Source organism: Panthera pardus, unplaced genomic scaffold, assembly GCF_024362965.1.
Source record: "Panthera pardus isolate Hobbes unplaced genomic scaffold, ASM2436296v1 HiC_scaffold_27, whole genome shotgun sequence".
Taxonomy (NCBI): Eukaryota; Metazoa; Chordata; class Mammalia; order Carnivora; family Felidae; genus Panthera; species Panthera pardus.
Genome location: NW_026526843.1, coordinates 35,217,542 through 35,361,720, shown reverse-complemented (window position 1 = coordinate 35,361,720; position 144,179 = coordinate 35,217,542). Strand labels below are relative to the sequence as shown.

Sequence of the window (144,179 nt, the reverse complement as noted above, 5' to 3'; positions counted from 1 at the left end):
AATCCTTTTAATGTGTTTGCTGCTACTTTGTCGAGAATTCTTGCGTCAGTATTCATCAAGGATATTCATCTGTTTTCTTTTCCTGTAGTGTCTTTTTCTGGCTTTTGTATCAGGATATGCTTATCCCAATAGAATGAGCTTAGAGATGTTCCCTCCTCTTCAATTTTTTGGACGAGTTTTGGGAAGAGTGATGTTAATTATTTAAAAAAATATATTTGGTAGAGTTCTGCAGTAAAGCCATCTGGTCCTGGGCTTTTCTTTGTTAGAAAGTTTTCCATTACTGATTCCACATCCTTACTTGTTATTGGTATGCTAAAATTTTCTATTTCTTCATGACTCAGTCTTGATAGGTTGTGTGTCTTTAGGAATTTATCCATTTCTTCCAGGTTAGCCAAGTTTTTGGTATGTAAGTTCACATTATTCTCTTATCAGCTTTATTATTTCTTTGGCATCGTTTATAATGTCCCTTCTTTCATTTCTGATGTTAGTTTTTGAATCTTCTCTCTTTGTTTCTTAGCTAATCTAGCCAAGGGTTTGCTAATTTTGTTGATATTTTCAAACAACAATCTCTTCATTTTGTTGGTTTTTTCTGTTATTTTTCCATTTTCTATTTCATTTACCTTTGTTCTAATCTGTATTATTTTCTTCTTTCTACTAGCATTGGGTTTAGTTTGTTCTTCTTTTTCTAATTTCTTGATGTGTAAAATTATTTTGCTTATTTGAGGTCTTTTTTCTTTTTTTACATACACAGTTAGATCTCTAAACTTCCCTTGTAACACTGCTTTCATTGCGTCACATAAGCTTCGGCGTGTTATGATTTCATTTCATTTATGTCTGGGTATTTCCTAATTTGCCTGTGACTTTTTCTTTGACTTATTGGTTGTTTAAAAGTTATTGTTTAATTTCCACATGTTTGTGGCTTTTCTCGTTTTCCTTTTGCTGTTAATTTCTAGCTTCATTCTATTGTGATCAGAAAAGATACTTTGTAGGATTTCAAGCTTCTTGGTTGTTATGACCCATTTTGTGACCTAAAATATGGTCTATCCTGGAGAATGTTTCATGTGTACTAAGAATATGTATTCTGGTATTGTTGGGTGAAATATTCTGTATGTGTCTATTAGACACGGATGCTCTATGTTGTCGTTCAAGTCACCTATTTCCTTTTTCATCTTTTGTCTGATTTTTCTATACATTTTTGAAATTGGGGTATTGAAATCCCCCACTATTATTGTGTTTGTTGCCTATTTCTACCCTCAACATTGTCAAAATTTGCCTCATTTATGTAGGAGCTCTGAGGTTTGGTCCATAAATATTTATAATTACTGTATCTTCTTGGTGAACTGGCCCTTTTATCACTATACAATGCCCTTCTATGTCTCTTGTAACAGTTTTTGACTTAAAGTTTATTTTTTTTCTAATAGTAGTATAGCTATCTCTTTTACTTACTGTTTGCACCACAGTCCTTACTTTTAGGTCCCAACATTTTACTGTCTCCCTTCAAGACTTTCCATGCATCCTTCCTGTGGAGTGAGAGAGAGTAATTTGGGTTCCTTTTAGAAGTTAAGTTCCTTTTAGAAGTTACTAAGATATTTTATTACTTTTCCAGTAAATTCAGTGGACTAAAGAGCAGGTTCTATAGTTATCTAGGGATATGGTTGGCCCCCTCAGAGAAAGTCCATAGAATAGCATACAGTCTTGCCTGCACATTCGTGAGGCCACTTCTTTAAAAGCTCCCATTGCTCCTATGTAACCATCTCTGACCAATGAGGTGGTGATTCAGCAATTCAAATCTTTTTCTAAGGGTCTGTGATATTGTTTCCCACTGAAACCGAATTGAGTTTAATTTTTTTTACTATTTATTCTTGAGAGAGAGAGAGAGAAAGAGAAAGGGAGAGAGAGACAGATCATGAGCAGGGTCGGAGCAGAACAAGAGAGAGACACAGAATCTGAAGCAGACTCCAGGCTCTGAGCTGTCAGCACAGAGCCCAGTGCGGGGCTTCAACTCATGAGATGTGAGATCATGACCTGAGCCGAAGTTGGACACTTAACCGACTGAGCCACCCAGGCACCCCTGAAATGGAATTGAGTTTATAGGACTCTCAACTCTTTACGCCTCCTTCATCTCGTCTTTTGCCAAGTATATTCTGTGACCTTAAAATCTAGAGTTGGCTGTGGTCAAGGCTGACGGAGGTCTTTGAAGCCTTTTCTGTGAAGTCAGAAAAGGAAAAGAATAAAATGAGGATTCTTGCTAGATCTCAGCTTCTTTGCAATTCAGGTCCTCTGAACTAACATAACACTCTGCTTTCAGAGTGAACCTTGTCCTATCTGAGTTCTTGGGTTCCAAGGCTGCTCTTGGACCCTTCTATCGAGTGGGACTCAAAGTAATCTCTGAGAACACTGCCTAGAGGGAAGACCACTCACTAGCTGCTGCAGCTGTGACAATACGAGTGACACACACTCACACTTTAGCCAGCTTCAGTTCTCGCTGACTTCCATCCTTTACAGAACAACATCTTCCTGTAAATGCAAATATTCAGGTTGTCCATAGCTGGCTTTCTGCCTGTGGCTCTTTGATAGAAATAAGGCTAATAATAGAGTTTTGTGTGAAAATAAAGAGCTGAATCACATCAAATAATCATGAGGCATTCTGCTGATTAATGGGCTGATTGTCCTGAAGGTCATCTGGTCTGAGCTTGGCTAGAAATCGTTAAAACGTGGGTTCTTACTCAAAGCAACAGCCACCGCTTCTGAGCTTGCATTTTAGCCCAGAATAAGAGATGACAATCAAATTCTTGCCTGTACCTTTAAGTGAGGTTGCATCAACTCGTCTTCATGTTTCCCAAAAGGGCAGCTAATCCTTGATGCATATAACCTGATTTTCTCCTTTGTGGGATTCCCAAATGTCCAGTCCCCAGGTGGTTTTTCTTACTCCAGTTTCTATAAAAATTGGCTTTAAAAATGTACATGAAAGTGTACAAAATGTAGAGTTTATACAATGTGTAGAGTTTATCGAGCCAGTTGTGTATAAGCCCTTGGTCCCCCCCTAGCTTTTCTTACTGCCATTTATTTTGTTTTCTTCCTTTGGGCGAGGATAAGAAAATGCTTTCTGATGTTTCCCCTAGGGAATAAAAGGAAGCCCTTAATAAAAACATTCTATCCCTTAAAATAAAGTATTGATACACTTACCACAAGGGTCACACAAACCAAAGACATCATCAAAAAATGAAAACATCTCGGGAAGTTTCAACGGGGCAGCTTCCACTTTAGTGAGTTTTTACTGATGCGCAGTGGGGTTTCTTCTCAATTACTTTATTTTCCCTTTTTAGTGAGAGGAAGCTATTATTATATTTTAATAGAAGATGGCCATTTCAGCTTTGCTAAAGCAATCATTCGGGACAGATCAGAAAGGTTGAGACGTCCTCACCAGTGACTGTCCATTCTGAGCTCGCTGCTCACCTTGTCCTTGGGTTAGCAAATGGACCCTCTAATAGGGAGTTGGCCTTCCTATGGGGCCTTCTATGTCTTGACTTTCCCAGTTTCTTGACTTCTTCCATTTACTCCCTACACCTGCCTCCACACACACACACAAGAATCAGTACTCCTCAGGCCGCACCATGTAAGACACTCAAGCCATAAAGTTTTCTTTTACAGGTGCTGGCATCACACCAAGGACTGGAAGCCTTCATGTGTGTTCCCTGGAATCAATGCTTTCTGTTGCCTTTTTTTATTATTCTGAAAGGATTTATTTTCTTCTTTTATTAAAAAAATACCACCTTTGTTTCATCAGCAGAGGTGAACCTGGGTGGGTTCTAAAAACTTAGACTTTCTCACCAATGTCTATCTGTTCTTTGATCTTTAACTAATAGCACACTCTATCACCTGGACCAGGCCAAGGGACTCTCTTTGGGGCAGACGTGGCACACTTGGGCTTTGTAATTTAAAGTGTAAACAACTGATGGGGCGCCTGGGTGGCTCAGTTGGTTGAGCGTCGACTCAGGTCATGATCTCGCAGTTCGTGAGTTCCAGCCCCGCGTCGGGCTCTGTGCTGACAGCTCAGAGCCTGGAGCCTGCTTTGGAGTCTGTGTCTCCCACTCTCTACCCCTTCCCCGCTCATGCTCTGTCTCTCTCTGTCTCTCAAAGATGGATAAACGTTATAAAAAAAAAAGTATGAACAACTGAGAGGGCTCGATGTGGTAGAATCCCCTTTTCTCATTTTTCCCCTTTTCGACAGATGAATGGATCTCTTGAAATCTTTAAAACGGAGAATAGTACCGTGTAGTTAACTAGAGCAAATGTGCAGTATGCGTTAGAAAGATTTCCTCAAGAAAGCCTAGAGATTTCCTCATGGATGACTGTGTATTCTGGAGCCCTAAGTGTTTTAATGTGAGCGTTCTTCTCCCTCTGAAACCCTAACTTCAGGTGCGACTGGGTGGCTTAGTCGGTTAAGTGTCCAACTCTGGATTTCAGCCTGCCTTAGGATTCTCTCTCTCCTTCTCGCTCTCTGCTCCTCCCCCACTCATGCTCTATTTCTCTCTCAAAATAAATAAAATAAAATAAATTTAATTTAAAAAAACCCCTAACTTCAGTTCTAACCAGTGGACCCTTAAAACTAGGAGTTTGCCTTTCCAGGATGTTCTCTGCATTTCGGCTTTTTTTATTGACTGGAAGCCAGACCTTTGGCAGACCTCTACCTTGCGCCACCGCAAAAATCAGTATTCTCACTCCATTATCCACTTAAGCCTTAAAGTCTTATTCTAAATGCCCTGACACCACACAAAGGAATGGTGGCCTTCACCTGTTATTCCACAAGAGACACTAATAGTTACTACATTTTTCAAATTGTATACTACTTGTAACTTCTGTTTCAACAGCAGGACCTGTCATGTGGTTGGTCAAGGCGAAACCTTCTTTGTCCTAGAAGTTTCTCCCTTGTCAATGTCTACCTGTTGTGTTACTTTTATTTTTTTTAATTTTTTTCTTAATTTTTTTTAACGTTTATTTATTTTTGAGACAGAGAGAGACAGAGCATGAACAGGGGAGGGGCAGAGAGAGAGGGAGACACAGAATCCGAAACAGGCTCCAGGGCTCTGAGCTGTCAGCAGAGAGCCCGACGCGGGGCTCGAACTCACGGACCGTGAGATCATGACCTGAGCCGAAGTTGGACGCTTAACCGACCAAGCCACCCAGGCGCCCCATGTTGTGTTACTTTTAAATAACAGTGCATTGGGGCGCCTGGGTGGCTCAGTCAGTTAAGCGTCGGACTTGGCTTCCGGTCATGATCTCGCGGTTCGTGGGTCGGAGCCCCGCATCGGTCTCTGTGCTACCAGCTCAGAGCCTGGAGCCTGCTTCGGATTTTGTGTCTCCCTCTCTCTCTGCACTTCTGCTGCTCGTGCTCTGTCTCTGTCTCTCAAAAATAAATAAACATTAAAAATAAAATAAAATAAAATAATAAAATAGAATTTAAATGACAGTGCATTGCCAGTCCCTGTATCCAGCCTTCTGGCTGTTTCCGGACACTTCTTCCCTCTGGGCACACACGTGTCTGGACATGCAAGTCCTTGGCAGTGTTAAAGGAGCCTCAAGGAGCGATGGCCACAGCTTATCAGTCGAGATGCTGCGAAGAGGTGTACCTGAGGCCTGGACTTCAGGGAGAGTACTTTGGAAGGTCAAGGTCAGTTTAATGTATCAGAGAAGAGGTATTTGCATACTTCAGTGGCATTTTGTACTGGCCGTCTTTCTCCACAGTCCAGGATCTCAAAGGAAGCCCCTAGCCTCTATCAGAAGATACAAAATCAGATTGTTCTCCTTGAACACAGGTTGAGAGGAGTCTGAGAGGGAAGCCTGGAAGCGGCTAGGGAAACAGTGATTAGTAAAGAAATCCCCGCCTCTTTGGCAGGGAAGTGACTAGGTGGCTGGCAGAATGTGGCAAGAGTGTGGGCAGTCAAGAGAACTGATCTGGTACAGAGGGTAAGAAAAGGCCACGGGGCTCGTGGCTTTTTCACCCTGAGAAAAAAAGAGAACTAGACAGCCATAAAAGACATCTCATGAACTTATTGGAGGAAGCAACCCACCTCCACTCCCACCCCCCACCATTGGCTCCCTTTGCCCCTCCGAGTGAGAGACATGGGCGGCAAAAACATAGAAATCTTCTTGATTGGGGCACCTGGGTGGCTCAGTCGGTTGAGTGTCCGACTTCGGCTCAGGTCATGATCTCACAGTCTGTGAGTTCAAGCCCCGCATCGGGCTCTGTGCTGATGGCTCAGAGCCTGGAGCCTGCTTCCGATTCTGTGTCTCCCTCTCTCTCTGCCCCTTCCCTGCTCATGCTCTGTCTCTCTCTGTCTCAAAAATAAATAAAAACATTTAAAAAAAAAAGAAAGAAAAATCTTCTTGATTTTACTCACCCAAATCAGGCCTAACTGATCGGGTAGAGTCTAACGTGGAACCATGAGGAGGAATGATAACTGAAAAATGTGGGAGACAACAAGCATCAGGGGACTGGAGCCCGGGAGGCAACGAGAAGGGGAGGAACAGCCATGTATCAATGCTAGGAGACGCCTTGTGCTCCCCATCTGCTTGGTGCGGGAAATACGGTGATGTTGCCTAACACCCTGTTCCAAGGCGTCCTAGATCACTTGAGCCATAAATGCCTGCCCTGACGCCACACCACACCCAAGCCCGGTGAGCTTCAGGTGTTACCCTTCTCAGTGAGGTCTACTATTTTGTAGAACCTTTAAAATTTTCTAAAGCATGTTTTTAGATACGTTCTTCTTGTTGTCCTTTGTATTTGTTTTATATTTGTTTCTGTCGTTTGCTTATTTTTCCTCGGCGGTTTAGGTGGTTGCCCTTTAGGTGCTGTGGTTGCTCAGTATGGTTCGCTGTGTAAGCTGACCTTATTCTGGGCAGCCTTCTCCCCTTTGGGGTTGCCTGTTGCCAGCGCCTTACCCAGAGCCCTTTTTGAACAAAAACTAAAACCGATTTAGCCTCCAGAAATGAAAAAGGTCGGTGAAAGAATGGATCATTGATAGGGCCGGGTGTGACAGTCCCCTGTTTCTCTTGACTTTCGTCTTTGTCTTATTTTTCTTTCTTGGCGAGAGGAAATAGTTTGTCTCTTTTGATGGAAGACGATACCTGGTAGTTAGCTAGAGAAAAAACCTGGGTACGTATTCTGTCCCTTTTTTCATCAGAATCCACTGTTCCCTTGACCTTGGGTCTAGACAATGGATTCCCTAAGCAGGGAGCTTGTCTTCCCAAAAGGCCCTTTGCATTCATCGTGGTGATTCACTAGACACCAGTTTCTTGACTGACCTTTCTTACACTCCCACCAGTTGCCACAGGAATCAGTGTTCCTGGTGAATCCACAAGGCCTCCTTCCTTGAGCTACTTAAACCAAAAAAAATCTTCTGTCAAATATCCTGGCGCTAAATGAAAGTGTGGTGGTTCTCAAGCATTATCCATTAAAGGGATACTTCATGGTTGTCTTCTCTTTTGGAAATTTGGGTTTGTTGTGTCCTATTTAGACAAAAACCCCTAAGTCTCGTAGGAAGCCAAGGTAAAACACTAGTGGTCATCGCATCAGTTTGGAGACTCCCTGTCCAATGTCTTAAAGTTCTGTAATAAGTTTACAATGATTTGTTGTACTCAGAGGGTTCCTAGAGTGAGCCTTTAGCCAATGGCTTTTTCTCTCTCTTCCTTCCTGTTTCTCTTGCTGCCTGCTTGGATCCTACCTGAAGCTTTATGCCAAAAGAAGCACGCATGTGCGCACGCACACACACACACACACACACACACCTGTGTCCTCAAGAAATGTGTAAGTCTTTCACATGCAGGTGTATAAACCTGAAAGGGCTGCGTGTGAAAGTCCTTTGGAGTGTTTCGTCCTCCGTGTGGAATGTCTCTTTGGTGGGGGGAGGTTCATTGCTTGTTTCATTGTAAATTTATTTTATTCCTTGTCGCCTTTTTTAGAAATGTCCTCACCGGTATCTCCATTTTGTGTAATCTTAAAACAGCAGCACATGCTGTCATCTTCAGTCTAGAAAAACTGACCTTCTTCTGTTTCAAGACCTTCTTACTCTCTCTTCTCGATACCAGGCTTTTATTTAAAGCTTTTCCCAAGTTTGTCATAAATCCTGACCATGTACCCCTTTTTATTTTTTTATTTTAAAATTAAAGATTGCTTTTTTCCTAGCTTATGTATTTAGAGATACTCTCAAACAGAAGGGTATGTGGGCCCTCTGGGTCCAACAGCGGTGACCCTCCCTTAGGAGGTCCTATGAATGTGGTGGTGCCCTATGGAAACCCTTTAATGATAAAAGGAAGGAATTCTTATGTTGTAAAAAGAAATGAATATAATTTTTTAGGTAACTAATGAAAATAAGAAGCATTCATTTCTCAGATGGCTTCAAATTTGCATCCTTTGATGTTTTAATCTGAGAACACTGCTTCCCCAAACCATGAGTCAAGCCAATAGACCCTCTTAACTGGAAACTTATCTTTGCAGAAGGTTATTAGCATTTCAGTTTTCTCTTTACAAAAAGTGAGCTTTTTGCTTTACCCCTTTCTTTGCTGCCCCCACCCACCACTAGCTTCCCACAGCCACTAGAAATGACTAGGGGCTGCAGGTGGCATATTAAAGTATTTTTAAAATTAATTTACTAGATTTACTTTCCTTGGCAGACTTTCCTTTTCTCTAGCGTCATCTGGCATTATGTGTTCACCCAGGGTGGAGACTCTTAGGCAATGTTTACTTTTAATAATGGTGCACTTCAGCCTTTGGGTCCAGCTGACGGACCTTCCTCTGGATAGCCTCCTCAGTTTTTGGAGGAAGACTGAGGGAGGAAAATCCCAGAGTCTCCAGAAGAGGCCCTTTGGGTGACATTTGACCAAGAAGACCCACACCAGGACTGTCTCCAGGTGCCATGCACATGCTCATGTTCAAGGTCAAGCCCGCAGCTGCCTTTGAACTGAGACAGAACCTAGAGTCTTTCTGAGCCTGCAGAGGCATGCCTGCTTTTGCTTGCATTCCCCAAACGTGTAGTAACTCCTCATTAAGCATGAGCAGATGAGACCCTTCCTGTGACCAGATCGGAGATGAAAGTTTACACAGGAGGGAGTTATCCTTCAGAAAGCAGCAGGACTTGAGTACCTGTATTAAAGAAGCCCCATCTTGTTTGGAGAGCACTGTAGAATGTGAGTGGCCACTGACCACCGGGACACGTATTCCCAAGAGCGTGGCAAAGTCTGATACAGACGTACACATGTCAAGAGGACCAATTCCCACAGGAAGGGCAGCCAAAGGCAGTGTTGCTGAGATATGTCCCTCAGGGTCCCGGGAGCCTCACCTGTTTGGCTAAGGACGCCCACCTGTCCCACAGACCCAGCAGAGACATGTGGGGGAACGAGAAGGGAACTGATTCCCAATAGGTGTAAAGAAAGATGGTCCTTCAGGAGAAGATGCACCTGTGCCACTAAAGGGGACAGAATAATCACACCCTCATGCTGGGAGACCCCATCTGACCCATGTCTGTTGTGGGGGGACATGATGGGGGGACAGTGATGCCAGATGTGAAGAAAAACACAAACGCACTGGGGAGGACAGGTTTTCTGGGACCAAGGTTGGCTCTCACCAGGCCAGTGACCCTCATTCCTCCACTTAAAGACCTGTTTCCTTTTCTCAAATTCTCACTCTCTGGTGCTGGATCTGAATGAACTCAGCCTCCTTGTTGGGTTTCTTTCAGTGACAACAAAGTCTCCTTTTATTGAACAATTATGCACTATTTACCATTATACACTCTCTGCCATGCACTGGAGCCTGACTCTTTGTCCAGCTCCCAGAGAGAAAGTGTGTGGGTCACCAATTCTATACAGAGGGGAGGAAACGGTGAAATCAATTTGCCCCTATGAGTTTCTCTTAGTGCATCCAAGGTAGAAGCTGCATCCTTCAAACCTTGGGCTTCCTAATTCTGAGTGCCCTGCTTCAAGAGAAAACAAAAATAATCATTATCTCAGAGGACTAACTAAAATGTTCATCACGCAAAGATATAAATGAAGAGGAAGCTTTCCTATGGTAGCTGGACTGCTTTCCCTTCCTTTTACGGTGACGGCAAAGAATTTCTATCTTTAATGGAGAGTAATGTCTTGTAGTTAGTTAATGCATGCGTCTGTGTGCATTGTCATTGTAGAGATTTCTTCTGGCTGGCTGAATATTCTGCAACCTTAATTTGTCTAACATGACTAATGGCGCAACCTTGGGCAAGTCACTGTCCCACCTAGTTTCCTCATCAGCGAAGTGGAGATTCTAGATTGGAGAAGTGACTTTTAAATTTTGTTGAGTATGACCTACATAAGGGATAGATTTTATAAGGAGACCTCATTTTTTTGTGTAGAGAACTAAGCATTTTTTGTAGACTGGTACATACCACTACTTGTGGGCAAGAGACTCTGATAGTCTTTTTTCTATTTACTGTTTTTTTTTTAAAAAAATACTGCTTCTTGTGACTCATGAAACTGACTTTATAGTCTCGTAAGGACGGTCCTTGATAGTTTACAGATCGTAGAACTGGAAGGCCTTTAAGAATTGTTTTTCTGTTCTAATGTTCTAAATAAAAATCAAAGGTATGTATTAGAAACATGGCAAAACAAAATAGCATTCACTGAGTCTCTCCCTTTGACCTTCCTCTACTTGTCAGCAGTTGTAAATTAAAAGTCAATTTTCTGCATCTCCAGGTAACAAGGGCCCCTAGACACTGGCTCGGGCTTGATCCCCTAACGTGGACACACAACAGCAGGTAACGCAATGTATTTAGCATCTCTAAACCTCAGGACCCTCCTCTGTAAAAAGAGGATATAATGCAGACCTTACAGGTTGTGATGAGCGCAAATGAGATCCTAGGTATGAAGGTGTCCATAGGGGCCATGACCTGTGGGTCCCTTGGGCTAAACGTGACCTGCAGGCATGACTTGTCATACATCTTGCACACCCTCCACTTTGCCACTGTCCCTAACTTCCAAATTTGACTTGTGAGATTAGCAAAGGATGCATATACAGAAGGAAACTGATAGGCATCCACTTTGTTATGAATTAGAACTTTGGTTCTCACGTCCTCCTATAGGGACAAGGCTATATGTCTACCTGGGCTCCTTTTACCTAAGCAGCCTACAGCACAGCTTCAATCCCTTAAAACTCTCCACTTATGAGAGAAGAGAGAGCCCCAGGTCACCTTGTTTCACTACTCTTTTCTTTTTAAGTTTATTTATTTATTTTGAGAGAAAGAGAGCACAAGCAGGGGAGGGACAGAGAGAGGGAGAGAGAGAGAATCCCAATCAGGCTCAGCACTCTCAGCAGAGCCCGACGTGGGGCTGGAACTCACAAAACTGTGAGCTCATGACCTGAGCCGAAACCAAGAGTCAGATGCTCAACTGACAGAGCCACCCAGGTGGCCCAGCACTACTCTTAATTAAGTTAGATGATCCAAGATACTTAAAGAGAATTAAATAACGGTACTTTAACCCTTTCAACCTTTTTGCTTTATGCCACCATCTCCTTCATATTTTATCCTTGAGCATTCCATTATTTTGCCCTTCTTTCTTATTCATTAAGGAGGCAGGTATAGGAAAATGGTTAAGCTTTGAGATCCCCCTCCTCCATTTCTTTCAGGGATTAGAGAATATAACTGACATTTCTTCTAAACATCTTGTTTTCTTTCTTGATGTCCTAAGGCTTAATAAGCAATCTTATGTTCAAGCAGCGGTGTTGTTGTTCCTAACAAGGGAGATCAGCGGATTATCAAAATCCTGTATGTATTTTGAAGCTGCATTTATAGTCTTTGCTTTTGCGATATGTATCTTCCCAGAATCTAGAATATAAATCTCACAGGCACAGGAATGTTTGCCCTTTGTTCACCGATGGATCTCAAGAGGTATGGTACATAGTATGTGCTCAATAAATGTGTTGAACGGATGACCTGGAAAATGAATAACTAAATCCTAGATTCAACTCCATTGGACTTTATTGAATGCATATGTGTCTATTATTTATTGCCCCTAGAAGCCACAGCAAATTATTTATCTCATGCCCAAAGTATACACTAGAATTCACCCTTTAATTCTATCTCCTACTTTAAACCATACATAGCTATGTTGTCCAGACTTATGGGAGTGTTATGTTTAATGTGTGTGAGAAACACACACGCACGTTAAAAAAAATAAAAATAAAATAGGGGCGCCTCGGTGGCTCATTCGGTTAAGCATCCAACTTTGGCTCAGGTCATGATCTCAGGGACTGTGGGTTCAATCACTGTGTCGGGTTCTGTGCTAACAGCTCAGAGCCTGGAGCCTGCTCTGGATTCTGTGTCTCCCTCTCTCTGCCTCTCCCCCGCTAACTCTCTCTCTCTCTCTCTCTCTCTCTCTCTCAAAAATGAATAAACTTTAAAAATTAAAAAACACGACATTGTCAACTCAATCTTCATTTGAAATTTAAAGTTCTAACAAAATTAATCTCCCCAAAGATGAGTCAACTTAATAATAAAAATGCACAACTAATTGACTAAATAAATAGTGAATACCTTCTAAAAAATCCTTTTCTATTTTCTACTCATTCTGTTGTCCCAGATTGAGGGATAGTAAACATGTTGCAGCCTAGGGTAAATTCATGAGCCTCTTAAACCACCTCTGATGTTGAATTACTGCCACCCCAAATTTCTCACAATTTCATTTCAAAAAAAATTTTTTTATGTTTATTTATTTTTGAGAGAGAGTGTCACAGTATGTGCTGGGTAGAGGAAGAGAGAGAGGGAGACAGAGAATCTGAAGCAAGCTCCAGGCTCTGAGCTGTCAGCATAGAGCCTGATGCGGGGCTCCAACCCATGAACCTTGAGATCATGACCTGAGTCGAAGTCCGAAGCTTAACTGACTGAGCCACCCAGGCACCCCTCAGAATTCCATTTCAAAAACTATAGTTAAACATTAGGAGACAGAAGTGTTAGTCTATGCTTATACCCACAAAAGACAGAAACCACAATCATGACTAAGAACTAAATGTGATAACAGCAATAGCTTAATTTATGTACCCACTCTGTCATGGAAAATATTTCCCAGGCAAAATCAATGTGCCCCATATCCAATACATATTTTATAGTCTAGAGTTTTGTTACCAGCATAGACCATAGAAAATATTCAGATGTGATCTGGAACAAAATAGTCAGAAAGGAACAAAGGAGAACAAAGGGGAGGAAGAAAGAACAAAGGAAAGGAACACTCTTCTTCTGTTTTTTTTTTTAATTTTTTTAATGTTTATTTATTTTTGAGACAGAGACAGAGCATGAGTGGGGAAGGGGCAGAGAGAGAGAGACAGAGAGAGACAGAGACAGAATCTGAGTGAGTCTCCAGGCTCTGAGCTGTCAGCACAGAGCCCGATGTGGGGCTTGAACTCACAGACTGTGAGATCATGACCTGAGCTGAAGTCGGACGCTTAACCGACTGAGCCACCCAGGTGCCCCAGGAACACTCTCCTTGTAAAAGAAAGGGGGGGAGTTGGGAAGGGACTGTTGTAAACAAAAAGTCTGTTGGGGTCATCTGGGAGCTGGAATTACCACAAGTCCATTGGGGTGATGTGAAAGCTGGAAGTATAGTGGCTCCTAGTTGGCCAAGCTGTGACTGTCTCTCATTGGTTGTCCTGTTGCTGGGAGAGGAAGAAATCTTCCTTTCTCCTGCTCAGATAGTAAAGCATAATCCAGTTTTAAGGTAAGTGTCTTCCTGTCCGGGGGGGGGGGGGGGGGCTGTGATTGTGAAATTTTACCCTCAGGGCCCTGGCTTTGCTCTTAGTGCTGCGACAATTATCATATATGTGGCATCTGGACGTGTGCGGCTTCCCAGCTGAAAGGTCCCCAAAGGGCTCCCTTGAGACTATGGGACTTTGCTCCCTCTGGCCTTCCACCAAGGCTGTCCAAATGGACAGCTGGGCCCAAGACCTTCGGGGTGCTTTCATTCAAAGGCTGCAGCACAAGTAAACTTGGTTAGGGAATCTCTACCCTGGGTGACCGCATGACTTCAGGTGGTGCTAGGAAAAAGAAAAATCTACCAAGAAACAGAAAAAAGAATTGTGATGGTCACCGTACACTGGAGAAAATACACCTCTGCAAACTCTCCTTTCTGAGTGGTATTTCAGATACTCCCGTCTTATTGCAAACTTTCAAAAATATGCAGCATGCTATGTAAACCCACACACCCCAGTCACTAGAGCTTGCCCATAAAGTCCGTCCCCACGCATTTCAAATCTCTTAGTTCCCACATTTCTTGTGAACTTGGTGCCACAGAGCATCCCGGAATTGAGATGAGGATTGTCTCTATCTCGCTGTCACCGCCTTCTAGTGAGCAAGGTAGCCCATACTAGTAACTTGCTACTCTCAAAGCAGTCTACGCCCATGCTCTTCACAGAACCAGTGTCCTGCCCCTCTTTATCTATCCTTAGCAAAATATTAAGGTGTTTTTACCGCTGGGACACGGGAGCTTGCTTTCTCCTCTGGAATTCTGTGCTAACAACTCACTTATTTGCGCTACTCGGTGACTACGTTTATAAGAGAAACTCAAGCACATAGCCTTGATTTGTCCTGTTATGCAATAGCTAAAACACCCCCTTATTTTTCCTCAGTACCTCTGCCTAGCACTCCTTTTCGACCATTCCAAAGTGCTATCCATCCCAGATCACGTTAAGCATGCCTGTATTTCAGGGTGCTAGAGAAGGACCCCTCCAGCCTTGGAAGAGGAATGATCCTAAGACAACAGGTAGGAGTTTGGGAAGTATGTGCACTTGTGCTATACTTAGGGGGAAGATTGACGTTGAATGATGAAGATTTACAGACTTGTAAATGGGACATTTTTGTCACAGTTTCAGTTAAAAATCTCAAAGCTGAAGACAGTAAGAGTGAATTACCTGTCCACACATACACATTCTACAAAGAGCATCAGGCAGCTGCTGGACACCCACTCTAAGGCTTTCTGGCATATTTAAACTGCTCCTGTGACCCTCACCCCACCCCATCCCAGCTGAGCTATATGGTAAAAGTATGTTGAATTAAATTAATTCATGGGGGTAATGAATGATGGGGAGATTGGGGTTTTCCCAAGTCTGGGTATTGCTCTGTGTAAGAGACAGTGGAAATGGAAAGAAAGAAGTACGCATATAACAAAAAACAAAGGCCTGTATCCTGATTCTTGGCAGTGTGGTTAGTGAGGTCTCATGACTCCAGAAAGGAAATGGCTATGGGATGTATGTCTAAGATCGGACAAAAAGAAATCTCATGAAATATACCAGTGTCCAAAATGTGGAATGGATGGAATGGATGCAGTAGAAAAATTAACTTGTCCCAAGCAGGCCTTGAACAGTATCTCTCTGCTGTGCCCCATGAGTCATCAGACAGGGACAATAGCAACAAGGTGGTGGCAACTTGTATGAACTAATAGACGAGAACCAGACGGCTCCACCTTTCCCTCTTCTCAATGCCTTGATGGTGTATAAGATCTCACTTGAAGGAGTATCCATTACTTAGGCTGATGATTGTGTGGGGGTAGACGCTTAATAAGACAACAAACTTTTTACCGAGGGCAATGGGGGAAGGGAAGAATATAGCAGGGCCTTCAGGCACAGTTCGAGCATTATCAGGATACTTGGTGGAGCTGGGAAGGATAACATACTAAAATCTAAGGATTCTTCCGGGAAAGAATCCTATGAGAAGAGCCAAGGTGGGCAGATTTGGTTCAATGGAGATAGACAAGTGTTGGAAGACACAGGAGAAGTAGCCTTTCACTACAGCATGGTGTGCATCAGAATGTATTTTGGGCCAGGCCTCAGAGACTTGAGTGTGAATCTCTTAGCAAGGAAGCTGCAGTAAACAGAGTAAATCTCCATAGGACTTTGAAAGCACAGCATCAATGCTGAGTGCCCCTGAGTAAGTCATTTTGTGCCCTGTCCCACCTTCTACCTCACAGAATGGGCAGTGAGACCTTCAAAAGAAGCAACAGAAGAAACCAAGCATTGTCACAAGGAGGAATTCAGCACCAGGAATGTTGCCTCGGCCCAAAAAAGAGTTCAGGCATCAGCGTTCCTGGTGAAAGCATCAGCATCCTGAAGTCATCTGTAGAGCATAGCAGCAAGAGACATCTTAAAAGTAGATAGGGACAGAAACTGGCTGAGATCTGTTAGAAGGAGAAGAATGCAAGGGCTGCGAGCTGGGTAAATTACTCAAGAAGCTCACATTCAGACCCTATGTGGCCGATCCCAGTACATTCCAACTCCATTTCACCATCCTAGTCAAGGCTCCTGATTGGACCATGGCAAGGAAAGGGGCCAATAAAGAGTGGATTTTGTAGTAACAGGAAGAAGGATCCTAAGTGGCTAGAATAATAAAACTCCATAGGAGATTCTCACATTCACTACAGAATTCGTTCAGATTTAGGGACGAGATTTGATGTGTATCTAGCTTCTCCCTCTCTCCTCCATTCCAGACAAGACCATGTGGACACAAACATTTTTTTTTTCCAGGATGACATCAGTATCTTGACTCATTACCTTGCCCCTGTTTAACAGGAGACTAGGAGAAAGTGGTAAAGAAAGCCAACCAATTGATAAGCATCAACGGTGTCTGACGTGACCAACAGGGACTTTTACCACTTTTATGAGAAAAAGACCAATGAAACTTTACACTTTTTTAACATTACAATTTTGCCTAGTATTTCTTTCAGCTTAGTGTAAACAGAAAATACCCAGAAACTGAAGGATTCCCGTTTCAGAAAGGAAGTCTTCAAACAAACATCAACTTGGCTCCTTTTCTAAGTGGGTGGTATCTTCAGCTCCACAGGCCTAAAATTTAGCGGAAATAATGTCGTTGAGACATCTGAAACCTGCCAACATGACCAATACAAAGGAGTTTCCAATTAAAGTGTCTTCAGTCCCAGGAAGTTTTCACTGACATTGTTACTGCATAACAGAAATCCATGTGTCACTATTTTTATGGGCTGGATGATGACACACAGATATGGAATATATTTTTTCAAACCAAACACTGGGACAGATGGTTTATCAAGATTTTCTTCTCTGATTTGCTAATGTATTATGAACATTCCTACAAATCAATAAAAATTAACTAACATCTAGTCATACATTTACACATTCTTTATTTAAAATAAATAGTAAAAAAAAAAATCAAAACTGTTCCAGAAATACCTGCGTGTATTTTTTTACTTACTTGGGCAACTAGTATGTTGATAACTATTTCAGCTATATTCAACAAGCATCCTAGAATCCCTCAGTCCCTCGCCTATCCCCGCTCTCTATCCTGCCACCATACCCCAACGTCTGTTTTGTTTGTATCTGCTGAGTCCTGCAATAGAAAGTTGGCTCCACTACAAATGTATGCCATTTAATCTCAGTTCAACGTTGATTACTGATTGACAATTCCTTATTCATCCCTGTGCTGGTGCCCCTCAAGCAGCTGTTCAAAATTATTTCACTTTTCAGGGGTACTCAGTCCTCAAAGAAGAAAATCAAAGGGAGCATAACAATTTTGAAAAAGTGGAATTCATGAAAATGTCCCTGAAAGAGGCTTTAAAACTACATATTAAGATGGGAAATTGACCTAGCCAAAGCGACCAACACAGAGATATATTCTAGTAAAGTTACTAGACTTTAAGGGGAAAAAATACAGTAAAAGGGCCAAAATCACTCATAAGAGAGAGGAAACGAGATTGTCGTCCGAGTATTACAATAAATCACTATGCCATCAGAAAATAGAATAGCATATTTAAAATACTCAAGGAAAGAAAACGTGAACCGAAAATGTTATATACCCAGGATAATTTTCAAATAAAAATCCACAAACAAATTTATCAAAATGTGAGAATTCAGGGAATACTGTTCCCACAAGTCCCTCCTTATTTTAGAGAATGAGCTTCTAACAACCAAAACACCTGGAGAGATATAATCATCCTAAAGACTGATGGCATTGATCATTAATGGCAGAAAAGAAAGGCAACCAACCATTACGTACCTCCAAACAGAACACAGCACCACCTATGAAGCCAAAAGTAAAAAAAAAAATAAATAAACCCAAATCTGATCCAGCCTGGAGAACCAGCTACAATCAATCTATAGGAAATTCAGGACAGAGCAACACACAACAGAGAATGCCATCAAGCAAAATCAAGACTGTGGGAAACTCTGGAGGCCAAAAGAAACCATTTCTTCAACAGATAAATTGCAAAGGCAGGCAGGATAGTCCCTGGATTAAAAGAGACTTATTGTGGGCTGGGCGCCTGGGTGGTTCAGTTGGTTAAGCGTCAGACTTCAGCTCAGGTCATGATCTCTTGGTTTGTGAGTTCGAGCGCCACATCAGATGGTCTGCTGCCAGCATGGAACCCACTTCGAATCCTCTGTCTCCCTTTCTCTGCCCCTCCCCATCTTGTGCTCTCTCTCTCTCTCTCTCAAAAATAAAATAAACATTTAAAAAAGAGAGAGATTTATAGGGAAGGAGAAAGCATAACTAAACTAAGTGCTTAAGAAGGAACACTTGAGTGATAAAGTTATAAAGAAAAATTAAAAAGTCACTACCATAAAGGTCAGAACTATGATTACTTTCGAGGAGAGGGAAGGCCCTGTGATTAGGCTAGGTATATGGCAAAATTCTGTTTTTTAAACTACATTGTGGTTGTAAAGCTGCTTGCCTCATGAAAACTGATTAACCCATACAACATTCATTTTAAGGGGTTTCTTATATGTGTTAGATTTTACAATAAAAAGTATTTTTTAGAGAACACTATATGTTCTTTTGTGTATGTTATCCTTCTGTCTTACAGCAGTGAGTGAGGCATTAAGGTCCAGCACAAAATACACATAATTTTACATAGCAGGGCAAGTCTAGAATGGTCTAGTTGCTTAGGAAATAAAGAACTACTCAGGGTTTATTCAGATTCCTGCAGTAAAGAAGAAAAAGAAAGAGGAGGAGGAGGAGGAGGTGAAGGAAAGAAAGAAGAAGAGGGAGGAGAAGGAGAAGAGGAGGAAAAGAAGGAGGAGGAGGAGAAAAAGAGAAGGAGAGAGGGGAAGGAAGAAGGAGGAGGGGGAGGGGGGAAGGAGAAGGAAGGAGGGAGGGAGAGCAGACAGACCTCATAACATACATTTCCCTTCTTTTGTCCATGAAGAGTGTCATCGTTTCCATCATTTCTCTTATGAGCAGTGTTTCGTCATGCTTTCAACAAAGGAAGCCACGGAGAATTGTTTAAGAGAGCAGTTATGCCCAAAGACCTAACCAAATACTGGCAACTGGCACCACGGCCTACAGAAGACCGAGGCCGACAAAAGCCATACCTAGAAAACTCCTAATGTCCTGCTAAAGTTGAAATTTCCCACTTTATACTGCAGTTAACACCAGTGCTTATGGAAGATTAAAGCCAGCAAAATCAACAACTCGGGGGATTTTGTAATATCTCATTAAACTTTAAGTTTGCACTGCTAGGGCTGTGCTTCAAAGTTCAATCCACCCATGTGCATAATGGAAGGAGAATGTACGTGGAAGCAAGATTTGGGCCAGTGCCAGCTAAGATGAAACCACTTGAAACGTTGAACCTGTCTCCTCACAGGACAGGTGATACCAAAATTTCCTTGAAGCTCTATATCTCTAAGAGTGTAACAAATTGATTTTTGGTAGTGCTATCTTTCTATGGAGATAGGAAATAGAGTTTAAAAGCTCTTCCCATCGAGTTAACTGTAGTTGAAAAAAGCTTTAAGAAAAATAAGCTTAAGATATATTAGCACTTTAAGAAATATTATAAGTTTAATTTAAATATACAATCACGGGTATTCCAAGGAGCTGGTACTCCTGAGACTTTCTAGCATAATTTTGGAGATACAGAGAGATATTTTTCTCTAAAGAGCTGGAAAGAGAATTGACTGGCTATATATAATGCAATACTCAACTAAGAAGTGTGTGGAAATAAAAAAGAAGCACGTTAAACCAGAATTCCGTTTCAGGCAAATTTCAGGGGCAAATGCTTAAGGTCATGTTAACCTCTGGAAATAACGTTTACACTCAAATATGGTTGACGTTATCATTTCTAGGAAAACATCGAATGCAAAAAAAAAATGCCTTCTGATAGAAAAAGTAATCTATGGATTGAAAACGTTTATTCAGAGGCGCCTGGGTGCCTCAGTCGGTTAAGCGTCCGACTTCAGCTCAGGTCACGATCTCACGGTCCGTGAGTTCGAGCCCCGCGTCGGGCTCTGGGCTGATGGCTCAGAGCCTGGAGCCTGCTTCTGATTCTGTGTCTCCCTCTCTCTCTCTGCCCCTCCCCTGTTCATGCTCTGTCTCTGTCTCAAAAATAAATAAACGTTAAAAAAAATTAAAAAAAAAAAGAAAGAAAACGCTTATTCACCATTAATTGGTATTAGTGTTCCAAACGTTCTCCCACCATCACTAGAAAAGCCTAGAGTATGGCCTGACTGAGAATACTCTGGAGGCTGTTCTTTAGCACACTGCAACTACCATCTCATGGGACCATGCTGCTCAGGACAATGAAACACAACTCCTCATCCCCTCCAAATACTCACTAAAATCATCATAATGAATTCAATTTACTGTTTGATATCTTACCCACCTAGAGGCAGGTTTTGACTTTCAAGTCCAATTCTGATCCTTCTCTTGCTGCTGTCACCTCGGACTGGAGAGTCCGACACCTCACTGGCACATCTCTCAAGAGTCTGGCCGTCCGGTCTTCAAGATCTCTGCTTATTTGTTGCTGGCCTTGCAAACCGTGGTTGGCTGGCCACTATCTGTGTATATCTCTACCCACTTGAAGACTTGATTTCTGATTACTTGGAATTCTGATTACTTGATCAATGATTTCTGATTACTTGGAATTCTCTGTTCTCTCCTGGTTGCCCATGTTCCTTTTTACTTACAATAGAAAGATTCCTGTAAGACTGTTGACAGTCTGGATTCCCTGGCTGTGCAGTTGCCTACTTTCCTTTCCACTAAGAAAGCAGATTTGCTTTCTATTGTAGTCGGAATTTCCTATTCATTGACAGATTTCTCATCTGCTGCCACTGTAGCTGGAGTTCCCTGCCCACTTTAGCTGTCCACTTTCTTTTCTACCATGACCCAGGACAACGTTGCCACTATTCTAGAGTTCCCTGCCCACTCTGAGATAAGACTTCCATCACTTCTGTCGATCATAGCTTGCCTCTACCTTGTCCTGGTGTCTTCCCCTTCCTAGGAGATTCTCTCATGCTCCTCCCGATGTTTCGTCACCAAAATCGCACTTTGGGACAAAAATCAATGCCAGTCACATCTACGTAGTCTTTTCAATAAACAAGTGGTGTATAATTCAGCTTATCTGGCCATGTATTTGGTGGTGACTTTTGTCCCCCTCTTTCCCCAGATAAGATTTACTTATATGCGTTGGGCAAAACTAATAACTAGTCCAGGGCTGCCTGGGTGCCTCAGTTGGTTAAGCATCTGACTCTTGATCTTGGCTCGGGTCATGATCTCATGGTTTGTAAGTCCAAGCCCCGCATTGGGCTCCACACTGACAGTGCGGAGCCTGCTTGGGATTCTCCCTCCCTCCATCCCTCCCTCTCTGCCCCTCTCCCGTGTGCTCTCTCTCTCTCAATATAAAAAAATACACTTTAAAAAAACCCTAATAACTACTCCAGAAACAAACACCACTGCAATTATTTTGAGATGATACTTTTCTTCCTCTTTCTTCAAATCAGCACTTACTTATATTGATCAGGCCCCATGACCAACTTGTCCAGGATCCGAGATCACTGGAACTCATTTTGGTATTAACGTTTGTCCCCCTTCTCTTTCATATCCGGTAACTAGTCTAGTCATAGACAACACAGGTAACTAGTCTAGAAACAAACATCACTTCATGCAATTTGGGGAGTGGCTTTTTTCTTTTTCCCTCTTCAGAGAAGGGGTAGCTTATATGGATTAAACCCCATGACTAATTCATCCAGAATCCAATATCACTTGTATTGATTTTGGTGGTGACAGTTTTGCCCCTCCTCCTTCACATAAGCATTTACTTTGATGGCTCAGAAAACACAGTGGGGAAACAAACATTGCTGGATGTTATTTTGGCAATGATTTCTTAGCCCTTTCTTTCTTCAGATAAGCACTTAAATATATTCTCCAGACCCCATAACTATCTCATCTAGCCTCAAATATCAATGGGATTAACTTCAGTGTTCACCTACAGCCTAAAATTTCCCCGGGGATTTGAGGTTTTGTCAGTTTCTTTGCTTAGTCCCAACCTCAAGACTTGCCTTTTTCTAGTACCATTCTTATTCTCTCCCCTCTATTTAGCACTCTATGTCTCTTTTCTTCCCCATAAGAGCAAAAGATTCTTGAACTTGGCATCTGTAAATTACTTGGCTATCTGGTTTAAGGAGTGTCTGAGGCTGACACACTCAAGCCCTGGAATTGGATGTGCAGAGCCCATATTTAACGATATAAGGATGGGGCCACCTAAGTGGCTCAAGTCGGTTAAGCATTTGACTTTGACTCAGATCGTGATCCCATGGCTTGTGAGTTTGAGCCCCACATCGGGCTCTCTGCGGTCAATGCAGAGCCTGCTTCAGACCCTCTGCCTCCCTCTCTCTCTCTCTCTCTCTGCCCCTCCACTGCTCACTCTCTCTCTCAAAAATAAATAAAAACATTAAAAAATAAAATAAAATAAAATAAAATAAAAATAGAAAGTAGGAGAAAGGAGGAACAGAAGGAAATCAAGATAATACAGAGAAACTGGTCCCATAATGTGGCTCATACTCAGAAAAACCTGAAAGGTGCCAGCTTTGATAAAGGAAAGAAAATCCACCCAATAAAAGGTTGGTCCACTGTCTATTTAGAATCTTCAGAGTCATGATCATATATGATAATCAGCCTTCCTACCCAGAAACAAGCCTCTTCTAGGCTCTGTCCTGTATCACATAGCTTTTTTCGAGAAGTTCTGTCCTCACATGATATTTTCACAAAAAGTGGAACACCTGAAGGATCTGGGTTAATCTAAGTTCTGCTTCCAGATATACTAGTATTCTGGGGTCACTTTTTTGCCTACTCTCTTCAGGAGCAAGAAAAAACCCCCAACCAACAAACCGTGGTTCACTGGGATCCAACGTGTAATGTCCAAAGATTACCATCAATTCCCTGAGCTTCAATTTCTTCAGATGACTTGATTAGATAATTCTGTTCTCAGTCTGGAAAACATTTATTGAGTGCCTATTATGTGGCAAATGTTGTGCTAGACTCTCGAGATATCAGGAGGAAGCAGACAATCCCCTATCCCTATTGACTGTAAGAGTCTAATGGAGGAAACAGACGGATAAATTATGCTACAAGTGTAATTAGACTGCAATTTGTGTAATAATAGCGGCATGTGCATGGTGCCAGAGAAAAGAAAATGGCTCCCGGTAATGAGGGAGGCTTCAAACAGCAGGTGAAATTTAATCTGGGTCCTAAGGGATGAGGAGGAGTTTAATAGGTGAAGAACTTAAGGGAGAGCACTCGAAGCAGGAGAGACAGTTTTCACAAAGGTAGAGAAGCATCACAAAGTGCCTGGTCGGTTTTGGTAACGTCAAGAAACTTGAAATGACCAGAAGTCAGTATCTAATAATAGCATCTAACACGTATTGAGCACTTCATAGGAACCAGGAGCTGTTCTGGAATCCATATAAAAAATACTAATGAGATACTTTCCTTTTGTTTTAATTTGATATGTATTTTATATCTGCTTACATCTCAGTTCAAGCCAGCCACATCTCAGGTGCTCAACAGCCACTGGTGACTAGCGACTGCCACACTGGACAACTCAGCTCTAAGTGACACTCTCTGTTTAGAGGGCTTTTGTTGCTGTTGCTGTTGCTTTGTTTTCTCTTCTGCTTCGACAATATCACGGTTCATATGGTCATCCAAGGTGATCCCCTGTGGAGCCTGAAGACCCAGAGACTCCCTTAACCAACCTGCTCTGTAGTCCTCAAATTTACCACCCCTTGGTTCAGGCCAATTCTTCTTCTTCTGGACAGCTTTTATATTCTTGGGCTTGTCCTGTAGCTAAACCAATGTGCATACCTGTACCTTAGCATAGTCATGATGATCGAGGACCCTGTCAGCTGTAACATTATACAATTCCATGATCATTTAACTAGTGTGTTTTCAAAGGTAACAGAGGTAAATTTTTAATGAAAAGAAAATAAAGATGGCAGAGCCCACATTAAATTGCCTTTATTTTCATTTTAGCTAAAAGCTCCCTCTTGTGTTCAGACTGGGGATTTCCTTGACAGCTCACAAAAAACAGCTCCCCTGTTGGTTTGTATTTTCCTAACATTCTTCCATAATATTCATTTCTGCCAATAAACGTGCATTAATGTTATAATCAAACAGAAACAGTATAATAAAAAGAAAAAAACAAGACTTTTTTCTCTAAATTTAAAGCTGCATTGGAAGGGAAGTCATCATGTAAACACACACACAAGAAAATTCCATGGAGTGGTACACCTTTCTCAAAGGGGTAGAAAGAGTTCATTGAGATTCAGTAACAGGGGGGCAAAAGTGACAAGTTTAAAAATCAGCTCAGGTGAACCATGTCACTTTGGAGTTTGAAAACTATCTCTCTGGGCCCCAAAACTATCATGTCTCCAATAAAAGGAGAAAAGATAGGAAAAAAAAAACTTTTTAGAGACCCAGGAGATCTGTAAGGTTCACGAGTCCAGACACAGGGAAGAGCGTAGCAGTGGAAGGTGCCAGAAGCAGAGGTCCTAGCCTGCCTTTTTCCACTGATGGAGGTGCTGGAGAATTAAGGAAAGAACACTGTCTTAGGAAGCTGGAGGCCTAGGGACTAGCATCCTAACTCTGCCTCTAGATGGCTGTGTGTATGTGTGTGTGTGTGTGTGTGTGTGTGTGTGAAAGAGAGAGAGAGAGAGAGAGAGGGAGAAAGAGAGAGAGAGACTTTGGACTGCCCATTCCTTTCTTGGACTGGACTTCCAATTTTCCTGATGGGACCTTTCCATTCTGTCATCTAAGAGTCACACCCCAAAGGAGGCAAGATTGTAAAGCAGGTGATGTTTTCCATCCTCCTATCTTACCTGTTTTCAGAACTATTATCTCCATGGGAGTCTAAGGCCTGACAGTTCCCACTAAACTACTGAGGACCCTCTGCTTTAGCACCCTTTGCAACCCAAGAGCAATTTGGACCAACTTCCTCTCCACAGTAAAGTTTACCTATCAGACAAGTTGACAGTGGTCAGCAGTGGTTACATTTGCAAGAACTGAGTGTTGTTGTGGAAGGAGTTGAGCTTTTGTCGTATACCTTTTGTCAAATTTGGATTGTTTACTGTGTGCACATTGTGTGGGTACAAGTGTGTGTCCTTGGGTGTGTATTAAACCACAACATGCTTTGCCTGTCGATTGGAATCTCGTTTTCTCATAGCCAAACGCATTTGAGAAAAGTGGATTCCCAGTGAAATATTACTGGCATCACCTAATGATAAAAACAAAATGCATGGCCCAGGAATGTTGGCACTGCTGCAGGGTACTCCAGTAGAAACTTCCTAAGAAACAGTTTATTTGAGTCAGACGCTGTGCTAGGTCCTGCAGTTGGGGGCCCAGGGTGATCTGATTCCAATGCCTGTCCTCTCTCCATCATAACATATACTTTCCTTGACCCTACAGTAGGGAACGGAAAAGCCGTAGCTCAAAGAAATATTATTGGTTTAATGAAGTCCTGAACAGAGAAGCAGGGACAGACACATGATCGAGGTCTGAAGCCTGGGGACAGTTGTTTCAGGAATTTTCTTTTTGTCTCTTCTTTTCTCTCTATTCTGTTTTCCTGTTTTTCCTTTATTTTCCTTCCCTTCCCTTCCCTTCCCTTCCCTTCCCTTCCCTTCCCATCCCTTCCTTTTACTTCCCTTCCCCTTCCTTTTTTGTGCTCCCTTCCCTTCCCTTCCCTTTCCTTTCCTTTTCTGTGCCAAAGGCTGAAAAAACACTTCCCTTCCTCTCATCTCCTTGAGACAGAGGTCAATAGAGTGTCAGCAGCAACAAGGATTTGGTGATGGTGAAAGCTGATGTGTTGGGTGTGGTAGCTATAGCTTGGCAAGGGATTAACAAACTCACTTCAACTGATCAATACAGTCTTGCCTTGGATGACAGCACAGCTTACCCATGGAGCAGCAAAGAACAACAGTTTTGTAGGGGAGCAGAGATAAGTAGGCTATTGGAACATTGACTAGAGTTGTTTTCTTTTCTTTTCTTTTTAACTCAACACTGTACTAAAAAAAAGGTATGTAGGAAACAAAGGATTCTTTCCTCTTCTCATGAAAAAAAATCAAGGGTCACATTTGGATTGGATTGTTACTACCAGTCATTGGGAAGTAAACAGCTTTGTGGGATTTAGGACACATGTGGGTCTTAACCATTACAAGTACAAATCCCACACAGAAATGTAGTGCATGTCAGGGACAATGCTCACATTTTCTCCTCTCTGTCTCCCCTTCCCTCCTCCTCCTCTTCCCTTTTTCCTCTTCATCTTTTCTATGTCTCTTCTCTATCTCTCTCTGTCTCTCTGTCTCTCTCTGTCTCTCTCTCTCTCTACCCCTGAATTCCTCCCTGCCCCCTCCCTCTCCTCCTCCTCTTCCCCTCCTTCTTCTTCTTCTTCTTCTTCTTCTTCTTCTTCTTCATCTTTTCTTCTTCTTCTCCTCCCCCATTCTCTCTCTTTCTCTCTCTCTCTCTCTCTCTCTCTCTCTCAGATAATCCAACCAGACAGTATCTTCAGAGATTGATTACAATTAAGTTGAGAGAAAGCAGAGTAGTTTGGTTCTCCCCTATAAATCCCTATGCGCAGATGGCAACTCAGTACTTAGCAGGGAGTTCTCTAACCTCCCTTCTCCCTTAGGAGGGAGAGGATGTAAGCAGCTAGTCCGGGCCCGCCTGCTGAATGGAGGCCAAGTGCGGTGGAAATGACTGAGTGCTACTCCTGTGCTGTCGAATGGAGTTTGCCTTGAGAGCCAAACCCACTAAAATGGGGTCTGGAAGCTATCAGAGAAGCAATCTGATACATGTATGTTTTTACCCACAGTCGTCCATCACCAAGGATTTTTTGCATTTGAGGCATGTTGCATAGACTCAGGCAAGCTGCTGTATATCAACTGTGATCAATTTTTAACATGCTGTAATAATCTAAAGGGTAACAGCCCTTGGAATCTACATACCATTTTTTGTTCTCTTACTAATTTGCCCTTCAGTGCCAAAAAAAAAAAAATTGAAACAAAAACCTGAAAGGCAAGATGTAGATTGAGCCATCACCATTTCAGAAAGACCTAACTTACTTGTATGTTTGTCTGTAGCTACAGGATAGACTGTGCCTGTTTAGGTAAAAACAATGAATTCAGATAATGCCATTTGAATTGTGTTGGCTACCTACTGTGTTCCTAAGCACTGTGTTTGGTGCTGAGTACTTTGCATAAGTTAAAATGAAGAGGAAGAAACTCTTTCCGGGTCAAAAGGAATGTGATACTTCAAAGCATTTTAGGTAAATGAAACAAAATACATCCAATTTTCTGCTTTGAGAGGCTTTCAGTTACGGAACTCAGAAAACTGTATTGTGAACCCCAGTACAAAGGAATTTGCAACAATACCCAGAAAAGGGTACTATATTAGAAGTTGAAAATATGCAGCCCTAAAGTTCGTTAACATCCTCAACTATATAGCCTACAAAATTTTTACAAAATTCCAAGAAGGAAAGGTTGTGATTGGGTTTCTTATTCAACCCCACAGTTCCTAAAATACACAGCCCAGGACAAGCACCAACCTCTTCTGGACCCTTTTCCTTGTCTTCCCCTTGAATAGTGTTAGTCCTCCAACTTTTTACCTTTGGCCCTCCTCTGTTCTCACTATACATCTTCTCTCTAGGTGATCTCATCCTCTCTGGTGATTTTTACCACCTTCCATCTTGACATCTCCCTGGAGCTCTAGACTCATATATTGAAAGATGTCCAGCGAATATCTCCACGTAGATGCCTCCAAATCATCTTAAACTCAAGATGACCAAAACTAAACTCATTATTTCCTTCCAGATTCTGTTCTCTATTCTTTATCTTGGTTGGTGAAACCAACCATCATTAAGGCCACAAACCTGGGAATCCTCCTCAACTCCTTTCCCTTCAACCAGCATATCAAATCAGTTACCAAGTCCTGCCACCTTTATTTTCCCCCAGCCACACCCCTCCTCTCTATCACCACCGCCTTGCTTTAGTCAAGGTCCTCATCATGAAGTGTGGACTGTTACAGTAACTTCCTACTAAGTTTCCCTGTTTCTGTTCTTTGCCTCTTCTAATCTCACCCCCTCCTATCCCACCCTCCACTGGAAGTCCAATAGGTGCATCGGTACATCTGGTAAGCCCCTGGTGAAGTTATCTCAATGACTCCTCTTCACCTACTAAGTGAATGCAGACTCCACGGCACGGCATAGAAAGTCCCCTAAACTTGGGCTTTGCCTTTCTCCCCAGCCCTGTCTCCTACCACTCTCCTGCCACTTACCTTCGATGCACTTTCTGCTCCATCCATGTTCAAATGCTTGTGGTCCCTCCCACATCCCATGCTGCTGCACACTTCTGCATCTTTGCTCGTGTTATTTCTACAACTTAGAATGACAACCCTATCCCTACCTTTTCTTTGCTTGGGATAACTCTTTTCACCCCCTCAAGACTTACTTCCCGAGGTCCCTCTTATGAGAAGCCTTTCCTGAACCCCTCACCCTCCAGAGCCACGTTCTCTCTCTGTGCTTCTCCAGCACCATATGCGTTTCTCTCTCACACTGAAGGTACTACACATTATCTTGTAATTGTTGGTTTGCCTTTGATTTCGGGTCTGTCTTCTGCACTGTGTTGTCAGCTGCTTGACGTTAGAGTAGAGGCTGCATCGCAATTGGATTTATGTCGCCATTGCCATGGCCGTTATGTTCGTGCAGATCCTCATTACTGCTAGCTTGAACTCTCTCCCTGTATGCAGCCTTTCCATGTCTTCGATGATTCTCTAAAGGGTAAAGTCCTAAATCCTTAGAGTGGCCAACCTTAGTCTTCAAGGCAAACGCCTTAATCTTCACCATCCTCGCCAACGGGTCCTGGCCCACCTTCAGGTCTATTTCCTGACAATACACACAGTACATCTGTACTCCAACTATGCTCAACTGCCATGCGTCTGCCTCTGCATACTTTCACCCCTCTTGATGGACCACCTTATATGTGCTGCCCTCTGTGAGGCCTTCCCCAGATCTCCGTGGACAGGGCTAGATTTTTCCATCTTTGTACCCCAGTTGCACCCTCCTGTTATAGCATCTTCTACGCTCCATCGTAATCATCATTTTAACTTCTCTTAACCTCAGTTTCCTTATCTGGAAAATTATTATAGCTTCTAATTTATAGAGTAGTTGTAGTAAGTAAAGGAGACGATGTACGTAAAGCACCTAGCGCAGAGCCCGGCACATAGCAAGCACTGAATACATCGTAGCCGAGGTCGGTTGAGTTCTCAGTATGTGCCAGGTACTATACCTGTGTGAACACATCCCATTGTCTTCATGGGGCAGGTATCATGGTTGCCTCCACATTCCAAATGAGGATACACTGACTCCGAGGGGGAAACGACTCCTTCTGCCTCCATGCAAAAGTCGGACCCACAATCTCTCTTTCTGGTGTGCCCCCGAGAGGAGACACAGACACGGGTTTCCAGCCCTCAACTCTGCTTAGACAAGCAGAGCTTTGCCTCTGCTCCCTCACTTCCTCCCTGCAATCCAGCCACATTGCCCTAAAACATTTCTAAGGGCTTTACACTTCTGAGCCTGTCTCCAGCTGCTGCTTTGCTCCTTCACACTGCCTCGGTGACTTGAATGCATTCCAGATTTACCTGAGGAGCCCAGGTGCACCTCAGGTGAATGGAACGGGGTTCTACACTGCGTAAGGGTTTCAATCAGTGTTCACTAACTGTTTTCTTGAGTGTGGTTTTATAACGATTACAGACAGGCTGCTATTCTGACTGGTATGCCCAGGCTACAATCTGGGATCTAGACGCACCATCTAAATTCGGCACACGTCACAGTCCATTTCAAAGATGGTAAATGTTGGTATTGTTTAGCAGTCTTGAAAGAGAGAGTAGCATGTAAAGTGAATGGCCAGCAGTAGCTCCAGAATTTCTATACAGGCATCTGCCCCTCCCCCCCGCCCCACCCCATACATATGTCTTTTACTATTTAGTGTTCACATTTTGTATTTATGTGAGAAGGGGTTTGGCGACGATGGTGAAGATTAAGGCGTTTGCCTTGAAGGTGTGCTTGTAGAGCAAGCAAGCACACTTTTTGTAAGCTTATTTGGGGTAACTTGAGGGTGACTAATAGCCTCTTCCACAAGCCAAATGGCAGTGTCACTGAGAATGGCTCACGGTCACCTAGGGAGTCTTGGTAAAAGATAGAAGTTTCCACTTCTCGGCTCCGATTGCTGGGTTACTGAAAACTTACTTCCACCATCCTTTCCAGACACTTACTAATTTGGGAGAAGATGGAAACCCTTTGCTGGTGAGAAATCCCAATTAGAAAGATAAGAGAGTCAAGCCGGGGAAGGAAAGAGTAGGGGGAAAGTGGGACAGGAGCCAAGAAGAAGGAAATCACACCCACACCAGAGTCAAGGCAAGGTTTGTAGTTCCCAGTAAGAAACCAAGAAAGCTCAAAACAGGAAGAAAGAGGTGAGGTGCAATCCAAAAAGCAATCAGCTCACTGACATTTTATTTATTTTTACCTGGGGTGAAAGGGTGTGGGGAGGGGTTTGGGCTCCCAGGCTGACCCGGCAGCTGCAGCTGCTATAAAGGAAGAGGGTGTTGGAGGAGGGGAAGAGGGGGCCAGAGCAGGGGGGCCAGCCTGTTCCTTGCTCCCAGCCGAGGCCCAGAGAATCTGAAGGAAAGAACCTGAGACGGTGTGAAGCCCAAGAGACTGAGATATTTCCAAGCCCTGCAGAAAAGGAAGCTGCTCTCCAAGGACACAGAATTTATCCCAGCCCAGACCTGAAGACCCAGAGGAGACCTCCCGCCCCCACCGCCTTTAGTCTGCACTGTTCCCCTGGGCCCTTTCGAGTGCGGAGGAAGGCAACGGAGGTGCAAAGGGAGTGAAGAGAAAGGCATAAACTATGCCAATAAAGTATACAAAAGTAACTGAAAACAAGACTTTCCTGGGATCTTGCCCCTGGTCTTATAGCATCTGGTTTCATTTCTTGTCCCCGAAGAAGAAAAAGAAAAGACGAAAGAGAAGGGGTGGGGGGTTGGTGACCATGGCACATATGTTTTCAATGGAGTCCTTTAAAACATACACAGGGCAGCTAGCTGGCAGCTGGAGCCCCTGAGGTGGAGCTCTTGTTTGCCGACAAAGCCACCCCATCCTTTCAGGTGGGCATGCGGGACTCTGAGTGGCCCTGAGTAAGTCATTTTGTGCCCTGTCCCACCTTCTACCTCACAGAATGGGCAGTGAGACCTTCAAAAGAAGCAACAGAAGAAACCAAGGTGAAAAGCGTAATAATCCTAGGGCTAGCATGTTCTAGAAGCCTTCTCGTGCTTTACCTGCATTTTCTCCTCTAATTCCCACAGAAATCAATACGATTATTATTAGTGTCCCATTTTATAGATGAGAACACTGGGGTATACTGAAGTTGACTTGTTACAGTCAAACAGCCAACAATTAGAGGGATTTGAACCCAGCCCTGACTGACCTCAGAGCTTTTAACTCCTAGATCATATAAGGTAAAATTTGGGGGATTATCGCTAAACCGCACACTTCATGGTTTCCATATTTTGTCTGGAGGAAATGTACAATCTGAATAAGGTTTTCTGTTGTTAAAGTTTATTTATTTAAGTAATCTCCACACCCAACATGGGGTTCCAACTCACAACCCTGAAATCAAGAGTCGCACGCTCCCCCAACTGAGCCAGCCAGGCATCCCTGAATAGGGTTTCCTTAACCAACTCTGACAGATGAGGACTAGAGTACTTCTGTCTAGAAAGTGGGAGTTGAGAGAGGGGCATTTAATGTCACAGCCCAAATTCCAGTGTTATAACTGGAGGAAATGACACCCACCCCCCCATCAGGCATTCTGGACTCAGTAACATCCAGCGAGAGCAGGTCAAGGAATACTTCTGCTAAGTACTGAAGTCCTCAACCTCTCTGTAATTGTTTTCTCATCTCAAAAATGGGGCAATAATTGTACTTATCATATCAGGTTCTGTGAGAATTAGATGGAAAAAAAGTACATGTAAAGCATAGGAAAGCTTCTAGAAAATATTAGGGTTATTTTTATACGTCTCCTGTCACCCAGGAGCTACTTCCAACTGCACCTTCCTAAAATCTAGATTTCATGGGGGAAGGAGTGTATGCATCAGGTATAAAGCAGTGGAAAGATCTCTGGAGCTAAGGATGAGATACCTAAGTTCTACTTCTAGCTTTGTTTCTCTCTAGCAGCATAACCAAGGGCAAGTCACTTGCCTTCTGGTATATGGGCTCAATCATACTTGCCCAGTCGGTCTCATGCAGTTGTAGCCCCAAAAAGAGTGAGTAGTACAGATATAAAGTTCTATAGATGGTTCCACAGGCCATGTAATGACTATGCCTTGTAATAGCGATGACTGAAAAAGCATTCTGAGAAATCGAAGGTAGGATTTTAACAAAGTGGCATTATTATTTTTAATTGGCACATCACACCATTTTTTTTTTCAGTGAAGAGACTAGATTTCATCTTTGTCCACACTGAACTGGAACAAGCGCCCCTTCACTTCCTAAATCTCAAACATATGTATGGGTGGCTCGGAGAGAACATAACGATCAGAGGCGGTCAGTAGAGGAGAATGTGACCAGCCAGGAAATCACCGCGGAGAAGGAGAAAATACAACTCTCTTTTCTGGCTGTGGCTTAGCAAGTAAGTATGAAAAGGGAGTCAGAGAAGTGGGAGACAAAAACAGATAAAGGAACAGAGAGGCAGGAGGCAGAGCTGAGGGGAGGAAGGGGAGCAAGACAGGGTGAAGGACAAAGAGCTGAGGAAATCCAGATGGGAGTCTTGGGTTTTAACACATCCAGCAGATGCTTGACCCTGAAGCAGACATGGAAGGGTGTACAGATTTTAATTTCCTCTGTGCAAAAAACACAAAATCAGCATTTGGCTCTGGCGAAGATAGCTGGAGATTTCTTCAGTCACCAGTGCTTGCCTGAGCACAGACACCAAAGGGTGTTTCCGCCTGTGAACCGACTGTACCTTTCCTCCAACTCTTCTCCATTCCCGAAACTTTGGACCGCTCAGAAACTACTGGAAGTACTGGGCATGGGAGCAGAGAAGAAGAGAGGGATTCGGAACCGAGGTCAGCTGGATGGGCAGGGGCTTCCTGGCCTCTACAACAGTTCCCTGAGCGGCCAACGATGACAGTAGGGTCTAGTCCTTAGGGGTATGGGCACCAAAGTTAGCCAGACCCGGGCCCCGAATCCTGATTCTGCCACTTGCCAGAGATGTGGGTGTCTTTCAATGAGTTGCCTCCACCATCTGCACCTCAGTTTTCTCACAGATAATGTAAACATAATATCAACTTCTGTCTTTCGTGTTACCGTGAGTATGAAGTGAGGTAGGGCAAGTTAAAGGCCTGGCCCGGGGCCCACAACACAGTAACAGGCCCTCAATAAATGGCTGATGCTGCGATAATAAGTTGGTACCAAAAAAGGCGCCACTGAGTGGTATTTTGCAGAAATGTCTTGTCTCATTCAGAGCGATTACCAGAACCAGACTAGCCCATGCCCTCCACGCTTTTTCAAATGCTCTTCTCAAAATGCTGAAAAGATTTTTCTTTTATCAATCTGTCTCCCGCCTTAGTGCCCCCTCCAGCTCTCTCACGCTCTCTTGTGCTCTCTGCCTGTCTCCCCACACCCCTCCTCCCCCGCCATCGGCCAAGAAGCCCCCAGTGCTCCAAATAGATATAAAGATGGGGCCATACACAGGCCTCGCTTCATTTGAAGCTGGGTAGTCTTGTCCAAAAGGGATGACAATATTGCTTTTGTTTCTCAGATCCTAGAATCTCCCACAGATCCTTAAGTGGACATTCCAGCGCCTCTTCAACCCACTCCTAGCTACTTCAGCCCAGGCTCTCAGGAATCCAACACTGCCACCTTTAAGGCCTCGCTCACAGTTCTGACACCTGCATCCTGGCCCCTATAGAAACTCTTTCCCTCTTCTCAATGTATGTGATGTTGAGAAAACCGCAGGATGAATGGGGAAGGCATAATCATAATGTTAATGGGACTTTAGACATGCAAATGTATGTTCTGAGCATGGGTGCTCTGAACAAAGTGGATGTGAGAGGCAGGAATGGACAAGTGCCATCAGAGCCCCAGATGTGCGACGCTGGGAAGAGAGGGCCGAGAAATGATGAAAGGAAACATAAAGGGTTATTTAGAAAAATGGGGCATTTGAAGGACTCAATGAGAGGTGTGTAAATGGACAGACAGCATGAGAAAGTAACAGAAAGAAGTCTGAGTGTCTGCGAGGAACACAGATCAGAGAATTCTTGAAAGCCAGAGAGCAGGAGAGGAGGAGTCTGGGTAGGAAACTGCCTGAGGCTGGGGGCTTTGTGCTTAAAGGGCTCCAGGACAGGGGAACATGGAAGCCTTTCTGATCAGGCTGCCAGGTAGATTTAGAGCTGTTTCAACCTGGGACCAAAGGACCCACCTTGGAATGAGCCTGAAAGGATCTTGCTTTCCCCTGATGAGTTAAGCTAGCCAGTAAATCTGGACTTTTCTTATCTTCGTATCCTTTGGGCCTTGCATTTCTTCCCACTGTAATAATGCATTTCAAACAGCTACCTAAAACTCCTGGCAAAGAGGATCGGAAGAGACTGAAAGAACACAGGGAGGGCCCGGTCTTGCGTCCAGCTGACATCTGTATCCGTGCCCTGGTAAACTGGTCTTCTCTAAACAGTGTTTTTCAGACTATCCTCTTAGAGAATACTGTGTCCTATGGAAAACACAGAAGCAAACAAAACAGCATTCTGTCACTAAAAATGAAGTGAAGTGAAGTGAAGTGAAGTGAAGTGAAGTGAAATGATGGTCCCTTCTCCCAAAGTTTTCAAGGAAATACAGTAAGTCAGTGGATAGAGTGTGATCCCATAAATTATGCTGACATCCTGCTCCCATGTGCTTATACTGGAATATAAAAGTTAACATCTGAGTTCTCGTGGAATTACAGAGAGAGAAATTTTATGCTTTGAATATGAATATTGCATGATATCGCCCAACGAGCTCTGTGACTTCCAGTGCTGTGTCACTGAAGCAGGTTTAAAAGCTCTGGAATCCAGGATCGGGATCGTAATCTTTGGCCTGCATGATGATTTTCTCCCTTTCATTTTTGCTCTGTTCTAATCCATTCCCCACTCAGTGGCAACAATGACCTATTTCACATTGTTGACCAGATCATGTCACTTCCCAGCTTTGACCCCTTTTCATGGCTTCGCATCGCCCTTAGACTAAAACACCAACCTCATCTTGCCCCACTGTCCCCCACCTTGCTTGCGGTGTCCCAGCTGCACTGGCCTTTTCAGTTCCTCAAAGACGCCAAGCTGAAGCTCATCTCACCGCACTTGTTTACTCTGTTCCCTCTGCGTGGAACATCCTTTCTGTCTGTGGTAGGCAGAATTTTGGCCTCCATGACCTTCACCCCCTGGCGTCACACCCATTGTTATGTAACATTACATGGCAAAAGGAGTTGTTCACGTGTGATTATGATTACTGATAAGCTGATCTTAAGGTTGAAAGGTTATCCTGGATAACCCACTGTGTTCATGTGAGCCCTTAAAGGCAGAGAGATGCAGAAAAGGAAGTCCGAGAGATTGGTAAAATGAGAAGGACTCAAGTGACCCTTGCTGGCCTGAAGATGGAGGGGGCCATGTGGAAAGCACGAAAAGGAGAAGAGCTCAAAAGTGGATTCTTTCCCAGAGTCACCGCTAAGGAACACAGTGCAGCCCACACCTTGATTTTGGCCTTGGAAGAGCCCGAGCAGTGAACCTAGCTGAGCCACATTGTGCCTGGAGTACTGACCCGTGGAAACTGTGAGACAATAAATCACTGTTGCTTCCGTTACCTAAGTTTCTTATAACAGCGATAAAGTACTAATACATCATCCTTCCCTTTCCATGGTTGTCTCCTCTCCATCTCTTGGATCCCAGCTTAAATGCCACCATGTCCAAGGGTCCTATGCTGACCGTCCTACTCAAAAGGAATCTCCTCTCCCCTTTCCCATTATTCTCCTTCTCGGCCCCTGTTGTTTCCTTCCTTCATGGTGCTTATCATCTTTTTAGCTATTTTACTTGTTTGACCTTTTGACATAAACCCCACGAGAACAAAGACTTTTGTTCAGTGCTATCGTTCCGGAACATAGAAGACGGAATGGCACGGAGCAAGCATTCAATAAATATTTGTGGAATGAATAAATAAATATCTAGTAAGCAGCTTCTTTGTGCCCAGCACTACGTTCTGTGCTCGACCTACCTTGTTTCACTGCAGCCTCACAAGACCAACTCCAGTGAAGCACATTATTTTTCCTATTTTACGGAGAGATGATGCTCAGAGTGGTTACATGCATCGTTCAAGATCACACAGCTATTAAGTGGTATAGCCAGAATTCAAAGCCAGGTCCTTCTGGAGTCTAAAGCCTATTCCTTTCTCTGTGCCACACTGACTCTCAACTATTAACACAAAGGACTTACACTCTGGCCTAAAAAAGAGCTCCACGATGGGTAAATTAAAAACACGCACATATGCACAGGCACACTAAATTTTGCATCCAAGTGCAGGGAACCCAGGGGCGCCTGGGTGGCTCAGTCCATTGAGTGTCCGACTTCCACTCAGGTCATGATCTCACGGTTCATGGGTACGAGCTCCACCATTGCGCTCTCTGTTATTAGCACAGATCCTGCTTCGGATCCTTTGTCTCCCAATCTCTCTCCCCCTCCCCTGCTCTCTCTCTCCAAAATAAACATTAAAAAATGTTTTCAGTAAAATACATAAGCTAAAAATTAAAAAATAAAATAAGGTAAAATAAAATAAAATAAAAATTGCAGGGAGTTCAGAGAACCCGTAAGCTTCAGCTTAATATATACACTACTTGCATCAAAGAGTATTCACACTTTAATAGAGATGAGCTGGGTTGGATCAGATGCACCTCAGACGCCCTTCTAGCTTTTAGATGGGCATTCCTGAAGATGGGGAAAGAACTTCAAGGCTCAAAAACTTGGTGCCAACAGTCACATGACCAGTATGGTGGCAGCTGGCATTTTAGGGACAAGGCTCTGTGTAACATTCCTTATGATTGAAAAACCATGTAAACGCCCTACCGGTAAGACCTAGAGGGACTATAGCAGTTCCTCTGGTGGAACCTAATGTTCCAAGGATTTGTGAAGTCACCAGAGATTTGAGAACAGCCTAAAGCAAAGCAAGTGACAAAAGCTTAGAGCAGACTTACGAACGTTGAGGTAGGTCAGATCCCTAACCACCCTGCTCCTGTGGTTCAAGGTCTGGGAGCTGTAACAGTTTCCCTTTCTTCAAAAGCTCCCACCCAGCCCTGCCTCTGAGGAGTTTTCCAATCTCCCTCTGAGCACTATTTCATCGAACCCAAGTAGTATTTATGTTCCCTCTCAGCTTTGTGTAACACTCGAAATTCCTTCCAGATAAACACCAGGATCGTGGCCAAGAAGGAGCCAAGAAAGAAGTGAGAGATAAGACTTCGAGGCTTGATTTATGAAGTTGAGTTTCTTGAAAGTTGCTCCTATCCCTCAGTGGCCAGAAGGCAGCTGACAGATTTGTCTCTTCCAGCTTCGTTGCCACTGTCCCAGTGCTCACTGAGGCTCTTCTTGTGCCCACCGCCTGGGAATGCTAGTCTCCCTCTCCCTTTTCTCCCGTCTCCTTCCTCACAGTGAGTCATGACCGCCATAGACTCCCAGGCCGGGCTCCCTGCGTGCAGCTGAAAGTGTTCTGGGACGGACGGCAAGGAGAGCAGAAGTGCAACCAGTTGACATGCAGGGCTGACTCATTCTCCACAGACACAGGCCACCCCAAAATTCGTGTTCTCTGAAGAGTCTGGACACTCTCCAGCTAAACCCCCCTTCACTTTTCTAAATGGCGTCCTCGCTCTCCATAGGCTTCCCTGGGGCTTCAGCTTCTAATTTGCAAGGGCATAACATAGTGGTTAAGACTCCAGGCTCTGGAGCCACAGTGTCTAGGTTCGTATCCAGCTCTGCTACTGAATTGTGTGGCCTGTAGCCAGTTTCCCAACCTCTCTGGGCCTCTTTCCTCCTCAGTAGATGGGCGATCGTAATGATAGCCCTGAATGCTGGGTTTTATAAAGATTCGACAAGTTAGCACAAGTAAAACCCTTAGAACTTGGCCTGGTTCATAGTTAGCACTCAATGAACATTAGCTGTTATCCTTCGCCTATTCTGGGAGGCAAGGGATTCTCTTGCGTATCCATAGCACAAGTGGATACCTGAACTGCTGCTTTCAATGCCATTACTATGCACCACATAGAGTGATGTATGGTGGTCTTAACTAGGGACTAGGGACTAGGTAATGCCCCACTATGATAATAATAACAGATATGACTTATTAAGCACTTACTATGTTTCAGGATTTGCCCTGTTAAACACTTATTTTTTTAATGTTTATTTATTTATTTATTTTGAGAGAGAGACAGAGAGAAAGAGAGAGAGAGAGAGAGAGAGAGAGAGAATCCCAAGCATGCTCTACACTGTCCGTGCAAAGCTCGATGTAGGGCTTAAACTCATGAACTGCGAGATCCTGACCGGAGTCGGAATCATGAGTCGGACGCCTAACCGACTGAGCCACGTGGGTGCCCCAGATACTTTCAAAATGCACTATTTTATTTAATACTTATGAGAAACCTAAGAGGTGGATGCCGTTGTTTTCTTCACCCACGCCATCAAGGCACAGAGAGGTTAACTATGTAATGAAAAATCAAAGTGAGCTTTGCATAAGGGGTAATTATCATGGGCTGGGGCAATAAAGAAACGCTCTATGGAGGAAATAGAAATTTGCTTTTTCATCACATACTGGAATTTGGCTAAGCAGAAGGGAAGGGGAGGGGGAAATGCAAGCAGAGGAAATCATGGAAATAGAAGGTGAAAAGGGACCCTAGTGTGTGTGGAGTAAAGGAAACAGACAGACTGTCCTGACTGTTCCAGGAGTCAATGACAGAGAAAGGTAGGAGGAACTCAGGCTGATAGCATCCTCCTTCCCACATCATGGATTGAACAACTGAGCCTTGTCACTAGAAGAGCACCAGCCGGCACTCAGATCCAGCAGCAACCTTTTGCTCTGCTTCCCTATTCTGTCCACTTTGGATCATCATGTCTTCTAGACCACCCTCTGGGCTCCCCCGCAAATGGCCATGTGATATACCCTCGGTTTCCAAGGCCACAATCTCTCCTTCTCAGAACTCCACTGAGATTTGGCAAGGTACGTAGGCTGGGTTATGAGAGTGAGGCTTGTGAGGTCTGAGCTGAAGTTGATCCGTTCCCTACCTTAGGATCCCAAAGCAATTCACATCCAAGCCAGAACCTTGCCAACCTCCCCCCAACCCCCCACCCAGATCTGTCCATATTTAAATTTCTTGTTTCACTGCTGACCCTGACTGTTGGGTTTTGCTCCAGGTGGGGAGAGCCCTCTAGGAAAAAAAACATTTATTTTTGCTACAAAAGTTTGTGAATCTCTCAGCCATGTCAGACCATTGGTGGCATCCTATTGCAGCATATGAAGTCAGGAGAGAAGAGTTAAGGAGAGCTGGATTTGCAAGGAAAGACATATAACTAGAACAATTTTTTCCAGGCTAGAAAGGGTTACTGCCAGCAAAACGTTTTGTTGCAAGCAAAATTCCAATGGAAAAAAAGCCTCCTCTCCCCTCCCTCGCTTCCTTCTTCCCTCCCTCCCTCTCTCCCTCCCTTCTTCCCTTCCCCCCTCCTTCCCTTCCTCCCTTCCTTCTCCCCTCCCTCCCTTTTTTCCTTCCTTTGTTCCTTCCTTCCTTCCTTCCTTCCTTCCTTCCTTCCTTCTTCCTTCTTTCCTTCCTTCCTCCCCTCCCTCCCTTCACTTTCAAAAATGAGAACATTGCAAACAGGGCAAAAAGAATGTCCACCTTACCATCACCCTCTTCCTGCATCCCACCACACACACACACACACACACACACACACACACACACTTGAGAGTTGGAGGTCTAGGCTCTTTGCATGATGAATCTCATCTTGACAGGAATGAGAGGCCAGGCAGTATGTGAGAATTCTATCTTCTCCCTTGAGCCTGAAATGCATGCCCAGATGTTGCCATGGCAACTCACTAGTAATCAGGCTCCAATCCACACAAGCATGATGCTTCTCTAGTGACCACCCAGTTCTATAGCTTTTATGTTTATTTCCCCTTTTCTGGACATCAATAACATGCTGGAGTCTTAGCAGATCACAGGCTAGTCTGAGAAACAATTATACCATCAGTAAATACAAAAGGAAGAAGAGTAGGCTAAAACTGGTCTGTAAGGTGGAAGAGAGTTTATTTGTGGGTCTCCATCAGGGGGCTATCCAACTTAGATACTTTAGCTCTCATGACCTCATACTCCCTTTCTGGTATGTAAGAGGGGTGGGCGCGCTGATTTCCAAAGGCTTTCTCTCCCCAAAATGATTCTGTGCATATCTTTCACATGCACAGAAATGTCAGTGGTAATTGTTTCTAGAGCACCAACTGGGATCCTGAGAATTGAAAAAAGAAGCTATTTAATGAAAAGCCCACGAAGGGAGCGAGGAAAGGGGAATAACTGGGATTTGGCGGTGGCTGGGAGTAGGAGACAAGCTGTAACTTCATACCCTCCAGTTTGGTGGAAAACCACTCAGGGTCAAATATAAGCGGGAAGTGAAGCCACCTTTCACTCTCCCGGCATTTGTACCTTTTGGGCAGGTTGGCATCCCACACTGTACTCGGTCTCCTAAATTCCTAGATTGTAGGTGCTCATTCTCACCTTCTTGCCTCTATGAGACCACTTTCCCCATCTAATCCCCCTATCAGCTCTACCAACCAAATCCAACATGAGTGTAAGGTCTAGTGTAAGTCCCGTCGCCCCCATGCAAGCTTTCGGTAGCTCTGCAGGCTACACGGATCACTCATGATACTGAACACATAGCTCTCGGGATGCACACCTCCTAATTCTTATCATAGACTGTTCTCCTGTTTTAGCTATTTTTTTGTTTTAAATGAATTTCTTTTCAAAACTTAGTTACTTTCATATCAATTTTAAATATGGAGAGATACAGAGGTGCCTGGGTGGCTCAGTTAGTTAAGCAACCTGACTTTTGATTTCAGCTCAGGTCATGATCTCATGGTTTGTGAGTTCAAGCCCTTCATCGAGCTCTGCATTGACTCTGATTCTCTCTCTCCCTCTCTCTCTCTGCTCTTCCCATGTTCCCATGCTCTCCCTCTGTCAAAATAAATAAATAAACCCTAAAAAAATAAAAATAAATATGGAGAGATACAAAGAAGGAAACAAATGAGCAATAATTTTCCCCCTCTTAACTCTATTGGCACTATATATATATACACATATAAAGGTTAGAAAATTCAAACTGTGGAAAGGTACCAAATGAAAATCAAAAGTCTTTCCCTGCCATCCCTAGTCCCTTTCTCAAAGATCACTCTAAAATATTTCATGTAGTATCATCCAGAAAAGAAAAGAAGGTAACATATATTGGCATACCTATGTGTATCTATACTACAGGGCATAATTCTTACCCTAAACCCTTGAGGGCAGAAATATGTTGGAATTCAACATTTTTAAGATTTTTACATGGTGATATAGTGCCTTTGACATTTAGTATGTCACTCCCTCAGCAGGGTTTGGGACAACAGAGACATAAATTAGATATGTTCAGTATTAATCAAGCACATTACAACTGATGGAGCAAAGTGAAAATTCACACTACTTGTTATAAATGGAGACCACAAATAGCCACATGTCAGTTACCATCACGTTTCCCCCACCAAATGAATCTAGGCCAAATTTGGGAGAAAAATGTTCTGTTTTCAGAGCTTTGAGGATTAAGGAAAAGTAGATAAGGGATTATTCTCTCTCTCTCTCTCTCTCTCTCTCTCTCTCTCTCACACACACACACACACACACACACACACACAGACACACACACACACACATAAAGGGGATACTATACCTACTGCTCTACTCTTGCTCCCCTTTCCTCTGAAACACATATATTAGAGATATTTTTGTTATCGGCCCCAAAAGTTCTACCTTATTCCTTCCAATGTTATCCCCCAACATTTCAATGTATGGCTGTACCAATATTTATTTACTTATTTATTTACTGAGTCCCCTACTGGTGAGCCTTTGGGTAATTCCCAGGTTTTTCGTTGTGGTGTTTGTTAGCTGGGTGTGCGTGTGGCTTGGTTTGTTTTCCTATTACAAAGTTGCATGAAATGTCTTCCTTCATCCTTCCTGGTGAACTTTACCAAGTCTACTCGTAGGGGAAATTCTTACCAATAGAATTTGGTAACGTCTCATGTGTTTGGGTCTTGCCTTTTTGGATAGACAGCAAGCTCCAAAGAACATAGTGTGTATCTTTAAATTCTTTGTATCCACCTCAGGGATTTGGCATACAGTAAGTGGTCGTGAATGTTTGTTAAATGACTACAAATAATGAAGATTATGAAAAATGTGAAGGTAATGAGGACGCTCGTGAAGATCCTCATAAAGAGCTTAAAATAAGTAGCACAAATTTCGTCAATTTTGTAGACACAAATAGGTAGCAAGAACTTAGAAATATCTTACCATTTGACCCTGTAGTTCCACTGCTAGAACTTCTGTAAATTATGCCTACAGAAATCATTTTAAATGTAGAGATTTAGGAATAAAAATATCAGTTGGGCTCCACCCAATTGCCGCGATGCCGCCATCAGGGACACCAGCCGTATGCAGCCCATCAAGCTGGCCAGGGTCACCAAGGTGCTGGTGGACAGTGGACAGAGTTCATGGACTACATGAGCCACATTGTGAAACGCCCCGTGTGCGAGGGCAGCGTGCTCACCTTTTTGGAGTCACAGCGAGAAGCTCTGGGGATGCGTTGACCTTGTGGCTGGGTCCTGGGTTTCTGGGTGGACCACTTGCCTCACAGGGATGATCTGAGATTATTAATAAAGCATTTACACTGTATGTAAATATATACATAGATATAGATATGTATATACATACGACAAATAGTAGTGCTTTTACACTAATAGCAAAACCTTTGAGAATGCCCACATGCTCCACAATGCTGGGGTGTAGTGTGCATGTTTGCAAAACTTTTTCATGATATGGAGAAAAGTTTAAGATCAAGTGTGGTGCGGAGTAAGCTAAAAATAATGTATACAATTCTCAACTATGTAGAGGTGTTTTAAAGGCACTGGAAGAGGGGCGCCTGGGTGGCTCAGGCGGTTAAGCGGCCGACTTCGGCTCAGGTCATGATCTTGTGGTCCATGAGTTCGAGCCCCACGTCGGGCTTTGTGCTGACAGCTCAGAGCCTGGAGCCTGTTTCGGATTCTGTGTCTCCCTCTCTCTGACCCTCCCCCGTTCATGCTCTGTCTCTCTCTGTCTCAAAAATAAATAAACGTTAAAAAAAATTTTTTTTAAAAAGGCACTGGAAGAAAAGTGGAAAAAAACATGAGCAGAGGCTGCATCTAGGTGGAGGAAAAATAAGGAACAGGGGTTACCCAGGTGGCTCAGTCGGTTACACATCTGACTTCAGCTCAGGTCATGATCTCAAGGTTCGTGGGTTTAAGCCCCACATCTGTGCTGACAGCTCAGAGCCTGGAGCCTGCTTCGGACTCCGTGTCTTGCTCCCTTTCTGCCCCGCCCCCAGTCCCGCTCTGTCTCTCTTTTTCTCTCAAAAATAAATAAACATTAAAAAAAACAAGGAATGCTTTTATGGGCTTTTTTACACTTTACTATACTGTGCTTATTGCATTTCCACTCTAGCTTGTATTGTTTTGATAAATGGGACCAAGATTTTTTTTAAGTTAGCTAGAAGGAAAGTGTCATAATCTATTTGAGCTGCTGTCACAAAATGCCGTAGTCTGGGTGGCTGATAAACAACAGAAATCTATTTCTTGCAGTTCCGGAGGCTGGGAAGTCCAAGACTAAGGCACCAGCGGATTCAATGTCTGCTGAGGGCCAACTTCCCAGTTCATAGACAGTGCCTTCTCTCTGTGTCCTCACATAATGGAAGGGAGGAGGGGTCTCTCTGGGGCATCTTTTATAAGTCCCTAATCCTATTCATGAAGGCCCCACCCTCATGACCTAATCACCTCACAAAGGCTTCACCTCCTAATACCATCACATTGGGGGTTAGGATTTCAACATATGAATTGCAGGGAGGTTCAATCTATAGCAGAAAAGAGTCTTATTTCCATCTCCACATAGAGGTGAGGGGACATCTTTTGGTGCTTGCTCATACCTTCCCCCACCCGGTACCCTAGTGGATTCTGATAAAGTCCCCAGGATGCATTGCTGACCATAAGGTGTGTGTTCTGTCACGTACCCATTTCATAAACTCCAGCCCAGGTTCAACTACGCCGTCCTCTGAAAGCCTTTTTCTTCCCACCCCCAGCTCTACACACAACTACCCCTTGGACCCATTCTAATTCAGGTTGGCTGCTTGATCATTTTAACAGCTTTTTCATTCTTGATATTGTCTCCGTAAGAGTTGGCTGGTTTCTCTCTCAGACGCTTGCCTACTTGGAGTCCCTAAGACCTGCAGAATAGTCAGACCATTTATCAGAAGGTGGAAATCCAAAGAGGTTAACAAGAGAGTCTGCCTGCTATGGGTCACTGTTTGCCACCGTGAATGGTGCATTTGTGACCATTCGTGGTGCAGGCTCAACTTTGTCATATTTTCTTATTTTTCGAGAGAGGAGAGAAATCCAGATTTTTTTATGTGAACTTTCCTGATTTTTTTATGGTGGCAAACACAGCTCAGGTCAAATAAATCATGCCTGCCAACTACCCGTTTACAACTCCTTCTCTGTGGCTTCTCACATGCAAGGAGTCAATTCAAACTGTAATTCAGAGCCCCAGATCACACCTTTCTTCTGCCTGATTGGTTTCCGATGGGTGTCTTTTTCTGAGTTCTTTATTCTTGCCTTGTTTTGGGGATGTCTGTAGAGGGTGGAGCTTGCTTATAAAGCCAGATCCATGTAGTATCCTACCTCTATCCAAGCAAAATCGTGTCCTCAAGCCAGTCTTGTCTTTATCATAGCCATCATCATATTTTCCCAGCTTACATGCATGATCACATGTCCTAACTGGGAGAATGGAGCCTCTGATCCACCTGCCACCTACCATGTTAAACATATGGGTTCTCTAGGTCAAGAGTTGGCCAACCACAGCCTAGCAGTCAAATCTGCTCAAGCGGCCTATTTCCGCATGGCCCGTGAGCTAACAATGTTGGTGCTTTTTACACGTTTTAATGTTTAAAAAAATGAAAAAACTAATATTTCATGACCATGAAAATTACACGAAATTCCAATTTTGGAGTTCATATATCAAGTTTTGCGCCAATCCCGTTCGTTTAGAAATGTGTCTGTGTCTGCATTTGCGCGACGATGGCAGAGTTGAGTAGTTGATACAGAGACTGCATGGCCCACAGAGCTCAAATTATTTACCATCTGTCCCTTTGCAGAAAATGTTTGCCAACTCCTGCTCTCGTGCATGCTCCTCTATGAATTGCTAGCGTGTTCCCAAAGTCCTGTGCTTGGAAAATGCCAGGCTATTGGCAGAAATGAGTGAAGCAGCCCGGATACAAAGCAGTAGGGAAGGACGCGGCAAACTAAACAGGCAAGGAGTCAGTTCAGGCTGTCAGAGCCCCATGTTGCACCTCCTCTGTAAACCAAGGGCGCAAGCAAAGAGCAGTTAAGCTCCCTATGAAAGTTTGTTCTACTGTAGGTGCCACAGTGCTGGGGGATAAGGATTGGAAGCGAAAATGAGGAGAGAAGTCTGTCCATTTCTTCTGCCGCTTTATCTATGTGACTTCTCTGGCGGCTTTTCACTCTCTTGAAACTCTCCACACTCTGGGATTGTCTCTTCCCTCTCTAGACTGGTTTACTCTTTGTTTCTCTGGCGCCTCTCCCGCTCTCATCTATTTTCTCTCTTTGATTAAACTAGGGTTCTATATCTCCTATCGCCACTCTTTCAGGCACCGGCGTGGACAAGGGGTCACAGAATTTGCCCTTGGCTCCGTTGTTCTTGCAGCTCCCTCCAGATTTACCCAGAGAATGATAGGTTCTAGAAGGAGATGGAAACCCTACTTAGGCCTATGACCCAAGCTATGTGTGCAAACCTAGCATTCCTAGAGAGCCATGCAATGAATTTTCAGATTTTCTATTAAGTGATACTTTGTCTCCCATTTGCCTACTGTTCTCTGCAAATCTTTCCCTGGGAAATCCCAAGAGGGGAAAACCCTGACTGGCTGTGAAGGATTTGAACGTGCCCAAGTACTATGGACAAATGTTGTCTAAACACTACCAAATTTCACCCCAATTCCCAGCAAAAAAAACTTTCCTCTTTGTTCTCTTCTTTCCTCTCTGGCTGTTCCGTCCCAGGCTCTATTACTAACCCCTCTTTTTGTGCCCAACCCTTAAATGCTGCTTTGACCCAGGGTTATTTCCCTGCCCCTTTTCTTTTTGCCCTCTGTACACTCTTCCTACATAATCTCAACCGATCCTGTGGTCTTAAACACAACACTGATGATTCTAAAATCTTTATCTTCAGTCTACATCTCTCTCTCAGATTCAGACACATTTATCCATCTGCCTACTGGTTATCTCATCCGGGCATCCCAAAGACACCTCAAACTCAACATGTCCGCAACTAAATCAATTATCTCTACTCCCCCACCATCGAACCTTCTCTTCCTGTGCACTTTTAGTGCATTGCCCCACTATTCCCCAAGACACTCAGGCCAGAAACCTGGGAGTCATCTTACACTCCTCTCTCTACCCTCCCCTACCACATTCAATCACTCACTATGTCCTGTGAATGCCACCTCTTAATTCTCTCTGACATCCACCCTTCCTCTCCATTCTCACTGCTGCTAGTTGCACTCATTCAGACATTAATTATTACTTATTGGGGAAAAAAAAGAAACAACTACAGGAACTTCCTGTCTCAAGTGTGTCCCTTTCAATCCATCCACGAGGGTGCTGCCAGAGTGATGTTTTTCCAAAATGCAAAGTTGGTCATGCCCCTTTCCTCCTTGAAACCTTCTATAACTCTGCAAAGGGTCAAGTCTAAATCCTTGTGTGTGGCATGTAAGACTCTATATGATGTGACTTCTGCTTCGAACACTCGTCTTCAAATATGGCTTGCCTGGTTGTCTTGAGAATGTTGCATTCCTCAACTCCAAACACCCCATGCTATTTCTGACCTTCATGCCTTTTCCCTGAATACCCTTCTCCATACCACCACCATCCTTTACAAATCCGATAGCACAGCCTATCAGAGCTCTGTTGGGTGACAAGCTGGCTAACATCTGATAGACACTCATCCTGAAATGGCTGGTGGCTACTTCTTGTCAAAGAATGACGCTGGTCATAGCCAATACTTATACAGTGCTTACCATGTGACAGGCAATTTTCCAAGTATTTTCTTCTATTAATGCCTTTAATCCTCATCACGGCTCTAGGAGATAGGTACCACTATCCTCCTCATTTGATAAATGAAAACAATGATTCAGAGTCACAACAGCTTGAACGTTGTCCAGCAAATTTAAACCCAGGCATTCTGGCTCCAGAATGTATGCTTTAAACTCCAGATCTCTCGCTGTCATATTGCACTGACTGCATCACCACTTCTTTGATTCTCAGCTTCTTCTTCCTAAAATGAAGATAGTTGTTGTAAAGGTTAAATGATAAAGCAATATATGTGAAACGCTTGGTACAGTACCTGATGCTTATTAAGACTTTAATGACGTTACCATCATTGACTGTTAACAGTGAATGAGAACAACGACTCCCTAATGGTGGAGATTCAGATATCAAAGGGAAGGAAATATAGAAAAGTGGTTAAGAAAAGGACTTTGACCCTTAGCTCTGTTGCTTGATGACTGAGTGACCTTAGGCAAGTTACGTAATTGCTCTGTGTCTCAGTTTCTTCATCTATAAAATGGGATAATAATAGAACTAATTTCTTAGGATTATTGTGATGATGAAATGAATTCATAGATGTAAAACACTCAGAAAAGTGCCTGGTTCTTAGATAGTACCATGTAACTGTTGGGTTATGACAACGAATATATTTCTCCAAGCCTCTTGCCTCTTTTGCCCATGTGTATGGTCCACTCTACACACAACTTTGTGTTTGCAACATTTGTGCCAGACAGCTAACTACTTCTTTGCTTAATCACTAATGTCCTTAAAGGCAGATACTTGACTTCTTCACTATATCTCTAAAGCCAGCACAGCATCTAGACCATTGTTTGATGAACGAACGAACGAACGAACGAATGGGTAGGAATCAAAACATGAATAAATAAACAATAGAATTGAAACTCCCTTCCTGCCCACTTTGGGGACTTATTAAATAATTGATAAATGGCACTTAAATGGCAATATGCAAATGACATATTCCCATTCCCTTTGGCTCAATGGGCTACTCCATAGTTCTTCACTGGAAAGCAAGCACGACAGGTTATTCATTTGCCTTACATATCAAACACCAGCATGAAATAATTGCCTTTTTCCAAACCATGGCAGCCTAAGGGTCTGGAACAGATCTAGCTAAGGAAACCTGAGGTTGGCTCTTATCCAGTTATGTCCACCTCTTAATTGTGGAGACCCTCTAAAGGCAAGGGTTTTCAATCCTGACTGTGCATCACGGTAACTCAGGAGTTTGTTAAATATGCAGATACCCAGGTCTCATAACCGCCTACCAAATTAGATCCTCTGGGAACAGACTCCAGGACCCTGTATTTTTAGAAATCTGCCCAAATGGCTCTAAAGTGGTGCCTTACAGATAGTCAAGATTGGCCAGTAGATGTCACTGAATCCTTCCCAGCCTACGTTACCCACCTGTCCTTCGCTCTAACCTTTACACACTTACTGAGAAAACTGTCCACAGCAGGAAGCTCTGACCATATCCCAAAGACATCCATAGCTCAGGTCACACAGACCATGAGAGAGAACAAGGGCCTTGTCATACATAGCATCTGGGAACCAAATATTTTCCTGGGCATCTTGGTGAAGGAAGCTTGGGGAGGCCTGTACACGAAGCAGTCCTCAGCCTGTGGTTTTTCGTCCCATCTCGATGCATTCACTGCTAAGGTGACGCAGTCTGAAGGAGCGACTGCTCCTTTGGGGGCCTGGAAATAAATAGATATGCTAAATGGAGCGTCGAATCAGAAGCAGCAATACTTAAAAAAAAAAAAAAGAAAGAAAAAGAAAACTATTTTGTTTAATTTCTAAATAGACTTCAATTTTTAATTTACTTCTAGTTCTAGAGAAACAGGAAAGAAACATTGCAGAAGAAGGTACAGAAATAATCCCATCTGCTACAGAATGCCGCTACAGAACCTGACCACTAAAAAAAGAAACAGACTGTTCCTTGCTTCAGCAACTCAGCTTCTCATGATCCAATCAAGCCAGCCTTACTACAGAAGGTTTCAGCCATTTGCTGTGAAATGTGGCTTTAGTTTAAAACGCAAATGACCCCCTGCTGGCAAACAGTTGTTGATTGCACAAACCTAACACTGACTTTCAGTGATCCTTGTCTGAGAATACAGGCACCACTCATTCACACCATACACCAGTGCTCCCCATGTTTAGGGGCCTCAAATCAGGGTGGAGTTTCTGTTCTTCTCGATTTGTAGCCTTTTTCCTCCACTGCTTCTGTGTGCAAGTCTGCGTGAGCCCCAAATGTGAAGAGAAGTGTCTTAGTCAGCTTGGGCTGCCATGACAAATACTGCAAACTGGCTGGCTTAAACAACAGATACTTATTTTCTCACGTTCTGGAGCCTGGGAAGTCCAAGATCAAGGTCTGGCAGGGTTTGGCTTCTGGCGAGAGCTCTCATCTTGGATTGCAGACAACCACCTTCTCACTGTGTGTTCACATGGCCTTTCCTCCTTCCTCGCTCAAGGAGAATATGAGACATCTCTCTTCCTCTTCTTATAAAACCACAAATCCCATCAGATTAGGACTCCTCCCTTATGAATTCACTCTGCTCTAATTGCTTCCTTTTAGCCCAGTCTCGAAATACAGTCACATTGGGGGTTAGGGCTTCAGCATATGAATTTGGGGAGGGGGTAGTCACAATTCAGTCAATAGAAAGAAGGCAGCTTAGGAAGACTGAAAACAGATACATAGTCCAGCTTGCTAGCAGGTTCTGGAAAGACCCGAGCTTCTGGAAAGAGAAAGAAGCACACTGCAGACAAGGGAGCTAACCACCAAACGGCCGGTGAGTCTGCCCTCCTTAACTCCCATCCTCCACCCCCACCCCCACCCTGTTGCCATCTCCTATAGTTGGATGTGTATGGTTTGCCAAGGAGTGTCTGCTTTAACTCACTTCTCAACAGGCACCCCAGATAGTAGACTTATGCTCCCAACGGCTCATTTTTGCCTCCCTCCAAGGAGAAAGAGTAGGGGAAGTTGGATAAATCGTGTATCAATTACCAACATGACAAGTACTAAAAACAAATATTAGCTAAGGACGAAAAGAGCAGAGACATGAAATACTCGTACAGCAATGATTACAATTGCATTTGTAGAGCATGGCTTACTTTGACTGGGTACATTCTAGTACATTACCCCATTTGGGCCTCAGAGTAAACCAGGAGTTATTGTTCCCATTCGACGAGTGAGGATGTAGATATAAAGGAGCTTCGGCAGCGCCCAAGATCACAAGCCAAATTACCGTTAGAGTCAATACTGGCGTCTTCAGGAATGTTAGCAGTCATCAATAAAGTAATGGGGACACACTGTTTTACATACCAGAGGTACTATTATGTAGAAAGCACCACACATTTAGTCTTGAAGTCCTCTCCTATTATTTCATATACATTTATTTGGTCTCCTTAGATTGGGAGTTTCTCAAAACCAGGGACCTAGGTTTGTTAGATTATCGAATTGCCCCTAACATGTAGCATAGAGTTGGGCCAAGAGGACGAACTCACTAAAAATACTTAAATGTTGATATAGTGCCTCACAGCTTGCAAAGCGCTTTCACATATATTATTTTATTCCACTTTTTTTTTTTTTATGGCAACCACCGGGATATCATTTCAGGAAAGGTCATTTTGTTTTCTCATCCTCGTGATGCCTACTTTAATTCGACTGTAACGCACTCGTTTTATGAAACATTAACTGAGAACTTACCATTACTTTTTTCATTGAACACGGGCACTGATTGAGCACCTACTAGGTAGCAGGCATTGAAGCAGGCACTGCGCCAGATGCTGAGAAGACAAAAATAAATCCTGTGCGTCCCTACCCTGAAGGAGTCTTGTGACTAACTGTGCAGTTTGATGAATGTCTGTTAAGTGGTCATTTGGCCTCTGGACTGGACTGCTCCAATGATGAGTATCTAATCATCCTCTAAGCAGTCATTCCATTTTCAGATAGTTCTGATAGAAACTCTTCCTCACCTTGCATAAATCTTCCTCACTTCTGCCACCACCCACTCCTAGCCCTAGCCCTAGCCCTAGCCCTAGCCCCAGGGGCACAGAATGTAAATCTTCCTCTTCACCTGACAACCCTTCAGAATATTCCGAGGCAACTATCATCATCGGCCACCCCCTCTTCAGCTCCCGTGTCTCTGCCTCTGCCTGCTCCAGCTCCCCACCCACAGTCTGGCCTGCTGACCTACCCCCAAGGACTGGGCCCAGCCCCAGTTTCCAGAGCAACTGAAGCTTGAGGTAGGAAGTCCTCAAGTGGCCGCCCTCAGCCTCTTCCATTCCAAATTGCAATCACTGTCCACCCTCTCCCCGCCGCATACATTAGGGCACTCTCCTTGTTCAGTTAGTTCCTGAAGCCCAGCTTCTTCCCCACCTGTGCCCTAGTTTGTACAAGGAGAGCCACCTGCAACTTGAGTGCATTAATTAGATAGGGATGAGGAACAGGGAAGGAGAGGAGAAGTTGCAGATAAGAGAAAGAGGGGATTTCATGGGTGGATCAAAGTGCATGAGATGAGGGTGAAGTCCAGAGCAAAGGTGGAGATGATGGGGTTGATCTTGATCTGGAAGAAGCATGCTTTATCCACAGAGCCTGGAGGGGGAAAAAGATGAGTGCAGGCTGTGTGAGAAGAGTGCTATCTGTGAGATACTTTCTGAAGAGAACAAGAAACTGGCCAAGGGCAAATACCACTGAAATTGGAGCCTCTGAATATGTAGTGGCACCAATTTACTCACCTTTCTCCAGAAACCACAATAACTCAGGTACAGGAGTGGAGAATGTTATTGGCTGGATTGAAAAAAAAAAAAAACAAGTTAGTGAGCACCTACTTTTTAATCAGGCACTCTATTCTAGGCTCTAAGGATATAATAATGAGCAAAAGTAGAGTCATTTACAATATCAAAGTGGTGCATAATAAGCCTTTTCCCTTTCGTTCCCTGGGAAATCATGCAAAATAGAGTGAAGCCTGGAAGGCTACTCGGGTCCCTTTTACATACCTGGAATCTTCTGCAAATAACTGAGACCAGATAATCCAAATCATTCAAGGGTGGGTAATAAAGAAGGAACTGACACAGGATTGATGAAAGTATACTATCTTTGAAAAAGTGGAAAAGCGGAACAAAAACAAAGCACCATAAAAAAATTATACCAAGTAGATGAAAATTGTATGCAAACGTTCCTCCATAAAATTAAAAAAAAAGTGAGATAACCAACCCTTTGACAAATACAAAGAAGACATGAAGAAACTCTGGAAGAGATGGTGATACAACAGAGGAAGGTTGAACTAGCAGAACTCAGTGGAATGATCAGATTCTGGATATGTTCGAAGGTGGCGCCGATGAGATTTGCTGATGGATTGGACGTGGGAGATGAATGGCATGGGCCCGTTCCAATGTCATGGCAGGGGCTCTGCTGTGATCATTGTCTTTATGTGCCAACTTCACTACGCCATGGTGCCCAGTTGTGCGCTCAAATACTATGAAGATATTTTTAGATGTGATTAACATTTAAATCAGTAGACTTCGTATAAAGCAGATCACCCTTCATAACAGGGTGGACTCCATTAGTTGAATGCTTTCATAGCAAACACTAGGTTTCACAGAGTGAAAGCAGTTCTGCCTCAATATTTGGGGCTTGACAGTTTCTCTCTGTCTCCCTCTCTACATATACACATACATCTACATATACATATATGCATACATACACACACACGTATGTATATACATACATACATGTACAGGTGTTGTTTCTCAGGAGAACCCTAATATACCTCTTTCCACTCTGATTTCCTTCCATTACATTCTCTCTCATCTTTGAGATCTAACAAAGGGGAAGTTCATTGGAGATATACTTAGTTTGTGTTTAGTGACATATATTTATGTGGTTTGCTGTTAGTCCTGTGTACAGATAGATTGTTGCAAAACCATCCTGGTAAAAGAATGGCTTCTAGAAATACCCCTATTGCTCACTCTGCTGACTTATCCAGCATGGTAATACAAAGGTACAAAGCCAGAGTCTTATCACTATATGAATGTGTCTTATGGTACTTGACACTGAAAGTATGCGGATTGAAGTAAGGTTTGAAATGTGTGGGTCCAGAAGCGGATCTGTGGAAAATGCCTTTCATTACCTGACTTGCAAAGTGGATGCGCAGTATCCAATTCTCACTAATGCATAAAGACAGAGGCGGTTTTCTTCTGTTAGGAATATACTTGGGGTGCCTGGGTGGCTCAGTCAGTTAAGTATCTGACTTTGGCTTAGGTCATGATCTCATGGTTTATGAGTTCAAGCCCCACATCAGGCTCTGTGCTGACAGCTCAGAGCCCGGAGCCTGCTTCGGATGCTGTGTCTCCCTCTCTCTCTGTCCCTCCCCACTCACGTTCTCTCTGTCTTTCAAAAATAAACATTAAAAAATTACAAAATTTTAATGTGTTGCTATTAACTCACACCTGTTAGAATGACTAAAATCCACAACACAAGAAACAACAGGTGTTGGCAAGGATGTAGCGTAAGGGGAAACCCTCTTGTACCACTGGTGGGCATGCAAACTGGTGCAGCCACTCTGGAAAAGAGTATGGAGTTTCCTCAAATAGTTAAAAATAGAACTACCCTATGATCCAGCAATTGTACTACTAGGTATTTACCCAAGGAATACAAAAATACTAACTCAGAGGGATACATGCACCCTGGTGTTTACGGCAGCATTGTCTACAATAGCCAAATTATGGAAATAGCCCTAGTGTCCATTAACTGATATAATATATACATATATATATATATATGTATATACACATATATATATTGAATGGATAAAGAAGAAATTGTGTAAAATAGTACAGTGTAATATATATATAATATATATATAATGGAATATTACTCAACTGTAAAAAAGAATGAAATCTTGCCATTTGCAACGACATGGATGGAGCTAGAGACTATTATGCTAATCAAAGTAAGTCAGAGGAAGACCAATACCGTACGATTTCACTCATACGTGGACTTTAAAACCAAAACAAATGGTCATAAGGGGAAAAAAGGGAGAGGGAAACCAAGAAACAGCCTCTTAACTATAGAGAACAAGCCGATAGTTACCAGAGGGGAGGTGGGTGGGGGGATGGGTGAAATAGGTGATAGGGATCAAGGAGGGCACTTGTGATGAGCACCGGGCATTGTACAGAAGTGTTGGATCACTAAGTCCTACACCTGAGACCAATATTACACTGTATGTGAAGTAACTGGAATTTAAATAAAAACTTAAAAAATATTAATAATGTGTTGTCTTTCTTATTCATTATCATGCTTGTGACGTTTGTCAGCTTTTAAAAATTATAATTAGTTGTGATTTCTCCTTCTAATTAAATACTTTAATATCTAGTGTATGCATAATTATTTAAGATCCTTTTTTATTAAGAGGACCCTCCAAATTGTTTTCAGTTTCAAGAATCACGAGATGTGGATCTCCCTCTGGGCGTGAGAGAAAGAAAAGAGTTTTAAAAGACACACGCATTTTATGTTTTGGATCTTTTCACTTTGGTTGTCGGGAAGAATACATATTTTATGTATTTGTCCTACAACTAGTCTCTAACACCTAGCAGGTTACAAAAAAGTTATTTCCCTTTCCCTTTTCCTAGCTCCACTTATTAGTCCCGTGGGTATAACGGCGGTTCAGCAACTGTCATCCTTCTCTTGGCCATCTACTGTGACATGACATATGCCTTGATTATTTCCCTTCTACCCTCCCTTTTTTGTGCCACTCAGGCCCCTACAACTGGATAAATGCAAATTATCATCGACTCATGGCTTAAAAGAAGTGTAAAACTATCCTGCTTTCCTTCTGTTTCGACTTCAGTTTTTCCTGGGAAATTTATTCTTGCGGATATGTCTTCTTTGGAAAATGACAGGCCTCGTAGGAGAATGGAGTAGGTCTAGTCAAGACAGAATAAAATGTCAAGCATGGGCACGGCCAGTGGGGGGGGGGGAAACTGAAGCCTGATGAAGAAATCTTAGGCCGGTAGAATATTTTCAGTATATTCAGATTTTAAAACGTCTTTTATCTGTGCCGCATGGCCAATTCTGGATCCATGTGAAAGAATTTATGACCTCAGAGGTAGTATTTAGTCTCATGGAATCAAGGAATGTAAGAGCCAGAAGGGACATTAGAGATCATAATCCTGTGACCTCATATTACAGAACGGTCACTGGGGCTAAATGAGCTGGCCAAGATCATAAATACGGTTGTGGTTGTTTCAAAGACTATAAACCATGTAAACCAATTACAAAAGTAACCAACAACATGTCTTGTTTGATCAGAGCAGTAAATCCACCCACTTAAGAGTCGTATCTGGGGGAAAGAGACAGCCATTTCCCCATCAGTAGTAAGGGTGAATGAAGAAAATAAAATGGCTGCCTATTGAAGTAAGGGTGTGTGTGACAGCTGATGTCCAACCCGGACTTACTCATTTCACTATGTGCAGTTGGGAGTCTATTATGTAGCAGGGGGACTGAAGACGGGAAGGGAAGTAAGATAAATGCCAGGAAATTCTCAGCCAGTGTTTGTCCAAGTATGTAGTGTCAGGACAAGCTACATCAAAATCTCCCAGGAAGCTTGTTACAATGCACATTCTTGGGTCTAACCCTAGAACTAAAGGATTAAACTTCTCTGGGGACAAGACCAGGGGGTGTGCACTGAATAAATGCTTGAGGTGATTCCAGTACACATGATTTGAAGATGACTCCAAGAAATAGTGTTCTGGGGGCACCTGGGTGGCTCAGTTGGTTGAGCATCTGACTCCTAATTTCAGCTCAGGTCATGATCCCAAGGTCATGGGATCAAGCCCTACATTGGGCTCTGTGCTGAGTGTGGAGCCTGCTTAAGATTCTCTCTCTCTCTCTCTCTCTCTCTCTCTCTCTCTCTCTCTTTTCTTCCCTCCCTCCCCACCCCGCTCCCACCACATGCACTCTCTCTCCTTCTCTCTCTAAAATAACTAAATAAAAAGACCCTTCAAAAAAAAAAGCACCGTTCAAGGTTAACATCAGAGAAAATAATGACGCCACAGCAGTAGAGTCCTGTAAGCATTAAGAAAAGAAGATACTCAGAACAAAGCATGATGATGATAATGCAGCTGGAATAAGAGTCCAAGATATCTGGGTTTTAGTTTTGAATCCATCAACCGTAAAACTTTAGGTTTGTTGTTTTACCTCCTGCAATGGGTAGCTTTCAAAAGATTTTAAGTAGGGGAATGACATGATATGAAGTATATTTGTTGCTGAATCAATATAAATATAAATACAAATACAGGTATAAATATAAATATTTGTTGCTGAATCAATATAATAGCAGCAGCACTAGTGGGGTCGACGTGGCAAATAAGTCAATATGCTACTGAAATAGTCTAGGTGAAAGATAATGGTAGATTAAAATAAGCTGTTGACTATAGATGGAAAGCAGTGAATGGATTTAGTTTGTTTTGTTAAGATCAATAACGGATTGGCTATCAGCTACGAGGAAGAGGGAGGTGTCAACTCTGACACATGAGGTTCTGGCTTGCAACGAATGGTTGAGATCTTAAGGAGTATGTATGAATTGAGGGTTCAGGTGATTGAGCACAAAGTCCAGACTAAGTAGGTTGGGGCTAAAAGCCTGGGAGGAAATGGGGGCATCGAGGGACTTCAGGTGTCTTGGAAGTCAAAGGGCAGATAGAGTCAGATTAGGAGAACTGGGGCGATGGGAGACTCTGGCCAGAGAGTGAGGTGCTGGTGTATGTGATTTCCACGGTGGATCAGTTCTACGTGGTGACCAAGTCTGGGTTAGCGGTGAGCACAGCAGACTGAAGTGGAGTGGTCATGGAGGTCAGTGGAGTTGGAAAGGACAGTGAGCTGCTGATTGGGTCTTTTGGGCCCGGAGAGGACAACTGTGACTCAGGGGCCAAAATCATCAGTGAGCTTGGGAGTGTGGCCAATTCGGTGGATCATGATAAATAAGTAACAGGTGGATGACAGGGACTTTAAAGAAGCTGGACCTTTTTATATGAGTGGAGGAGAAATAATAGCTTAGAACATGCACAGGGGAGACTTTAAAGAAACTACATTCCTCTTTGATATTCAGATTGTGGGAGAATGAACCCTCCTGTTTTTGAGAAAGTAGGTTTTGGGTTAAGGCGGGAGTTGTGAGATCAAAGAAGCTTTGTTGTTTTTTTTTTTAGGTTTATTTATTTATTTTGAGGGAGAGTCAGTGAGCAAGCAGGGGAGGGTCAGAGAGCGAGGGAGAGAGAGGATCCCAAGTAGGCTCTGTAATGTCAGCGCAGAGCCCGACGCGGGGCTTGAACTCACAAATGGTGAGATCACGACCTCTGAGATCATAACCTGAGCTGAAACCAAGAGTCAGATGCTTAACCAACTGAGCCACACCCGCACCCCTAACAAAGAGGCTTTGTAAGTAGCAAAGCACAAATGTACTATCGTCTCGTTTGGTAATATATATCTTGGTTCCAGGAGTAGCACTTTATACTTTTCATCATTAAAAAGTTCATGTCTAGGCATACTGAAATATTTACGGATGAAATGCTATGATGTCTGGGATGCGCTTCAAAATAATACAGGGGTGATGGGCAGGGGTGATAAATGAAGCGAAATTTACCATGCAGTGACAATGCCGAAGCCCAGTAATGCACACAGAGAGGTGCCTTGTTCTATTCTGTTTTGTGTAGGTCTGAGTTTTCCTTTAATAAAAAGTTACAGAAACTTCATCTTTATAGATTCAGCCCATTATTTTTGACTGGCATCTGTTTAATATTCTCATTTTATGAAGCTCTCGCCCCCCTCTCCACAAGCCGCACAAGGATAGATACATACCTCCATTTTACTGACCTCTCTGATCCCGTTAAGGGACTTCTCCAAAGGTAAACACCTGTTTAGCCGCAGATTTAGGACTAGAATTCCCATGTTATTTTGACTTCTGGACCAGTACATTCGATCACCTAATTGAGCGAGTTTGTAAGTTTCCATTAAGAGGTGTTAAAATTCAGAGTAGCTCTCTAGGGCTTTGATCTTGGAAACAGTGGTCTTCATCTGATTGCAGTTCCAGCAAAGTGACATTGCCTTTGCACATGCTATTCCTTCTGCATGGAATGTTCATCCCCATCCCCTAGTTCACCCCGGTTAATACCTGTACATCCTTCAAAACTCAACTTCGTCTTCCCCAGCCCCCACACACATGCTCTGTGCCGTCTCAACAATCATTCCGTCCTTGGCATTAGTTCTGAATCTTGGTCAAACTTTTTTTTCATTTCATATGCCACAATGAATTGTGAATGTGTGTATGTGCAGTTTTCTGTAGTAAATTAGAACCATGGACTATTTTTATTTTAACTTTGGGGCCTTTAGATAATGGCAACATCTAATATGTAGTTACTCAGCAACTCATGCATGCCTGAAACCATTAGTAGAGGCGATCAGCAAATGAAAATACATGGGAGCCGAAATAAATACCCTGGGTTTGGCCAGTTTGGACGTCTGAGGAAAGAGTACTTCTGACGTGTTGTTTTCGTTTTGGTAACCAAGTCCTATCACTCGGGGGGTCTTCACTCAAGTATCAGGGTGATTGCCACCCCGTGTAAAACGTATTCGGAAACTAAATCGCTTACACTTTTTTCCTCCAATAAAAACCTTCCTGCAAGATAAGATGGTGGTAGAGGTGGGAAGCAGAAGATGTTTTTTTATTCTGCAACTGTGTAACTCATATAGACTGTGAATAGCTTATCACACAGTAGGGGATGCCCACAGGAGGGGAGGTGAAGTACCACACAGATAATCGGATCAGTTATAATACTGGATAATACCTACAGATGCTCCCACAAGGCAATCTTCGTCACTTTTGAGGGAACACTTGTTTTTTCTCCCCACGAAAGACGGCTCACTAAGAACTGGGCACAACGTACTTCTGAAAGAAATGCCTCACAAACCTTTGTACGAAGGTGCAGTTGACTGAATACCATCTTCTTCGTCCCAAAAAAGAGGAGTGGATTTTCACGCACGGTTTTCAATGCACTTGTCATAAATATGGAGGGAATATGGGGCGCCTGGGTGGCTCAGTCGGTTGGGCGTCCGACTTGGGCTCAGGTCATGATCTCGCAGTCCGTGAGTTCAAGCCCCGCGTCGTCGGGCTCAGTGCTGACAGCTCGGACCCTGGAGCCTGCTTTGGATTCTGTGTCTCCCTCTCTCTCTGCCCCTCCCTCACTCATGCTCTCTCTCTCTCTCTGTCAAAACTAAGTAAACATTAAAAAAAATTTTTTTAAATATGGAAGGAATATGTCTCCCAGCTTAATTTAAAAAAATCAAATTTCGAGTTTAATGAATTCTATACCCTCCTCCCATCCATGTTGCAACACCCATCAAGCCAATTTCGCTGTAAAAAGTGTCAACTCAAAGCCTGTGTCCCCTCCCCAGTCAGGGTGGGACACAGTGGTAAACAGGAGGTGCAGGGAGGGCAGTGTAAAGGCAGCTTGAACATTTTTAGTCCAAAAAAGCCGGCTTGTTCGCGGTTTTGATTTGCTTTTAATAACAAGCTCCCTCAACCAAAACTGATGAATTGGCATAAGAACAAGGGTACAAAAGAAACATCAAGGGGCCTTCCAAACTGTTAACTAAAGGATGAATTCTCTGCTTTGGGTGGCCATCATTTTAGCCCTCAGAAACAGGGAGATAAAAAGATGCAAAGCTTTTAATATATGCTGCCTGAATATATAAAGGAAGCGATTAGAGCCTGTGGCCCATAGTGTTGTCTTAATACTTTATAATCACATTCCGTACTTTAAGCAAATGCAAATTCTGTCCAATGCTGCCCTTGAAAGGCAATTTCAGTGCATAGTAAATTGAAACTAATCACTGATACAGGGTAAATACAGCCTCTGTTGGGTAAACACCAAAGCATTTTCCACACAGTACTGCATTTTAAAATAGCTAACTTTATTGTCAGTGAAAAGATAGGCACAAAGTGGATTCAAACCTGCTTAACTTTATTGGAACTAGCTCAGTCGATTACAGAATGGGGTCGCAATCAACAAGGGGCCACATACATTTTACACCGAAGGCGATTCTTCTCTAGCCATCTGCCAACCCCAGCTATCCATTTTATTAACACATGCCATTAATCACAAGGGAGGCCAGAAAGGAGGTTTGATGATTCCATGTAACCCATCGCTGCTACTGGAAAAAAATAAACAAGCTCTGACACTTGTCCTACTGATGATGAATGACACTCGGGAGATATATTTCCAAGGATCGTGGCGGGCTGAAATTGATGGCAATTAGCCCATCCTGATGCCTTCCTTTGAAAACATGTTCCGTAAGAATGCACACATTTTAAGTAACACATTCCATATGTGAAGGAGCGACTGAGATAACAGGAGATTGTATGGCTAACAGACATGAGAATATAATTTATAAAAGTTAGTCCATATGTATATACTTTAAGCTGCCGCGTTATGAGTGTTTAGGCTCTGCATAAAAAGTAGTTTGCACAATCGGTTTGCTCATTTTCCAATCGTTGTGCCCACCCAACCGCGTAACAAGAGAACACTTGGTATGTTTTCTGCGGTGGATGACGGCAGATATTTCAGGTTCTTGCTCTCCCTGTCACCCTGAAGCTCGAAAGCAACATCGAAAATAAATCCTTCATGAAAACAACAATCGAGATACACGATTTTAAGAGAATGTGCAAGCTACTTTTCGTTAATGAAAAATGGTTAATGGGAGTTTTCCATCAAGTGCAATTCATTCTAATGAAGTTTTTCTGTGCATGGGGCATCAGGGTACAACTGACTTAAATAGGTCCCCAGAGATCACCAGGCAGTACGCGTTAAGACAAGGTCACCCTTCTGTCCTGAGGTGCCAGTAAAATGCATAGATAAGTGGGAGTCCAGAAAGATCCCCCAAGTGTTATACCCTGACAATTGTGAAAAAGGTGATTGACTTGACATTTCTCCCATAAACCTGAATCTTTAGAAGGACACCTACTAGAAATTTTCTGAAAAGGCTGAATCTACCTTCTTTGTAAACACCGTATACGCCATGGACTCCTTCCATCTCTTAGATGTACGATATTACTTGAGCAAATTACCTGGGATTAAAAAAAAACTGAGCCAAAAGGGACTGCCTCTGGTGTGAGGGGTCAGAGATGCTGTGGAAAGTTCAAAGTAGTACTCAGCCAAGAACTTCCTCCTTTCCCCAAAGTATATGAGGCTAAAGAGACAGCTGCCACACAGCGTGGAACGTATGACATTTGTCACCTTCCAGAATGTGATTAAAATCATGGCTCCCAGAGCTAGCAAAAAATCTGGCAATGTGTAATAACCATAAAAGGAGCAGATGAAAGGTTTCATCTTATTTGTATTTACTTATTTGGCTAGAAAGCAGCAGTCCTCAAGTTTGCTTTCTATTTGAGGACTTTTCCCCTTATGACTGAAGGGGCGGTATGAACGAGTATTAGCACAATGGCACTTATCATTTCTATTTGGGATTCATTTGATGACTGAAGACTAACGTGTAGGATGATCACTTCTTTATCGAAATGTCTAGACTGGCTGAAAATCACGTCACTCTCCCTCATCTCTCCCCCGGCCCCACAAAAAGAACTCGTTCGGCAGGTAATTAGGAATGACACAAAAATACTGTTAAATATGCCATTCCCGTGGTCACGGAGGGACCCTGTAAGATGACCTGAGACAGCCAATCCCATAGCAAGACAAGAAGCGAGGGGGATTGCTCAGGGGGGAGTTTCATGTGAGTCAATGTTGAAATGAGGACCAGTAAAGAGAAAACCTTGCAAAAAGGCACTGCAGGGGAAGCAAGGTAGGAGTCTAGAACCCTGGACAAAGCAACGAGGCCAGGGACATTTTACAAATTACGAATGCCCTGGTCCATGAAGATGCCTTTTCTTAAGACGAGGCTTTTGGTATATAAGGATTTCCCAAAATAAGCATGGTAATTGGCAAAATGGAAAGCTGTGTTGCGTGATCTTGAAAAACTAACCTCTCCAGGTCTCAAATTCCTCATCACTAAAACGAGGGGGTAGGGCTCTATTGCTGAAGTTCCTTCCAGCCACTATGCTTCACAACATAATATATCAGGCCTACTCTTCTATTAATCCGGTTTCTAACTAACACATCCCCAAACTTCTACCCCCCCCACCCTTACCTAACACCCCCCACTTCCCTCACCCTCCCATACCCCTGAAAATTGATCTTAATGACATTGTCTGTGGATCTGTCACCTTAATTAAGGGCAGAGAGGTGACACAGAGCAGGGACCTGTGGCAAGAAGCAGCCCTTTTGTGTCCCTGGAGGCGGCCCTAGGGCAAAGCTCCGGAGCCATGGCCTCCTTGGTCCCTGTCCACATACACATTTTCTGCTGCTCTCCAAAGGTATTCCAAGATGGAGTCACTGGCAGTGAGAAGGGACAGCTAAGGATACATCTGCAGCCCACCTCTCCCCCGACTGCTATTCCCTTGGAGGTTACAGTCAACGATGCCTTTTAAGACGTTATGCTAAGAATTGGGGAAAACAAACGGAGTTATTTGAAAGTAGTCACCAGAAATTCAAAGCATTCAGCCCATCAACAAAAATGCTTCCTCGTTTTGCAAATGATTGGAAACCTGAAACTGGTGACACAGCCAGTGAACTTGTGCTGGAGAAACAATGAACACTAACCAGATTGGTCTCAGGAAAGCCAAGCGAGCTGTGCTCATGGCCACACGCAGCACCTCGCGCAACTCTCCATCAAGGCCTCCGAAGGTCTCACTCCCTAAGAAGGAGGAAGTTGTACAGCACACAGCTAATTTACTCTCCTAGCATCTGAAAGCAATATATTAATTATCCAAATGCATAAATTACTCCAGAGTATATATATGAATGTATGAACCTCCGCGAGGGAACCAAAAGAATCCACTTCCAAAGCACCACTGAAATGAAGATAAACACAATCTCCTGGCACAGGGTAGCTGGGAAATTGGGAGGGAAAATTAGCTCCAGCACCCTTCCACACCCCAATATCCCCTGCCTTTTCTTCAGCTTACACAGCTCCTAAACCTATTCCCTTTCATGAGCCCGAGATGAGAGCTCCCTCTCTGGATGCTGCCTAGATGGTAAGTATACAAAACAGCATAGGTGCAAATTCTCTCCGGCTTCCCACTTCTGAAATCTACATGTTACGCACTGTCTCCCAAACATACTGTGCTCTTCAATGAAAATGATCTGGAATATGGAAATGCTAAATAAAATCACGCACTTTGCAAACATTCATGTATACCCAGCGATTAACAGTCCAAGTGTTTGTATAAACCCAAACAATAAACTTTAGAGCACATTCTGATTCATCTGTCTTTAGAGGTACTCTCTGAGTGTGTACCAGAATAGACTGGAGTTTGTATGGTATTACTTAAGTACTATATTGTTTCAATAAAAAGTCCCTTTAAAAAACATCCCCCCCACCCCTTGTCCTCACCCTCAAAATAAGAACAATCAAAAAGGAAAAATGGTTAAAAGCACTCTTGCTGATAAACTGCAGCTCTTGAATAGGCCGTTTAGATGAGATATTCCACCATCTCTGCGTCAGGCTCTTGTCCCAGGATCTGAATGGGAGCTTTTCTTTCCAGAGTATTGGAGTGGAAAACGGGGCCATCTGAATGGAAACAGGGGGTTAGAAACCACTTAGGGATCAAGTAAAGACTCAGATCGCTAGAAACAGCCAGCGTTCGAGCCAGGAAGCCGGTGGCCAAGTGAGACTTGCCTGACACCACCTCCCCTTGTTCACCTGAGCATTTACCGCAACCGGAAGAACCACCTTGACGCACTTCTGCTCCCATCCTCGTGTCCCAAAAAGTCATTTACGGGCTCTGCACCCATCGCTTGGGATCAATCCCCTTTAAAACCCGAACAACTCTGGCCCAACGACCGGCTGTGTGTACACCACAGGGTGCCAACAAGCAATCCGTAATAGTGGGCAGAACCCAAGGCTACCTGGGGTATGGAAGATCATTACCTGTCTTATCTGGATTGCAGGTCAGACTTGGTATAGACAAACGACGTGGTCCAGAGCCGGCAGCTGGACTTGCAGAAGCGTCAGCCTGAGCCACAGCTGGAGTTGGAGCTGGAGCCGGAGTAGCAGCCGCAGTCGGAGCTGGAGTTGGTGCCTGAGTCTGAGCCGGAGCAGAAGCCGGAGACGCTGCTGGAGCCGGAACCGCAGTCGGAGCCGGAGCTGGAACCGGAGCCGGAGCAGCTGGAGCAACCTGAACAGCAGCAGGAGGCGCGACAGCAGCGGCGGCGGCGGCGGCGGCCGAGGCAGCGGCCGGAACCTGAGCGGCAGCAGCTGGAGAAACGGCAGCCGCAAGAGCAGCAGCAGCAGCAGCAGCAGCGGTTGCTGGAGACGGGGCGGCGGCGGCGGCGGCAGCCGGAGGAGCAGCAGCAGCAGCGACAGCAAGTGGAGCAGCGGCTACCATGGTGGTGGTGTTGGTGGCAGCGTTGGCAGTGATGGCGGCGGCAGTGGCGGCGGCAGCGGCGGCTGGCGCGGGGACAGAGACGGGAGCAACAGCTGCGGTTTTGCTGGGTTCCGTGCCCCGTTCCGTCTGCGTGCTGCAATCGCGGCTGCCCGTCTTGGAGTGAGCGGAGAGCAGGGGAGTGGAGGGCGGCACCGGCGAGGGTGTGGAGGGCACGGACTCGGCGCGGTAGTCCCCACCCAGGAGGATACCTACAAAGGGAAGACGGCAAGAGGTCAGAAAAGTACGGGTTCCTCAAATGCAGACATCGGGTTACGTCGTCTTCCTCGCAGGAGGTTCAGGAGAAGCACGAACAACGGGACGCGAGTCTCCACTTGCGCCTCCGAGGAACCCAGGAAATCGGTTCGGCAGGCCCGTCCCTTCTGGTCCTCGTTCTCCACCCCAGCACGGTGTATTAAGCCTTTAAGTTTCCCGCGGATCTGTTTTGATCTACTTTTCCAGCGGTGATTGATCTCCACTGAGCTTGCAGAAGGCTTCTACTTGGCTCCACTTACAACCCCCGTCTTCCATGACCAGCCAGCCAGAAAGGAGTGGGGGAACGATCGGTGGTCACGGATGAGTGCTACCATAACTGTGTAACCTAACGTTCTCATGAAGACCGGGGCCCCCGAAATGCCTACTCTATCCAAAGGACACTGCAAGCATCAGAGGACCAAGGAAGGTATCAGAGGCAACAAAAAGACCTACAATTAAAACACAAAGCTGGCTTTCTCAGGCTCTAAAAATGTGCCTCGTGGTATCCACTGTGCTTCTGGGGTTTTGATTAGAGGGGAAGGAATGGACAGAAATGGAATGAAAAAGTACATTCAGTTCTCATCTCAGAACATTCGGGTAACAAAAACCTGCCACCCAGCTCCATTTAGCTTAACTAGAACTCTGAATCCTTGTATTATGTGGGAGGGGAGAAGAGAGAAAAGTCTGGAATTCTGAACTTCTGACTGACATGAAGGTCACATGGGCTTTGGACAAAGACAAAAGGTCTGGCATGGCAAAGGCCAAGTCTGAGAAGTTTTTAGAGGAAACTGAAGTTGTCTTCTTTCCCACCCAAACAGAACTCAGAATTCTTATCTTTTAAGGCCTTGGCTTCAACCAGTGTTCTGTCAGTGAGACGTCAGAGTGTGGAGGAGTTCCTGAATAGGCAGCTAGCCTCTCAGGAGGACAGATACCCAACCTGATATATCTTCTGCTCCAGAATCTGGACCATCACTCCTTTTCCTTGCCGAATGGGCACATTATCTAAACGCGTCACTTTAATCTTCTTTATCTACTGTCATTACCTAGGCTCCCCTTCCAGCTCTTGTCATCTCGCTTCTCTTCCATGATAGGGGTGCCGGTCAGCGTGGACGAATGTGAGAGCAGGCCTGACCCGGCATTGGAAATGGACATCAGAGACTTTGCTGGTCGCATGGATGACAGCTGCTCTGTCTTACTTGGCTCCTTCCGGGAACGCTGCTGCAGCACCTTGATCATGGCGTCCTTCTCAATAATTTGGGCATGGAGCGTCTTAATCCTAGGAGCCAAAGACAAAGAACATATAAAAAACCTCATTGCCACCTCCATGTTCTGGTCTCACTGCCTGCACGGACTTGAGTTTCCATGATCTTTTCAGCTGAGGAGTGGTTTAGTCCTTTCGGCATTGAAAAGCAAGGGGCGGTGTGCTGTGTTTTTAAAAACGCCTTTCTCCACACCCAGATGGATCTAGGAGAGCATCCAGGAGTCGCTGCTTACACCTCAGGAAGCCACAGCAAGGTACCGGTGGGAAAAAGGCCCGTACGTAAGAGAGTAAACGGATGTAGTGGGTGCTATACGGAAGATGCTGAGTCAATGGAACAATGTACTTAGTGAGAAGATGAGGACTTCTTTGAGTGGGCCGCAACTTGAGTTGATAAGTAAATGATCCTGAGTTTATAAGAGATATCAGGTGCCCTACCTCCAAACCCGAATGGATATTCTTTCACTGTGCATTCTGCTGTATCACAAGGTGGAAGTCCAATGCTAGAAGGAATACCCAGAGTACAAATACCAACAATATGGTTCTGGCGGAGGGAAGATGGAAAGCAATTACCAAAGCCAATGGGGAAAGCAAGGTAAGGGTCATTGCATTTCAAACCCAAATGAACAGGCTGGCAGGGGTGCAGGGGTCGGGGGAGGCTGCATTATCAGGCTTCTCATTTGTGAATGAAGATGCCTACCCTTCCCTCCTGACCTATCTGGTCTCTATACTTTCTTTTCAGATCCACTGGGGTCCAGATTGATATTTTACCTGCCCTCCATGTCAAGGCAACGCTTGTTGGCCATCAAGATCTCTTCCTCCTCTTTCTGGATGCGAGCTTCCAGAGCCGTGTCATAGCTGGTGTTAGGAGAGTGGCTGATGACTGTTGTATCCCTGGGAAGGAAAATGACAGTGATGAAGATAAGGCAGCAAAATCAACGAATCTTATCATCTCCCTCCCACGTCAAAGGTATTGCTGGAAAGCGGTAAGCTATAGTCAAACTCATTAGGAATGGTTGGTTTCTGGATGACTGACCGAAAAGAACCTCCAAGATGGGAAGGTTCAGCTTTCAGAGCTAGCTAGAAGAGGTTTTTGGCATGGATACAGCTGCAAAAGTCAGTGAGGGGATTCTATGAGAGGGACACAAACCTCCTGGCAAAGAATCCCTTCACGTTTTTAGATCACGGCCAGGTTATACGAAGATCTTTATATTTTCACTTTATATTATTATTTATATGATACAGAAGATATTATAGACTTTCACTTTATTCTCATGATAGTTATGAAGGCAAAATGGCTGGACTTTGATGAAAGTCCGAGACCGTACTAAACAGCCAGTGCTACAGATATATACCAGCAACTACAGAGACAGCACCAGTAAAGGTCAGATTGGGCAAGTGAGCTGAGCGAAAAGCATGGCCTTTGAGTCAGTGCCACTTAATTCCTGTCTAACCTACACTGGAAACATTCTAGTGCCAAATCAAGGAGTCTCTTCCCCCAGCTACATGACTGTTCTCTTGCCAGAGTCCGAACTGCATGAGGGACCATCATGTCTCCTTTCAAAGTGTCTCAGGCCATTAACTCTAATACTAATTAATAAGGAGTAAAGCGTGTGTGCGCGTGGGCGCGAGACGGAGAGAGAAAGAGAAGAAGAAGGAGAGGAGGAAGGGGAGGGGGCGGGGCAAGGCTGATGTCTAAACAGCACAAGTCAAAGATACACGGGGATCCTGTATCGTCCTGATAAGTGAGGTCATGCACCTTTCTTTAGTTCATTTAGAACCAGTGGTAGAAAAAAAAGAGGGAAAGGAATGAAAACGACGTGGATCCTCTTTGAGTAACTTGGAGGGAAAGAAAAAGGGATTAGGAAGAATACTGATGTAATTACATTGGTCTTAAAGGAAAAGCCGACAATAGACTGGGAAAACAATGAATTAGCACCGCTTCATCATACTTCCTATGAGGACGGGGATCTGTGGGAGAATTTTCTGCTGGCACCTGGCTATGTTCTGTTAGCTTACAGACTGTGACAGTACAGACGGGAGTGAAAGGGCAGGGAATGAAGACACAGACAGCGGGTATTAAAGTTAGGGAATTTTGGTGAGTTCCTCAAAACTCCTGTTGCCCCAACATGCTTACACTTGATATGCCATTTAGTTGAATGGTGAAACAAACTGGGCCAAGAGAGAGAAGGCCTTGCAGTGGCTCACCTAAATTGAAAACATTTTAGCATCTCAGGATTCTACACTTGCTCCTAGTGCGACCAGGAATGGCCCTTGTGTTCCAAGGTGCTCAAGGGGAAATGGCGTTGTGTGATGTTGAGGGCACGGGCTCTGACTAGAGACCACACGAGGGTCCAAGCCTCCTTTCCCAAGTACCCCGCCACGAACAAACTCTATGCTCAGGAAGTCAGTTCACTGCTCGAGACGTCCGTCTCCTCAGACAGAAGTCATAATTACACCTGCATCTCATGGCATTTTGGGGGGGGGGGCTCAAATAAAAGCACGCATGTAAAAGATACAGTGCACAGTAAAAACGCCCAACAAACATATCCGTAATTAGAGAGAAAAGTATGGGTAGGGGCGCCCGGGTGGCTCAGTGAGTGAAGCGTACGACTCTGTTTCCGCTCAGGTCATGATCTCACAATTCTGTGTGTTCAAGCCCCATCAGGCTCTGCGCTGATGGTGCAGAGCCTGCTTGGGATTCTCTCTCTCTCTCTCTCTCTCTCTCTCTCTGCCCCTCCCCTGCTCACGCTGTCTCTGTCTCTCTCAAAATAAATAAACAAACTTAAAATTTGTTTTAAAAAAAGAGAGAAGTATGGGGAGAAGGAGAGTGACACGCAAGAGGGTGTGACTTTAACCAATTCCGGCCCTAGGTGGAATCCTAGGGGCAGTTCCTGCAGTGCAGAGTTCCAACATGATGGCCGCTTCAGAGCCAGGCCGCTCTAAAGGCTGATGAGCGTGCGGTTTGTCACTGGGGGAGCCAGTGCTGGCCCACGGCCACTTTCATTGCATAAAAGACCATTTTGGGGACGCAGAGCCCTGCCAGCTCATTGATATGGACACTGCGAACTCCTCAGGAATGGAGCCTGAAAATGTGGGGCACTTAGTGAATTCCTCCAGAGCTGCCAGGACGGCCTTCAACATCAATCTTCCTTCTAGAAGACTGGGGCCACTGAGCCAGTGGCTCAGGCAAAAGCAAGCAAGCAGCGTTTGAAGGAGCAACTTGACCTAACTTCCAGTACGCTGAGACTACCCTTAAGCACGTCAGGAGAGAGATGCTGGGCTTGAAAACACAATCTGCAAACCCCAGACTGTACATCCCTGATTTCGACATCCTACATCTAAATTCTTTTTTTTTTTTAATGTTTATTTGTATTGTTTTAAAGGTTTTTAAAAATGTTTATCTACTTATTTTGAGAGAGACAGAGACAGCACGAGCAGGGGAGGGGCAGAGAGAGAGAGCGGGAGAGAGACAGAGTCCCAAGCAGGCTTCACACTGTCAGTGCAGAGCCCGACGTGGGGCTCAATCTCGCAAACCAAGAGATCGTGACCCGAGCTGCAGTCAGACCGACTGAGCCACCCAGGTGCCCCCTACATCTAAATTCTTAAGTAAACGATTTCTGGCAACTGTCCCTCCAGGCATCTCTCTCCTTCCAATGAGATTATCCCCATCACCTTGCTTACATCACTTTCCAGAATGTCACTCAGGATTCCCTAATTAAAATAGTTAGCCTTTTCAACTTTTCAACTTCGAATCCATCTTTTCCTGTCAGTAGCATCCTTTTGTTTATTTAACATGTGAACTTGACCATGACTGGAGCCCTGTGGTTGAAATTACTGCGATGCTAAAAAGTGGCTAGACATGCATCAGTCCCTGACTGCAGGAAACTTGCAAAGGGAGACAAAAAAATATAAGGGCAAGCAATTAATTGTTACAGAGGTGAGCGTGAACTTTATTACAACAGGCACTGAAAATTATGAGAGCTGGAACGATCCAAGCTGTGTTTTAAAAAGATAACATTGTCTCTGGCTGAAATGTGATGGGGGATTCGGGGAGCAATACGCTGGATTTGGGCAAACCAGTCAGAACGGTTATTGTAATAATCCCAGCAAGAGATACTGACATCATGAACCGATGCAAACAGGCCATAGGAGGCAGAATTGCTACACCTTGGAGACTGTTTACATGTGGGTGTTGGAGAGAGGGAAGAATGAATGAGAACTTTTGGTGTTTCTAATTCAAAAGACTAGAAAAGATGGCATACAGCTCATTTTCTATGATAGGAATATAAGGAGAGATTTTTGGGGAAACGTTATAATGGGTTTTGATTTTAGTTACATCAGAGTTAACACATCTTAGGAATAGCCATATGACCATATCCAACAAGTTGTTGACAATTCTAACTTTAACCTAAGGGATGTCAGGATGAGAAACAAATCTGAGGATGGCAACGGAGAAAAGCCTATAAGGAAGGAACAGGTAGGCACGTATAATGTGTGTGACCAGCTTCTACCTCCTGCTTTCCTTTCCTTTCCTTCTTTCCCAGATTGACATCATCCAATATAAAAACAAAACACTGCACGTTTGGGAAAGGTTAATGACTGGATTCAGGAAATGCAAACTAGTAAATTACATGGCCGATCGGGTTTGTTATCTTTTTTTTTGAGAGAGAGAGAGTGTGTGTGTGTGTGTGTATGTGTGTGAGCACGCACGCACACACGGGGGAGGGGCAGAGGGAGAGGGAGAAAGAGAATCTTAAGCAGGCTCCATGCTGTCAGCACAGAGCCTGATGCAGGGCGTCAACTGTCAAATTGCGAGATCATGACCCATCAAAGCCCCACGCAGGACTCAATCTCAGGACTATGAGATCATGACCTGAGCAGAAATCAAGAATCAGACACTTAACTGACTGAGCCACGCAGGCGCCCCAATTATCTTTTCATCCTTTTGCTGCTATTCAGAAATAAATTCACCATTGGTGAGCCACAGTCTGCGTTGCCACATCTATTCTTCTAGGTCGAAGTACTCGGTAATAATTTCCCTTATGTAAATTAAGCATCTAAAGAATCTCTAGGAACACGATAATATGGAAGTCATAATATGGGCCATATTATTGTGATTACTTACCATACTTTTCAGTGACTAAACAATTAATAATAAGCCTCAAACAGTAACTCTTAAACAGTTAATAATCCCTAATCACCATGTTGAAATCTAATCACCATCCTGAAATCATCAAATCAGCAGAGTAGTGGTGAAGGTGTCAAAATGTCACTTTCAATCCCAGTTCTTCTTCTTAGTAGCTGTGTGTGATCTTGGGCAAATTATTTAACCTGTTCCTCATACGTAGAATAGATAATAGTACTTATCGCAAAGAGTTATTGTGAGCATAAGCGATAACGGTAAAGCACGTAGCAGAGTACCTTATATAGAAAACAAACAGTACATGTGATTTCTTGCCTTGACAGCTGTCCCTTTGACAAGTGGTGCTTTGTAGAATCAAAGTGCTAACAGGGGTATGAACAGATCACCTAATAGGTCTTCTCACCTGAGAAAAGGCAGTTGTCTATTATTGTATGACAATCTGTACTTGAGGGGCACCTGGGTGGCTCAGTCAGTTACGCGTCCAGCTTTGGCTCAGGTCATGATCTCATGGATCGTAGGTTCGAACCCCACGTCGGGCTCTGTGCTGACAGTTCAGAGCCTGGAGCCTGCTTCAGATTCTGTGTCACTCGCTCGCTCTCTCTCTCTCTCTCTCTGCCTCTCCCCCACTTGTGCCCTGCCTCTCTCTGTCTCTTAAAATTAAACAAACATTAATTTTTTTTAAATCTGTACTTTATTATTCACAACGGCCGAAGACCAGAAACAATCCAAATATCCATCAACAAGTGAATAGATAAACTGGGGTGGTGCATCCAGACTACGGAACACTAGTCAGCAATGAAAAGGAACCAACTATTGATACAGGCATCAACTTGTATGAATCTCAAAATAGTTATGCCCAGTGAAAGAAATCAAGCAGAAAGAGTATATACTACATGACTCCTTTCATACAACATTCTGGAAAAGGCAAAATTGTAATGACAAAAAGCAGACTGATTGTTGTCTAGTGTCAGGTGGGGGAGGAAGGGATCCAGCTGAGGGGGCACGAGGGCACTTTAGAATGCACCCTCTATCGGGGCGCCTGGGTGGCTCTGTCGGTTGAGCGGCCGAATTCGGCTCAGGTCATGATCTCGCAGTCTGTGAGTTCGAGCCCCGCGCCGGGCTCTGTGCTGACAGCTCGGAGCCTGGAGCCTGTTTCGGATTCCGTGTCTCCCTCTCTCTGACCCTCCCCCGTTCATGCTCTGTCTCTCTCTGTCTCAAAAATAAATAAACGTTAAAAAAAAAATTAAAAAAAAGAATGCACCCTCTATCTTGACTGTGGGGTGGCTACATTATTGTATATGCCTGCCAACATTCATCAAACCATATAAAATAGGTGCTTTTTAATAGGTAAATAATACCTATTAATTGAAAAAATTCTACAACCACCATTGATACCACCCAAGCAACATTTCCCAAATGTGCATTTACCTATAAGATATTACATTGGGAACATACAAAGTCAGAGATACTAGCAGAATCCACAGAAACCAAGCAGGTCATTAAAATGTGGCACTACATTTACGGATTGCAGTTAGAGAGTTAGAAACCGTTTCCTTCTCTGTCACTTCTATCCTCCTTCCTTCCTTTTTGCTTCTTCCTCTCCTTCCTTACTCAAATACAGGTTGAGCACTTTCCATATGCAACCAGTATCCTAGACATTTAAAACTTCTTAAGAAGGAAAAGTAGAATATAATGCCTTTACCACAGAAAGGGGCAAAGAGCAGAACCCTGGTCAAATTTGTAGGGTCGAATGAAACCACTGGACAGAAGAGAAAGGGCAAGAGATGTTGGAAAGGAAGGCAGAAGAACCCATAGGTTCTGAAATTAAATTTCCTGGATGCCACCTTGTAAATTGGAAATCTCATTAAGAAAAGAGGAAAAGGAAACCAATCCCCGTGGCCGAGCATAAGAGGCACTATCTTTGGGAAAAAATAGCATAATCCTAGAAATAGAAGGATCTGGAGGAATTATTACAAGGACCCCAGTCCTTGTCTACCTAGTCTACTTGTCTCATTTTGCGGGAATGTGAACACAGTCTCTCAATTTCTTCTGAGGGCTGGATTAATAGGCATGCAAAGAAGCATACAGTCCCGATACAGGATGTTTGCCCAAGGAACTAACGTAAAGTGTTTCTGGCCAGGTGGAAACTGGCTGCTTTTTATCATATTAGATGATAAGCATGCACTTTTACTGAAAACCGTGATTACACGGAAACTTTCTACCTGGTGATTTAAACGAATGTGGTTTAAATTAAATCTGCTTTATGGAAGGTAACAGATTCTGGGAAGAAGTCTCTCAGAAAGTGGGTTCCCCTAGTATCAAAACTTTCCAGGAAGGCAGGAAGGAAGGAAGGAAGGGAGGAAGGAAGGGAGGAAGGAAGGAAGGAAGGGAGGGAGAGAGGGAGGAAGGGAGGAAGGGAGGGAGGGAGGGAGGGAGGAAGGAAGGAAGGAAGGGGGGTAGTTTCTTTATTACAAGGACCCCAGTGACAACCTCCTAGCTTTCTTGCATTTCCTGACCTGAAGTCTATTCTGAAGTTGATTTTAGCAGTGAACCTCCCAGCATCAAGAACGCTGGCTTTCCCACATTTTCTCACACTGCACACCTTTACGAGCTAGATCTTTCTAAGTTTCTGCCCAAAGATGACAAAATTCGCCCTTCGTCTCCTTTTCTGTGTTGGGGTTTCCTGAATAACCTTTGAATAAGCACTGGGCACAGGTGTTTTCTTGGGAGGGAGCAGCTAAAATTACACTTAATTCTGCTTCTAATCTGCCTACAAACTCCCCGACCATCTTCTAGCACAGCTGGGGCTTTCGTGCGCTCCGTTACTGCCCTCGCACGTATGGAGCGCCCTGTTCTCCGAAAACAAAGACAGGTATGCTTAAGCCCATGATGACCTCGAAATCCATGCACAGGTGATTTCAAGCCATGTAAGATTTATCAGGTCTCCATGTACTTGGAGGAAGGCAGAGTGTGTTAGAGAAACAGTAAGACGTCCTCCTGGAGAATCAGGAATACGTGTGCAAATCACGAGCCCAGCTCTTAAGCACTGACCTCCTCCCGATTTGGCATGCGAAGGACTCGCAAATAAATGTATCTGCCACCCACTCGACACACACATCACAGCCTAAACTCTGGCAAGTGTTTCCAGATTCCGCCAGCTCACCACCTTTAGGAGAACGTTCGAAACAACACTGTGGTTTTTAATAACTTTCTGGGTAGAGCCTCTCTGGGTACCATATGCTCTGGCCTCCTTAGATACCCGACTGGAGACCAAGCCTCTGTCTGTCTCTCCAGCAACCAATGCCATCTCCTGATGCGAATTTAGTTTTTGTCGTTTCTCTCTTTCTTTTCCAACGGGTGATTATGAACAGCAGCGAGATGGACAGACTGGACAAGAGCACTGTGTTTCCTCCAAAGACCCATATTTAATGTTTTCACGTGCATAGGGGACACGGAAGAGGCAAAAAGTTTAAGAAAAAAAAAAAATCCTTCTGCTGCTTTCTCTCCCTTGCCAAATGGCATGTGACCGGTTACATGTGATGAACTCATGGACACGGAGAATGTGGCTCCGCCACTCCTGAGTGACATTTAGTTTCTGAGTGGCCTTTCTCCGGAGTGGCTTTCACTCCCGTCCTGGGGCTAAACAAAGAAACCTACACATGTGGCCGAAAGAAGGCGTGGCTCTAGCGAAGGAGGCCTTCGAACCTTCAGTGGATCTCGTGAAGTTAAGGTTCATTTTCAAATTCCTGACCCCAATTCCTAAAAAGTCTCTGTTTAACCAGGTGAAAGGAAACACACTTAGGCAGACACTGGGGAGGGGAACAAAGAGCACTATAGGAGACAAGGAAAGCAACACATGGAAAAATCTTTCAACAGGTCACCTTTCTGTTCTGCCCACCCACCCATGCCCTTCAAGCAAGGATCCCGGAAGCCAGCCACTTACCTCTGCGCAGCTACGGTTGCGGCGGCGTCTAGAGCGAAATGCCTCATCACATTCTCCTCTAAATACTTCTGCTCCCACTTTGTCATATCGGCTTCCAGGGCCAGAATCCTCTCCTCCTTCTCGCGAAGCAACTCCATCAGCGCAGTGGCGCTGTGTTCTGAAACACTGGCGGGCTGAGGGTTGCCCTGGCGCTGGTTGGGGAGATGCCGAGACCCCTCGGGTTAGTGAGAGAACCATGCTGGCAGCCCCACTTGAAGAGCCCCTATTCTTGGAGAGCATGACTGCCCGTGCCACTTCAGTTTGGATCCTGATCCGGAAGCAAGGGGAATTCAGATTTCCTCCCAAGGCAAGATTTCCTCCCAGGCCCCACTTTCTATCTTGGGGCCTGAACAGGAGACTCCTTTGATCAGGAAAGCAGCTTGCCACATCAAATAGTCATGCCGTTCAGAAAGTGGATGGTGGGTTGAAAAACCACTATCCCTGCCTGCCAGCACAGCACACACTAGAAATGGACATTAAACACCTAGGATTGGGCCCCTACCTTGCCCCCAACTTGTTGTGTGGCCTTAAGTGAGTCACGCAACCTTTCCTGGCTCTTGATTTTCTCCCATCTGAAAATGAGGAGGGGTACGGCCAGATGATTCTAAAGACCGGAGCGTGGGGCACCTGGGTGGCTCAGTCAGCTGAGCGTCCGACTTCCGCTCAGGTCATGATCTCGCGGTTTGTGAGTTCGAGCCCGGCATCGGGTTCTGTGCCGACAGCTCAGAGCCTGGAGCTGCTTTGGATTCTGTGTCTCTTTCTCTCTGCCCCTCCCCCACTTGTGCTCTGTCTCTCTCTCTCTCTCTCTCTCTCAAAAATAAATAAACGTAAAAAATAAATAAAGACCGGAGCCAATTCTAAAATGTCTGGAGTCTATTTGTACAGCATTTTCACTTCTTATAGGGTCTACTGTTCACATGAAAATAAAAGGTACAAGACAATAGGCATTAAGGATTTTGCCGGGCTACGAAAGCTAAGGAAGCCGACCTCATTGTCGCAATCAGGAGGTGGTCTGGAGGAAGATCAAGTGGGGCAAAAACACCTAAAGATGAGCAAAAGTGTGGCTCTTATCGTCAGGTCCGACACCCAATGGAAAACCACCAATCAGGAGCGGTCTCGTTTTAAGTTCTCCGTACCTGCTGAATTCTGAGCGATTCCAGTTCCCTCTCTAGCCGCGTCCGGAGACGATGCTCCAACTGCTCACGTTTTTCACACGCTGCCTGGAGCTGTACGAGGGCTTGCTGCATCTTCTCGACCTTATCTACATACACCTGCTTCTTTTTCAGCTGAAATTCCAGGTAGGGAGAGATGTGAGACAGCACAAAAGAGGACAGCAGAGTCGGTTATGCAGCCCCCAAATCCAGCCTTGTGTTTACATCTCTTTCTGCCCTGCTCCAAGTAAAGAATGAAATGGCAAAAAGGTCCTTCAGGATGAGGAGTACGCTGCCTTGTACTTATCGTGCAGAAAACGCGATGGGGAAGAGGAATTAGGAGCCCCCCTTGGACAGTTTCTGCTTCTCAAAAGCGAAGTTACCATGCAATGGATTATAAGAGTTTTTAAACCTCTTCATTGACTAGCACTGCCCCACTACACGTTTATGAAAAGAACACAGGTTATTTGCAATTTCTGCCTCACTCATGAGCCTGAGTTGATAACACTGGACTCTGAGAACACAGGATTATAATTTCTCAATTTTATGCTAAGCCTTTTACAGATATCTAAAGACTCGAACTAATGAGTCAAATCCAAACCTAAGTGAGTCAAACGTGATTCTTCCTCTCTACAAGCCTATGAACCATAACTAAAAGCAAAGGTAGAAGCAGGTTGGGACAAAGAATTTGAACTTTTTAATTTATTTTGTAATGTTTATTCATTTTTGAGAGAGAGAGGGACAGAGTGTGAGCAGGGCAAGAGCAGACAGAGAGGGAGACACAGAATCCAAAGCAGGCTCCAGGCTCCGAGCTGTCGGCACAGAGCCCGACGCGGGGCTCGAACCCACAAACCATGAGATCATGACCTGAGCTGAAGTCGGATGCTAAACTGACTGAGCCACCCAGGCACCCCTGAGACTAAGAGAATTTGAGTTCTTTGTCCCCTTGTAGTTCATAGGCCAAATCCTGGCTCCACTGGAATAGAGGAACAAGGATCTCAAGGCTCTTTTAAGAAGGCATATACCTCAACACTTAAGAAGATTGGGCTAAGTAAGTGCAGCTTCCCAGCTTGTTAGCAAATGAGGAGGTTATGTTTTTCATCATATTCGTGGGGTGCCTCTCTTGCTAACAGAATCAACCCACGAATTCTTTCTAATGAATACATTCTTCCAGGCTAGTCTCACATCTGTCATTATCATTAATCATGGAAGCTGAGGTTAGTTAAGGATACTTTCACTTTAAGATCTAAATCGAAATATTATTGATGAGCCTGTGAAGAGGGAATTGAAGAATTCAGCTCAACTCGAACTTTTCAACACGTTCCCAAGCCCTTGAGCTAGCTAGCTAGATAGTTGCAATGTTAGAAGTTACCCTTCCAGAACTGCCCAGACGCATTTAGCAGGGGGCAAGCCAGCAGGACCAACCCGGCTCCCCCAATGCAGAAACCAGGTAACTTAACAGTAATGAGTCAAATCACTGCTGTCGAGAATGTCCAGTCAGACAGCAATGGCATGTGCCGAACTCTCCTTGTCTTAAATGCCTTGTCCCCAAATGAGGATAGCCAAACTTCATCTAGGTTGTAGAAAACCGATCTTACATTTTCCTATCAGACCTGTGGTATACTTTGCCTAAGTGACTCGGAAAAGAAAACTTAAAAAAATTCTTTTTCTATACTTTCTTGACATTTCCTTTCATTCTAAGATCTACTTCAATTTAGCCTTGTGGACCAGTTGAGGTGAGTTATAAGTCTAGATGTTTGTTTGTTTTTTTTTTATCCATTAGACTTTTTCCTAGAAAATAAAACAAACAAAAGCCATTCTCTTTCTTTCAGCAAGCTTACACTTTTCCTTCCTGGGATGAGTAACTATTTGTAACACCAATGACTAGGGCAATCAAGACCTTTAGGCCATGGAGGTCTCTGCCTTCCTATTTGCTAAGCTTAGAATAATTGGAGAGCAGGGAATATCCTCTAACTTCACCTTTTGGGTTCCATAATCCTCACGAGCTATTTCAAGTTGAATGCATGTATTTGTGAATCACTCTGAAAATCCTAGGGGAGCAGTGCAATGTTAATGCAGAGAATGTTAACTATAATTACTGAGGCTTACAGCAGTTATACTTAAAGGCAATTAAAGTTAGCATGCAGTTCTTGCCTTGATGGTAAAGTACTCCGGTGCAAGCTCAGAGAACTGAAAAACAAGCAGTCCAGGGCCTGGTGGAGGTCTCCACACCCTGCCTTTCTTGAGAAAGAAAACCTTAATATCTTAGCAAAAGCATCTCCAGCACTAGAAGTCACTGAACCAACCCTTCCGGAAGGGAAGAGCAATAAAGGCCCAGGGAGTTTTCTGAGCTGGGTGAAGATAGGCATGCAGGTCAGACAGCTTTCACAAAGCAGGCCGAGAAAAATCCAATTATGCTTTGCCACTGAGATGATTATACATAAGGTACCAAGACCACGGTTACTGGCATAATTTACCTCCCACATCCTTTAAAAGAAGAAAGAGTGTAGTTCACCCATAAACACCATGGTCATTTAGCAAATGCTTAATCTGTCGATAACTTAAGACAGAAAAGGACAAGTGTTGGATGCTACCAATGCAAGACCCTAGAGATGAAATCAACAAGTCAGCTGTATTCTAAGTTACGTACTCTGTTTTCTAGATCTCATCTATATTTAGGAAGGAACAAAGGTCTATATGGTTTATTCATTCCTCTACTATCGTCATATGCTTCACTTTTACCTTCATTGTGATAAATCCCCTTTTCTTTTCTGCCTCGCCCCTGTACACGTATCTCCTGTGCTAAGCCCCTCAAATGTTAGATTGTTAATTAGGACATTCTGGGTCCCCAACTTCATCTTCCAATGTGATCAGAAACGCCAGTGGTTCCTTCTTAGGTAAAAAGAGAGGCCACATAGTAAAACGGTTATGGTCATGAGCTCTGGCCTCAAACAATCTGAGTTCTCCCACTCACTAGGTATGCAAACTTAGGTAGGCTATGTAATTCATCCACCAACAACATGGAGATGATGATAATGGGATATACCTCTATAAAGATCAAATGAGATGACACATGACGTGCTTAGTAGACCACCTCATACAAAAAGTACTTAGAGTCGTTCTTTTTTTTTTAAAAAAAAAGTTAATGTCCAATCACACATGCTCTGGTCCTTTCAACTCTGAACATTCATGCCAGATAGCCTTGATATGGTTCTCATTATTTCTGTAACTCTAATTATCACATTCATGTCAAATTAAGACAAACCAAACAAACAAATAACAACAAAGACAGAAACCGACTCGTAAATATGAGAACAAGCTGGCAGTTGCCAAAGGGGAGGGGAGTGGGGGATGGGCAAAGTGGGCGAAGGGGAGTAAGAGGTACAAACTTCTGGTTCTAAAATATATAAGTCATGGTGATGAAAAGCACAGCATACGAATGTAGCCAATAATACTGTAGACACTTATCATGGTGAGCATTTTGTAATGCACGTAATAGTTGAAACACTATGGTGTATACCTAAAATTAATATTATATGTCAACTACACTCAAATTAAAAAAAAAAAACACTTAAAGACATTAAAAACACAGCCATTTTCCCCTAGGAAGACATATAAAACTAATCCTTCAAACGCTTCATATGATAGAGCTTCAGATATCTTTATAAGACAAGGCCATTCACTGGAGATACAATTAGAAGCAAGCGCTAAGTAGCCACAAGGACACCCTATTTTCTCCAAATGACACATTTCTCCAAATGAGAAATAAATACTTTACTTAGAGTCAAGGTACTGCTTAAAAAAAAAAAAAAAAAAAAAAAAAAAAAAAAGAGCCTTAGGCAGACCTCATTCCCTACAATAACACACAGAGTCTCAGATATTTTTTTTTTAATTTTTTTAATGTTTATTATTTTTGAGACAGAGAGACAGACAGAGCGTGAGTAGGGGAGGGGCAGAGAGCAAGAGGGAGACACAGAATCTGAAACAGGCTCCAGGCTCCCAGCTGTCAGCACAGAGCCTGACGCGGGGCTCGAACTCACAGACTGCGAGATCATGACCTGAGCGGAAGTCGGACACTTAACTGAGTCATCCAGGCGCCCCCAGCTATTTCTCTATTTGACAGCGAATGAAAGGTAAAGGAACCAAGTGGCAATCAGGGAACTTAGATTCTAGTCCTAGCTCTGCCGTTGATGGTAATTTGTTTCCGTGTTTTCGGCCTCAGCATCCCAATTTGTAAAAAATGAGGAGGGTTTCAGGAGTCAGCAAAGGAAATGGTCAGCGGCAGGCTAAATCCATCCATCTCCATTCATTTATACATTGGCTATAGATGCCTTCCGGCTAGAATGGCAGAGTTGAGCAGGGGCAGTTACAAAAGAAACTGTATGGTCTACAGAACTGAAACTGTTTACTATCCGGTCCTTCTGTAGATAAAATGCCAGACCCTGGAGTGATTTTCGAATTGTTCCGTGGAGTGCTTCAGAGACCACGGTGGTGGGTAAGTTGTATCAAATGGCTTCTCTTTTACGTGTTGTACATATTAGGGTTCTACATAAAACTTAACTTCAACAAAGACTGCCACATCGTCGAAAATATATATGAATATATACATGTTCTTGTGTGTTGTCTGTCTGCCCTAGCGATTGGGCCTGTCATCTGACCTCACTCCATCATCTTTTCACACGTGACACCTCAACATGGCTAAATAATTTAAGGTCCCTGAGGACCCCATGGTATTTCACACCTCAGTGCCTTTGGATATGGAGATTTTAAGAAATTTAAAAAGAAATCACTAGGCTAGAGAGATGACCTCAGATGGTCTCTAATAGTCTCTCAATTCACAACTATTTTATGGATCTCAACTTCCCCTTTTCCCCTTCAACGTTGACCAACAACTGAGGAAGGAAGCAAAATGAGATCCCAGAATTCTGTATGGGCGCATTCTTGGAGGCAAAAACAAAATAGAAGTTCTGCTTTAGTTTGTGTGTATGTTCACGCAAAAGACAGAACATGTCATGGGTGTACTCTCCATAGGATCTCCGATGATTCGTTTCTTCATGTCTTCAGCATTCAAGGAAGTGAAAGTTCACTTGAAAAGTTTCTAAAGCCGGGGCGCCTGGGTGGCTCAGTTGGTTAAGCGTCCGACTTCGGCTCAGGTCACGATCTCGCGGTATGTGAGTTCGAGCCCCGCGTCGGGCTCTGTGCTGACTGCTCAGAGCCTGGAGCCTGTTTCAGATTCTGTGTCTCCCTCTCTCTCTCTGACCCTCCCCCGTTCGTGCTCTGTCTCTCTCTGTCTCAAAAATAAATAAACGTTAAAAAAAAAAATTAAAAAAAAAAAGTTTCTAAAGCCAAGGTAGTGGCTCAGGTCTAGAGATGAGTACTCATGGGCCTCTAGAAAAAGCCAAGTAAATCCATCATTTAAACCAAATTTTCGGGGCACCTGGGCAGCTCAGCCTGTTAAGCGTCCGAGTTCGGCATAGGTCATGATCTCGGGGCTCATGAGTTCGAGCCCCGTGTGCTAACAGCTCAGAGCCTGAAGCCTGCTTCAGATTCTGTTTTCCTCTCTCTCTCTGCCACTCCCCCGCTTGTTTTTTCTCTCTCTGCCTCTCTCTTTCTCTCTCTCTCAAAAATAAATAAAACATTAAAAAAAATAAAACAAATGATCTCTGGATATTCAGTGAATAGGAGAAATCATTCCACCCATTCAAGTTTTCTTTCCAAAAGCCAGTTTTCAAAAACTTGTCAGAGCTCCCTTTCCCTTGCTTTCTATAATTCTATATTCTCCTAATGTTGTTCCTTAAATCACTCTTAATTTGTGTCTTGATATTTTAGACTCCCCTTCCCTTCCAACTCCATCCCTACCTGCTACCACAAAGGTCTAATGTATGGGTGTTTATTCTTTTGCTTCTATACCAGTGGTTCTTAACTGGGGGCGATTTTTCCCCTAAGGGGTCATTCAGCAATGCGTGGAGACATTTGTGGTTGTTACAGCTCGGACTGGGTTGCTCCTGGCTTCTTGTGGATAGAACATCCTGCAATGCACAAGACAGCCTCCTCTACTCCTACCAATGAAGAATTATCTGGCCCCCAATGTCAATAAGGTTGAGGAGATCTCATTCATGCCGCACCTTCAACAACTGCTTATATTCACACTTTAATATTATCATGCTTTCTTTAGTCACAGAATAATCTGTCATTCGAATCATCTGACCTGACCCTGATTGTTGCTTTTCTCGAAGTCTCTCATAATGTGTACTCTAGTAGTATCAGTCATTGTGTAATATTTTATTCATGTGTGGATTTTTTCGTTTGTTCATTCGTTCATTCAACAGATACTTACTGAATGCTTATCATGTGTCAGGCCCTATTCTACATCTGAGAGGAGCAGTGACGCAACGAAAAGCAAGACAACGTCCCTGCCCCATTAGAGAGCAACATCCCATAAGCCCCATTAGGGCAGGGCCTTTCTTTTTTCCTTTGCATCCCTCTGAGTTTCTAGTTTGAGTTCATGTTTTCACGGCCCTCTTGGTGACCAGCTCATATGAAATAGCTGTCGAACAGAAGAGTAAAAATGAGCATAGCATAGCTCAGCTGTAACACTACAAACATATAAAAAATAAACACGTACATTCATTAATGTATCTACTTCGTTTGGCAAGTCAAGTTAAGGGTGTCACGTCATTCCGAGTAAGAGAGAATTTTTTAAAGGGGAACCAAAGTGGGGTGAATGGCAGAAAGGCAATCCAGCGAAGAATAGGGCAGATACTCTTGAGCTCAATCAATCATATTTTTCCATTGCACTTCTGCAATAATTTGAACCCATTCCCAAGCATTTGGCAGATCTCTTAACCTCCTTCTGACTCAGGAAAATCTGATCCCTGCAAATGAATACCACGTGATGGCATCTTTTCCCTCCTTCCAACAACTGTGGACGTCTTTCAAATGTATTTTTTTAAGGATGGCTATATACAAAACTACTCCTGGGGCCCCTAAAGCTACCCATTGATCTCGGCCATTTGCAAGGAAGTCATTTAATGATTAACCTTTTCCATGTATGCACTGGTGGACACAGCATAGGGTAGGATATTTTAGAATTAAGGGATCTGGATTTTGTCTTAGATTTATCACTAACTGTATAATCTGCCTGCACTTCAATGTCCTAATCTGTTGAAAGCAGACAAAACTTGCAAGGTTCATAGTGGGAGATATAATAATACGTTTGGAAATGTTTTCAAAAAGTTAAAAAAGTACATAGGGGGTAGGGATGAATAAGCAGAACACAGAATTTTTAGGAAGTGAAAATAATCTATATGATACCATAATGACAGACACCTGTCCTTATACATTTATCCAAACCCACAGAATGTACAACACCATGAGTGAACCCTAATATAAACTAGGGACTTTGGAGCAATGATGTGTGAATGTAAGGTTCATCTACTATAACGAATTTTGCCTCTCGGTGGGGGATGTTGATAATGGCGGAGGCTATGCGGGTGTGGGGGCAGGGAGTATATGGGAAATTTCTGTACCTTCCCCTTCTATTTTGGGGGGAACCCAAAACCAGTCTTAACAAGTAAACTCTTGGGCGCCCGGGAGGCTCAGCTGGTTAAGCATCCGACTTCAGCCCAGGTCATGATCTAGAGGTTCGTGGGTTCGAGCCCCACATCGGGCTCTGTGCTGACAGCTCGGAGCCTGGAGCCTGCTTCGGATTCTGTGTCTTCCTCTCTCTCTGTCTGCCCCTCCCCTGCTTGTGCTGTGTGTGTTTCTCTCTCTCTCAAAAATAAACACTTAAAAAAACTTACAAAGTAAGATCGTACTAAGTAATAAAAATATACAGATGGATAGGTAGAGGGGGTGGGATATTATTACTGGCTGGCTGAACATCATCATATACACACACTTCATTGCCTAAAAGACACTGAAACGAATAATACAGAACTAAGTCCAGTGCCATAGAAAACATCCTTCACTGTGTCTCATTTTCATCTTCCCTTCCATTGCCCACAACTCCACTCACTGTGTCACAAATGTCACAATGGAAGGATACTTTCTGGGGCACCCGGGTGGCTCAGTCGGTGAAGCATCTGACTCTAGATTTTGGCTCAGATCACGATCTCACAGTTCAAGGGTTCGAGCCCCACGTCGGGCTCTGTGCTGACAGTGCAAAGCCCGCCTGGGATTCCCTCTCCCTCTCTCTCTGCCCTTCCCCAGTTCGTGTGCATGCACTCTCAGTCTCTCTTAAAATATACAGGTAAACTTAAAAAAAAAAAAAATAAGGGGGTGCCTGAGTGGCTCACTCGGTTGAGCGTCTGAGTCTTATTTCAGCTCAGGTCACGATCTCACAGCACAGAGCAGCCTGCTTGGGATTCTCTCTCCCTCCCTGGCTCTCCTTCTCAAAAGAAATAAGTGAACAAACATTTAAACAAACACAGAAATAAACTGTACTTTCTTTCCTCGTCTCCTCTGCACACAACTAGTTATCTGTTGCTCCGTGAGCCGTTAGTGCTTTCTGTTTGATTTGATTCAGCCTTACTCAGGAGCCCCGGGCTCCAAGTAAGAGTTCCCTCTGAAGCAATCTGGTAACACTACCCTGGTATTAGCAAGCTGCCTCTGTCTGTTGAAACCACCTCTAGAAACTTGCTACCAAGAGAACGGAGTTCATTCTGTTAAGGAGACTAAAGGAATTACACAAGGCTTCTACTTTGGGAATTTAAAAAGGTAAAACCACAGGAAAAAAAAAACAGAGAAAGCAAGCTCTGGGAGGTCACTCCGTCTCTATTTGGGGCGGGGACATAATTTCTTCACATACTGGGTGCAGCAACACCTACCTCAATAAAATATGCGGCCTTAAATCTAGGAAAGGCCATTCTTAGATGAAATGCCCTTCAAATGAGTCAATAATTCATCAGCAGAACACCCTGGAAGATTCCTGGCGAGATAACGTACTCAGATCTTCCATCCAGACTTTATAATCCAGCATAACTATTACGTGAGTTTTACCTACAGCAACAAAACCCTGTTTGTTTCACGATTATTTGGGATGGGCCATAAATGTCGACGCCTAGCACGGCTTCCTCTAATCCCAGGAAAGGAGACCAGTCACGGTACTGTGAGGATGGCACAAAGCTGTCCATCTCTCCAACCAAAATGACAAATCAAACAAGTGGCAAGGTAGCCAGACATAAGAGAAACTATCAGCCATAGAGACTAATAGTGGAAATGGAGGGAAACAATATGAATTTCGTTCTGAAGAACCGAGCACAGTGGCAAAAGGACACTGGAAAACGCGCTGCCACCAAGAGTTATCGCTGCGATGTCTAAGGCATCACCAGCCGTCGTAGTTGAGCCAAGGTTAACACTTGGGCCCCCTTTCCCTGAATCTCTGTGGCCGTCATTCTAGCCTCGGGCCAAAAAACAAGGCTCACTGGTGGTTGTTGTTGTTGGGCTTTTTTTGTGTTGTTTTTTTCTTTTGTTTTTTGTTTTTTGTTTTTTTGCCAGCCCTCCCACATTCCGCTCTGTCCCTTCCAGTGCACTCTTCTCAGTAAGCGGCCCACCCGCAGCATCTTCCCTCTTTGATCTCGCCGGGGCCTTTTTCCCACCATCCCTGAAACAATTACCCAAGCAGTGGCTCGGCTCTGGGTCATCATAAGACAGTAGCCAGCCAGAAGCCTGGGCTGCCTTGAGCCTTGTGAGTGGATATGCCAGGCATCTGTCGAAACTCTCCAGTGAGGTCGAATTGGTGGGGGTGGGGGAGATCTCTCTGAATGGGAGAATGCCATGGTTGCTGTGGGACACAGAGTTCTTTTGACTTGGGAGTTTAATGAGCCTTCACTTCAACAGGACCTACGTGTCCCGAAAGATAAGGGCAAGGATGGAAAGGCACCATTTACCTTGGCTGCTGCTTGCTGCATAGGCTGCAGATTGGTGGCAAGACCTGGATCATAGTGACTCGCCAAACAAACAAACAAACAAACAAAAAACCCCAGAAAACAAAAAGCAAACAACAAAACCCCAAACAGGTCTGTTCTTTAGTAAAAGTGCTAGCCCCTTGCCAGCAAGATACTTTCCCTAACGTCAACAGAACGGGGTCCATCAGAGAATCTCTGCTGAGTGTGGAAGGGGACGGAAGTTGTGACGGCGGGAGAAAGTTCTCTGTACGCCTGAGGCACATTTCTGTATAGAGCTTAGAGAGCACAGTGGATGCACAGTATCACGGGCAAGAGTCTTCATGGGATTAGAAAAATGAAATGGATTTCGAGAAAAGCATCTACGTGAAGACTTTGTACCGAGAAAGACATTAAATGCACGCAAGGGTCCTTGGACCGTTAACGTAGCCATAATCTTTCCCTGGCAGTCTTTGTTTTAATTGAGATATATTTGACATATAACATTATATTAGTTTCAGGTGTACAACATAACAACTTGATATATGTATTGCCCTGCCCTGACACTTAGCAGGCTAAGAAAATACTCCCTAGACAAATGACTTAATTTGGGAAAATTTCCCTAATTCTCCTTTGCTAAGCAGACTACAAATATTTCCCCTGGAGGAACTTCTAGGAAAAATTCGGGGTGCCATTTGTGAGCCATAACTTAATTCTCTGTTTATACAAGACATAGGCAAATGTCTGACATATTCCTCTGCCTTCCAAAAGGACTATACATAAGCCATCTCCAACAGATAGAGGAATACATTTTCTATTCATGAATACCATTTCTTGATTTAGAGATGTTCACTGATTTTGTGAACAGTGAAGATTCCTTACTCGATTCGTTCCAGGGCCCCCTTCCCTAATGTCCCGTACTTAAAAAATTTGAGGCCAGGTAGAACGAGCTTAGTGGGGGTTGGGTGCCAGCAGAAAAGCCAAACTTCAATGATCAATTCCTGTATTTGAGAATAAGGAAAAGGAATGTTTCCTTTGAATATTATAGAGGAGACAAGACAAACACCACCTAAGAGCAAAGCGAGCTCTGATAGGCTGCTAAAACAGAAAAGAAAACACGAATCAGTGGATTTTTCTTGAGAAAAAGAGTCTGGAAGATATTACATGGCCTCTGCCCTTGTGATTCTACTGGGTAGAAGGCTCCCAGCCCGCTCTCCCCCATCAAATGTTCCACCTCCTGTAGCAAGAGCAACTCAGAATTTCCCAACCACTAGCCTCTGAGCGAAAGCACAAGTTGGATGAGGGCTAAAAAATTAACAATAATTGATGAGTTCATTTGACATATCTGGCCGCTAGATGCCATGATTCAACCCTAGCCTAAGTTTGCGAACTTCTTTTTTAAATTGTAAATCTACGTGTTTTGGGGGCAGGGCCCTGGAAAACGACTACAAATCTCTGGAACGAATGCCCAGAAAAGCCTCAGAAGTCTGAAGCCAGAAATATATTTCAGGCAACTGTTTCAGTGAGGGCTGCCCAGTGGGAACTACAAATTAACATCCTCTCCTTAGATGTATATTATTTTCATGATTAACAACCAGTTACCACTGAGCCTTAGGACACAGCAAACCGAGAGAGTTGCAGAGTCTTTGTCCCATTTACCTCCTACTGGGTAGGCACCCTTCCTGGAGGGGCAGCAGGACTGTGTATATACCCCAATCTCTAAGCAGTCTGGACAAGCCTCTTGTTGAAAAAGAGGGGCCCAACGGGTGGAGCGGTTTTTGTTTTTTTTTTTTTTTTAATGAAAAGATGCAGGGGTTACTAAATCTGAACAAGAAGCGCCCACATTTTCTCCTCGGGAATGGAACCAAAGGATGATTCAGATCGGGAGACAAGCAGCAAGGGCTAGGGAATTCATGGGCTGGGGAGTCATGAGATTCCAGTTTTATTCCTGGCTCTACCCAAGAAGCTACTTCTCGGCCAGTCTCTCGTCCCTTCTCTAAAATAATACAGTCTTATCCTTGTCCTGTAATTGATTCTGCGATTTCTTCACAAGAGAGGGAAGGGAAAGAATGTACAAGAAGTAGCAAAAGGTTAAACAGTGTGCTCCTGAGGTCTGGACACCAGACATATACGAATATTCCTCATGTTCAATAAAGCAACTCAACAGTTGACGCAGACCACGGATGAAGCAGGACACTAGCCAGATTTTATACAACCTGTAGTTTAATGATTAAGCAAGTCAGGTCAAGGACATCATAGGTCAGGCAATATTACCTACTGGAAATGTATGAACCCACAACCCAATCCCAACAAGCACTTTAATCCCCATCCCCAAAAAGCAAAAGATATCTGTGAGTCAGGAGATCTCTGGGAACTAGAACCATTCTTCCCGAGGGAGAGGAGGCAGGTCACGAATGAAGGTAGGAAAGACACTTCACATACCAAAGCCACAAGGCTGAGGGCTTGGTCACGAAACACTTTTTTTTTTTTTTTTTTTTGGTCTCAGGTTTATAAAGCTTCCAATTTGTTACAATGGAGGCTATTTTTTGTCTTAAAAAAATTCAAATTTTAGGGGCGCCTGGGTGGCTCAGTCGGTTGAGCATCTGACTTCGGCCCAGGTCATGATCTTGCTGCTCCTGGGTTTGAGCTCCGCGTCGGGCTCTGTGCTGACAGCTCGGAGCCTGGAGCCTGCTTCAGATTCTGCATCTCCCCCCCCACCTCTCTCCCCCTCTCCCACTCACACTCTGTCTCTCTGTCTCAAAAATAAACATTAAAAAAATTTGTTTTTAAAAAAACATTCAAGTTTTAGAATAGTGAGATGTGAAATTTTCTTCACCAAGTTACACTTTGGCATCCATTTTTGTTGGAACATACCCATTCCCTGAAGTACAAAACACTGAAGCGTCAATACAATGACAATAGACACCCACGATTAATTAATGACAGTCCAGCAGCAATATTCCCTCCATTTCACATGAACACAGTTCAGTGTTGCAATCGAGTAACATCCACATCAAGACTAATCAGATGCACATTTATCATATGCTTAGGATTTGGGGGGCCCTTGTATTTGTCAAGGAAAGACCCCATCCTTGCACACAAATAACTGACACTTTCTCCCTGTCACATAGCCAGTAAGGCCCAGGGCACAGTTCCTGGCCTGCCATAAACTGTAAATTTTCCCTGGGTCCCATCCTGTCTTAGACCCCTTCAAGATTGCTTCTATTTCAGAACCAATCTGCAAAATAAATCCTAGGACGAGAGCCATAGCCATCAAGGTTCTTCTTCTTTTTTTTTTTTTTTTTTTTTTTAACCCCAGTGGACCAACTTCCCACTGAATATCGGGAGACAAGGACCATTTTGATTTTAAGATCCTTGGAGTACTTTAAAATATCTGGTACCTTCCGGTTGGGGGACAGCATCGGTGCCAGTTCACAAAAATGGGGAGTCCCCAGTGCCCCTGATTTCCCAGCTCACCCCCTCTTTGGGACTCATATGCTACCTTAAGGAAACCGCACATACCTCTTCCTCCAGCTTGACCACCTTGGCCTGGGCGTTGCTCAGGGCCTGGTCTCGGATTTCAATGTGTCGTCGTTGGTCCTCATTGGTAGAACGGGCAGTGGCCAGCTCGGCCTCCAGCTTCTCCTTCTCCCTCTGGCTTTCCTTATCTATCAAGACATGAATTATCAATACCGCCATTCTGGAGCTAGCTCAAAAGCTTACCTGAGCAAAACTGACAATCATACCCATTACTAGATATCCTCTAACACACAGCTCAATGCACCAGGATACCCAAGATTGGGACCCTATCATTGGCTCTACCGCTAACTTGTTATGTAAACTCAGAAAAGTCACCTAACAATGGTTGTGGTACACAAGCAAGGTGAATGCAGATGTAAAAAAAAAAGTTTTATGAAAAGTATTATGCAAAGAATACACACACACAGAACAGGTAGGCTTGGGTCTTCGATTGTATTTCCTCAAGTGGTCTTGTAGAGCAACTGAGCCCCCCGAAATTTTCCCAGTTACCTCCTCCTGACAATATGTTAAATCAGTCTAAAACTGGTATTCCGTAGAAGGTAGAAAACCTGAAATCCCACCCTTTACTCACTAACGTTATTTTCCAACTGAAATAAGTCCAGGATTGCCTTGTAGATATGTTTTAACGGGGACAAACCTCATACCAGAAACGCAAAGGGACAGTTTTGATTCTCACCTGGGGGTTAGAGTGCCCTTCCTCTGCACACCGTGATACTTAAGTTTCTAAGAGAAACTTTAATAGGGCAGCCCCGGGTTCCCTCCCACTCTCCCTTTACCTACCCATAGAGGGGTACCTCGGAAAGAAATGAACATTTGTTGAATACTCACTGCACACCAAAATATTGTACTAACTTAATCCTCAGGAGAGCCATACAAGGGAGGCATTATTCTCTTTTCCATTTTGTATATGAAAGAAAAAAACACAAAAAAACGAGACTCGGAGGGCTTGAATAACATGTACCAGGTCTCACAATTAGTAATTGAGGACACACTGGAGCCCATACTTAAGGCCAGGCTGTTCTAAACTCTTTCTAATGAGACTGCCTTCTCCTAGGGTTGAGCTGGTTGGGTCTCTTTAGTGTAACTGGAGCACATCCCCCAGGGAGGCTTTTCAAGAGGACCTTCTTGGCTCTTGCCACAGCCCCAGCCACGCAGCACCCCGTCGATGTCCAAAGGCGAAAAGAACTAAAGGGCCGTAAGTCATGCCCTCTTCCCCGCTTGCTGAGTGGAGTCCATTTTTCCCTTCTAGAACCATTCGACAGTCCCTCACCGCATTGTTAATACAATTTTTTTTCTACTAAACTCCCGCATTGTATAAACCAGTAGCAGAGCTCGTTGCACACCTGAAATACCATCGCCACACACACACGGAGGAATATGAACCAGCAGATCCCAGGGCAAGAATCCATACTTTTCTCTTTTGTTTTGTTTTGTCCTGGGAGGCCGCCATCTTCTCCACCAGCGAACTAACTTCCAGGGTAACGGTGACACCGCAAAAGCAACTTCACAACAATTTACACGAGGTACTGATGACACCAGAAAAACTACATTCTTCCCTCTAAGACATACTGACAAAGGAACGGGAGGCTCAGGGAAATGGGGAAGAAAAAAAAAGCCCCACTTCTGAGGCCAGAGCACAACAGAGCAACCCGGGAAGGGAGGGGGGTATTGTAAGTGAAGATCAAACAAACTTGTAAAAGCTGACTAGAAGCCGCATGGAATGACTTGAAAGGGTCATGTGGAGGCCCAGCAGAGATGGGGCCTGACAAGTCCCCACCACGCACTACTCTAGCTGGGAGCCCCAGTGAGGGAGGCTGGGAGTAGGGCACACCAATTATGGACATCTGCAGAAGCGAGGGTAGTTCATCTGTTTCCCCCTGTGGACTCAATCCACTGCATAGTTTTTATTGCTGGTTTTATTGTAGCAATTGGAAAGAATGAGGCATTGTCTAGCTGGGTGGAGTCTATTAGGGACCGATAAAGAACAGGATTAGTTCATTGTCACGGTCCTCCGGAGTATTTCCAGACAAAGGAAACAGTATTATGAGGAAAGACATAGTTCTGCCCTCCCCCACCCCTCCAACTCTCCAACCAGAGTCACTAGTTCAGGCCACAGCGGTGGGTCCTCCTGTAGCTGCCCTTGGAGTCTGCCAATATGTGACGATATGATTTAATACAGGGTGTCGAACCAAGGGAGCCGCAGGTGCACATCAGGTATTCCAAACACTAATCATCAATCCCGCATGTTAATCCCATCTCTACCAGAGCCAGCACATGGAGCCCTCAACAATAAATCCCTTCAACATTAAGCGACCCCATGTTCACTGAGGTCCTTTGCAGCTAGCCTTGACAAAAGCAGGGATTTCAAAGGGGCCTCTCTGCTTTAATCCAGAAGGACCCACGTCGATGTGACTAAATGTGGCAAGCAGCCTTCTTGGCCTAGAAGGAAAAGAACAACACTCCCAACTTTATGCCCCAACGGGAAAAAGAATCCCTAGATGGCATTCACTCTGTTCTGGCTGTTCTAGACGGATAACAGAACTGTGTGATCTTTTTACACATCTCGCTCCCAACCACACATTCATACCTGCTGCTGGAGCTTTCAGACTTACTTTTTGCAAAGAGCTGAGAGATGGTTTTTCTAGTATCCTCCGACCCCTCATATTCCTTCTCCGCAAGCTGCTTGTTGGCAGTCTCGAGACGCTCTGTGGAATTCAAAGACAATCAACAAACAGGTCCTCATATACGAACTTCCAGGCACATGGTGTCTGCCCTCTAACTACTGATCTTGAGGGGGGCGCCCGGGCGGTTCAGTCAGCTGAGCGTCCGACTCTTGATCTCAGCTCAGGTTATGGTCTCGCGGTTCATGAGTTTGAGCCCTGCGTCGGGCTCTGCACTGAGAGGGTGGAGCCTGCCTGGAATTTTCTCTCCTTCTCTCGCTGCCCTGACACCACTCGTGCTCTTGCTCGCTCTCTCTCTCTCTCTCTCAAAATAAAAAAAGATAATAAAAATAAAAAAATAAATACTGATCTTGGGCAAAACAAGCCTGCTTCTTCTTGTTACTCAGGAATAGGTGACACACACACAGATTTGCAAATGTGGAACCCCAAACAGAACTAAGCCATGGTAGGGAAGGAGGAGGTGAGTACCGAACACTTTCACTCCTCACTGACAAAACCCAAGTGTGGAATTCTAGATGCGAATGAAGGAATCTACCCCTGAATATATGACATCTTTCATTCACCAGGAAAAAAGAGCACCAAAGTCGTCATAAAAAGTCTTTAAAATCGTGTGACATCAGAGCTAGAAGGGGACCATGGGCAGCATCCAGTTCAGTTGTCTCATTTGATCAATAAGGTCATCTAAATCCAAAGACGGAAGATAACATCCCCCAGGCCATCAGTTTTGATGGTGACGAAGGTTAAGGTAGAAACACAAGCAGGGAGCCCTACAAACAGTGGAGGACGTCACTGTTTCAAGCTTGCACCACCCCAAGACAGGCTTCTGCAAAGCCCATAAGGGAAGAGAAGCAGCACACGTTGTGGGGGCAGGGCCAGGAGGATCCGGGAGTCACGGGAGGGACACTGTGTGATTCAGACATCACCTCATCCCACTTCGATTAAGCAAACTTGGGACCAAGTTCTATTGCAGTTCCCGAACCCTAGCCTTATCTATGCCCTGCAACTTAGCGACCATGCTAGCGGGGTGGTCAAGCCCTGAGAGCCTGAAGGTACACTCCCCCGCCTTTCCCTTCACTACCTTGGCCAGTGCTTCAGAAGGAAGTCCCTCACCTCTCAGATCCCTGTTGAAGTCGTGCATTCTTCGAATTTCACCCTCAAGCTTATTTCTCATGGCTTTCTCCAGGGCCTCTCTTTTGGAGGATGACTTTACAAGGTTCTCATATGCCTCCGAGACTCGCTGGATTTCTGTCTCCACCTGAAAAAAAAAAAAAAGAGAGGAAAGATAGTGGGGATGGTAGGAGCTTAATGGGAAAGATGGTCTGAAAACATATATGCAAATCCTTAATAACAGCTTCTCCCAGGGCTTTACAGATGGCCCGACGCCAGCACAACACGGTCAGATGAGAAAAGTTTCCCAGAAGAATTGCTAAAATCAACCTTCAGCTCAGCAACTAATTCACAGGGTCATGAGACTCCCTCAGGTTAGAAACAAATACCGTTTCTGCCGTCAGAGAAGGTGGTAGGAGAGAATAAATTTCATCAGTACAGTTATAAATGATTTTCATTTCTGCATAAGAATCTTCCTAATTTTGAAAATACTATTAATAATGTATATGGTACATAGATAACATTATTCCAGAGTTTCCAAAGGGCTTTCCCATGTTTGTTTCAATTTGCCCGGATATCTGCCTTCACAAGGACACCTCTTCCCATCTTAGCAGACAGAAAAGTAAAACTGCCCTTTCTGAGATCGAGTTAGGGGCAGAGGCGAAGCCCAAAATCTCTAAGCCTCAGCCTTATGCAGTAGTTCAGTTCAATCTAACAAACTTTTACCAAGGGCCAAATATTTACAGAACTCTTAAAACTATGGTGGGGAGGGGTACCTGGGTGGCTCAGTCGATTAAGCGTCCGACTTCGGCTCAGGTCATGATCTCATGGTTTGTGAATTCAAGCCCCACGTCGGGCTCTGTGCTGACAGCTCAGAGCCTGGAGCCTGCTTGGGATTCTGTCTCCCTCTCTCTCACTGCCCCTCCCCCGCTCTTCTCTCCCTCTCCGTCTCTCTCTCTCTCTCTCTCTCTCTCACACACACACACACACACACACACACACACACAAATAAATAAACGTTTAACAAATACGGTGGGGGCGGGGTGCCTGGGTGGCTCAGTCGGTTAAGCATCCGACTTTGGTTCAGGGCATGAACTCATGGTTCGTGGGTTCGAACCCCGCATCAGGCTCTGTGCTGGCAGCTCAGAGCCTGGAGCCTGCTTCGGATTCTGTGTCTCCTTCTCTCTGCCCCTCCCCTGCTCGTGCTCTGTCTCTCTACAACAAATAAATGTTAAAAAAATTTTTTTTAAATAGGGTAGGGTGTGTGAATATGAATGAGGACATTATTGTTTCCCTTCAAGGAGCTCTCAACCTAATCAAGAACAAGAATATAGAGAAGGACGCATTATTCACAACAGTAGAAGAAAGGGCCACAAAAGAGCAGGGGAGGAAAAGGTATTCCTGGTTGGGTGAGGGGAGAGGCAAACAATTTCAGGCAGGAGGTGGCATTTCAGTCAGATCCTGAAAGCTGGGTCAGATTTCAATGAGCCGAGGTGAGGGGAAGGGTATTCTATTCTGAGTGAGCGAATGCATTCCCAGAATGACCAGTAGTCTCATTTGGCTGGACACGGTGGGGTACACGGACGGAAGCTGATGAGATCTGGCTGCAAAGATAGACTGGAGTCAGATCATAAAAGGGCTTTAATGCCAGGTATTTGGACTTTCTCCCGTAGTGGGAGACCAGGACAGATTTTTGAACAGAAATTCGTGATCGGAGTTGTGTTTTATGACACCAGTGCAAATCCTGTAAAGTGCAACAACAACAACAACAACAACAACAACAAAAACCCAACGACACACAAAACCTCAAAGAGAAGGGGTCTTGCCCCAGATCAGCCCGAATCGGGAAGAAAACATGAAATTAGACTCCAGAGTCGTTCCGTAACCAGTATAGCTTCATGGCACACAAAACAGCCACAGAGATATTTGCATATAATTTATATAAGATAAATAAACCCCATGGCCTATTAAGCAATTTGCAAATTAAATCTGACTCCTACAACCATTCCGCATTCCTTCTCAGTTTTCCACCACCCTTCTTAACACAGCTCGGGGTACTTTATGGAGAGAAATATCAGGCCTCCAGCGGGAGACTGGGGGAAAGGCTGGGTTACCAAACAACTCAGATTCCACCTGCCCCAGCTCCAAAACGATGCCTGAGGCAGGACTGCCTGCAAACAAATGAGGCTTACACCAAAGAAAAGAGCGGACTCCAGAGTGTTTTTCTCCTTGCAGATGGCACCAAGATAACAGCACAGAAGGTGAAAACTGGTGAATGGCATTTTGAGACAAGATCTGCGAGGCCTGGGCCCGATAAAGCTCGTGCATGAAATTCAAGTGCTGGGTACAGAAAATAAACATTTCCATTTGAAAGATCAGGCTTGGTATTAGTTGGCTCTGGGCAGCGCTGAGAAGGCAAGGCTTTCCAGTCCCCTCACAGAATGCCACACCCGGAGGGCAGTCCCTTCACTCCCGTTGTTTGGAGTACTATTTCGAGATCTGGTACCAAATTTTTCCCTACCCCCTGTGTAGACGCCGTACCCCGCCCCCCCCCCCCCCCCGATGGACCAGTGTTAACTTCTGTCCACAGGACTTTCCAGGAAAAGAAGTCACAGAAGGGCATATCCCCTGGTTTGGTCTAGGATGGTGGGGGCAGGGAACAGGGATGTGGTGGTGGGTTTCTGTCTAATTATTCCCCTCATGAGCCTCGGACCTTCGTATTTTGTCTAGCACCAGCTGGCATCTACCATACTCTTCCCACTTTCCTTTCCCTCTTCTGCCCCACTTATGCCTCTCATTCACTGTGGCATTGGGTCAACCTTCACTCCCCGCAACACTCAAGCTGTGCCAATGACACTTGGTTGAGGCATCTTTCCCCCCACTGGGGAACAAGCAACAACAAACAACGACACAAATCCTATTCTGCTTCTCTCCCCTGTCACCCACCTTGCCGATCACTGCATCAGAGACGGGGCTGGAGCCTTCTGAAATAGACAGTCTGGGGAGGGGTATTAACCGTTTAACCCAATCAGCCAAACAGGCCAGTCTGCTTTGAGAGTGAGAGTATGGTTAAATTTGTTGCACCAGTATGACTGGGGGAGGGATGTACAGTTAAACGAGAGGAGGGAGAAAATGTAAAAGTGGGGGGGGGGGGTGCAAAGCCAGACAGAAACGCTTCTCATTCAACCCCAAGAAATCCCGTCCAGATTTTGGCACACTTTGAGGGAGGTGGTTTTGCTACATTAAAAAAAAAAAAATCCTCAGCTGACAGTAAGCCCTCTTCGACTTTAGGACCCAGATCTGGTGTTTACAAATTCTCAGTTTCATTCGGGCCCCTGAAATTTCCACTCCTGGGTGTCTCCTAAGGACAGAGTTGCTGAACAAAACCGGGCAATGTCCCCTCCCTCCCACACCTTCACCCTCACCTCCCCGGAACAGTTCACGTTGTCGGGAGATCAAAACCACATGAGCACCACAATGAGAAAAGCTGCAAAGAGGCTGCCAAAGGCATAACCCTATTCACCGACAGCCACTGGAGGCCAAGAGCTAAGATTCCTAGCTTAGGGCACTCAAGAGCTAAAGTCCCAGCTGGAGAAGACAGGACGGGCCCAGAGAAGCAAGTGAACTCTATGGGACATACACCCGTTTTTCTATTTCCTCAGCCTAGGGCTGGCACCTGTCACCCAGCTGTGGTGCTAAGCCCCTCCTGCCCCCCACACACTCCAGAGAGAGACAGCAGATGCTGAATGTGAGCTGCAGGGGAAAACCAAAGCAAAAAGGAGGCAACAGAAGAGGTGCTGAAAAAAGTTGCTATGAGAACTCCCACTTGGAAAAGCGCTCTAAGACTTTTCCAGAACAAGGCAGGGCAGGATCTGGATCTAACTACAGTGGTGAGATTTTTGTAGGAATTGTGGTTTCACATCGAAGATCCCAATTCAGTACCGGGGAAAATATAACCAAGACAAAAGGTCTTTAGGCTGGCAGGACGTTCACCTATACAGGTAATGGCCAGGGTTCTTGACCTTATGAAGAAGTTTCTCTGCCTTTTGGAATTTGAAACCAACCAGTCAAGTTTTCATTAGGGCTACGGTGTCTGGGAAAACAGTGTAATTATGTTTTGTTTTGTTTTGTTTTCTCCTCACACAGATGTCAACTGTGACTTCCCCTAGAAAGTTAGGCAGAAGGCTTTTCCCCAAGTCTGATCCACACCTAACCTTCAGAGAGAAGAATCCAGAAGACCTTCCCAGAAGTCGTGCAGGCACCAGTAAGTGGAGACTTATTACATCGATGTGAAACAAATAAGATTGAAAGACGACTCTGATACCCCCAAACGGGGGCCTCACCTTCTGCAGCCTGGCCACCTTCTCGTAGCATCCTTCCAACTCCTGCCTCAAGTTCCGGTTCTCGTCTGACAGGATCTCAACCATCTGCTGGGCTCTGGACACAATGGCAAAGGGGTCCGCTGGCATCGGCTGATAGGAAGCGGACGACGGTTGGGCCCGAGGCATAGCTGAATAGGCCTCTCCTGGCTGCTGCTGGTGATGGTGGTGGTGCTGTTGCTGCTGCTGACCCAGGCCAGGCTGAGTGAGCCGGTAATGATCGCTCTGGTGAGCCGGGTTCGGAAGGAAATGCTGCTGTGGCCTAGGCAGGTGAGCCGAGTGGTCTCCTTGGTTTGGGACCAAGGGGTGTTGGGCAGGAGACAGTCTTGTGGCTGGTGGAGACTGCAGCAAGGGCAGGGAGCCCCCAGACGTGAGGGAAGAAGTAGGACTGTGAGGCCGTGAGCTCCTGGCCGACAATGACAATGAGATGTCCTGCGCCGGCCTGTAAAACATGGAGGGCGCGCTCAGGTTAAGCTCTCTCCGAAGGCACTGGGGGACAAGGGCACAGGGAAGTGAGATGAGGAGGCTTCCGATGCCCCCCAGGGTCCCTGCAAAGTAAGGAGCAGGCAGGGTTAGACTAAGGAAATCTCTGCAAAGACCTCCACAGCTCTTTCCAGGCCTGACCTGTGAGTGCCTGACAGAGGTGTGATCCCGTGGACGACTGAGCCAGGTGATTTCCAGGGCTGTTTGGTGAAAATCTAAGTGACGTATGCCTGTACTCTGGTTGCTCAAATCTAAGCATCTTTTGTTAGAGAGAGAGAGAGAGAGAGAGAGGGAATCTTAAGCAGGCTCCACTCTCAGTGTGGAGCGCAAGGCGGGACTCGATCCCACGACGACCATGAGATCGTGACCTGAGCCGAAATCAAGAGGTGGATGCTTAACCAACTGAGCCACCCAGGCACCCCTCAAGTCTAAGCATTTACATTTTTTTTAAGTTTATTAATTTATTTTGATAGAGATAGAGACAGTGTAAGTGGGGGAGGGGCAGAGAGAGAGGAAGACAAGAGAATCCCAAGAAGGCTCCGTGCTGCCAGTGCAGAGCCCTTTGTGGGGCCTAAACCCACAAAACCGTGAGATCATGACCTGAGCCGAAACCAAGAGTCCGATGCTTAACTGAAGGTCTAAGCATTTAAATGAGTCTTCCAGAAGGTGATTTTCACGTCATTATTTTAAACACTCTTCTGATGTTCCGTATGTGGTCAGCACGTGCAGAGTCAGATTTGGAAAATATGTTCCACTTGCCCACAAGCAAATGGCAAACTACAGTCAAAACCAGCCCTCTTCTTGCTATCAGCAACTCTCTTTCATAATTCATACAGTCACAGAAAACTACTTGAGGATATGCAGACACTCAGACATTAGAGACACCACCACTGCCACAATTCATTGATTTCCACACCACGATGTTCAGATCCCCAGCCTATTCCTTGTAGAAAGTTCTAGAAAGAGAGGTTTGGTACACTGCTTAATGTGGCTCTCCCACTTTTGTACCTAACACCGGACTATTAGTCATCAAGGGCAACAATCACAGTATGTGAACAGATCACTTTCACCATCACCACTACCAGCAAGAATATCTGTAAGTAAACGTTGAAGATGAGAAACTTGTTCATCCCCCAGCCCATGCCCAACTAACCTCATATACTCCCACATCCTGTGGATGCTTGTCCTACAGCTGATATTTCTCAATCCAGGGAAGACAGATGGCTAAGAGCATGGGATTTGGATCCCGACAGAATTTGGAGACCTTTTCTACTGCTTACTAGCCGTGTAACCTTGCTCAAGTTACTTAATCTGCATGAGCCCGTTTTGTTCCTGAGGTCACGAATGAATTGCAAAAATACTGGGCTCTTCTCATTTTTGAGCTCAGTAGGAATTACAAAGAGTCTCTTGTCTACCTCCCAGTGAGATAGGTTGACCTTGTTAGGGATTTTACGTATGGGATATCCATTTAATCTTGGCACTAAATTGCATCAAATTCATGGGGGACCTGGGGCAAATCACTAGGAGCAATTAACTTTTAAAACTGGCATTTCAGATGCTAAAGCACGTCCCTCCCACATACACTTCAGTTACTGTTATTGTTCATGTATCTATCCCTACACGAGATCCTCAGTGCGGCGCCTGGGCGGCTCAGTCGGTGAAGCATCCAACTCTCGGTTTCGGCTCAGGTCATGATCCCACGGTTCATGGGTTCGAGCGCGGAGCCTGCTTGGGGATCCCTGTCTCCCTCTCTCTCTACCCCTCCCCTGCTCGGTCTCTCTCTCTCGAAATAAATAAATAAACTTAAAAAAAAAAGAGTGAGAGAGAGAGAGAGAGATCCTCTCTGGAAGAGCTTTTGACAGCTGCAAAATCATTCTAAACACTTGCTAATGGATACCCAATAACCTAGATGCTGGCCAGAACCCAGGCTCAACACCTGGGCTCTGTATCTCAGCTCCATCAATGGTCCCTGTTTTCTGTACCGTGGATCTTCAGCTTCCGTAGGGGTAAAATGGACTACGTGCTCTCCTTCCGCTTTGAGTGAGAGCTTTCATTATTTTTATAGATCCCGAGAGTTAGAATATAATGGGATTTGTTGGGGCTTTTGGTTCTCCTGGGAGGAAAAGAGGGACTTTTAATTTCATGTTCTCCAATCCAGCTCTCAAAATTTAAGGGAAAAAATGACCAAATTAACCTTCATCCTTGTTGCCAAGATTTGGCAACCCCAGGCCTGGGAGGTGTTCTCTTTTAAAGACTGAATGCCCAGTTCTGAAATGGGTTTCCTCCTCCCAGCTCCTCTGGGCCCCATCAGTAGCTCAGGCCTCTCTCTCAAAAGACAGATCATTGGCCTCCCTCCTGCTTGGAGGCTGAAAGGCCCCTCCATGCCCTCAGTACGGGGCCTCCCAGGGGCCTGGGGAAGGAAGAGATCACAAGGTCTCTGGAAAGAAGTCTTTAGAGTCAGATAAGCCCAGGACAGCAGTGGCTCCGGTCCCGACTCTGAGCTCTACTTAGAAATCACAGAGACAAGGGGGCGCCTGGGTGGCTCAGTCAGTTAAGCGTCCAACGACTCTCAATCTCAGCTCAGATCATGATCTCCCGGTTTGCGAGACGGAACCCTGCGTTGGGCTCCGGGCTGGCAGCCCGGAGCCTGCCTGGGATTCTCTCTCTGTCCTTCCCCAGCTCGCTCTCTCTTTCTCTTTCTCTCTCTCTCAAAATAAATAAATAAACACTAAAAAAAAAGAAAAAAAAAGAAAAAAAAGAAAGAACGGAGACAAGGTAGCTGCCCCTCGGGCTCCCCAGGCTGGAAAAGGAAGCAGATTTCACTTGCACCATGATGTTGGGAAAACCAGGCAGTCCATCCCTGGCAGGTTTGCAAACATGAAGCAAGGCTTGGGCAGTCACAAAAGGAGAGGAAGCCCTCCAGCCAACGAACTCCATCTGGGTTCCAGCATCCACCCACCACAAAAATAAAGCAGGACTGTATTAACACTCCTGTGGAGCTCCCCCTGAGAGGAGGGGACAGAGGCATGACGGGGTCGGGGAGAGCTGGGGGGGGGGATGTGAAAGGAAGCAAAACTACGCTCAAGATTAAATAATAAGAGTTAACAGTACTGATAATATTACAGGTGGCAGCTGGGTGAGTGGCACGGTCCCCAAGCGCTTCCACGGTAAGGCAGTGCAAATCACTTCCCGCTGACATATTAACCAGGAACAACAAGTTGCCTGCAGACAATAGAATCACATGATCCCATAGAAGCCCCGACCTGCCTCCCTGCCCCTTCCCTCCCTTCATCCTGCTCCTTCCCAAGACAACCTGGACCCCTGGTGCTCGGCGGAAAAGGGGACTTGGCAGGCACGAGGGACAGAGACCAATGACCAGAATCAGCATCCTTCCCCCAAGCCAGGGGAACTCTCTCCCAAAGACGGCTTGCGAGGACACAAAGGGAAAGCCAAAGCCTGTCCATCGAGCTGACACAGCACCTTCCGCCCTCCCACCTCACCCCCCACCCTCCTCAGTCACACACCCACCCCCCCCACACACCCACACTACACACTCCTGGCCCACACGTGTGCAAACCCACACGTGCACACTCTCACCAGAGCGGGTGCCACCAACAGCCTGGATTGTTTCTCTTGCACAACCAGCCCTGCTCTGAACTACAGAGTTAGGTCACCCTCAGATTCCACTAAACAAGGATTTCAAGAAACCTCAGATCTGGGCATGATTTCAACAAATGAAAGGAGGTGGCTGCTTTACAAACAGAAAGGTTTTAATTTTTTAAAAGCAGTTGATAAATGTATAAACTCCAGATGCAGAAAGGGCTCAGCACTCAGAAAGACAAAGATTCAAAAATCTTTTAATTCTTCAGATGGCTTGGCCTTGTTCCCCATCTGGAGTTCTGGGCATTCAGGATATTTATTTTTCAAGCAGGGAGGAGGGCAGAGGGAAGATGAAGTAATAAAAAGATTGTTTATATCATTTTGTTCATTTTAACAGCAAATCTCTAGCATTTCACTGCACCTCTAAAAGCACACAAAGGCTTTCTGAACAGCAATTTGTTCAGAGACCTTGCTTTGTGCCTTGATCTGTAATTTATGGATTAAGAACTAAGAATTCCGTCTTCTAATTGGGGCTAGCAGCAGTTACTTGGAAAGGTACTCGCAAACTGTCTAGCAAGTTGGTTCAAGGAAATAAAGGAGGAAAAATGTGTCACCACCTAAAAGCAGCACATTTCTGGAAAGCAGTTCAACTGCCTCCCCTTGCCAGTAATTTGTCAATAGGTGCCACTCCCTCACCCCAGGCCCTGGAGACATTTTATTGCCAGAATTTGTCTGATGCAGACCCCAAACTCCACACAGAGCATCTTTCGATCAGGACTGGTTTAGGTTTGATTATTCACCAAGCGTTTCAAGTACCGTGTTCCTCTCCCATAGAGGAAAAAAAAAAAAAAAAACCACAAAACTATTAGAGCAAACCTGCGTATTAAAATTCTGCTCAAAGGAGGGTAATCAGCATGGGCCCTACCGCTTTTGGGGATAGGTAGAGAGACCCACAGATAACATAGGAGGGAGGACATCTTCCTGTAAAATACATGCGGCTAAACTTCTCTGGTGGTTTCATCAGCACGGGAAGAAAAAAAAATCCCTCTTTGGGCTCCTTATTATTTATTTAGGCAGATCAAAGGGCTTTTCCATCTAGCTTCAAACACTGTGGGAGTCATTTCAGATCACAAACAATACTGGTGAATGAGTTCTGAAAATAGCTTTCCTGGGAAGGCGGGCCTTGTGCTAAGCGGGGCTTTGGATTCTGCTCCACGCCCCAGCCGACACACTCCCCTCCCACAAGGCAACAGACGTCAGCCCATCCACAGAAGGGACAGAGTCCCACAGGCTCTTCCATGCTGATGGGAAGTGCCAAACAAAAATCCCCAGCCTCATTGACATTTTGCTGGCTTGGATGGGTTTCCACTAAGCTAAGCAGTCCAACTGACCAACCCCTCCCTGGGTCTTCCGTTTCACTGGGCAGATGGGGGCTCTCATTTAAACCGGAAGGGCCCTGTCCGTTACCCCATTTCCTGTTCTAAGCCACTTATCAGAACTTAGGCTCCTGCCCTTTGAAAGCTGCACAGAGGAGGTTGAAAAAGGTTAGGAACTCAACCTGGGTTAAGGGAAAAAAAAAAAAAATCCTATACTGGCCAAGTTATGGGTGGAGCCCAAAGTGAATTGCTTCTGGCTATAAAACAGGACCTGGAGGGGGAAAAATGAAATACCAGGAAATGCCAGGTGCATTCTCTTACCTTCACCCTACTCCACCCGACCGCCTTCTCTCCTGAGTCACCCAATGAACTTCGAGCCAAGCGGCTCTTTCCCAAATAAGTGAGGAGACAGGAGGCAAAGAGTTGGACCATAAAGAGATCACAGGCCTAATCTGGGAAGAGGCCTCTGCTAGGTCCAGGGACTTCAAACCTCATGGTTACCCATAATTACCCATGGTAACAGGACAGGGATGCCACACATAACTGCCATCATTGTTGCCCATGGTCGAAACCTTCCCTCTTCCCTGTATGCTGAACTGCTACTGATCGCAGACGTGGCCCCCACGGTAACAGTAAGAACAATGAACACAATCATGGAATCATGAGGTCTGGTGATAAAGCAATGGGACAACTGGCCTCTGAATAATTCAGAAGTCTATTTAGGAATAACTGAACATATGAAATAGTTCTCCTGAACTAATGACAAGTGGTAAAGAAGTCATGGGAACAGTATTCTTTCTGCATTTTAGCATCTGATCAAACTTCGATGTGACATGATGTGAATTTAACTCAGACATTAAAAATGAGACGGGCAACTAACAGACTCTCTACAGAAGGAAGATGGAGCGGTCCAGACTTCATGAACTGCAACAGAAGTACGAGGCAAGTAACATTCTGAACCTGCACATATATAGTTCCCCACCCTGCGGTAATATCGAGGTGTCTGTTTAGTGTCCGCAAGAATCATAGTAATTCTGCAGAAAGATTCGGTCCTAAAAATAAGTGATGAGACTTTTGCGGAGGGGGAGGGGAGTAACCAAAAGTGACAGGATAGTCCAGACTAAACTACAAGATAATTTGCCTCTGCTCCTCAAGGAAAGGCTTAACAACTCCCGAGAAGAGGAACACTGACCCTTCCGTCAAAATCCCGGGAGACAGGACAGCGTATCGCTGGAGAAATCAAGATTCACGTTCCTGCTCGCCCACTAGGCAGTTAGGGCCATGCTCAACCTATAAAGTCAAGGGAATGTTATACGGTACTAATTATGGCTGAAGAGGCTAGAAATTCAGATTGTCAGGAAACTGACTAAGCCAGGGGCCAGCCATGCATTGCAGAGTTGGTTATACCAAACACCTGCCCATTCCTTCCCTTAAGATTCCCAACACACAGCAGAAGCTGGTTGGGGACGAGGCCAGGAAATGACAGAAAGGGAACTCTCTTACCTGGCTGCTCCATACTCAGGGGGATGCTGATACCTCATCAGTTGCCCCTCTGTTCTCCCTGGCTGGTTCAGACGATGCTCACTATAGAAGTGCCCTGGCTCTTGGGGCTTGCACACTACAGATTGGGGTGGCATGCCCTTGAAGGGATACTCTGGTGGGGGGCCTCGGTGTTCCAGGCCCTTCAGGCTATGCTGGCTGGGAGGTGGCCCTTGGGCCTTGTAGAACTCACTGGAACTTGTGGGATTCTTGTAGAGGTCATTGGGTTGTGGTGGGGAGAGGGGAGCGCTGGTAACAGGTGGATGGGCCTTAACTCCACTGGTGGCCAGTGACATCTGCATTAGTCGTTCACTCAAGGAGCGGACATGTCCTTGCTTAAGGTCTCTGAGTCCTTCGTCCTGGTGCATCTTGCCAGGATTGAGCCGCTGAACTGATGGGCGTCCCTCGGTCCTCATCTTCTGGTTGGTGACTCCAGTCACATAGAAGGCAGCTCCAACACTGGCATGCTGTTGGCCCCGAAAGTACTGGGACTGGACCTTGGCTTCTTCATAGGTTGGGAGTTCTTCATTATTCTGCATTCGGGGGGAAAGCTGCTTCTCCATGATGATGTTTTCTGACTGGATTTCCTGTCCCTGGGGTTCCTGTCGAGCAGCATGAGCCACAAGCTGTTGGTGGTGGTCTTGGGGATTCAACACATCATTCTGAGGGCCTGGGTTCCCACTGCTACTGGGGAAAGGAGGGCCATTCCCTGTGGCTTGCTGGTGTATGGCAAGCAGGTTGCGATTCTCATTAGGATTGCCATAGCGGAGCTGCTCTTGTAGCAGACGCTGCAACACTGTGGTTCCTCCACTTGGCTGCTCTTCAGAATTTCTCATCTCTATTGCCGGTGGTGCCTTGTGAAGAGAGAGAGAAATTGGGCACCTGGGCTGCCCTTGACCTGGGAAGGGGAAACAGGAAGCTTAACACCCAGTTGATGGATAAGTCATTCCTCTAAAGGGGAAGAATATGGGTATTTGGGGGGTGAGGATTCCATTCCAGAGAGAATACAGAATTAATAGGTTAATTGTTGGTGACTCCTGGCTCTAGCACTGACGTGATGAGGAACTTGGGGGCATAAGAACTCACTGTTTCCTCTTTCACGTAGCATGGGTTAGATATCCAATCTTGACTTAATTCCTAAGAGAACTGGGGAAACCTGGAGCAGTCAGGTAGGGTGACCAGAGAGGGCAATTTTCCTAGGTCCTTACTCAGAAGATTCATCTCTCCGTATTCTACTTAAGTGAAAAATCCAACTCTTATGGCTGTGGCACTGGGGGCAGGCTAATAGGGAGAATTTACCCCCTAGACAGGATCTGTAAAGCAGGCCAGCATGTGAAGGGAGCTACAAAAAGCCAAATAAAAACTGGGACAAATAAAAGGTGAAGAGAGCTTGGCTCGCACCGGATAAGAATGATCCCACTTGATGCAAATCGTTTTCTCTGATCTCATAAAACTCTGAAACACAGTTTTTTTTTTTTTTAATCCTTTTTGTATTGTCCATTTTGGATTCTCCTTGGCTTAATAAGAGAAGGGCTTGAGATAACTGATATTGACAAAGTTTCTCTTTCAGCCATCCAGGAATAGTCATTGAGATTTTTTTTGTTGTTGTTGGCTAGGGAAGAGCTTAAATGGGAAGCCCTCTTTCATTTGAAGTGTGCCTCTGACAGTATTTAGAAATTGAAAAATAAGAAGGTCATCCTTCTAGAAAGGGTACGATTACCATATCCCTCCCCTTCCACACCACGACTAATTCTTCCCAAGGAAGAAATATGGGTTGAGTGAAACAGATATCAATAGTAAGACGACTCAAGATTCAAATTCTAATCCTGATATGGATTTACAGGGTAACCTAAGCAACTGATTCCTCTTTTCTTGTCTTGTATTTTCCCACCTGAAAAGCTAGTAGTAGGGTGAACTCTCCCCAACCCTCTGTCTCTCCCCCTCTCTCTCTTTGCATAGTATAGTACACACAAACTCATTAGAGGCTCATACAATTTTTGGACAGAGTCTGTCATGTGAATACTGCAATTCAATATATCCAATAATGAAAGTTTTACTCTAAAGGTCTCGAGCAGTGTTGGAGAATGGGCATGATGTCGCACAAAAAGTCGCCGTAAAGGTCAACCTAACCAGCCTCAGGTTCTTAGATGAGAACTCTGGAATCCTGGCTTCCAGGCTCTGATTTCTATGATATTAGACAGCCTCCAGTCTCTCTGGAAACATGATCCCTTTCCTTCAGTCCTGCAGGGAATGACCAGAAGATGTGTATGGTAGATAGAAAAAGGTCATCTTCTTTTTTGTACCTCTCGCGTGATTACTGCTGCCTGGTTTCCAGTTGTTCTAAGGAGCAGTTTGACCCCACAGTTAACCTCCCAAAGGCTCTTTTTTAAGTCCTAATAATCATATTCTTTGGGGAAGTGTGCCCCAAAGGGCTGAGCAACCAGCCCTTTCCCTCCTTCCCCGTGACCATCTGTGACTCCTGTATTTAAACTGTCAGACTGGGATTTTCTGAGAGGCTGACAAGCATAACATGTAAATTTCTTTTGGTGCCTTTAACCTGAAAAGATGACTACCAAACTACTTTTCCTCTCTCAAAAAAAAAAAAAAGTGGAAATGGGAGCATGTATGGTTAAAACAAAATCACTTGCGAACCTACCCTACAAGGCAGGGAAATGCAGAAATTGAGCTGCCCCAGACCCTGAAAGCATACCACCCCCTCCCATTCCACACCCACCCCACCCTGCACACACACAGGCTCGCACTCATACACAGGCGCACGCGCGCGCACACACACACACACACACACACACACACACACACACAGATGGTCCATACCTATTTCTGCTTTCTTTTAGGCTTAAAGCCTTGATCAGGATAGGGAATTCTCGCTTATGAGCAGCTCCAGAAACCGCAACGGCAGATTCCCTCTCCCCTAACACTCAGGTTCAGGGTAAGCGCCGCCAAGAGTCCAACCACTGGTCACTCTGAAATGTTCAGGAGGGGGAGGGAGGGAGAAATAAAAACGTCGTTTCTATTTTGCCACCAATGGCCAACAGTTAACCAAACCAGTCCTTCCAAGGGAATGACTTCTCCTCCCAGGTGTTTGCCTTTTCTATGAGTGGCAGAGTCCATTTCCATTAGGGGAGAAAGAAACCTCACTACCAGCACCTGTGTTCAGGAGGTCAGCCAGTCTCCAGAGGAATCCAAATGTTCAGGTCCCAGACTGGCAAAGATTGCTGCTGCTTCCATTCTGAGTTGGCATGGTGGGACATGACAAAAGACACAACCAATGTGACCTTTAGGGTGAGACCTTTAAACACATCCCAGAAGGGAAGGCAGTCATCAGATGGTAGATTTTTGGTCAAAAAAAAAAAAAAAAAAAAAGAAAAAGAAAGAAAGAAAAGAAAAGGAAAAAAAAAAAAAAAGACAGTTAAGCTCCAAATTAAAAGCCACAGCCTCAGAGGGGCAGAGGAAACCCAAAACTTCCTTTCAACCAAGTCATTAAGTATTTATTGCATACTGGCCATTCCAGACATTTGCCAGCCTCCTGCTAGACACAAGTAAGGAGGCAAAAGATACACAACGGATAGGTCCTGCCCTCCCGGAGCTTACAATCTGATTGACGGCTCATGCGTTCTTCGCAGCACATGGTACCAACTGTTCTCCAAGGACAAGATGCCTCCACTTGCTTTCTCAGCATTTCCACTGCCCAGAAGCTCCCCGAAAGGAAACTACTAGACTCACATTAGAAAGACTAGATGCAAACACCCACCAGATGTGGATTTTGATAGTCCTTGTTCTGAATTACTGGGTTAACCCCCCGCAAAGCCCTGCAGGCCCAACCGAGCTGATTATAAAACTGAGGAGTTTGTGTTTAGGTGAGACACACATCATCCACATTCCTATTTTCTGTCCCAGCCTCGCCATGACTCACTCCTGTCACTCAGAGGAAAGGCTTTCTTTAATCCACATCAGAGATGCCATTTGAGGAGCAAGGCAATGCAAAAAGGAAGCACACAAGCGTCTCTGTATTTTGGGAGCCTGTCCAAAACATCCAAGTTTAAAAAAAAAAAAGCCACAAAACCACACAGTGATTAATTTAACATTATTTCCTTGCGATGTTGCCAAAAATAAACTGAAGAGATACAGCGTGAGCAAACACGGATATTTGTCTTTCCATCTTGTTTTGGCCCAACATATAATCCCAATCATAACCAAAATCATCTCCGATCTGCGAGGTAATTATTTTAGGGTGTCTTCCCTAATTTCAAAGCAGAGGAACAACTTCTAATTGGAATCGAAGCTGGACTATTAACAGAGTGTAGTAAATAACACCGTGCTTCTATTGTGCGATTCTGAACAAAACAGTTGTCTTTTTTTTTTCCCAACCGAAACATGCAGAAAACAGCCCGAGGCCTTTAAACTTGAGCCCCTGGCGAGAAACCACCATACAATTATTTTCCAGGACTATTTAGATTCTTCATGCCGATTTTGACTGGTTTGTTCCTCATCCCTAGCTTCTCACAAAGAAAACTTTACTTGCCCAAAATCTTACTCTCTTCCCTTAATTTTGTCCCCTCTCCTCCATATCCTTTTCAAAACCCAAATCACTTTATGTCAACCGGACACAGATTGGCCCTCCCCACTACCCCGCCCCCTGGCCTTTTTTGTTTCTGTCTAAAAGAGGAAAAGAAATCAGCCTAAGAAAAGAGCTTTGCTGATTCCTCTCCAATTTACAGATTTTTTTTTCTTCAGGAACTTATGTTCGTCTACATGTTAAGAGTCACATAAGAAGGAAAACACTAGTCCATTTATTTATTAGCGAAAGGAAACGAAAAGATTCCTTGTCTCGTGCGCAGGAACTAAAATAGTATGAACTCTGCAACCTTCAATCTGCCCACACCTTCAATCATGCCACTGCCAGGGTTGTGACATCATCTTCAATCAATAAAATAACCTTGTTTCTCCTGGACAAACAGGCTGTCCCTGAGAATATTTGATAGGGGAAGAGAGGATATCCATGGTTCTCTCTTTAAAAGTACGATTTGAATCTACATGTTCAGCTCTTACGTAATAACAACAGGGGAGCAGGGCCAAGCTAAATTCTTACTATATCTGCAGTCATTGGACCCTCCCAGTATACCTCAGTCAAACACAGTTTTGGTTGAACCAAAACCCATTAGTGAGAGCCCAGATGCTTCTCAAGCCAAGTCCCAGAAAACCCACACTACAAGGTGGCCAGAGCAGACCAAATTCCTACCCTTCAAATAAGCTGTGAAATTATGGCTGCAAGATCTTTCTATCCCTCCTCCCTCCTGTTCCTAGTCTTCCCTCCACCCTCACTCTGCCAACCAAGATGAAGGTAAACAGATGACTGTTTCTCTGCTAAATCTCGGTCAATTTGCTCCATATGATTTTACTTCCAGCTAAATGGAAAGGAGCCAGTTCAAAGCTTCCCCTATGTGTACGCATCTACGTGCATATATTTGTGCACAACACACACACACACACACACACACACACTTCCACACAAAGAGAGAGGCAAAACGGCCCCCTGAATTCTCTCGTGTCCTCTCAGGTTGGTTGATGTTGTGTCCTGAAGTGTCCTAGAGAACACCTTTCCCAACAGTCTTGCAATCCAGGATACTAATTCACTTCCTTCGGGATGTAAGAAATAATAGTGCCTTTGCTCTAACCTTTCAGTGGGTGACACGCAGGCAGTATAAACACCATGGATAAGAGCCTGGACCTAGATTCACACTGCTGAAGTTCAAATCTAGGATCTATGGGTTATTAGCTGACCTCATACATTTCTCTTGACCTCTCCAAATCTTATTTCATCATCTTCAAGATAGGGATAACAGTGCTGCTACCTCCTATGGCTGTTATAAACATCAAGGGAGGTAATCCATGTAAAATACGAAGCACAGAGCCTGGACATAGTAAAGGCTCAATAAAATATGTCTATTAATGTTATTTCAAAGTGGCCCTTTATCTAGAAGACCCCAGCAATTTTATGAATTAAAGTTTTTAGTTGTCTTTAAAACCTTTATTTGCCACGCAGTCTTTGTGCATGCAGGGGTTCTTAGATCAGCAGAGGCCAGAACTAGAAAGACTCTTAGGAGACCATCTAGTGGCCCAACTCCCTCTTTCTGTATAATGAAGGTGCTAGAGCTTGACAAATGTTGGAGCCAGGGCAATGGTCCTTCCACTCTAATATATTATCTAGCATATTAGCTTCTGTGTAGAAGACGCTTAATAAATATTCATTAAATTGAATTGGCTCTGTTTTGAAGAGACTATAAACCTGGCTCACTACTACCACCAATTTTCCAATTCCATCCGAAGTAAAATGTTAATGGCGGGAGGAAAAATTCAAAGAGGGAAGACAGAAAGATGTGTGTAGTTAGAAGTATGGCAGAAGGACCTTGCAAAATCTTTCCTCTTTAGGCCAAGATCGGCAGGTGGGTCGGAGAGTAACATGAACCTCCACTGATCAACCATTTCCAGGCCTATGTTCTTGATCTGGTCAATGTCACAGCAACTTGGAATTTGCCCTTACTTTAGTCTAGCACGGACTTAAGAAACCGAGTTTGAGTTGGCCCCACCTCTTCGCTTCTAGCTCTACCTCTATTTAGATTATGTTGTAAGATTATTTTAAGAACCACAACAAGGCCTTCGCATTTCCAAATCTTACTGACAATCAGGGTCAGTTATCTGTTTTTGAGATGGTAACTCAAAGGTGTGGTCAACTGGGTCCCACTTTCGCTTTTCTGTACTCTAAAGCAATTAACTTGAACATGTTAATAGGCAACGGAGATGATTAACCCTGAAGTGTACATGAGCAGTGGCATATTTAGGAACAAGAACACTGTTGCCATCACCATGCCACCTCCCTCCACACACACCCATTCCGTGGGAAAAATAGAGCACATCATCACATCCCATTTCTCCTTGCCTCCGAAAAGGGATAAGTCGCCCATGAAATCAGACTGAGCATAAACTGAGAAAAGTTTAAGAATATACCTAGAAGCTGCCTACTTTACCAAATTCCTATCTTCGGTGGTATACTACTCACTTTTATTTTTGTTTTTACTTTCTTTTACAAGTAATGTAAACACAACAGGCAAATATTTGTAACGAAGAGGAAAACATCGCTCACAATCCCAGTACCTCGAACTAAACATTGTTACCAATATAGAACACTTCCTTTAGTGTTTTCCGTGTGTATTTGTGGTTTTACAAGGCCACGAGATATTAATGTACATAGGAGTTTGGATCCTACATTTATTTCACTTTGTCGTAAGCGCTTTCTCCATGGTGTAGACAGCAGTGTAGACTTCACAACAAACATTGCCATGACTGTGTAACTGTCCCTTACATATGTGTATCAAGATTCACTTACCCATTCTCCAATTGTTAAGACATTTAAATTGCTCTCAATTTTGTGCTACTCTAAATAATGTTATAAAAACATCTTGGAGACTTGGCCTTTTGCAACATTTTGGATCTGCTCCTAATGATAGAATCCCAGAAGTGAAATTAATGGATCGAGGTACTTGAATGACTCTAGACAACCCACTACAAAAATAAAACTAGCAAAACACCAAAGCCCCATGAAATCTCTCCGTCATTTAATGAAACTTTCTCCTCTCCCATTTTTCCACCAGGGCAGAGCAGGACTCCTGGGAGGGAAAGAAGCCAAGAGAAGCAGTGTAGTATCCCAGTGACTTGCGAAATGGCAGAGTGGAATGTGGGCTCCCCTGTGAAGCCAGCTTGCATGCACTTGCCCCAAATTGCCACCCGGCCAAGAAGCTAATTAGTAAAAGCATCAGGTGGGTGAGAACAGGTTCATGGCCTGTAATGGCTTATATCATGTTTCATTTTTGCCCTTGGAAAGATCTGACAGTCAGCTGGAAGACATTCAGTTCTAATGACCCAGCCTGCTACATTCTGAGAATTAAATTTGTTAGTTTTCGGATACCGATCTTCAATATATTGTAAAGGGTATTCTTCTGTGTAGACCTAAGTATACACGACCAAGGAGCCTATGTGTGGACCTCTATTTTCGGCCCCAGTTAAGGTGCCGCATTGAAGGTCAGCTCTGTTTAATATTATATGACTAAGTGGCACCTGTCTTAAATGGTCAATGTGTTATAGACAGATAAGCAGAGAAGGCAACAGGCCAGAGATGCCCTGGCTTAGCAAGAGCAGACACAACAGCCATTTCTTTCCTGGGCTGCTTAGTCAGAGCTCTCAGAAGAGGGTAGGTCCGCTTTCCACCTTCTCCTTGAAGGTTGTTCTCTAATCCTTCTCGATCTTCCCTCCGCTCCCAACTGTGCTCGATATGGAAAATTAATTCTCTCCCCTTGGTGTTGCCCCTGGACTTTGCACACATCTCTATTGCAGCTCTACCACACCGTATTTTCCACATTTATTGAGCATTTACTATAGCCAGGCAATGGATAGCTCCTAGGGTGGATTAAAAAAGAAATAAACCATAATCCAGTCCTCCAGAAGCTACTGGTCGAGCAGAGGGGACACAATCCAACGGGAAACACAGAGGACCCTGCAAAAAACTCTGGGCCACCTGAGCAAAGCTTCCCAGAGGAAAAGACTAATGAGCTGAAGATGAGACATCTGATAACCAATTTGATACTGGGGAAGTTGGAAAGGGAGGAGCCAAAGATAGGCCCAGATATATCTTTGAGAGTCATTAGCATATGGATAACAGGTAAGGTCAAAGAGTGGGCTGGAACACGTAGGGCAAGGAGTAGAGCAGAACCAAGGATGAAACTAACGATGGACCCTTGAAACAATCATTCAAGGGTCAGGTACTCTGCCAATGTGGTAGTGAGAGAGAAATTTCTTGATTTACCTCATGGCTTCCCCCACCCACCCACCCACCCATAGATCTAGATGTTGGAATACATGCTCCAGGTACAGAAGTCCCCAGTTGCAATGCAGAGAAAGAGAAAGAGAAACCGACGGAGACAGAGACAGAGACAGAGAAGCTAATTTTGTCTTTTAAGCTTCTAAGTACCAAGGCAGAAATTGGAAGTTGCCAGACTGCAAGAGATTAGAGGTCACGGGCTGGGCGCATGGTTTTCCTCCGTACCCTTCCCAACACCTAAAACGTTAACTGGCACATAAAATATGCAGAAGGGTTGCATACTGCATACTGAGTAAATCGCAACTTCCCAAAGACTTTGCTAGAGGCAACAGAGGGAAGACAAGGAATGAAAGACAGAGAATAGCAAGAACCATAATTCTGTTACCTTTAGTTTCTTAGCCTTTCTTCCAAGGAGACAAAGTCTCTTTCCCTTCTGCTAGTTGTCCTCCTCAGCAGCTCTGTGAGGAAATAAAGGCAGATGTGATTAATTCCATTTTACAACTGGAGAAATTTAAGTCCAGTACAGATAGCTCATGATAACCAATTTGACCCAGGTTTCACTGTGGCTGTCTGGTGGAGCCAGGATCAGCACCCAGGTCTTGTGACTTTCCTGCTCTGTGCTGGGTTACTAGACACAGAACTCTGTGGAACTGACTCTCCGGGGTTTTTTTTTTTAATGTTTATTTATTTATTTTGAGAGAGAGAATGAGAGAGAGAGAGAGTGGGGGAGGGACAGAGAGAGAGAGAGAGAGAGAGAGAGAGAGAGGGAGAGAATCCCAAGCAGCCTCTGTGCTGTCAGCACAGAGCCCAAGGCAGGGCTTGAACTCACGAGCCGTGACATTAAGACCTGAGCAGAAATCAAGAGTCGGTCGCTCAACCAATGGAGCCACCCAGGCGCCCCGACTCTCCAGTTTACAAGAGAAATTCGCCACGAAAGCCAAATTCTCTCGGGACTCTAACAGTATCGTGAGCAAGCCAGTGACTACACCTCTAAGAAAATACCTAAGACGTTTCCCCATATCAACACCGGAGCGGTTAAATGTAATTTGCAGTGGTGCTGCCCTAACATCATTAGGGGTTCCCTGTTCTGCTGTAGCACTTTTGAAGGGAGCCCCATCTGCCTTCGGTCTGGTTTTTGTGTCTGAGTGGGGCTCAGGTGTTGACTGCAGGTGTGGCATCCAGCAGGTGCATGGACAGGAGCCAGAGTTTCATATCTTCATACCAAAGGGCCTGAGTCACTCCCCAAAGGCAGCCCCTCCTTCTCACGCTGACTTGCAGGCCCCGAGAAGCTGTCTTGACTGAGTGGCCACTGCAAAACTAAATCTAGACTCTGCCTTCCCAGGAAGGCCTAGGGTAAAATCAGTTAAAGGTGCTAATCACAGGACCCAGCCAACTGTCCCACTCTCTGAGACTAGTGTAGGCATATGCTGCGGGCATAGCATCATAGCATCAGGGAGTATACGTACAGAATGACTGTCCCCTACTAGTTTTGGAGAAAAGGAGGACCACAGCAGACCCATGTTACGTATTTAGCTACAGAATTCTTATTCTACTCCAAATGGCCCTGAAACTTCATAAGCAAGTATTCATTCCCCTAAAAAAGACACAGTACAGTAGAAAGAACACAACAGGAACCCTGCCCTCCAGTGCCCATCGTGACCACGCTCTTTCAGGCTGCCAGGAGACAACCACTTAGCCTAGTCACAAAAAGTACCAGATCAGAATAGTCATTGCATTGCTCTCAAGGAAGCCTGAGAGCCTGAGGCAGACAGAATGCTCTTGGGGGTAGGGGGGTCATCCAAACTTTCTTAGCTCCAAAAATTGTTTACATTAAAAAAAAATTGCCTCCCCTCCCCCCAAACACACACACACACACACACACACACACAGCAAAGAGAAACTAATTGCAGAAAAAAACCACAAATGTTACCTTAATAAAATGGTTTATTGTCATTCACCGTATTTCTCCAATTCATATGGGAAACTCAGATTCATAAGCTTTGGTTTATAGCCCGTGATCCAAAACGTAAAACTGGTTACTAAACTAAAATGTGATCACTGTATATAAACAGAGTGAGACAAAAATCCGAACTGAAAACCTAAATGTAATAAAGTGGAAATTAGATTTCTTCAAAATAGGCTATCTAAATAATTTTCCCCATCTGTGATTTTTATCTTACTTTACTGTCACATGGAAAGAAGTGCCATTAATTCAATGCGAATCCTGCCCCTTGAAAACAACCAAAACGAGTAAGTGATGTACTAATTAGCTTCCTAATGGGGAAGGTTTTAATTGAACTCTTCTCTAACAACCTTCATCAAAGTTTCCAGGGCAACTTCGTAAAAGGATGTCAAACCTGGCCCATATTTTTATCTCCTTAAAAATAATTCTCGATGCACAGAAACACAGAAAGCTTATTTCTCTTCAATGCTGTTAACACTCAGGCCACTACATTTTCTGATGTCAGCAATCCCCTTCCCACAAATATTCCAAGTATGCACCACCGTCATTCTCCTTTCAATTATGTGGTTTCTCTGCTCCTTTACTGATTGAGTCCAGGCCTCTCGGATAATGAGAAGCATGTGCAGCGAAAATATGCTCTTAAAAAACACATACATCAGTTTCATCTGCATTATGAAGGGGGGGAGATCATTTGTCCATATCAAAAGGATCAGAATGTGAAGTTTGCTATGGGACACATAAAGGAAAAATAGATCAGCACCAGCACCTAAAGTTGGGGGGCAGTTATGGTGATCTGAAGCAACACCAATAAGAATAAGGGAGACCCCCCCCAAATCCACCCTTTCTAGCTTGGCCACATTTATATTTAATGTTATCTTAATGTTGCTTTGGGGGGTATTTGAGTTCTGACATACACATGGAAATGAGCCACGAATTGTACAGCAAGCATAAATATTCCATCATTAATAAAAACCAGCTGTGTATAAAACACTACAATGGCTGGGTTTCAGTTACTGGCTATCATCAGTATGTGTCACAAGCAAATATTACTCAAAACTTTCTCCCTTAAGACACACACACATAGACACACTCACACACACAGACACACGCCGAAATTTGTTTTACCCTTTTTAATCTTTTGGAAGAGCTTTGAAGAACTCACTGATCTCTATGGCACATTTCAACTGATGTCTCTTTTTGAAGCTATTTTTCATCACCCTGGAAGATGCTAGAGTCCTCTTATTCGAACTTCAACTTACCCCATAGAAGGAAAACGTTTACTTAAAAAAAAAAAGCCAAGAGGGTCCATAACATAAATGTTGGGATGATCAATCATAGTCAAGTAAGGCATTGGGGCACCAAGGGGCACTGTAAGTTATAAGAGAGCAAAGCTCATTAAAAGTGAACACCTGCTCAGGACCTTATAATAAGCCTTCTCTGCCATCATGCAAACACCTTTCATCCAATGACCTCAAAGCATGTGTCCAATATGAAGCATGCCTAAACACCTCTGTGAGGTATTAATATCCCTGCTTCCCAGAAGGGTAACTGAAGCCCAGAGCAGCTAATTCATTTACCCTTGGTCACATGACAAGTCAGAGAGGGCTGGGCACAGAAACCCAGATCCTGGCTTCAAGTCACAGAGTCTAATGCTGTTTCATGGAGTTGGGGCAATAATGAAAGTGACTTTACAAACGTCAAGAGCAGCCTTACAGAGTTAAAAAAAAAAAAAAGATAATTTTCAAAAATTATCTTACAAGATATTAGCAAATACCTCCATCTGCATTTCCCCATGAATACATATCATAAAAAACGTACTTAACTTGTAACTTTCTAAGTAGTAATAATCCATACTTCACCTTCCTCTTCTGGTTAAAGGTATTTAATCTAATTTATGATGAGCCACTGGTTTCCAGGAATGAATTCATCCAAAATGGAGATCACAGGTATATTATGCCTTCTCTATCAAAGGAAAATGAAGGGACCACATACCTGAGCTTTCGCTATACAGTGAAGACCTCAAATGAAGAGCCCATCATCCTGCCACACCTACATGTCTTCAATTGTCCCAAACCCTTAGTTTCCTTACGATTTTTTTAGTCTAATTTAAACATATTATTTTCAAAGCTATGAAACAAAACATTTGTGCCTTCCTGCTTTTCCTTTCTCCTTGGGGAAATTGTATAGTCTACCCAAATTTGTACTCTCTTGATGGGATATCATGATACAGTGATTTAAGAATTCATTCCTAATGATTTAGACAAAGTAAACAGTGAACCTTAGTTGTCTTTTCGCTTAAAAAAATGGGGAGGGGGGGTGCCTGGGTGGCTCAGTCGGTTGAGCGGCCGACTTCGGCTCAGGTCATGATCTCACGATCCGTGAGTTCAAGCCCCTCGTCGGGCTCTGTGCTGACAGCTCGGAGCCTGGAGCCCGCTTCGGATTCTGTGTCTCCCTCTCTCTCTGCCCCTCCCCTTTTCATGCTCTGTCTCTCTCTGTCTCAAAAATAAATAAACGTTAAAAAAAATTAAAAATAAAATAAAATAAAATAAAATAAAATAAAATAAAATAAAAAAATGGGGAGGGGTAACAGGAGGTCAACGGAATAGACTTAACAGCCTAGGTAGATACACGAACACCCCTAAATTACAGAAACGTTGAGGAATTACTTATTAAATCTGTTAGTCTCTCCCGGCATTTCAAGGAACAAACATATGCGATTCTTCACGCGTACTCAGTCAGGTTCTGACTTCATTCTTCCACATGGGTTTACAAAACTAAGTCTTAGTTGGGCTCTTATTTGAAAGAAACTTTGTAGATTTCTATGACCCCTCCCCCCCACAACTATGTAAAATTCATGTTAAGTACAGAAACAAGGGCATGAGAGGAACTAGGAAAAATGTAAGCGGGTGATCTGTTAGGACAGGATTCGTGATGAAGTTCTGGGCAGGATCTTAGCTTTTTAATTTGATATGTTGTTAAGATACAAAACACAATGCATTTATATTGCTATATCCTTAGAGGCTTTTTTTTTTTTTTACATCCAGATGACTACCTGATTGTATTTCTAATGACTGCTGCACCTCATTCTGGTACGAATCATTCACACTCACGTCCCAAGTGGAGGTCTAGGAAGGGAACCATAAACTTCTCAGAACTGGTTCTCAAAATCACCTTGTCCAGCTCCTCACAATGCACAGAGGACTTGCCAAGGACAGTAAACTGAGTTAGAGGTGGGCTTAGAGCCCACGTCCCACGCACCAGCAGGCTCACTAGGAAAGCTTATTGTAGATTATCCGATGAGAAACGGCACCACATGATGTCACTTACCAGAAGCAATTTTCTGGACCCTTGGGTTATTCAAATACAACAACCAGCATTAAATTTCTTTACCTCTATGGGGCAGAGTCCCACCGTCAGACTTAGCAGTGTCTGTGAAGTCTGATTTCTTTCCAGAAAGTCATACCACCTCCCATCTACAAGTGGTTGTCCGCTGGAGCTAAACGTGGCCAGCATTATTACAAGCCAGAACGATCTAGACAATTAACTCCATCCCATATAACAAAAAGATTTCAAAGGCCAAATAATGGCCTCACTTAACTCAAGCTATAATAATTACAACAAAATTCTAATGTCTTCCTTGATGCAATAAATACGTTTCTGAGAAGGCCCGGTTATAGTGAAGCTTTATATTATCAAGTCATAGCTCAAAGGCACTAACTAAGAAAGCTACTTCTTTCCAAGAAACCTGTAGTGGGTTCTTTTATAAAGCAAATGGCCTCTTATTTTCCTTCTTTTTCCCCTTGTTTTTTTTTCAGTTCAGATTTTGTGTGTTGTGTGCAGAAGGGGAAACTTCCCTCTTTTCTCCGGGTTAAAAGGGGTCAGGAGCCCACCATGGAGGAGGGCAGTGCAGTATGGGCAGCGTGTTTAATGCCCCCTTAGTTCCTTCGACCAAATTCTAACCTTTGACTTGGGGGTGGGACCCTAGATTTTGGACCAAAGTCCACAAAAGGCAGCAAGGAACGAAAAAGTAAGCAAGACTAAAGGCAACACGTCATAGAAAACCACCAACAAAAATTCCTGGGGACAGGAAATCAATAGAGCACAATTCTGAACAAATTGGTTTAGTCCCAAGCTAATTAACTTGTCAAGCAGATCTCCAAACCCACTGAATCCATGGGCGAAAGAGGTGATGTAATAAGAGATTTGGGAACATTTACCCATTTACCATCCTAAAAGGCTCAGCCACGACCACACACACCTCTGTCCACCCTTTTCAGTGGGTTTTAGCTGCACTTAATGGGTGCAAAGGACAATTTCTTCCAGACAGTCCCTAAGAATAGACTGTTCTCATGCATTCCAAATGCTCAGTCTCCATGGAAGAGGCTACCTGGCCACAAGCATTTCCCAAGAGGGAATATATCCACTACTTCTCCTCACTGGTAACATCCCCTTCACTTCAACAAAACAAAACAACTTATAACCACCCCGAGAACTTTGGGGGACTTTCTTTGGGGGTAAAGGAAAAGAAACCTTAAGAGGGGAGTAGGAGAGTGTGAGAAACTCCTCTTGTTTCCAAATGGAAAAAGGCCTTAAAAAGCTGGATCAAAGGAAGAAAGGGGGGTGGGAGAGACAGGCTGCTTAATTACAAAGACACCCTTTTAAAGAAGGCACAGGCCCTGGGAGAGGGCTCTTAGGAGAGGCACAGAAGCAGATGTACCCACTTAGAATTCTGGCACTCAATGGGACCTCAAGGTCATAGCATCCATCCTTCTGTGTTCTGAATAGACTGTTCTTAAGGCATTCTAGAAAGCATCTGATTCGCTCTTTACAAAATTTCAGAAAATGCCAAGTCCACAAAGTGCCATGGCTATACATTAGTCTCATAATCCCTACTTCACCAACCAGAAATGAGCTTTCAATTTCCAAATCCAAAATGGTATCGAGTATGAATTTTTAAATTTCCTCCTGAAATCTTTTAAATTGGTAAACCGATCCCCAACTTTCACATAAAAGTAACTACGTACAAGCATGGGCAGAGGTTTACTTCATAGCAAGCCATGAAGTTAGAAAAAGCACTTTCAATTTTATGGAGCCACAGACTTTTCCAAAGAAAGAAGTATCTTAAAATGAAGTATGATGTAGTGCCAGAAAGTGTCTGTAAATGACACCGGATAAACCCATACAGAATAACTGGAACCTGAGTTATCATCTGTAAATAGATGCAACTACTCTACAACCACCTGGCTATTAAAATGTCCCAGGCCACTTATAAAATGTAGTTTGGTCAGGCCAACTTTTCCCTCCCAGCTGATCTGAAAGACGATAGCCTTTAAAATTGTCGCCCTGTAACGTTCCTTCTCTCCCTTCCTGCTTTCCTTTCCCCCATTAAAATCAACCAACACAATCATTTAAAAATAGAGCCAAAGAATTGGTTCCCAAAGAAGCAATGGGTTGGTGACATCTTGGTAACAGGTCTTTGAAGACCACCATTCTTAGAAGTTTGCCATGCTTGCTCAACTGGAGATAGGTGGGAGACGGGTGAAAATTTATCCTGCCTCCAAAATGGTATTTCAAAGTATTCTTAGCTACTAAATGAGGGTGCTGAAAGGTCTAACTGGGAAGGCTTCACAAAGGCTGACCCGGGGAAAGGACTTTTCACAAAACCTAGTTCAAGGAGACTTAAATCACTTTAGCCCTCCATTATTGAAGATTATGGTGACTAATTATCTTCCTCTCTGGATGGGAGATGAGGGTTATATTCAAAAGAGTTTTAAACACCTCCCAACTTCCACTCTTAACGTGGTGGTCCGGGAGAAGCCGGAGGAGGTAGGAGAACGAAATTAGACACTCCAAGGTGTTCTACAACTCTTTCTAAAATACATGCCAGAGATTGAAAATGCAATTTCCTCACAAACGTTTCCTTTCCTCTCATTTAACTGTATTTAGTTCTTTGCTGCAAATTATTATTATACTATCATTAGTGGCAATTTACCAGACTACAAAGACTGTCACTTTCCCTCTCACTTTTCCTTTCCTTTGTTTTCACATATCAATAAGTCCACCTTGCTGTCGAAGCTCCAATGTACAGTGGCCAAGGCTTGGGACCCTCAAGGCACCTGCATGACCCTGCAAAACTCGTTACTAACATCTATAAAGCAGATAATGGGCAATCCCCTCCTCACCACCAAACACACACACACACACATCTACCAAAAGGAGTGTAGCATTGTAGATTACTCGTAGACTTTAAGACTTCAAGAATTCACAGCCCCCGGGGGAGGGGAGTGTGAGCCCCCACCTCGACTCTAAACACTTAGGAGGAACGCATCTAGCAATCTGAGATAAGCGCCCATAGACATTCCTCCTGAGGTAAATGTTGACCTGCAGTTCCCTCATTCTTTTTGTGCTTAATTACCTAGATACCTACAAGAACCCAAGGAGGCAAGGAAGTAAAAGTACCGTCAAGTAGTGGTACCCACTAGCATCTCCGTAGGACGGGAAAGGAGCGCACACTCTTTAACCCATTTAACTTGCTGCTCATCCTGGAAAACTCAAGGCCGGCTGCAAAGAAAGTAGAACACCCGGGCATCCCCACATGCATCTAGATCGACTCACTCACGCCGAGGGCACGATCAAGTTCATGCCACCATGGATTCCTGCCCCAGTTCCCCGCGAAAAGTAACCATGCGTCTCCTACCCCTGAAGGCACCGAAGACAAGGTGACGACTCTCTGCTCGCTCAAGTGGCTTCGGTCCCGGGCCGGAGGCCAGGGATGGGCAGGGGGAAGCCCCAACTCCCGGCTGCTCCCCTCCTCGCTGCTCCGTCCGGGCTCTCCTTGGTGGCAGTGGACAGGCAGGATACCGGGCCGGAGGGTGGAGCAGCGGATGGTCGGAGGCAAGACAGACTGGAGGTGGGGGGTGGAGGGAGCGGTGAGAACTAAGAGAAGATGAGGCGAAAGAGAGCGGAGATGGAAGAATAAATCAGGGGGTCTACCAGCTTGAGCAGCCAGAAAGCTCCTCGGAAGGAAGGGGCGTGACTGCGATGAAGGCAGCTCCTGGGCAAAGGATGGGAGGTAGGGGAGGGGGACGAATGGGTGGCTTTTCTTCTTGCGGTGAGCGGCTAGGACCGCCCAGGCGTGGGGGGTGGACTAGAGAGGGGGGCGGAGTAGAGGGCGGGGAAAGAAGGGAGGGAGCCGGCCTGGACCCTGGGGAGGGGGGGGGCGGGGGGCGGAAGAGAGGCGGAGCCAGGGGGCGGGGAAGTTTCAAACAATTGAACGGCGGGGTCCAGCCACTCTGGCTAAAGCGGGGGGTCCTAGCTCTAGTCCTCCCACTCGTGTGGCTTTACGCGCTTACTGTAGTCCTGAGAGGCTACGCAAGGACTGGCTGGGAGGAAGGAAAGGGTTCTGCAAAGACTACAATAATAATCTACGACACCAGCGGAGCGGAGTCGCGTGGGAGAGCCAGCGCGGCTCCCCGCCCCACAGCGGGAGGAAGAAACACAAATAATAGAAATGCTGAAAAGCAGCTTCTCGACGTCTGCTCAAAATAATGCAGGAAGGCACAGCGCTCCTTCGTTTTCCTTCCCCTCTTGCTTCCTATGACCAGCAGGCCCCCACCCAGGTCGCAGCTCTGTGCGACACCCTTCTTTCTTCCTCCGGTCCCCTTAGCCTCCCCCTTCCCGCCCCCCTCCCCTTTGGCGGGCCGCGCTGGCGGCGGGGGTGGCGTGGGCGGGGCTCCGCGGAGTCTCCGCCTCCTGGGCGGGCTGGGAGGGCCGGCCTGGGCGGAGCGGGCCGCGAAGAGTAAGTCCCACCCACCTTTCTTTCGCCGCTACCGGTTGGTGAATCCCGGCCTAGGATTCGCTCGCGATTGGTCACTTGCGTCGTCCATCCGATCTTTTTGTCCCACCCGCCCTCAAAATTAATAAAACTAAACAAGAGACCATTGTCTAGCTTTCCGTTCTCCCCCAGCTACTGCTGAGAAAAGAAAAGAGACGCTTGGTTTCTCAGTCTCTTAAGAGAGTGCGACAGTGTGTCCGGTGGCTCCCGTACACCTTTGTGGCACTGTCCGGCCCTCTGGGAATAGGTAGCTTTTCTTCCCCCTTAATTCATTAAGCCAGGGAGGGTAAAAAGTACGTGAAGTGTCCGTGTGATGTTCGCAGGTCCAGGCTGCGAACAAATGATAGTGCCTGAGAACACAGAGAGTTGAGAACAGCATCCTGGGGACATTGAAAACCTACCATTTTACATCTGGGAAACAAAGCACAAAGAAACAGCAGTGTAGGGGGTAGCAGAAATACATGGAATTTGGAACTAAAGGAAGAACTCCTTTTGGACTGTGGCACTTACCAGGTACTTGTGCGACTTTTAAGTCGCTTAACTTTTCTGAACCTTAATCTCTCCATCTGTAAAGAAAGGCTATAAGACAGCCAATTAACCTAGTGACGCGATGGCATATGAAAATAAAATGGATTGCGTGTGTGAACTCTAAACCACAGAGCACCCCATACGTGTGTGTCTTCCTACTTTTGTGTATGTCACATGGTGGAGAGTCTCACCTGTGTCCCACAATCAACTATTCTGTTCATCTGTTTCAAGCATCTGCATCCAAGGTGTGTAGGTTTGGGGCTTTATTTTTAAAAGTCAGCTCTTTTCCTACAGTTTTTAGGGTGGATATGAAGTTAGATCCCTGCAGTTAGAATAATAAATTAATCCCTTTTCTAACCAGGGTGGGTGAGAGTTCTCTTTTCAACAATTCTGCAGTGGCGCCACAACGTAAATCTATTGTGCTGGGACTGCAAGAGGAAATCATGCTGTGTATCTCCAAAGTGAAGTTGAGAAAACAAACATGGGGGGACACTCACCGTGGAAGTCACCCTTCACCACAGATCTGAATTTCCTAGAAAACCTTACAAGGAGGAAACGAGCCTAGGGGCGCCTGGGTGGCTCATTCAGTTAAGCGTCTGCCCCTTGATTTCGGTTCAGCTTCTCACCAGGTTTCATGAGTTCCAGCCCAGAGCGGGGCTCTGTGCACTAACCCTGTGGGGCCTGCTTGGGATTCTCTCTCTCTCTCCCTCTGACTCTCTGTCCCCTCCCCCCTCATGCTCTCTCTGTCTCTCTCAAAATGAATGAATGAATAAATAAATAAATAAATAAATAAAAACACTTTTGTAAAAAAGGAGGAAACATGACTAATTGTAAAGTCCTCGACAATCCAGGGTTATTATCGTGAACTCACGCCACTGAAAAGGTGAAATCCAATTCAAGCCTGCCAAAAGGGAACCCTCTGACAGGCCATGGGTGAAGGCATGCAAGAGAAAATGTACTCAAAGCAGACACGATCTCACCGTGAACGGGGTCCCAGAATATAACGGGGTCCAGGAAAAGTAATCAGCTGGTGACATGTTGTGAGGTAACCTGGACATTCAGAATGGTCTGCTTGGGCTTCTCAGAGATTCAGAAGCAGGAACGTGGGCAAGATAGATAGATTCTTGGTGTAATTCAGGTTATGTGTGAGGTGAAGTTATTGGGGTGAGTTTTAAAAATTTTTTAATGTTCATTTATTTTTTAAAGAGACACAGACAGAGTGCAAGCAGGGGAGGAGCAGAGAGAGAGGGAGACAGAATCCAAAGCAGGCTCCAGGCTCCGAGCTGTCAGCACAGAGCCCGACGCAGGGCTCGAACCCACAAACCGCGAGATTGTGACCTGAACCGAAGTCGGTTCGGGCACTCAGGTGCCCTGGGTTATTTTTAATGGGGAAAGTGAGAGGATTTTGAGTGTTAAAGACATGGAGGCATCTAGTTTGTGAAGCAAGGGAAGATTATTCCAGCCTTGTTATTTGGAGGGGTGGCCAGCAGAGCTAGACGGGGTGAGTGTAGGCAGCAGGCTACTACTGATCATAATAGCAACAGGAGGATACTTGTTAAAATGAACAATGCTGATAAAATGGAAAAAGTAGTTTATGCCCGTGGTAAAATCAGTACTGAATCAAATAGAGTTCCTCTCTACCACTCGGTTCTCATAGTCCCTTTGTCCCTTTCTCTCTATGCCTGTGTGTAATCTTCAAAACATATTATTTACACACACACACACACACACACACATACACACACACATGTTCCATTTTTGCGCCTTATAAGTGGGGTCATCAATCACAGTGCACCTTGCATTTCTTTACTCAACGATGTCTCTTAAATATCTTTCCATCTCACAACAACTTGCTTCAACTGCGTTCTTTTCATTCTTTTCCGTGATAGCTCAGTGTCCCATTGCACAAGTGTGCCCAAATTCTTTTATGCATTCCCCTATTGAGAGTCCATGTAGGCTATTTCCCCCCTTTTGCCATTACAGAAAATACTGGGAAGCCAATCCTGGTGGCAAAGGCATGGTGGCTGTTTGTAGAATGTCGGTCCCCAGCTTTGAATTCTGATGGAGTAGAGTGAGGGAGCCCTGAATTTAATGATGGATCAGGCCGTGTGTGAGTCACTACTGAGGCCTGTGGCAAACAACAGGTTTCTGGGTACCCGAGCTTGGCCCAGGTCTTCAAACGTCTTAGGTGTTCCTTCTCTCCCGCCACGCAAGACTTCCTTTTGTTTTCACCCTGAAAACCCTTCAGTTTGTTTAAACTGGGTTTGAATTTAAACCTACGCTTCTTTGCCAGTTCTACTTAAAAGGTAGGGGGAGGGGGAAGCCAACATCAACAAACATTGATCGAGCCCCTATTACGGACCAGACTGAAAAAACAAAGAGGGATGAGGCTTGGCTTGTGCCTTCAAGGGTGTATAAAGAAAAAGGCAACTAACACGCATATGCTAAGCGCTAAATGAATGGGATTGACAGTAAAAGCTGTGGAAGTTGAGAGCGGGGAGCGAAAACTCGTTCCAGAGAGTGAGTTTATACAGCAAAGTATGCCACACGCATTTAACTAATCCCTAGAGCATCCCCCGTGTCTTCATATCCTGACTATAAAATATGGAGAGGCCTCGGGGGGATACCAGGAGAATTAACCACTCACCGAAAAACACCTGTGTAAAGACACTGAGTTGCCTAAGTGCATTAAGACCCTCCGTATATTAATAATGGGTATAATGATCATTTTAAGCTTATGAATAAAGAGCCTCTACGCCAAACCACCTGTCCTGTTTGGCCCTATCTTCCTCCAATAAAATGCAACTCCTCATTTAACAAGGCAATAAAAATCAGTGTCTATGCTCTTTAAAAAAGGCAATTTAAAAAATCAAAAGTCGCCCTTAAAAACATGCTAAATGAAAGAGGCCCAACACAAAAGGACAAACGTATGATTCCACTTAGGTCAGGTGCCTAGAACAGGCAAATTCAGAGAGACAGAACATAGCGTAGTGGCTATCAGGGCCCAAGGGGAGGAAGGAACGGGGAGTTGCTGTTTGATGACCACAGTTTCTGTTTGGGAGGATGAAAAAGTTCTGGAAATAGATTGTGGTGGTGGTTGTACAACATTTGGAATGTATTTATTGCCACTGGGTTGCATGCTTAAAAATGGCTAAAATGATAAATTGTACTTTATGTGCATTTTTACCACAATACAAAAAATTTTTAGGGGCGCCTGGGTGGCTCAGTCGGTTAAGCGTCCGCCTTGGCTCAGGTCATGATCTCCCAGTCTTTGGGCTCGGGCCCCGCATCGGGCTCTGTGCTGACAGCTCGGAGCCTGGAGCCTGCTTTGGATTCTGTGTCTCCCTCTCTGCCTGCCCCTCCCCTCTCTCTCTCTCTCTCTCTCGCTCTCTCTCGCTCTCTCTCTCCTTCTCAAAAATAAACATTATAAAAATTCTTTAAAAAAAATTTTTTTAAGGTAACAACCCTCAGGCACGGTGTCAGATGACAAGACCAGTGACAGAGGCTGCCTTCTTCTTGGCAGCAAAGGGGACAGGTTGGTCAACACCATCGGAAATGCAGGCCCAACGTGTCCAGGATTTCTGATTTTTCAAGAGAAACCAGAATTGAAATGTTCTAATGTAAAATTTCTTGGTTTTTAATTTTGGCAATTAAGAAATTTTTCAATTTTAGGAGCGCCTGGGTGGCTCAGTCGGTTAAGCGTCCGACTTCGGCTCAGGTCATGATCTCACAGTCCGTGAGTTCAAGCCCCGCGTCGGGCTCTGTGCTGACAGCTCAGAACCTGGAGCCTGTTTCAGATTCTGTGTCTCCCTCTCTCCCTCTGACCCTCCCCCGTTCATACTCTGTCTCTCTGTGTCTCAAAAATAAATAAACTTTAAAAAAAATTTAAAAAAAAAGAAATTTTTCAATTTTAAAAAATATGATCTTTGTGTGCAATGTTTTTGCCCAGGGCACAGGAAAAGTAGGAAGGAGAATGTAGCTTGTAATCTATTCCTCAGTCCCTGGCTAGGTTCTTCTAGAGGGAAAGACCACAAAACCATTGTGCTTTGTACTGAGTGGCATTCTCCTCCACCCACCAAATCAACTGGGAGTGTGAAACGAGCACATCTTCCTCTAATTGCCTGGTGAACGACTAAATCATTGAAATGCATCTAAAAACAAAAGCGCGTACACCAGGGAAAAGAAATCTTAAGGGTTTATGGCTCCATGTAACTCTCAAAATATATCAGCCAAACCCTGAAAAGTAGCCTTCCTTCTTCAGGATCTCTCCTAAACTCTCCTATTTCTTCGCAAGGATACTAGCCCTGAACATGCAGAAGCCAGCTGATCAGAAAATAGCAGCTTTATCTGAACGGGAAAGGAACAAAGGGACACATATGCAATATGAGCATTGAGTTGAATGCTCTTCCTTTTGGATGCCTCCTCCCCCCTTCCCACCCTTTGCAAGCATATAAACATCGAGGCACGCAGACACACGCGCACGCGCACACACACACACACGCATGCACATGCACACAAACAGTCCAGACACAGGAAGTTTGAAGCCTGATCCATGTGTGGAAAACAGCAATGTGGGAATGCAGGAAACAACACCAGAACTGTGCTCCAAGGCCAAGACCTGCTCCAGCATCTGGGAGCCAAGTTACTCCTGGGGTACTTGTGGGCCCCAGCGTGTTGGAAGTAAATCGGCTGTAGAAAAATAAAGCTGCCTGCGAGATTATTCCCCAAGCACCTCCTAGGGTCCTGTTTGAGTAACCCGGGTTCGCCTCTTTATGATTTATGCAGGGCTTCACTTCAGCTTAACTAAATACCATATCTCCTTCAGCAGCTTGAGTTTCTGGAAAGGCCCAGACTGTCCACGCTCCTCGGTAGGGTTTGTTTGCAAAGTCCTAGGCTAGCTGGAGCAAGAGGGAGGTAGGAGGACCTCGGAACACACATCGAAGTCTGCACTCCAAAAGGTAGGTGGGGGGGATAAGAGAAAAGAATATGACTTAGTCAATGATAAAGCACAAATCTCTGAAAGCAAGTCAGAGAGAAATCAAATTCCTGAGCCGGTTAGCTCTTTAAGCGTACAAAGTTAGCAGGATTTAAAGGAAGTCCGTCCTCTGACATTACCCTTTGCAAATAAACTCTTGATTGATTCGGCTCTCTCTCTCTGCTTCTGTAGCTGCCAGAGTGTCTGAGAGTTGTTATCCCGGTCGGAGGAGGCGAGGCCTGGGACTGGAGTGGAGATTTATCTTCCCTGGCACATTGCCCCACTTCCGGAACTACAGGGAGAAGGTAGGTCAATGCCATTCCGGTGTGATTTAAGGCAGGCCCACCCTGCCGTCCCCCATCGGCCTTCCTTTCCAGTCTGCCATGGTCCTGTGAGATTCACACAGGAAAGACCCTTGTTAAAGTGCAAATGTGTAACCTGGGAAGGGTTAAATATTAAGCCATCTTTGGTGTGCTCTCATGGAAAGGGTATAGACTTTTGGAGTCACTAAAGCCTGGATTCCGGTCAGAGCCCCGGCACTTCGACCAGCGAGGTAAACAGCTTAACCACCCTGGGCCCTAGTTCCCTCCCGTGTAAATGGGGGCTAATAATTTTTTCCACCACGAGGAGTTGCTGTGAGTATTAAATGAAAGAACGCTTTTAGAGTTATCAATCACGATACCTGGCATTTAGCAGTCACTTAACACAGGGGGGTAGGACCACAGGTTTGCTCAGCGGCCTGCAGGGTTTAAGGCCCTCATAATCGCTCTTCCCTACTAACCATGCTCAGAAGCGCAGTGTGGTACTAAGCACATGAGCTTCGGCACCCAAAAGACCTGGTGTCGTAGTCTTTGCTCCCCTGCTCACTAGCTCTGTGACCCTGGGCACGTTCGGAGCCTGTTTCCTCGTTTGTAAAGTAAGAGTAACAGCAGCTCCTATTTCGAAGGGTGGCGGTGAGGATAAGATGATAGCAACATACGGATCTTAGCAGATACTGGTATTTCTCATAGTTTGTATGGTGAGCCGACTCGTTTCCTTTTACACCAAACAGTTTCTAATCTAAAGGCATGGGTGGTTTCAGCAAGCGTGTTGACAATCCTTCAGCAATGATAGCTATGTGTCCCTGGCTTTCTGGTCTCGGCTAAGGAATTTGGGGGGTGATGCTGGAGCCGCTGTGGACATCTCAGCTCCAGGCTGTTGGACCTTCTACCCCAAGACGTTCATACCTCTCTTCTCTCCACTCTCTTCCCACCCTTCCCCTTGGTAACTGAATCTTACGTATCAGGCCTCAACTCAATTATCACTTCTTCAGGGAAATATTCCCTGAGCAGTAACATCTACCCCAGTCTCCTGTTTATCTTTCAACAGTGGTGTGAATTGTGGATTCTGTGTGATAAACTATATCAGAAGTGGTTTAAATATAAAAATAATATTTGGGGCGCGTGGGTGGCTCAGTCAGTTAAGCATCCGACTTCGGCTGAGGTCATCATCTCGCGGTTTGTAAGTTCAAGCCCCACGTTGGGCTCTGTGCTGACAGCTCAAAGCCTGGAGCCTGCTTCAGATTCTGTGTCTCTCTTCTCTGCCCCGCTTGAACTCACTCTCTCTCTTCCTCTCTCAAAAATCAGTAAGCATTAAAAAAAATTTTTTTTAAGTATATATATAAATAATATTTAAATTATTCAGTAGGTAAATTATTTAACGTTGTCTCCCAACCTAGAAAATTATCGGTCCAGGAAGAAGCTGCAGGCTTATCCTGTAGCTTTGCGTACCCCCTGGTTCTCTCTTGCCTCCCCCACTTTAGGGATACCCATGGGCTGGTACAAGTTAGTAATTTTTTAGAATTATTGCTGCATGAGGTGGGACATTGAACTAGATGATGTTTAGGGTTCCTTGCAACTCTTGACAGCTGGCAGTCGTCAAGAGTGCTGGCAAGTTTTCTGAGTGCATGTCCTCCTTCCTTCCGGTTGGTTCCTTGATCTGGGTGCATCATGGGAGTTTTGAAAAGTGGTGTGTGTGCCAATGTGGGCATGCACTGTTCCAGTAGGAGGTGGTATGTTTATTTGGTGCCTCGCAAATGAATGCTGTGAGATCAGAAGAAAGGCAGTACAGGCACGAGTGCTAGAGAGTGGATGAATTAGAAAGGCAACAGTGCTTTTGATGGCTAGAAGATGGTTCCAGATGACTTAATAGATGGCGTCACTTCCTACACCCCCATCAGAACTGTAAACTTGGAATAGATTTACCAAAACGCAGCCCAGTATAGTGGAAGAAACAAAGAGATCATCATTCAGATAGAACTGGGTTAAGATCCCCACATTCAATTGGTTACATGACCTCGGATAAATCACTTCACCTGTCAAGTCTCAATTTTCTAATGTATTGGTTGAACACATATGTATTGAGTATCCACTATGTTTTCAACACTGTTCCAAGTACTTGGGTTGCATTGGTAAATTAAACAGACAAAATCCCTGCCCTTAGGGAGATTATATTTTTCAGGGCTGTGGGAATGGTGGGTAGACCTTTAAATCTGTGAGGATTCATGCTGTCGTCCACACAGTCCTGGGACATGGCAGGTACTCAATAAACAGTAGCCATGATTATTATTATTATTATTATTATATTTTTAATCAAGCAATAACCATCTGTGAAACCAGGTAATGTCTATACAAGCTTAAATTTCTATACGAAGGATTTGTTAAAAAGAAACAAAGAAGAAAACTCAGGTGAAGCCAGGTAATTTCTACACAAGAGACAATAGATGGCTTGAGCAAAGTACTCGAGATTCTTACGGTTTGGTAATCGCAGGTGGTTCGTATGAGTTTTTCCATCCTAAGTGGCAATATTTTTTCTGCTATGGTTTCCTCAGGAGCAGTTCCATCTGTGGCAAAATTTAGCCCATGGTGGCCCTTATCAGTAGGTTGAACCTCCACTTGGACAAACTTTCCTCTTTCATTATCTCCAGGAGTTCAAAGAACATAAATCTGGGATCACGACATTACCCTATAACCACTCTAGTCATGCTCCTACCCCTGTGATGTCAACTGACCAAACTTTTAACGGAAGTTCCACGTTCCACCCTTCTAGTCCAGTAGCCTCCTTTCTAGAAGCAGAGGGTCGGAAAAGGGAAAAGAAGGGAATACTGCTCGTAGGTTTTCATGGTTCATAGTTTCTAGCTTGATAAAAAAGAAAAAAAATTGTCGTTTCTACCTTGTTACAGAACAATAGAACCATGACTTACATTTCACAATTTATGTAGTTCATTTTACAAGGTATCCTGTTTCTGGGGCTATCGCATTTCCAGCATTACTGCTCCCCTCCTACGCGGAGTGAGGCAGGCATTGGGTCAGGGAGTTAGGGAAGCCTGGTGCACTGTGGACTTCCTCCCCCTTTCCCTAGGCTTCAGTTCTCATCCTTGTTCCTCTCTCTATCAGATTACTTATCACATTGTTTTGCAGCTATTTATTCTCCGATTCCCAGCTAGACTTAGGGTTCTCCTGAGGTCACGGGCAGTGTCTTATTCGCTGCTGTATCCCCGACACCTAGCTCATGCTGTATCTGGCACATAGTAGGTGCTCAGGAAATACTTGCTGGCTGAAGGAAACATGGAGTTCATGACACAGATTTTTGTATAAATGAGTCATTTGTCACCCTTTGCAATACCCCGATCCTACTTTGTGTTGAGATCCAAAATCAAAGCTATTTTTCTTAGCATCTGGGATCGACCGAGCAGGCAAAGTTACTGCTCTGGTGCCTCGTGCTGCCCCCGTGAAAGCCCCTCGAAGCCACCCCAACCCCATCTTTGTGGCTTTTCCAAGCTACCCCTCAACATTTTAAAAGCTCATCCCCTCATTTCCTTGGAATGTGGACCCGGGCTTCAGAACTGTTTCCAGTTAGTGGGGCACCTGGGTGGCTCAGTCAGTTGAGCGTCCCACTTTGGTTCAGGTCATGATCTCACAGTTCGTGAGTTTGAGCCCCGCTTCGGGCTCTGTGCTGACAGCTGGGAGCCTGGAGCCTGCTTCGGATTCTGGGTCTCCCTCTCTCTCTGCCCCTCCCCCCCTTATTCTTGCATGCGCGTGCACACACACACTCTCTCTCTCTCTCTCAAAAATAAACACTAAAAAAAAAAAAGAGAGAGAGCGAGAAGTGTGTCCATTTAAAAGCCTTTTCAGTTCCCAGCGTTCTGCAAGCCTTAAATGTCTTCACAACTCCATCATCCTCACCTTCGAATTGTTCATGTCCCCCCTACCCTCTCCAGCTCCCAAGTGGGTCACCTCTGCCAGGGATGTACTTCTTTGCCAGCCATTCCCCACCTTGGTGTTTCCCTCCTGAGAAGACTGGCAGTAGTGTGACAATAAGCATCGCGTCTGGAATCTGGAGAGATTGGAGTGTGGCACCATTACCCGAAAGCTGTGTGAACGCGGGCAAGTAGCCCAACCCTTCTGAGCCTGTTTCCTTACCGCATACAATTTGCGAAAATAATCTCTGTCGTTGTCTTAGGATCACACTGGCTTGTTGTGAGCCTCGGATCAAACAACGGTTGTGAGAACACCTGGGAGACTGAAATATATGGTTACTTTTAGGACACCTGTGGTAAGTGTGGTTACCACCCACACTAACCCTCCACCTCCCAATTAGGCACTGAGCATTTATTCGGTCTCCAGCACTCTAGCCGTGGGCTAGAGCTGGGTGGGGGAAGCATTGTTCTTCCTATCTTCCTGACAAGTTGATCTCGGCTTAAGACATGTTGCCCTCAGGTCATTTCCGTCAGCATCTGGGGAGGGGGGAGCCCCTCCCTTGGTTTCTCAAAACCATGTTTGTCAGGGGTGCTGTAGATTCTCTGTAGTTTCTACCTTCAGGCCTGCTTTGTGCTCCCTAGTGAAAAGTGGTTCCTGTGGGGGAAGGGGAAAGGGAACACGTCTAACCTCTTCCTCTCTCGCGCCAGAACTCCCAGTGTCCCCAGACTCCAATTTTTCAGGCATGATTTCTTTACATCCATCAGGGTGTACCCCAGAAGGTATTTCAGGCTGATCCCAGGCAGGTAGGTTACATTTCACAGATACCTCACTTATTCCCAAAGTGCAGTCTCGGCTGCTTGGTAATTACAAAGCCCAGGACTTCCCCTGCCTTTGTGGTCAAAAAACACCCTCAGCGTTTGCCTCTCCTTGACCCCAGCTTCCAGACTGCCTTTGGGTCTGTTCTGAAAGCTCCTGGGGGAGTTCCCCAGCTTTAATTTGGCCAGATGCTCAGTGTCCTGCTCAAATCACACTCACTGCGATTTTTTTTTTCACTTTGAATAGCTTTTGCAAAAACCCTTAGACTCACTCAAACCTGCTCCCCTCCTCTAGCTAGTACTCCGTGGTGGGAGTAGCCGCTCTCTTTGTGAGCTGAGGATCCCTGGTTAGTCAGTCTTGGGATTTAGAATTCTGTAGAGTTAATCTTACCACAATAAGAATTTTTCAAGTTGAAATCTAATTGAAATTTACACATACGCCATCTTTTAGAGCAAAGGTGCTAACACATTTCGTAAATGTTTTTAAAGGGTCATTTAAAGAAACTAAGGAGAATGTGCCACCAAGACTATATAGGTTTGTAGCTTGTAAAGCCTAAAATATTTACTATCCGGCCCTTTGTAGAAAACGTTTGCTGCCTCCCAGAGTTTCTCTTGATATCCAAAAACAGCGTGAAGCCGTTTGACCCTATCACCTTCTCTCCCAAGGTTACAGGAAATTTCTGACTTATTTATTGCCACATTTTACCATCTCATCTATCTCTTCCATTCAATTTCTTGTCTAGCCATGAAGAGTTGAAAAGGTTTCTGTTCTACCTCCTGAACTCACATTTCATTTCTTTCCCAGGGAATAAACTAACTTCCTTTGGTGAGACCAGCTCCTTGATCCCGCCCCTCCTGCCTCTAATTAATGTCCCCTTGGCTTTGGTGGACACTTTGGAAAGTGAGAGCTCCTTGCTCATTTTCACAGTCTTAGAAAAATGCCGAGGTAACTTGAAGACAGAGCAGATGGTAAATATGGGGAGATTTTTGTGGAGGACTGAACCACGGAGACACTTCAAATCCCCCTGCAAATGAGGACTGACTCTGTTTCACCCACAAGGTGATTTATTTCCGTAGCTCTTTGGAAGAAGGCAGGATCAGTTTACGAGGGCTCAGCTTACTCAGCAGAAGGGCTAATCTGCTCTGGTAAAAATGTATTTTCTGCCGAATGTTGCCAAACTCAAACAAAGAACATCAGAAGCCAGTCCAAACACAAACACTTACCATAAAACTGTTACATACCTACCGTATGATTGGTGCCATGTGGGGTGCAAAGAAGTCTAAACTTGGATTCAGCCTCCAGCACCTCCAGTGTGGCTGGAAAGACAAAATGCGAAAATAACTATGGAAGGCGTTCTCTGATACAATTTAGATGAGTGAGTAGCCTCGATTTTAAAGAGTCTCTCTGTGATTGTCCCACAGCTCGCATATATTTGCCACCTTGTCATTTTATCCCGAACATACGGTTGCTGGAACCATGCTCACCGTATAGGCAAGAGAAGGGAGAGAGCTGACTGAACGTTGGCAAAGAAGGTACATAGTGTGTGTTCAATGAAGATTTGTGGTAGATAGAGAAGTTCATGAAATAATAGCATTAGCAAGGGTTTGCCATCTGAAAAACTCTGGTTTGTTTTCAGCACAAGTGAGTAGACAGTTTGTGTAGAGGCTAGGAAAGGTGTAGTTCAGCTATGAAAGGTAGGACCGGAGTTTTGAGGAACCTGGATGCCAACTAGAACAATTAGAAATTGTTCTTTTGGAGGTTTGGGACACTGACAAAGGTGGTGTTTTATGAAAAATAACCTGGTGGTGTAGAGAATGGTTTAGAGGGTGTGTACCCACTGGAGGCCAGGAAGACTTTGAAAAGCATTAAGAACAAAGAAAACCAAAGCCAAGAGTGTCCAACCTCTTACTCATTCGGCCCAGTTCTCCTTGAGCATAAATGCTATTTAGTGAGGGAACAAGACTGACAGGAACCACGTTTGCCTTCCTGGCATCTCTTACCACTCTCTGAAGAATACCTTAACCACTGCATACGTCACACTTCACAACCAAGGTCCACACACCTATCCTGGGTCAGGAGCAGCTGGATTGAACCGGGAGCGCTAAGGCCAGCTAGTGGCCAAGACCATGAAAGTGTTTCAAGGATACCTGGAAGTTTCTACCTTTTTAAAAATGTCTCTAACACCTGCTGTTGAAGATTTAGAAGGCACAGGTTTATTATGGCTTCACAGAACAACAAAGAAACATGTTGACTGATGATTCCAAAATCAATACCACCTGCCACATCTCTTACACATCCATGTATCAAACTGCCTGCTGAAATTCCCTGAAAGCTACATAGGCATCTTAAAATGAACACATATAAAGCCAAATGTATCATCTGCCTCCACCCCTACCCATAATTCTCATCTGCCTCTTCCTATCTTTCATCTCCATAAATGACACCACTATCCACCTTATTGCCTAATTACTCAAGCCAGAATCACAGGAGACTTACAAAAATAAAAAATAAAAAAATATGACAGAGTACAGGACTCCCGCCCCAAAGGATTGACCTACTGCATGCCAGTCCATCATTAGAGCCATTTTCCTTTTGGTTTTGAGGACTTTTTGATCTCTAAGAAGGGCCCCCTTTAAGAATAATATACTTCTGTGAAGGGTCACCCCTCAAACTGACCCCTTGTTATTGGTTATTACCTTGGCAGGCAAAATCACCACGGCCAAAGCAAGACTGTGGCAATGGATACAAGTAAGGGCACCTTACTGGGAATACACAGAGGGGAGAAGGTGGAACATTATGGGAAATGGGGTCTCTAACTATGAATATGGGAGTAAAATAAAGACAAATACTGCCTACTTCGTCAGTTTACCAAAGGCTTACCATGGTGGCATCAGGATTCAAGTGATAAGGCCTGGGCTCTGTTACTGAGATTGGCATTGAGTTGGCCTTAAATATGCACTCTCCCCTCCCCACACCTTAGACCCTGAGGTGAAGGCCTCATATTGTCACATAAAATGAACTGTATATTTTATTAAATTTTAGGAATGAAACAGTGCCACATTGTGGTCCCTGCATAGTGTTTCATAAAATGTGTGAAGAGCTCCTCATTTTAGAGCAGGAGAAATGTCAGTGGGGATATGGATGTATCAGGAAAGATACAGGTAGGAAACAAAATGAAAGGTGCCTTAGAACCTTCCCCATTCTTCCTTCGTGGCCACCCCAGGGAGAGGGCGTTGTGTGAATAACTATGTCCCTCGGTAAATGGAATAGTCCAAAATGCCAGGAGAAATCTGGTCTTCAGAGTACCTAAATAGTCTACATACGTGAGCAAATAAAACAAAAAATATGTGTGTGCCAGGTTACAGGTTAGGGAAAGGCATCTATGGGGCCCTGAAAACAGCCTAATCTATCATCAAAAACTGAAGTCTGCTTTTATTTATTTTGAAAGTTTATTTATTTATTTTGAGAGAGAGAGACGCACACACACGCACACACACACAGTAAGGGAATGCCAAGCAGGCTCCTAGCTGTCAGCACAGAGCCAGATTCGGGGCTTAAACTCACGAACCATGAGATCATGACCTGAGCAGAAATCAAGAGGTGGGCATTTAACTGACTGAGCCACCCACGCGCCCCTGAAGTCTGCTTTTAAAGCAAGAATAAGACCCGTCTTATCTTTCTATATCCCTGGTGCCTGGTACAGTGCCCGGCCCATGGTAGCTATTAAGTAAATGTCTCATTGATAACCCAAATCAAGGTGTGTATTCGTTTCCTAGGGCTGCTGTAATAAAGTGCCACGAAAGGAATGGATTATAAGAACAGAAATGTATTCTTTCACAGTTCTGGAGGCCAGGAGTCCACACTCAGGGGGTTAACAGGGCCATGCACCCTCTGAAGGTGTGAGGGAAAACCCAAGTGCCACTTGACTTCTGGCAGCTTGACTGCAATTTCTCCCTTTGTCTTCACACGACCATCTTTTTTCATGTGTCTCTGTACCTCCTCATAGTGCTCTCCTCTTTGGGTCTCTTTCCCTCTTATAAGAACACCCGTCATATCGGATGAGGGTGACCCAAATGACCTCATATCTTTTGGAGAACAGCGCATACCGGCAACAGGGCCCAAACGAGCCCACGTTCCTAGCAGCATTTCCTGGTTATTAAGTTTAGAGAACATAATCTTTCTCCAAAACTAGCTTTACGCTTGATCTCTACCGTGGTCAAGCTCTCACTCTCTCTCCCAAACATGCTTTTTCAGGGGAAAATATAGGTACAATCTTTTTTTAAAGGCCATGCTTTTAACATCTTAATTTACTGGACAAATGGTATGCCCATCCCCATTGTGTTAGGTTTGCTTACTTTCTGTTTTAAAGTGCTCTTTGTTCAAATTCCTTTGGTGTGACAAGATGTTTATTTTCTCTAGTTTGCAAATATTGGGGGTGGGGAAAGGAGGGCTCTTGAGGAAGCAGGAAGGACTGAGATACTGATGAAGTAAACAGAAAATGTTTCAGTCCTATCCCATAGTTTGCTAGGCCCAGCTAGTATGGCTGTGTTCCCTAAGGACTTATCTCCCATATCCTATCCCCACATCAGGGACTTTGGGTTGCCACAATGAGCCCCCCCCCTCCTCCCACACACACACCAGTTCAATACCTAGCTTTAGGCCCTACTTGCCTTCCTGGTTCCTGATCAGTAAGTGAGAAAGTAAGTTAAAAGCAGAGTTTCTCAGCCTGGCTGGCATGGTACCAGGCATGGGGGGGGGGGGGGGTGTCACAGGCTCACTGAAATCTGCAAGATTGTGAGTGAGTATGTATGTTTCTATTAGTTTCCTGAGACTAATATAAAAAATTACCACCGACTTGGTAACTTGTGCAAGGGAAGTTGTGGAGGCCAGAAGTCTGAAATGAAGACATCAGCAAGGTCATGTTCCCTCCAAAGGCTCTAGGGGAGGTTCCTTTCCTTGCCCCTTACAGCTGCTGGTGGCTGCCAGCATTCCTGGACTCTTGGTCACATTCTGCCTCCATTTTCACATTGCGTTGTCCCCTTCTGTCTTCTCTGTGTATTTCTTATAAGGACACCTGTCATTGGATTTAGGGCCCACAGGGATAGCTGGGGTGATCTCCTCATCTCAAAATCCTTAATTTAATTACATCTGCAAAGACTCGTTTTCAAAATAAAGTCACAGTCACAGGTTCTGGGGATTAGTTCATGAATGTATCTTTCCTGGAGTTGCTTTTGTTTTTTTTTTTTTTAATCCCCTGAGGGCAGTTCCGTAGAGTTTATTTACCAGATTCTCCAAGGTCTGTGAAATAGGGACAAATTAAGAGCCAATGACTTTGAAGGCCTTTGGAAATCCAACATTCTATGACTCTGGAGCTGGTGAGATAAATGTGACTTGACCTTAGTAAAATACTTTGCACATGAGAGGTACTCAGTAAACTTGTGTACATTTGATTTGGCATTGGAATTATAGAAATGTTGATATCGATATCTGTCACATTATCGAGCATTTACTACGTACTATGTGCTTTTCTAAAGTGTTTTATGTACGTGGGTGGCTCATTTGGTTAAGCGTCTGACTCTTGATTTCGGCTCAGGTCATGATCTCACAGTTTGTAGGATAGAGCCCCGTGTCTGGCTCTGTGCTGACAATGCAGAACCTGCTTGGGATTCTCTCTCTCTCTCTCTCTCTCTCTCTCTTTCTCTCTCTCTGTCTCTTTCTCTCTGCCCCTCCCCTGCTCCTTTGCGTGATCTCTCTCTCTCTCTCTCTCTCTCAAATAAATAAATAAACATAAAAAAAAGTGTTTTATGTGAATCAACTTATTTAATCCTTACGACAACTTTGTGAAGTACCATTTTCAAGCCTATTTTTCATATGAATAAGCTGAGACACAGAGACATGAAGTAACTTGCTTAAGGTTGCACAGCTAATTGGTGGCAGAGCTCAACTCTCACTCAGCCTGGCTTTAGAGCCTATGTTTTTCACCACGATACTTTGTAAAAGAACCCTGTTTCAATGTTAAAATTTAAAATCCCATCTGAGACTGGGTTCTGTATGAGAGGGGGGCAATATGGTACACAGGACATTATTGGGCCAATGGACAAAGCTTGGAAAAAATATTGTACCAATGGTAATATGACTGAAGTTGTTAAGTGGATGGTGGTATGTAAGAGAATATCCTTATAACTAGGAAATATACACCAAAGCATTAGGGGCAGAAGGTCATGATGCCTGCAACTTACCCTCAAATCGTTCAGGAAAGTAGAGAGATAGATAGATATAGATAGATAGATAGATAGATAAAAGAAAATGGAGCAAAATGCTAATAACAGGTGAATCTGGGTAAAGGGTGTGTGAGTGTTCTTTGTGTCATTTTATTCTTATAACTTTCCTAAGTTAGAATTTATTACCAAATAAAAAGCAATTTAACAAAATGTATGGAACATTAATTGGGGAACTGGATGGATCCTCCTTGTTAAAATATTTGCATTTTATGCTAAATAAGCAAATGACATAGTTTAGCATTATTGTTCAAATTTGCTGACATTTATTGAGCCCCTACTGTGTGTTAGGGATAGTTACACATATTGTCTTTATGAATTCCCCCAAACGCTATGCTATTTATTACTAATCCTCTTTTACTGATGAAGAAACGGAGGTCCATAGAGGCCCAGTGTTTTGCTTAAAATCACAGGATAATTATGTGCCAGAGCTGGGGTAGGAACACAGCTCCTCTGGCCCCCAGTCTAATGCTTTTTACACTACACCACAACTACCTCCAATTATAAATGGCCCATTTCAACCTTCCTCAACTTAGAAATCTTTAACTATTTTCAGCCTGACTTTCTAACCCAGTGGTCAGGGAGTCAGTGGGAGGGTTTTCTCCCCTCTTTGGCTCCACAGGGATTATGGCCTTGGGCCCTGAGGAGCCAAAAAGGGAGGATCAGCCTAAAGAAACAATGTTTCTGTGCTTCTTTGATAAATGGAATTAGCATTCCTACACGAACAGGAAATGTTGAATTGTTAATAGCCTCCCTTGGGTTTATTATATACAGTATATCTACAGGCCTTAGCTATACCCAGGAGGTATTCAAGATAAGCAGTCCCATCTGAAAGTGAGGCTGTCCTGTTTTTTGTCAGTCTGTCTACTGACAAGAGTACAGATGAAGCATATTGCTCAATTGTATACTATTACAACATGGCACAAACCTATAAAGTTAGTTGCATGTTGATTGAAACATTTTTTATGATAGGATGAACATAAGCCAACCAGCATATCTATTGAATGTCTTATGTACATAGCACTGGACTGAGTATAGTGTCGGGGGGTGGGGGGTGGGGGGGGGGAGAGGGCTACAAGGTAGATATAGACTATGTGACCAGGACTTAGAAGCTAATTAGGAAAATGAGATATACAAACAGAAAATGTTACTACAATATAAGGTGATATAGGCCAGATGTGCAATAGGTGCCCAGAGGCTAGATAATCACTGTGGTCTGGATTCCTTAGGGAAAGCTTCTTCTTGGATGAACTGGACCTTGAAGGATGAGGAAAATTTGGATAGGCAGAGAAGAGGTATTCATCAGATGGTCATTGAGATGGGAAATCATGGGGTTCATGAGATAAAATTGAGTCAGATTGTAAGGAGCCTTGAGGTTGGTCAATGGAGGTTTATTAGGGAGATTGAGCCAGTGAGTTGCATGATGAAAGCAGTGTCTGTAGAAACCCTGGAGGCATGAAGTAGAATGGAATAAACATTGATTCACACACAACCTTGGATGCACATTAAAGTCAACTGGCGGCTTTACAAAATACTGATTCCTCACTCCTAACCCCAGAGATTCTGACGTAATGGTGTGAGATGTAGCCTGGGCCTTACGATTTAAAAAAAAAAAAAAAAAATCCCCCGGTATTACTAATATGCAGCAAAGTTTGAGAGCCTCTGCCGTGGAGGAAGGAGAGATACTAGCATGGAAACCAGCTCGAAGGCAATTATAATGCAAGCTTAAAATCATGAGTCTTGGGACTACTGGAGTGAGTGGCAAAGGCAATAAAGAGGAAGGTTTGGATGTGGGTGACTTCCATAAGAACTTCCTGAGCCTCTGGATAGGCTGAAGACAAAGAACCAAAGGGAAAATTTAGTGGGAAGATTTAAACGTGCCAGCATGATTTCCAGGCTCAATGTCTTCTTCGTGTTAGGCACCCAACTGATCTTTGTTGAAATAAACTGAACTTAGCAGAATAATTTGGAGACTCATGCTCCATTAGTAGAAATCTGTATGTCATGGAGGAAAAGGCAGTTTGGGAGGAAGAGGGAGATTTTGTTCCTGGGCCAAGTATGAAAGTTATCCAGGTCATGAGTCCCTTTTGAGAGGTACCACTGGGATTCTGAGGCAAAATCAAAGCTGGGGACCACCAGTAAGAAATCATCTTCATGACTCATAGCTGACGTCCTGAGACTGGGTGATATCATCTAGGGAAGAGAATATACTAAGAAGAGAAGCCAGTCGAAGATAAAACCTTAGGGAAGGCAGACTTATATTTTTGTTATTTTTACCAATCAGAGGGTCCTGTGCATGTTGGTAAGCAAAGAAGATCCAGGTAAAATATCTAACAGGAGCAGGAAGAGAAGAGATGCCCAACATTGCATCACTATCCTACGAAGTAGAAGTCAAGGTTCCTCTCTTCAGATAGATTATATAGTCCAGTTGTGTAGACAAGCCACAGTACTGGTGATACTAGTTAGTAGAGCCGTCCATGCTAAACGTAACAAAAAGTACTAAAAGTGTTCACAGGAAAGCCAGGAAGGTTGAGCTTGGACAATGATTGGGTGCACAACTTGTGTTGAGGTTGAGGGAAGGATGAAATGATGAATCCAGAGATCGAAGAAAGCAGAGGTAGAGAGGACAGGTTTACTCCTCTTAAAAAGTAGGTCTCAGCACAGGGTGGGGATTGGTTAAAAAAAAAAAAAAAAAGCAGGGCCCAAAGTCAGGAGACAAGCAGATCAATCCCCTTCATTTGTCTTAGTCTAAGATGTCCCTGGATGAACATTTTAATTTTTTTTTAATGTTTATTTATTTTTAAGAGACAGAGAGGCAGACTGTGAACAGGGGAGGGGCAGAGAGAGAGGGAGACACAGAATCCGAAGCAGGCTCCGGGCTCCGAGCTGTCGGCACAGAGCCCGACGCGGGGCTTGAACTCACGAACTGTGTGATCATGACCTGAGCCG

The 144,179-nt window shown here is 44.5% G+C and overlaps 1 protein-coding gene across 3 annotated transcripts; it reads right to left on the bottom strand.

Annotated features, from left to right (window-relative positions):
• Nucleotides 1–60,739: 60,739 nt before the first annotated feature.
• Nucleotides 60,740–123,699, bottom strand: AMOT (angiomotin). Of its 3 annotated transcripts, none has more exons than XM_019426887.2 (14): nt 123,259–123,699; nt 114,984–115,056; nt 108,541–108,689; nt 105,670–106,603; nt 98,672–99,149; nt 94,332–94,476; nt 93,153–93,245; nt 90,523–90,668; nt 77,102–77,251; nt 75,927–76,117; nt 67,609–67,731; nt 66,623–66,855; nt 64,832–65,536; nt 60,740–64,471 (listed from the first exon to the last, which is right to left on the bottom strand). In XM_019426887.2, exons 4-14 carry the CDS (start codon nt 106,539–106,541, stop codon nt 64,374–64,376), a joined length of 3,234 nt encoding a protein of 1,077 aa, XP_019282432.2. In that variant the 5' UTR covers nt 106,542–106,603; nt 108,541–108,689; nt 114,984–115,056; nt 123,259–123,699; the 3' UTR covers nt 60,740–64,373. The 3 variants fall into 3 exon arrangements, with proteins under 3 accessions (XP_019282432.2, XP_053747213.1, XP_053747214.1); XM_053891238.1 differs by lacking the exon at nt 123,259–123,699 and adding an exon at nt 123,177–123,197; XM_053891239.1 differs by lacking the exon at nt 108,541–108,689.
• Between the last annotated feature and the right edge of the window lie 20,480 nt (nt 123,700–144,179).

Bases quoted from the DNA above. Each gene is read 5' to 3' on its own strand.
- AMOT (XM_019426887.2), bottom strand. From the start codon at position 106,541: ATGAGAAATTCTGAAGAGCAGCCAAGTGGAGGAACCACAGTGTTGCAG. The intron at 76,118-77,101 runs GTACGGAGAACT...CTCCCCAACCAG, and splicing joins AATCGCTCAGAATTCAGCAG to CGCCAGGGCAACCCTCAGCC. The intron at 66,856-67,608 runs GTAAAATATCAA...TTTGGCTCCTAG, and splicing joins TGCCTTGACATGGAGGGCAG to GATTAAGACGCTCCATGCCC.